Genomic DNA, 120,327 nt, shown 5'->3' with positions numbered 1-120,327 from the left:
AGGCCAGGTTGGATGGGGCTTGGAGCAACCTGGGCTAGTGGAAGGTGTCCCTGCCCATGGCAGGGGGTGGAACAGAATACAGGATGAGCTTTAAGGTCCCTTCCAATCCAAACCATTCTGTGATTCTATGAAGTTACTTTTTGCATTTTTGCAGCTATGGCAAAAGACCAAATCCAGTTCATGGAGTGGTTTCAAAGATGGTATTTAATGGGGAGTAGATAAACACAATTATGACTTCCTGACATTAAACTTAATTGCATTGATAAAAGGTATCTTCAGTACTTATCAAAGCAAGCTTTGTTTCCCCTGGTGTCTGTATGGTCCCTTCAAAACCAGAGGCTGTGGGTGATTGTGGGGTATCTAACAGGTTATCACTGGGGATCGTACTTTTTGCCATAAGATTTTTCCATTAGGAACAAATGATTCCCATTTGCACCTCCAGGCAGTGAGCGCTGCTCAAGGCACAGTCTGGCAGAGTGCCCCTCGATTTTTGGATGTTGTGTACCCAGACATGGCTTATCTTCCCTGGGGAGGTGTTGGCAGATAGCACACGGCGCTGGGAGATAACTGCTGAACTGCTTTGGGAAACTGGTGTGCTGGAATTCTGCACAAGTGTGGGACACGAGTGGATTTCTGCTCTGCTTTTTGAGGTCTGAACAGTAATTGGGATCAGCAAGGAAAGGTGTATCCTGGTCTGTGCTCTTAGGGAGCCAGCCTGGCCCCTGCACCTGCACATCCCACTGCCTTCATCCCCAAGCTTTGTAAAGCATTTGACTCTTGCCAGGAAGCACAGCTCGTTCTTCCTGCCCCGGGGAAAAATAACTACTGCCCTACCTCATCTTTAAAAAAGGCTCCCATTGCCAAATTCTGAGAAAAGCTCGTTTTACCTGAAACAAAACAGCTACCAAAACCCTCAGGTTTTCTCTTCCCACACTTCCATGCCCTGTATCTTGGCCTGGGCACATCAAGGAGCTGCTGCCTGGAACTCTGTCGTTAGATTACATAAATCCCTCGAGATACCCTGAGGAAAAATTATTACACCGTGGTGTGAGATGCAGTTGTTTTGAAGGCTTGAGAAAGAAGCTGGAAATATTTTTGTTCTCAAGTTGAAATCTTAAACTGAGAAAAGTGTGCCTGTGTCTTTCTCCGTCAGGGATCAGGCTGCTTCCTTGCAAAGGCTGGTGATTTTCCGTGTGCTGTTTAGGATTCCATATTCTTGCGTGACAGCAAAAAAGAGGTCGTGTGTCAAGGGACTGTAAAGAAATAATTTAACCTTTAGTGCTCTTCCTGAGAACAATTTAACTTGCAGAAAACAAGCCCAGATTCACATTGTGATTCTTCTGTTTATCTCAGCGAAGTTCTGACCAGTGAGAAAATTCTATGGGAGTGGGAAAAAAAAAAAGCTGGTGTGACAACCTTTATGTATTATTTTATTTCAGCTTCTTGTCCTATTTCAGTTCCCATGAATGTGATAATGAGGGAGGTGCTAGTTATTCCTTCATGAACTTTGAGTTGTCTTAGGGACCAGGTCGGTTCTGGCCGAAGAAGGAGAGGTTCTGTCACCACGCTGTGTGAGTCCGAGCATGGATGAGCTCCAGCTACTTACGGTTTCCTCCTTACAGGTAACTCTGCTCCTGAGGTTCACATGGCCCAGCCACAGGTTTGTTGATACCACACACATTTTTCAGTTCCTTCTGGAACTCAGAGTAGCTTGGGAAAAAAACGTACCTTTGTTTTCGTCGTGATGGGTTTGGTGACAGAACATGAGGTGCAGCTTTGCTGGTTCTTTTGAGGCTGCAGCACTAAGACATGATTGCATAAGGAGAGAGGAGACTTGTATTTAAGATAAGGATGAATAAGTCACAGTTAATTAGCCAAAATTGATAATTGAAACACAGAACGCACTGAGCCAAGCATCCACATGATCTATTTTTACAGCCAACTGACCCTCCCTGAGATCCAGCCAGGGGAGGTGACTGCTGCTTGCAAATACTTTATGTAGGCAAAGCCCTTATTATACCTAGAAACTAATGGGATTAAAGTTCTGCATCTCTAAAGAAAAAGTTTTCAGAGCTCCTGAAGCTCTTGGCACTTAGAGGAAGCTCAGCAAGGACAGCACGAAACCACCCACAGCCATCAACCATTTTCTGCAATGCTACAGGAAGGTATTCCCTGAAAAAAGTGGATGTGAGTGCTTCAAATCCTAAAAAAATCATCCTAAAAAGTGCTCAAAAGTCTTTCACCTTCACCTTTTGGGCGCTGTCATGAGCACAGGTCTCATGACCTGGTGAAATCACGTGGAGCATGGCATGGAAGGGCGAGCCATTCCCAAGCACTTTGCATTGACAGTAGGATAAGAGCAATTACAGTAGCACCTGAGAGGCAGTTCCCTTGGGAGTGGTTTATCCAGCTCCCTGGCTGCTGCCAGAGAACCCTTTATTTCCACAGCCATGGACTGTTGTAGATAAATTCACAAATAAAGTCAGTTCCATGTCGTTAGCAACATTACTCCATGATTCTTAAGATTGGATACACAGTCTTAAGATGGATACACAGAAAGAAAAACACAGCACTGGTTATTTTTGATTTGGAAAAGCAACATGTTTGGGAGCGAAAATTCACAGCATAAAGGATGGAAGAAAACAAAACATCTTTCTGCAATGAAAGCAGTAATGAAACAACACACCACTAAAAATGGCAAAAAGGAATAAAACAGAACAGAGGTGGAAACTTTGCAGCAGGTAAGTTTCATCAAAACATGATATTACAAGAAAACTTAGATTATTCAAAATATTGTGGTAAAGTGTTAACAGACTTTGCATTGAAGCTATATTAAGGTGGGATAAAATTGAAGGTGTTTTAAATGTTGCTGAATGAGACAGTGACATCCTTTCTTCCCACCTCAGTTTCCCCCATCAGCTCTGGCTTTTAACAGTATTGGTATTTGAATTTTGTGCTTTCCAGGCTGGAGACACTGGGCTCATTTGTATTTTGAAGCAGTCAGTTTACTTAGGCAGCTCTGTGGGCAGAAGGGAATTTTGCCTTCAACCAGTCGGGCCACGTAAGGGTTTTCACTCCATTATTTACCTTGTAAATTAGACTCCCGAGGGGAGAGGGGCTTTCAGACGTTTGAAATGCTGTATGCAAAAAGCCTGTACATTTGTCTCCCTTTTTTGATTCTCTCTTTTAATATTAACCAGCCCTTTTCACTGCTGGTTCTCTGCCTCAGGACAGCAGAGCAACACTTGCGAGAGACAAAAGCGAGGGAGCGGCCGCTGGGTGTGTCAGCTGGAAGGGCTGAAGCTGATAGAGAAAATCATTTACTGTCATCAGCACGCAGTAAGTGTTGCACTTCACAAAACAGGAGGGAAATGTCCTTGTCGTGGAGACACGGAGGAATCTTCCCGTTTGTCACGAACGTCCTCTCCGAACAGCCAAACATACAAAGTTCTTTGTCTTCTTTTCTTCCTTCTCTTCAACTTTCATACTCATGTTATGAGGCTTTCTCTCACACTTTGCTTCCCAACTGAAGTAGACTTTTGCAGGACTTCATAGTTTGCTTAAGGAAAAAAAATATGGAGTACATTAGCGGTTAATTTAATGGATTCTTGCCTAGGGGTTTCAGTGTTGTTATGACTCAGTCCTCTCAAAATCATGAGATTGGCTTAGTCATTCTTTTATTTATTTATTTATTTATTTATTTTCCCCACTAGATACAAATCCATTCCCACCCTGGTTATTTGGGATAGAGGTGGGACAGCTTCACACTGGCATCATCTGGTCACACAGCCTGTCACCTGCCAGAGGCTCCCTGGGCACGTGGCCTTTTACAGACAGAATTCGGCCATTAGGAGGAATTCTTCACATGATTAAACATTGGAATGGGCTGCCCAGGGAAGTGGTGGAATCACCATTCCTGGAGTGTGTTCAAGAAATGGCTGGATGTGGAACTCAGTGCTCTGGTCTAGTGATCGGTCACAGGTTGGACCTAATCACAGAATCACAGAATCATTAGGGTTGGAAGGGATCTCTGGAGATCATCCAGTCCTGCTGAGGCAGGGCCACCTGGAGCAGGGGACACAGGAATGGATCCAGGTGGGTTTGGAATGTCTCCAGAGAGGGACACTCCACGACCTCCCTGGGCAGCTGTTCCAGTGCTCTGCCATGCCCAACGTACACAAGCTCTTCCTCAAACTGAGGTGAAACTTCTTGTATTTTAGTTTATGTCCCTTGCTCCTTGTCCTGTCACGGGGCACCACCAAAAAGAGTCTGGAAGCATCCTGGCACACGTTTCCCAGAGAAGCTGTGGCTGCCCAGTCCTTGGAAGTGTTCAAGGCCAGGTTGGACAGGACTTGGAGCAACCTGGGCTAGCAAGTGGCATCCCTGCCCATGCGATGGGGATTGGAACGAGAAGATCTTTGAGGTCCCTTCCAGCCCAAATCACTCCCTGATTCTGTGTCGCTCTTGACACCCGCTTTGGGAGATATTTATATATCTTTTAGCTATGAGATCCCCTCTCAGCCTTCTCTTTTCCGGACTAAACACGCCCATCACCCCCAAGCTCTCCTCATCAGAGAGATGGTTGAGGGTGCTTCTAGTGAAGTTTTTGGGGCTCGCCTCCCTCTTTCCCGCGTGGTGTGTGTTCCCGCTCCCCCCAGGGGCCGGTCCCCTGTCAATGGGCGGGTTCCATGGAAGTTTTTGGGGCTCCCCTCCCTCTTTCCCGCCCGGTGTGCGTTCCCCCTCTCCCCTCAGGGGGCGGTTCCCGCCCCGCTCCCTCAGCGCGCTGCGCTCCCGCCCCGTGCGCGCGCAGCGGGCGGGCGGGGCCGGCGCATGCGCGGCGGGGGCGCGCGGCCGCCCGCCCGGCTGGTGCGTGCGAGGGAGAAGATGGCGGCGGCGGGGGCGGCGGCGTGAGGGGCCAGGACCGCCCGAGCTCCGCGGGGGACGCGGGGCCGCCATGGCCCTGCACGGCGCGCAGGTACCGCCCGCACCCGCGCTCCGCGGCCCGCGCGCCGCGCCGCGCCCGGGCCCCGCGGGGCTCCCGGCGGCGGGCGGGCCCCGGGGTGGGGGGGGAGCGTGGTGGCCGGGAGTAGGCCCAGGGTGATTGTGCACGTTCATTGAATGCGCGGAGCGCGGCGGGGCCGCCTCGCTGCCCGCGGGGGGCGGCGGATCCGGCGCTCCCCCGGCGGAATTCCCACCCCGGAGGGGCCCGGAGGGCTTGGGGGGGCGGCCCCGCGCCCGTGCCGGTGTCACCACGCCGGGGCTCGGGGAGGTGGGGGGGTGGGTGCTGAGCCCCCGCCCGGAGGTGGCTGGGACAGAGCCCCTGGCTGCGGGTTCGCTTTTTTTATTTGGGGTTGGAGGGGGAAGAGGCAGAAGCGATTCTATAACGAGAAGGGAATAAGGAGATTTGTAAAGTAATCCTCCCCCCCTCCCCCCCGCCCAAACACTCGCTAAACCCCGGCGCATCGGGGTGCAAAGGGCTGAGTGTTGCAAGATCGCCGTGCACGGGGATGCGTGTGCGGATTCCCTGGATCCCACTGGCTGAACCGGCCGGGAGATTTGTGCTCGGAGTGGGGAAAAAAAAAACCCAAAAAAACTGCAGCCGTGGTGGTTTTCTCGCTGGAAGTTTACAGCTCGGTTCCCGGGCTAATCCAGTGTGTGCTTAGGGCAAATGATTGAATGGGTTCACTTCGCTCTTTCTTTTTCCCCCTCTAAGGTTTTTCGTCACAAAAAGGTTTAAAGCAGAAATGTCGGGAAAAGCTGAGGTGTTTATTTGCAAGACTTTGTGCAGCTTTGCATTAAGCAAATAATAAAGTTTAGAAAACTTTGGTGCCGTTAAAGATAAATTTTTTTAAGAATCCGTGTCTTTCGTGACAGGAAAGTAGGGTTCATAAAATGTAAGTTATTTCAAAGAAAGTAATGCTTTATTCTGAATTCTGCATTTTTTTCTGAAGGCAGTTAATCTGCACATCAAACGAACTTGTGCACTGGTGGCACTGATAGGGATTCCTCCATAAACAAAAGTTTGTAATGGGTAAAAACTATAATGACATTTCTTGTCCAGCTTCATTTGTTTATATTCGAGAGCAAGAGGGATCTGATTTTGTTTATGTAGCTGTTCTGAGGGTCGTTGCAATTTCTGGAGTTTGTTTGTTTAAAATTTAAAATTGTTTGAAAATTTGGCGTCCTTCAGGTTTTCTTTCTTTTCCTTTTCAAGTGGAGGAAACTCACTTAGTTTTTGGACTTTTTTTAGCTGGCCTAATGACTGGTAATTACAGTCAGGTTTATCAAAATGAATCAATGCCCAGCTCAAGGGTTATTTCATACCTTGCTTTCCCTTCCCCTCGTCAGTGCGTGTGGTCTGTTTGATAGGTTTGGAGTTTACACTGCAGCTTTTTTCTTGATTTAGACGAATTAAGGACATTTTTCTGTCTGTACTTAATTATGTTGGTGGATCTTGAAACAAAAAAACCGTGAAGCTGATGATTTAGTTGACAGTGAAATGCTGCAGAGCTGAAATTAAAACGAGACTGTAAATTCATCTTTAGTAGTAACTTGAACATCTACTATTTTAAATCAACTCCCTCTATAGGTTAATGCAGATATTTGGGTCTCCTGAGGATATCTGTGTAAATTTATATAAAATTTGGAAGCGTATCTGTAAGATACCTTTTAGCTGGTGCTTTGTTCATGTCATTAAGCAACCTATTTTTGTGTGTTTTTTTTTTTTTTATTATTTCCAAATTTAAACAGTTTATTTAGGTGCTGACTGGGATTTATGTGAATAATTCTAAACCAATGGGGTGCTATAATGCTGAATTAAGGTAACAACATTTTGGACTCTTTTGGATGAAAAGCCTGAAGAGAAGTTCAGGGATGCAGTTTCATGTGTAGGATTTTTCCTTTTTATTTTAGAACGATGCTGTTGCAGATCAGTAGAAAAAAAATAAAGAGTTTTGCTGAAAGTTGTCTGTTCTGAGCACAAGATAAATAACATTATTGAGTCATTGTGCTCATATCATGATGGAGAGTTGTGAACAAAAGCGTGTCATTTTTCCATATCACTGTTATTTGGGTGTAGAATAATTGAGATATTTTTTGTCACACGCAGAGGAAAAGGCCTTCAAGAAAATGCTGCTGCTCTTACAGCTGAAATGCACAGTCAGATTTCTGCCGATGGATGGATCATGTAAGAGTGGGCAGAAACATTTTCCCAGTCAGTTTGCACGTTGTGACGAACGATTCATGAAATGCTCATATCAAATATTTCCAAAGGGGCATTAATTTTGGATGGTCAGCTCTTCAGCAAGCACAGGAGTGAAGGATGACATGGTTTAGGTATTGCTGGTCGTTTGTACCTCTGTGTTTCATGCCATTATTTCATAATCATTTAATAAGATATTTAAGTGTTGCTGTTGGTCTGCTGGGTGTGTGCTGACTAATTTGAAAATCTGTTCTTTTTTTAAGGTTGAGCTAGAAGTAAACCTGCTGTATCACTACATGACACTGGAGATGTTAAGCTGATCTAGTTAAAACCATTTGTCATCAAGGGTGTCTAAAAAAAAAAAAAAAGGCAGCTTAAAAACTATTTCCCTGTTTGGAAAGAGTAAAACTGTCAGAACTGTGTAAACTGTTGGTTTAGCCCCTTTTTCTATTGTTTTTCATAGAAAGAATTAATACAGACGCATCATTTGTGAATTCCTGTGAAAACAAGTTGAGCAGAAGAAAGGATACCATGGCAGAATGAATCATTTATGCTTGTTTTGTTCTTTCACCATCACTGTGGTGTCAAATGAACTCGGGGCCATTTTAAACGTACCGCATTGCCCCCAAACCCGGCTGGAGTGAAAACCAGGCGGGTTTCAGCTCAGAGAAAATCAAAAAAAGCTGAACAAGCTCCTGAGCTGCTCATCCTCACCCAGGATGTGTCTGGCCTGGCAACCAGAAGAACTGGAACTCAGAACATGGCATGCAACCTGACTCCCTGAAACACTGCACTGCAAACGGCCTCTTTTATGGCTGGCTTGGAGGGTTGCTTCCTGGCAGGGTGTAGTTTGATGTTCCCTTAAGCCAGGGCTGTTTCTAGAAGAAGAAAAAAAGGCAGCATTCTGCAGGCATTTGTGCTGTGCTGCCTTTGCAGTGCATTGCCTGATGTTTGTGGCGATTAGGAAATCGATGTCTCTAAAATAGTGTGAAAAATTGGTTGTTCTGCAGCTGGATGAGGTTCTTGGGCACATGTGGGGAATGTTGGAGTTGTCCTTACAGGCAGAAGGAAGCGTCTGGGGAGAGGGCAGTGTGGATTCTGTCAGGTTGGTGAAAATATGGGGGACACCCTGAACACAGAATAAAAGGTGGCTCTGGAAAAGGGCTGCTGTGGGTAGATTTGGGGAGAGGTGTTTGAGTGCATCCTCTTGCTGCAGCTGCTGCTCAGTTGCTGTCCTGTGTTTTAAAGGGCTGAAGAAGCTGGATTTGTCTCCCCCTCTGATTTTTTGAGCCCTATTCTCACTGCTCAGAAGGATCTGGGTTCATCCTTTTGCCCATGGAGTGAGTAGTTATTCAGGCATTCCGTGATCTTGGGAATTCAGGCTGCAGCTGAAACTGAGAGTTTCAGTAGCCAGGAGGTATCATTTGCCTTTCTAAAATGTGAATGGTGAAGCCACACAGAGTGAAGTGGGTGAGTGTGGGTTGCCTGACTTAAAAAAAGGAAGTCTGGGAAAACTGACATAGAACTTAAATTTGGAACTGTATGGAAGCATGCAAATAGGCTAAAACCCACAGGTTTTGTGAATCACTGCTATTTATTCTGTGCATTCTAGGCTATGGCACTGATCTGGAGACGTTTTAGAATGGATCCAGCCATCTACCTATTAATAAATCCAGTTTTTGGAGGCAGTTGCTTAAACACACTGCTTTTTCCATCCACGTAGCTGCTAAAACACTTGTAAAGTTAAGTGAGGTTTTGTTTATAGGTAAACTGAGCAGTCTCATTTCTGTTTAGTGGTCGACACACAACATGCTGTGTCGTACAAAACAGCCAAATCTGTTGTAATAGAAGTTGCTGGCCTTGGGCCATTGGATTATAGTCATTTGTCACTCTAATGCCATTTCAGCAATGTAGATGTTCATTTCCAAAGAATTAAACATGCTGGAACTGCGGTTTTTCTGTTTGATGGAAGTGTTTTATGTGTGATCATTAAACATACAACTGGGGATTAGGGAACAAAGGGTTATGCTTCATGGGGAAAAAAAGTGTGTGTGTGTATGTACATGTGTGTATGTATGGACATTCCATCATGGAATAGTCTGGTGTCTTAAAATTGGGGTTCTGAACCCTATTTTTATTTTATGATGTTTTAACATATGCTTTGGAGACTGTTTTAAGTATTCTAAATAATGGGGCTATGTTGGTTATTTTTAAAACACTTAAAAGGATTCTGTTAGGTTAGTGCTCATGTTAATATATTCATTAATGTTTTAATAGAGTAAAACTTTGATGTGCATTAGTCTTTTCATTTCATATTTGACTCTCTAATACCTCATTTATTTGCAGATGTTCTTGATATTTAAAATATGGGTAAGAACTTTTCCTCCCTGTTTGACAGCATATGATTTATTGATCTTTGGTGTGTGCTACAAGGTCTGTTTTTCTTCACCTGCAGTCAGGCAGGAGGTAGCTTAAATCACAGTAGCCCTAACAAAGTGTTTGTGTAAGGCTTATTTAAATCATACACCTTTTGGAAAAGCATGTGAGCTTAAGATTAAGAAAGGCCTTGTTGATATTCTGTGGTAGTCACAAATGTTAGTGCTGTAGGGAAAAAAAACGTTAGGGGTGCTTTGGGGAATTTTGCTTCTTAGAGTATCGTGTGTGAATTCATATCATGTATAGAAGCTTTAAAAGAAGCATTGAATGTTGTTTGCATTGGAATTGTAGTAGAAAAGAAAGGGATCTAAATCAGTTTCATTGAGGGTGATGTTAATGCAAACTGGAAAATCACTTCAGGGATGTGTCATTTGTTACTTTGTTAAAAAAGTAAATACCCCAATTGAGGTTCAGCTTTGAGGTGGAAGAGAAAAATGCACTATCTGTAAGAAACTGTAGAGAAGAACACGTCTCTTAAGGTTGTGTGAAAAGATGCATTTAAAAAACATGTAAGAAAGTAGGTTTTCTTCAGAGATTTCTGTGTATGAAAGACTTCTTATTTTGTTTGAACTACACTGAGTGCAGCAGCAGAAATAGCAGAGCTATTCCCTCAGTGCAGTGGGCATGTTTTTCATACATTTAGAGCCTGCTGTAGTGATTCACAGCTTTCCTGCCTCATTTTCCCCCATGAATGTTGCAGGCTGGCAGTGGATTCGCCACTGTAACTTAAAATACAGAAGTCATGTATCATTCATGCAAAGAAGTGAAGGCTTTTGGTGTGAAAATATTTTGTCTTGGAGAGGGATGCCTTTGTAGGTGGTGTAGCAGTGTGTTACAATAGGCAAGATACTGATAATCCCTTTGATTCTTGGTGCAGGCATTAAGATGGATGGGGAGGGACAAGGAAAATGTTCATTTTCATTGTGTAAGGGGAAGAACAGGCAATTAAATTAATTGTGCTCAAAGAATGATTTTGGGCCATGTTACTTAGGAGGCTCTTTGGTTCAAAATGAGGCTATCCTGGTGCATAGTACGGGATGGCCTTGTCATTTTAAATATGAGTAAGTGTGATAAAAGGAGAGGGAAATCAAGCAGAGAGAGAAAGAGTCATTGTCAGCACAAGTAACAGCTGAACTGCAAAAAGAATCAAGTTCTCCTGAGTTCGTCTCCTTCAGTCTGTCCATTAAATCATATGGGCTCTAATAATAGCTGTTACCCAAGAAAGTAAGGAATAGCACTTTAATGTCCCTAAAGACTGGAAAACCTCACTTTCTGCTCCTCTGGTGCCTTTGGGATACAAACCCAAAGTTACCACTGTTTGAAAACTTCTCTGGAGCACTGTGGTTAATGGATACAAAGTTGGAAAAAAAGTCAGACAACTTATTTAGGCTGTTACCAATACTCACTTTTTTCTCAGCTAAAGGCTGTGACCACAGACCATAGACCATAGCAGGAAGTTTAGGCTTGCATGAATCTCACAGATAGTGAGAACTCCCCAACAGAACTTATGACAACCAAAAAAGGGTTTATGCTGTGAGTGCTTTCAGAGCAAGCAGGAATGAGATACATGGAATTATCGTCCTGGCAGTGCAAGTGACAGAAAATGTAAGTGCAGCACAATCATAAGAGTGTGAAGGAGGAGCAGTCAGCTTTCAGAGCAGAAGAAATAAAGCTGTGGAGTTTGCTCATGTCAACAGGTTTGTGTTCTCAGTCTCTTGATCTTCCCCTTAGTCCAGCTCTGAATTGTGGTGGCCACTCCTGCCGTGAGTCCAGGTGAGTGGAAATAGCAGATGCTGGGTTGGCGTGTTCCAGGTGTTGCCACCGCTCTGAGTGTCCTGAATCGGGGACCATAAGGGCAGTGGACATGTATTACACTTTGCAGAAATGACTGTCACATTAAGGCCAACGTGGCTTTCAGCTTTAGTGTAATTGCATCCTTAAAATAGAGATTTCCCTGAGTTCTCATCACTATTCACCCCTGGAATTATGCAGTAGGGCACATTTTTTCCCCCCTTGCTTTGTGCTGGTGGTGGTGGTGGGTACATGGGCAGGAGTTGCAGTGGGCAGAGGGATCCCTCATTCCCCACTGCAGTGCTCCATGGGGGGCTGAGCTGTGAGCATTATTGTCATGGTAAGATGACTTTATAGTTGGTCTGAATTCCTCATAGACTTTTATAGCCCAAAGTCTTAGTGCTAGGAAAAAGACAAGCTGTATTATATGTTAAGGTGTTTTTTAGCCCTTTGGGTTCCACATCAAGTTTTTCGTGTTTGTGCTCTGAATTTACTTATTTTATGACAGCTTTAAAACAAAACTGCTTATAATTAGTGAAGAACTGCTCATTGGTCAGCTCCAAGTCTGAGTGTCCAACACATCCAGTGTTTACTGAGTAGGCAGCAATATTTGATAACATCAGACATCCCTAATTTGAAACTGAAATCAGTTTGTATTTTGTAGTTCAGTTGTTACTTTCTGTCTTATTTGCAAAACAGCCATTTTGAACAATTGCACGAGTAACTCATCACGTTTATGGAATGTCTTTATGGTCTGCGAGATTTTTTAATTAGATTTGGGAGCAAAGGAGGCAATGTACAACCCCATGAGGAACATGTTCTTCCAAAAACTGCCTAAATTGGCGTCGTTTGAAAGTGAATAGTATTGTAAGTTCGCAGAGAGCTGAAATGGGAGGGTGTGGTTTCATCATCGTCAGCATTACAGGCTAGATGGTAGTTTGCTGGTATTTATGTGGAGGTCCCCAAAAACCATGGATGGATGAGAGGATGGAAAAGGTGCTGGAGTTGCAGACAGCCTCGTGGAGGTGAGGGGTGTGAGCAGGGCCACTGCAGGCAGCGGCTGCTCCTGCCTCTGTCCGTGCTCTGAGGAAGCTGAAGAGCCACTGTGGGGTTGGGTTTGCTTCCCTGCCTTACATCCACATTGCTGTTTGTAGATGGCTGGATGTGCAGGCCAAGGAAGTGGTGATTCAACTCCTGCCTGATGGAGGAGATGCATGAGCTGTCTGTACCCTGATCTCACAGGCTTCTGGGCTTCGTCAGTAGTAGTTTCTCATTATACTCTAGTTTAGTCCCTTTTTCTCCCTCACAAAGCAAGAGAATTTCAGTCTTTGAGACTGTAAATGCCTTGGGAAATATCTTCAGTGCTCTGCTCTGCATTCTTTAATTCGTATGTGCAAAACAAATCTGAATGCTAACAGAAGATCTGGCACAAGGAAGGACATGGAGTAGCAGCACTATCAGTCTTTGGAAATGAGCTATGCAAGAAAACCCAAACAACTCTTAAAATTGTCACTGTTATCATGCAGCAAAGCTACTGCGGTACTCATAGCCTGGTTTTTAATGCTGTCACTTGAAAATATGAGTGTTTAATATACTTACTATCTGGGTGTGGTGACAGCAGTGTGTTAATCTGTGCACTTGCTCTAGCAAGGATCTTGCATCTCCATTAAATTGTGTTGCAAATCCTTAAGCTCTCAAACTATCTCAGGAGGCGGTGGCGTATGTGTGGTGTCCCAGTTCTCATTTTAACTTGCACACCCCTTCTAAATACAAAGTTGCTGTCATGGGCTTTGCCAGATCCTCTCAGGTTTCCACCTGCCGGTTTGCTACACCTCGGGCTGGTAGAGGAGATGGATAGCTGAGAATTTCCCAGGAATCAGGACACGGGATGGTGTCTTCAGGTTCTGTCTGCCGGGGACATCCAACACGCACATGTGTCACCTGGTGAAGTGCTGGAAGGGGTTTGAATTCAGAGAGAAGACAGAACCTCTGTAGGATTATTACTCTCAAACTTTAGCTGATACAGAGCTTAAAATGTGGGAGACTTTATTGTGTAGTGGTAGTTGTGTTTCATTTCTGTGATCCCCTTGAGTCATTCACCAATCATTGTGTTTTCCACAAGTTCTCTGGTTTATTTTTGGCTGTTTCTCTATGAGATTATAACCCATTTTCAGCAGGTCACAATTTGCAAAGGGCAAAGTCTCATTCTCCTTGTTCCTGGCCATTTGAGCCTTTTGCTTTACACTGGTAACCATCTGGATCATTTTTGCTCAGTTTGAGTAGAATCATCTCACTGGTCATTCAGCATGTGCCAGAACTGGCACAGGAGAAGAGGTGGGATTGTGGATCCAGCAGAAAGGCAAGTAAAACCTGTGTGGCCTTGGTGAATGGAGCAGGTTGTGTGTGTTTGTAATGACCAGACAGTGTTTTACTGTCCCTGGTACATGTGCAGTGCCTTGCCAGGGCAATCACCCTGGACAGGCTCTGGGTATCATTACCTTTTGCACTGTCTTTTTTCATTCTCTCTTGGTGGCCAGCAAGGTTTTGATAGGACTTTGCACCACATTTCGATGAATACTAAACTTTCGAGGTTAATTCTCGCTCATCTGTAACTCCAAGCATTCAACGCTGCCAAAATTTAGGCTTGAGATGTGAAGTTTGGCCTTCCAAAGAGGTGTATCAGTGCTGGGTAGGTGGGCTCGACTGCCTTCTGAAGGTGCTAATCTGTGTTCCTTGGCAGGATGGAGTCCAGATAGCTAATTTTTACCTCACCTAATCTTAGCAGTCTCAAATCCTGCCCTGAGTAATTACTTGTGAAGAGCATTGTGTGGGTGACTCGTCTGATTGCTGCTCTGAGGGATAGAGTTCTAATTTTCCACAGTGTTTAGCTACAGTAATTCAGAGGCTGTGCATTCATTTCCCACTTTATTCCAGTGTGTTTTTCGGCTTGTTTGACAAACTGGAACAGCAGTTTCCTTACTGCCCAGGGTGGAATCATTCTCTGGGATGGGGCTACACTGATCCTGTATAGATCCCAGTCCTCTGGGAAGGATGAGGGTACTTGGAATAAGCAAAGAAAATACTGAACTTACACAAATTAGTGGGAATCAAATAAAGATAGAAGCAGTCTGAATTTTTGTGCAGCTTTGCTTTTGATTGCTTGACTTTAGAAACTTCATTTTTACTGTAATTTCTGTATCTTAATGGTGTATGACCCTAAATGTTGGACACTGTATTTGTAAGGCTGGGTCTTTTACCTGCATGGAAAGGGTGTCCACAGTTCAGGCACATGGAGCACCTCACAGGTGAGGGAGTATGAGATACATACTGATGAAACTGAATTAAAAAGATTTCTGATAACAGTGGAAAGATTACCTGATTCCACAATTTTGGGGATAGTTCAGCTTTTGAAGAGGAGGGTGGTCTGGCAGGGCACAGGCCAGTTCTTTCCATTTTTTTTCTCCTCTGCTATCTCTGTCAGTAACTTCAGGTCCTGTGTCAAATCTTCATCTAACTCCTGTCCCTCATCTTTGGCCTCATCAAGCCAATTGTAATATTCTTGAACTATTTAAAATGTGCCTATATTTAAACCTGTTTAATTTCTTAAAGCTCACGTGCTTGCACTTTTTCTTCCTAGAGCTCTACTTCTCTTTTTTTTTTTTCTTTTTAAAAACCTCATCCATGTCTAGATCTATTAGTTTTACTTCTTTAAACCGTGGATTTGAAGGATAAAAGTAGCCTGTGAGGTAAATTCAGGTATAGTAAGCACAAAAGAAGGGCTTTGCTCTGCCAGGGCACTACCAAGCACCTCTGCAGCCTGGAAGCCATTCCAGGAAAGCCTGTCTTTGTTCCAGTAGCCCAGAGCATCCTGCCTTGCTGGGATAGGAATGTGCTGGCTCCTGGATACTGCAAACTATGTGCATGGGAGAAGAGATGTGTGCTGTCCTTCCACCTGAGAGAAGCTTCTTGAACATAATCCTTCAGAATCTCACTTGCTGGAATATCTGCTAAATAAAGATTGTCAACCACAGAAAAACATGGATTTATACAGCATGCCTGGAACTTGGGTGGACATCCGTGAGGTGTTAAAAGGCAGTTTGCTATTTAATGTGGCCAAAGCAGTGTTCTCCAGCTGTAAACTGATTTTACTGCCATTTTCTTAGAAGTTTGTCCCACTGTACGTATCTGGCACTGAACACTGCAGTCCTAATGATTTTAGTTTGGCAGAAAAAAACAAAAGGCTAACACCAAGGGTTTTGTGCTGGGAAATATTAGATAAAATTGCTAAGGGATTGTTTTGCCTGCCCCACCTGTAATAAAATAGTGGTTAAACTGGCTGTGTTCTTGAGTAACTTCCAACTTCTCTCTCCTCAGAGCTTATCATGCTGTAGTAAATCAGAATAATTGAGGTCTTAATTATTTTTGTTCTTCGTTATATGGAGAGTTTAGAATTTGCACATTAGACCCAATAACTAGTTCAGTGCAAGAGGAGTCTGCAGAGCTTGAAGTAAATGTGTTTGCTCAGTGATGAACACCCAGCCTGAAGCTGGTGTTTTCTGGATCTTCGAGGGTGTGAAGGTAGAGCCTTGGCCATAGGTGTTTCATCAGCCACTGTTCTTGAATTCAGAACTATTTTGGAAGCATTTATTTTTCTTTTGGTATTTGGAAGGAGTTCCTGCTTGGAGAATTTAATAGGAAAGTATTTTTGTTTGGCTTGTATTTTGATTTAACGCTACAAGAAAACAGATTGGAAAATGTTACTACTCTGCATCACAGACAGATGTTCTTTGGGCTCGTAGTGGTGGTGTAAAGGTGTCAGAAATTCCCTCTTTTGCTCTCCAAAGAGCTGAGAGTTGATGTAATCACCTCTGACAATTGAGTTGTCTCTCCTTTTGCTCACTGGCAGGAGCACACTCTGCAGGTATCCTGCTGTGGTCCCAAAATGCCTGCTCTTCACTGCAGCCCTGTTTGTGTGGTGTGCATGTTCTCACCTTGGGTTCTGGGGAAAGTATTTTCTTAGCAAGAATATGTCATGCTCACCCATAGGATGCAAATTAAAAGGTGTGTATAAAATGTGTATAAAAGATGTGTATAAAAAGTGGCCCCTTTGCTGAGCCACTGCTTTATGATGACGTAGAAGGGCTGCACCAACATTGCCATTCTTTGTGCTGTGATTATTTACAAAGTAAGATCGTGCCTGTTTTGAGTTTTTCTTCGCTGTTTTTTGGAACAGAAGTGTCAGTTGGGGAAAATCTTAAATGTGAAGCAGCAGTGTTTCTTTTTGCTGTAGCAGTCCTACTTTGGAGACTGGAAGATAAGGAGTCTTTCCAGAACATCACGCTCATAAATACAGTGGTGTTTGTGTAAGATGATGGGTTGGGTTTTATTCTACACTTTCTCCCCGCCATTGACTATAATGACCATTTTATAGCCAACTTCCTTGGGCTGGATACACTCTGTGGCAGCTGCTGTTTGAAGTGGAAGGATGCCAACAGGCACCTCATTTTTGGTAACACAACACTGAGTGTGCATAAACAGAATTTGTTTGGGTGTAAGAAATTGGCTCGTGTTTTGGCAGGTTTTGGTATGGTTATTGTTCACTTTGTTGCTCTGATTTGAAATACGTTATATAATTGCTGAAAAAGAGCACAACCTGCTCTGCTGCTGTGAATGCTCGAGTTCCAATATTCAGGATAAACTGTTCTGATCCACCTTGTGCCCTCAGATAACATCAGGCTGTAGGGGCCATTTGTTCATGAAACCTGCCCTTCCAGTAATGCCACAGCCACAACTGTGCTTCTGTACTGCTAGAGAACTGGTTTTTCCTCTGATCAGGAAATCACTTTTTGAGAATGATCATTCTCTTTTTTTTTTTTTCATAATGGAATAAATCCCTCTCAGATTAATCCATGTGAAATGTGAAGAAAATGTGTAACTCTCTTCAGCTGTAAGAATTTTGTTCTGACACAAGGTAAAACCTGGATTGGGGGAAAAAAAGGGATGGTACAGTCATGCACTATATTTTTGAGCCTTTGATAACTTAAGTGGTGGGCAGGCAGAGTTGCACTGACTCATGGGCTTAGTTGACCTACATTTACCTAGCTCTGATCTTTCTCCAGGCACTATGGAGATGTGTTAATGTTCTAGTTTTAAGCTGCAGGCTAATGATAAAGGACTGGAAGCTGTACTAAGAGCTTGCTCGTGATTTGTTGCATTCTCAGCTGTTAAAAGCTTTTAATATGCGACTGTTTCATTAGAGTTTCATTTCCATACATTTGTATTTTAGAAAGTGGACTGTTTTTTCATGAAAGGAGTATATCAACATAGGATTTTTGTCAGAAAGTGATTTGCCTGAAATACTACTATGTAGGCTGTGCTAGAATTGTAAATGGAGGGACAGTGGTGTTCATAGCTCCTGGTTATGGGATGTTGGTTGCAAATTCAGAACCTAAACAAAGCCCAAGCAACAAACCTATTTTTTCAGTTTCAAAGTGCTTTTTCCCTGTGCTTTTTAAAGCCTTTAAGCAATAAGTTTTCTCAGATTTGGGAGTTCGGAAAATCCTGTTTTATCCAATTAAGTAATCATCTGTGTACCAAGGCTTGAATGGATTTCAGCTCAAAGGGAAGGAGAACCTGAGGGAAGGCTGCCTTTTGCTACACTTTCCATAAAAAAAAAATGATAAACCTTGAGAAAATTGGGGGGGGGAAGTAAAGGGTGAGGAAGCAGTGCCAGGTTTGCTGCTGGGATGACTAATATGAGAGTGTTTTCTCTGCTCATAAAACCCAAGTGCAGTCATACACATGTGCCCATTTTTCCTTGCCAGAAAACACATTTCTGGCTGAATGGTTCCTTTTCTTCCTCTACTCCAGCCTATCCCAGAGCTTTAAGAATAAGTCCACTTTGTGGGAGGAGCTGGGTGGGCAAGATTGTCTAACTTAGGGTATGAATCAAATATTTCATCAGTTCAGTTTATATGGGAACTTGTCTGACTTGTTTGGCCTTCTGCTTAAGATCCTTAGTGGTGGCAAAGCATAATTCAACTCTAAAAGCTTATTTTTAACTCATTTGTGGAAAAGCAGTTGAAGTGGGAGTATTTGCAGCTTAAACTAATTTGCCTGGAAGATCTGAAGCTGTTGGGGAGCAGATGAAAGCCGCGTTAATGCTTCTTGAAAGCACAAGTTGACACTTCATTTTCCTATCGTTCCTGCAGCACAGGTGATGCCAGGAGGGTGATGCATCAGCAGTGCTATTTCTACCCATTTTTCTAGGACAAGCAGCTGTGGAACACGTACTCATCCTCCTTTTATTCCTCCAGGACAGCGTTCCTATTGCTAGACTGGAACAGCAGTGGAGATTTCATTCCAGGCAGTAGGGGAACATTAGCACTCATTTTTTCAAGTGGTTAAGGAGACCACAGCAAAAACCAGTCAGCATGGGGAGAGCTTGCAGGTTGGGCATTTTAATCCTTCAGGGTCTTTCCCCCCCATCCTCCTTGGATGTTGCAGCTTTTATATACATAGCTAAGATGCTGCTTGGTCAGTCATAGTGATCAGAGTTACTGAAATATAGAAGTGCTTTTACTTTAATTCCTGTGTGGTAGGAAACAATTTATTGTGTGGGTTTGTTTGGTTAATTTATTTAGTGCAATTTATGTTATAATCTAACTGCAGTTAATATCTTGAAGATGTGAAGGTGATGGCATTGACAAAATGATTTGTTCCAAGTGGTGCAGACTCTGCTGGAGTGCAGCTGGGTGTTACACTTGTAATCATATTATAGAGATTAAGTTAGAAACTGATTCCTGTTCTGTTGTGGCTGGAAAGACCAGTGACTGACAATCAGCAGGATTTGGGATGTTGCTCTAACATGAGTGGCTTTTTTTAAAGAAAACTAATGTTGAGAGGCAGGTACTGGATAAAGGGAAACTTGATTCCTTGCAGCATGTCAGACTGAACGTGGAAATTGGTGGCAGCAGCTCAGTGGTGAGTTGGAAACACTGTACCAGCTTTAACAGTCTCATTCATCCAATAGTTTTAACATTATTATAGAAAAATATATTACAAATCTGTTATACTTAAAAAAAATTTCATCTGTAAAGTACTTTGTATTGTAGAATATTATACTGTTACAATTTTAGCTTCATCAAGAAGAAAGCAAAGATCCGGTTTTTTTCCTCTCTCCAGTCTCACAGGAAGCAGTGCAGAGCTGCAGTTGTATCTGCTTCTTGCAATTATTTTCAGGAATGTAGTTGTACTTCTCTTTTTTGTACTCCCAAAAGCTGTATGAGAATGTTTTCAATTCAGTGCCCAAACTTTAATTGCAAAATCTCAATCAGTGGAAATAAAGCAAATAAATTCAGTCTGAAGTACTGGAGCACCCACGTCAGCAGCAGCTTCATGTGAAGAGATACCATTTTAGAATGGCACAAAGTGTATTTAATTTTGCATTCATTTTTAAAAAATATTTTTCATTTATGTACTGGCTGTTGCAGTGTCAGGATCTGAAAGGAGAGATTTTGGGTATGCTATGTACCATCCCACCTAATGCCATCTCAGTCTTAAGGTTTATTCAAGCATTGTTTAGTTTTATTTTCATCCTTGGTCTCATAGGTGTGACATCTGCAAGAAGACACTCACATTTGAAAATTCCAGAAGTACAGAACTGGTATATGTTGAAACTAGCATTCAGAAAACAAGGTGGAAACCAACCCTTGTGAATAATTGTCTTTTTAACTGAGTGATTGTTAAATCTCAATATGGAAGATACTAGATGGAAGAACATAAATTTTTGATGGTGCAGTGTAAGCAGAGCTTTTGGTTATGTTGATGTGTGTTCACTCACTTTAGTTAAATCATGGTAATTTTATTATGTTTATTAATATATCGTACATCTCTGGTAAATGGTCAGATTGGGTCACAGCTGGGAATGGCAAAATGGAATAGATCCATGTTTGGGGTTTTCTGTTTTGTTTTTCCACCCCAAAGGAGAAGTTTGGTAACACTGACCAGAAAGTGGAAAGGTAGCAAAGGTAGAGTTGTTGTTCCGTGTATCCCCTGCTCCAAGAATTCCACAAAGCCTCATTCCTTCCACACACCCTGCATCCCCCCTCCCCAGAGGAAGTTATTATTTTCCACCTGGTTTTCTTATACAGCTGCAAGGGGAAGATCAGAGAGATTTGTGATACTGTTTTGATATTGCTCCTAGTCTGTGGCAGAAATCAAGCTCACCAGGCTGAGGTATCTTGAGGGACCCCTGAGCACACTCAGTGCAAGGTCAGTGATTGCTCTGCAGAGTTAAATAATCTGGAGAGGAGCAGGAGAAATGCAGCGTGAAATACGTGCTCCCAAAAAAAGCAAGAGAGGATTCCTTGCAGGAGCCAGAACAGAAAAGCTTTTATACAGGTTGTGGAGATGGATTGGGAAGGAAAGGGAGGTCAGGTTTGACTGAACTAAGCCTCTTAGGGATTATGTATCTTTAAAAGTAAGTCTGGGGGTAATGCCACAATTGGGAGTTCTCCAAACTTTCCCCAGTATTCTCTTAGAGTTTCTTTTCCAGACCTAGTCTTGGTGTGAAACTGGAGCTCCTAAGCTTTATTCCTGCTCTCCTGTGTGAGTGAACACTGGCACCATTGACTACTGTTGAACATGCTTTTCAAGCAGCTGTGTTTTTGTCTGAGGCTATAAATCCAAATCAATCTTCGGGATAAGCAATTGAACGGCAAACAGTATTTTTCTGCCTGGAGAAAGCTTGATTTTTTAATTTTGTCCCAAAACAAAATTTGGGTAGAGCTCTTAATTAAACCTCAGCTTTCCACTGGTAATAGTAATTAATATTTTGGCTCTGTCTGTTGCCAAATACACTTGAGTTTATTCATTATTGATGGTGACAGGCCTGGGTGTTGCTGCCTGGGCCAGCTGAGCTCTACCCACGTGCACTGGGTGTCCTTGGCTCCTGGGCAGCTCTGGGGGTGAGGTGAAGGCTGGTGCTGCCCTGACGCGCCAGGGATGGCCCATGACAAGCAGCTTAGCCCTGAGCACAACCTCTCACCTGCACCAGGGCTGACCTGAACAGCCTGTATCTGATCCCACTTTTTCCTGGGAGCTTGTGGAGTCCATCTATTACCCAGGATTGGGACCTCGAAGCAGCATCACATACAAGTTTCTACACTGATACAGCACAGAGCAGGTTAGTTTGGCATTTAAAGGCATCAGTTGGATGCAGTGCTGAGGGGTGTGTTTGTTTCTTAGGCAAATGCACACTTGAAATTATATTAAAATTGGAATTGAAATAATCTGAAACGGGTTTGGCAAAGTTTTAGTGGAATGTATCTCTGTGTTGAAATGTTATTTATAGAGTGGGATGGGAATTAATACTGATGGTGAGTAGCTTGTGTAAGTTTTGTAAATAATTTAATTAAATCTTTGATTGTTCCAAATGTTAGATTTTGTCTCTTTGGGAATAAAGCTAACTTTGAGACTTTTGAGGTTAGGTGGAATAATTTCAGGGGTACAAGCTAGGACCCCAGAAGCTCATGCTGATAATGAGATTGTCTTATGAGGGTCTGTTGCTTTTATAAAGTGATGTCTTTCTGATAATGTTTAGAGGCAAGTATTTTCTTACACAGCTGATTTTTTTTTGCACTATAGTCTGACTAGGACTAGTTTTTGGGTTAGATGTTGGTAAATTTGTAAAGTCCTGGCAGAAACAGCCACAACATTTCTTGATGTGAACGCCATTAAAGGAGTTCCATTAATGTTGCATTAATGATCACCTTGTTCAATTTTTGTCTTGTTCCCTAATTAAAAAAGAAGCACTTTCTTCTGCTCAGAAAGAAGTACCAGGCCGGTGATACCTTGCTTAAAAATCTTGATAAATTAGAAGACTAGTATTACATTATTACATGGAGGAATTAGAGTTGGATTTATATAACTTGTAATAGTTTGCAGTTGAGATTGTTTTCTTCCGTTGCATGACTGCATCAAAAATACCTCCTGAAGCACGGTGATGATTCAGCAAGTGTTTTTCTGAGGCGTGGAGTTGCAGTAGGATAAATTCGAGCTCATATGTTGCCGAATAAAAATGGCTTGGTTATATTGAGAGTGTAAACCAAGCTTAAATCCTGTGCCAAGAACTGTGAAGGCACTCGGGTACAATTTAGGGATGTGTTGGCTCTGGGTGTTGCACTGTCTCACTTGGTGGTTGGCACTTGGCTGTGGGAAGAGTTTTTAAAGCATTGAATGTTTTAACTGCTTCACCCTTTGTGTCATGGATGTTCCAGGTTTTTTTGACTGATGGAATTGTTTGCACTCTAAACCAAATTATAGTAATTTTTTTAAAAAAAACACTAAAGGGCATTAAAACGGTCAAACACATAAAAGTGTTTGTGTAGAAATGATTTTTTATGTAAGGAAACTGTGTTTTGTACTTGCTGTACTTTGCTAAAGACTTGGGAAGGAACTAAGATGAGAGTTGGGATGTAAACAGGTAGAGTTTCTGACTCCCAACACACAGGTCTTTTTAAATTCTAGTATCTTAATAGATTTATTATGAATTTATTAACTGTATTGAATCTAAATCCTTCTTTAACAAAGATCCTTCTCTTTTATTTTTAGTATATTTTTGGGGAGTTCAGCCCTGATGAATTTAATCAGTTCTTTGTGACTCCACGATGCTCTGTTGAGGTAAGATCTACTTTAAATGTCTTTTAGAAAGAACATTTTAAAGCTGCATCTCCTTGTGTGAATTTGAAATATAGCCATACAATTAATTTTTTACCATTCCCTTAGCTTGCTAATTTATAAAGTGAAGATACTGATCAGTTGGATGTTAAGTCAATTTTTAGAGATAAATCAGTTATTCCACCTTCTGCTTTCAGAGCTGGAGTAGCTGAACTGGTGAGAGGATGATGACAGGAAGTTTTCCAGCCCTGTTGCCTCAGCTTTGGTGGCTTTTTTTTTTTTTCAGGGGTGGACAGGGAGAAAACTTCTCAGCAGTGTTCTTGGGAATAAGCTGGGCTTCTCAGTCTGGTGAGCCTTTTGAAGCACAGGGATTCTTAATATTTTTGGGCAGGTGGAGCTCTACTGACCCTCAGTGCTGGGCTTGAAAGGAAAGCTGTGTGTGAGGCCTGAGGAGTGCAGCAATAATGAACTAATTAGAGTGTTAGTGACAACCACAGAGTAGAAACAGTTGTCTTTGTGTTTGAGTTCCTGACATACTCAGATAGCATTGTAGGCTCTTATTCTCTGTAGTTCTTGGTAGAGAATGATGAAACCATTTTCCTTCGGAGGGAAGAGTATTATCCCATTGTCCTAATCTCCAGACTCAAAAAATGATTTTCCTCTAAGTCAGTTCCCATGTATTTCCTCCAGACATTTCCATTCAAACATTTTGGTCATGCTTCCATCCTTCCCTCTCAACATAAAGGAAATGAACACTTGAGCTGTAGATGGGGGAAATCCTTTTGTCACAGTTTGCAGGCCATTGTTATTGGGACTTAGTTTCCTGTAGCTTAATTTTCCAAGGATAATTAGTATAATACCACTAAACAATAAAAGGGCATGAGGGGAATGGGGTGGGGTGGAGAGTGAGGGAAGTTTAGGAAGAAGAAAGATAGTTTTTACTTGCCTTTTGGGAGAGCTTTGTACCTTCTCTGGTAGGTGGGAAGCAGTGCAGGAAGATCTTTAGGGAATTCATGGTAGTTCTGATGATTTGCTGTTTCCCCACCATAAATGCAGTCTCAGCAGTGACATTTTCATCCCATGCAGCGTCACCTTAAGTGTCTTCCATCAGCTCTTCTAACATTGGGAAAGATAAAAATGTCATATTGGGACGCCTGTAAAGCTGTTCCCAAAGTCTGTTGAGGAAACCGGAGCCTACAGCATCAGAACCAGTCTCACTTCATTTTCTGACTGTCTCAGGTGTACCTGGTTAGCTGTCAAAATAAATGGTCCTTAACTTTGCTCTTGATCTGGTTCAGTTCAATGTTTTAATTATCTGGGTGATGAAATAAAAGCAGTGCTTATTAGTTTTACACTGTGCAGATATTTCATAGAAAATTGGTCTGAAAAAGACGATGGAATTGCAGAAGGGCAGGACAGAGGTGATGATGGTGCTGTGTGTTTGACACACATCGTGCTGCAGGTCCTTCACCTATACACTGAAGGGAGACTGAGCCAAGGGACTACTTAAAGCTAAAGGTTGTCTGGAATGTCCCTTTTACAGGTGACATTTGTAACACGTGACCTGTTGACTGAGGTGGTTCTGGTGGCCCAGTTGTGTGGAACAAGTCGGCTCAGAAATCTCTTCTTTCGAAAGGTGCTGTTGATTGATCAGATGTGTAGGAGAACAAAAGGCTGACTTCTTTTTTTTAAAATCCTTTTTTTTTCTGAAGGCCTTTGAATCTTTGAATTGTGTAAAAACAAAAATGACAAAGTTTATAACAAGCTGTTTGCTGTAGGCATTTAGAGGAATTTTTTTAGCTCTAACTATAAAATCCTGTTGAACCTGTGTTCAAAATTAATATGGATATAATAGGCTCTAAACAGTCTGGAGCCTTTTTCTGACCCACTGTTTCTCATTTTTGACCTGAAAAGATGATATATTAAGATGTATTGTGGTTTGTAAGTGGATTTACAGCATGTGTTCTTTTTATGCACTTTCTGTAATGGCATTTTCGGAATATTTTCCTTGCCACCTGTGATGCACTGCTGTCTACAGTGCATTAAGAAGGCAATATGTAAGTATCTATAGCTTTAGAGAATTGAAAACTCGAATAGAGAACTCTTTTCTTTGTTGCACCATTAGAACTGCTATTTAGAACAGCCCTATAAAGCTGCACTGTGCACTCAATGTTTTATCTCCCACTGCAGAACCAGTCCCGCTGTTCTCCAGGGAGCCACTGGAATGCAGGGTAGCCGTGGCTGCCAGGTCCTGCAGGCACAGGAGAAGGCTCTCAGCTGCTCAGGGAGTTTAGGGGCAGGTGAGGGGGATCAGAAATTACCCACCACAGCAAGGGTCCTACCAACCACTGGGTGTTGATGCCACTATTTTATACTACTTGTATTTACAGTCCATATAAAACCCATGTGCTGTGGTTACATTATATTAGGCTGATAAATGTGTTTAACAATAAACCTCAGCTGAAACATCTCAAGAGCCACACTCCAGCTGAACCAGGCTGAGAGTCAAAAGGTTTAGGTGTGAATGTTGTCTGAGCAAAAATGTGTTTCACCTTTCACAAGTGATTTGGTGTCCATTTTTTGTCTGAACAGAGGGTATGTTCCTCACCCTAAAATCATGGAGAGTTAGTGTTGATGAAGAAAGGTCCCAATGCTGTGAGGTGAATTGCTGGAGAGGTTGATGAGCCTGTGGTGTGTAACCAAGATTATCTTTCAGTAATTGTGGTAATCTGCAAGGGTGCCTGGAGCTGCAGAGTGGGATTTGATAAATATAGAAGCATAAGTTCAAGACAGTACTCTCTGAAAATCAAACGTTAATAATGATGTTACTTTGAAAGGATTCGCGTATTTCAAATGAAACTGATATCAAATGTTTATAGATTTGCTTTGCCTTTAAATAAGTTTCATTTCTTTTTTGTACAGCTCCCCCCATACAATGAAACAGTTTCATGTGGTATTAAATCCACAGGTAAGTTTCATGATGGTAAGAAATCAAGATTTTTTTTTTTTCTCCCTCAAACTTAAAGGTTGTGACACTTTCCATAGATTTGCTGCAACCTCTCTTTAAAACTTGCTCAGCAGGTATAGATGCATTTATTAGGCAGGTTGGTTTTTGAATTGCTTTATTGAATGACATCTGTGAGAGGTTTGGAAAATACTGCGTTGAGCTTCAGCTAATTGCAGTGGACGTGCTTATTCCTCCTTGAGTGCTGCCACACAGTCTTGATGTCTTGCTGAAACATTGTAGGATGTAGCTGTGAAAATGTGGGGTGAATAAATAACTCATAGTGTTCAGCAAAGAGCATTTTCTGGCAGTTGCAGCCTGAAGACTCCTCTGTTCTGTGTTCCTTCTGACTCTTGTTTCTGTCTGGCTCAGCTGTTTTTCTGGAGAATCCCTTTTTTTTTTCCTTCTCTTTTGATGAAAGTGTGATTCTTGATGTAAAAATACCTTACAGAGTTCCCATTTTAAAGCTGCAACATTCACACATCTACTCTGCCTCAACCCATACACCTCCCTGCCTCGCCTTGCTCCATGGGTACAAGGAATGGACAGTTAGGTAGGAGTTCCCCTGTCATCATCACTGTATGGTTTAAACCAGACTTTCACAGTAAATTACTGTTTGGGATTTTCCCTCAAGCAGAGGGGAGAGCAAGGGAGCTGAGAGTTACCCAGATGTATATGAGAATGACATCAGATCTCCTTCAAAATAATGCAAGTATCTGACTGGACATTTCTCAGAAGTACTCAAAAGAGGACCAAAATGCACTTAGTAATGTTAAAGAACACCTGATGCTTGGAGATTTTGGCCTTGCATTTAAAAGCCAGTGATAAAAAAGGATCTCAGGTCCCATTTGAAAGCAGATAGGCGACACATCTGACAATTCAGGAGCTTTATTTAGCAAAGAGCAGTTTTAGGACCCTGAGTAGTTTTAAGTGGGAGTTAGAAAGGTTCTTTAAAAAGACCACAGGGTGTGAATTGTCTGTTGGTGCCAGGGATGTCCAGTCATATATTGCTTTGTCTTAACTACGGATTTGAGTTTTGTTCTTTCAGGCTGGGATTTTAATGTTCACAAGCCATACAGAAAGTTGGTTTGTGCAAATGTTTTTCAGATCATTCCTAGACCTTGAGAGAACCCCTCCCAGCCCTGAGATTAGGTAATGACACAGCACCTTAGGTTTTGCTTGAAAAATGTCTTTAACAAGCTTGCACTGTACTGTGCATGCACATTATCACTGTGATGGCTGCATAAGAAGCTGTGGAAACTGAACTGGAATGTTTGCTTATGCAGAATATTTATAATTATGACGCACACCATGTTGTCATATAGTCTAGTTTTTTTCTGTACTTATCCTGAGTATTTAACTTTTATTAGGGAATTAGAATATCTGTTAATACTTACTAGGAGCACTCAAATCACAGCTGAAGCTTTAATATTCCAAATTCTGCCCAGACTAATTAGTGCTGTGTATTCACAGATTTTGGTGTTGTACATAGACTGCCCTTGGAGCATCTGTTGATCCTTGTTTCAATATGCATCCCATGTTGTACATGACAGATAGATCTGTTTCAGTCCATTCATAAATAGAGCTGTGAACTGCATTGAAACAAAGATGCCCTGAAGCAAAGTGGAAAGTCAAAACAAATAGAAAAAATTACCACTCATTTTTTCTCAAATGAACTTGACACAGTCTTACAGCAAATGAGCTTCTGCCAGTCCTTCCCTAGACTAACTATACAGTAGCTAGTGGTATTTATTATTCTAATCCTGCTATAAGGTGTAAAACTTAATCCCTCAGCTGTAATTTCCTAATTTGTATGTTAAATGCTGGAATGTCAGTGGTGCTCTTGGCAGGATTTTACCCTATGCTGTTCATTGTACCATAACTCTTCAGGGCTGTATTTTGGTTTCTGCTCCCCACTTGCCCCAGGTGGGCTCTTGTGATTGTTCACTGTATCATAAGCTAATAAATTCACCAAAATTAGAAAAAAATTTGCTCACTTGGATTATTGTTTTTGCTGGATTAGCTTTGGGTAACCAAGTACTGGGAGTTGTTGGAGAGAGAGCAGCAGAAGGAGGTGCCAAGGTGGCAGCTTTTACTTTGGGCTGTGGCAGACTGGACTCTCCCATGAAGGGAAAACACATTCTTTGTTTTGAAGCCATTATTATTTTTTTTTAACTGGGATTTTGGAAATGAGATCACAGATTATTTGAACTGATAGGGCTTTGAAATGTGCCCAGTAATTGATTCTTATCGAGGTTGGAGGAATATTAGGTGTTACCAGTTGTTGCTTGTGCTTTATGGTGTTGTAACAAAGGGTGAAGAATCAGCTCCTGGTTCATGTTTGATTTAACAAGTTGCTCCACCAGCAGGTGAACTAATGAGGAATAGTTTTGTTGTGGATTTGGGTCCCATATCCCTTAACCCCCTCTAAACTTTGCATTAGCTGTGAATGAAGCTGTGGCTGGTTTGGAGCTGTGTGTGCAGGGACAGGCCAGGCAGTGCAGCACTGACAGCCCCCCTGGAGCAGCAGGTGATTCCTGACATCTCCCAGCCCTTCCCTCTTCAGTGGATATCAGGCAGCAGCTTCCCACCTCCCTGTCTCTGGGCTGCTGGTTTTTATTACAAGAAACTCCAGCCCTCTCTGGAGTTGGTGACGACTCGTCAGCGATTGCAGAAGTGGCTGGTGACTGGCAGCCAGGCAGGCAGGGTGTTAGAAAAGCCTTTCTCACAGGGAGAGGTGAAGAGAACTTATTGAAATTCAGGCTCTTGTTAAGATGATTTAGAGAAACCAGATGTGTGTGGAGAGTTTTTGCCCTTTTTCATTTTTAAAAAGACTCCTTTAGTCTGACTGGCAACAGGATTGAAATCGATACGTGATGTGTTTACTTCTCAGTTACTAGATCAAAGCAGAAAAGCAATTAACATCAGTATTATTATCATTTATTCATAATATGTTGGTATTGCATGTGTAATTCAGAGCTCAGCACCCATTGAATGCTTGTTAATCTTCATTTCATATTGAAAAATAGTACCCTGTAGATTCTTGGTTCTTTCACATTTTGCTTAAAGAGGAAATGTTTATCAGCAGACTTTTCTAGAAAGTAACGGGAGAGTTTCAGAGCTGTTATGTTCACAGTCACGTATCAAAACAATCCCCACTAGGTTTGTCCTCCCATAGGATTATTTCCTTAGGTGTGTGAATAATGTCTTTTCCTTGGGAACTGTTACTTTGCTTTTTGTTGTGTTTAAAACAAACAAACAAACAAACCACTTTATTTTTATTGAGTGTGTGGTGCACTTAAAAATAGTCATTTATTGACATGTCAGATGTAGTAAGTTGCACAAAATCTTGAAAATTCAGTGGTGTATCCCCTTTATATTCCTTTGGAACCAATATCTGGTGTTATTTGGTTCTGTAGTTACAGTCTTAAAAATTTGAAATGTGTGTTTTTAACCCCATCTTTGAGGAAACACAAAATATTTAAATTAATATCTTTGGAACAGTAACATAGGTATCATAAAGAGCTACAAAACTTCAAGGACTAAAATTTGAGCTTTCCTTTAGTGTTCCTGAAGCTGTTTCATTAATTTTACCTGGTTTTTTGATAGTTACTGAGTTGTAACTGAAGTATTCAGTGTTAATAGTTAGCACACATGCATTATAAATTATTAAATTCCATGAAACTGCACAACTTTGGACTGACAATATTTTGGGATACTGCAGCCTTCCATGAGAATATTTCTTAGTGTTTCTTTAAAGTTCCAGGGTAAATAAATAAATCAATAAAACAAAAAAGCCTGTTCATGTATTTTCAGTACTTCTCATATGTACAAGTTGAATGCTGACTTATGTTGAGTATCAGTTGTATTCCTTGTCAGAAAAACCTGGAGTCGTATCTATAATATTCTTACATAGTAATAAATTCAATTCTGATAAAATAAATTATCGATGAGCCTAAAGTTTCAAAACTTGTAATTTCAGTGTTTCCATGCAATTAATGAAAATGTTTTTCAGTTATTAAGGATTGTGTTAAAACTTTGATTATGATAAATCACACCAAGAAAACCAAATCCAGCCCCACAAAAAACAAACTTCACATGTGGAAAAGGTAAAGAGGTGAGGCTTGGATTTTCTAATTGTCAGTGGGAAAGACTGGCTTTAGAAGAAGTGTCAAGTTAAACATTGCACCATATTTTATAGGCAATTATCCAGTAATTAACTTAATGCAGATTATTCCTGAAGTTATTGGGCTTTAATAGTTTCTCTTAAGAGGTGAATTTAATAGGGGTTATTTGCAGGGGCAGTGCAGTGATCTGGAAAATTACATACTCTGTGTAAGAAAACCTGAATCATGCTCATGTCTTTAAGAAAACGATGCTTTGAAATGCTCTTCAGGATTGAGGTTAAGGATTACTTTTGTTCGAGGGAATGTAGTTGAGTTACAGAGAAATAGCGAGGGTTTTTTCTTGCTTCTGTAGCTTCTTGATTTGCTGTAATTCTCTAATTGAGATCTGCCTTCTCTTGTCCAGGGGAAGAGTATCAGAGAATTGAATTTGGTGTTAACGAAGTTATTGAGACTCAGTCATCTGTCCTGAATAACACCGACTACAGTATTTCAAGTACTCTGAATCCTCAGGCTCCAGAATTCATTCTCAGTTGTGCACCTGCTCAGAAACCCCCTGATGATGCTCTCAGCGAAACCAACTACAACTCCATCGACTGCCAGTTCAGCGATCCCGGCCTGGCTTTGGACAGCGGCTCCAACGCTGAAAACGACGGCTTGTCCGGAGGCCTCGGGCAGAGGGAGCGCAAAAAGAAGAAGAAAAGACCCCCTGGATATTACAGTTACCTGGAAGATGTCAGTGATGGCATGGCCCCCCCGGAGGCGCTGGTGAACGGCCACGCCAACTCCTCGGGACTCCCCGCGGAGGACACGGAGCTGGCAGGAGACATCCCCTCCCTGGCCACGCCAAGGACTTGCAACAGCCCGGACAACTCCGTGGACTTCATGCCTGGAGCTGTCCCTGCTGGGGCCGTTCCCAGCGCTCTGGACAATGCCAGGACTGCCGGGCAGCCCGAGGTATGCCGAGTTCCTAATTCTGAACAGTTTTGCCTCCCCTCAGAGGCCGTCAGAGATAGCCCCCTAAGGACAGCTGGTGTACAGTCTTATGCTGGTACTGATACTACTGAAAGTCTTGGCGTTACTAATGGACAAACACTTGAATCCTCTGGTGAGGACACAGCTGCCAATGGGGTAGAATTGCACACTGTGGAAAGCACTGACTCAGACCAAGCTAAGCCTGAGGAAGCTTCACCTACTACTGAGGCAACAGTCCCGGTTGCAGGATCAGTCCCCGTTAATCAGCCTGCAAAATCGTGGGCTAGTCTTTTTCACAATTCCAAGCCCTCTGCTTCCACATCTGTGGTGTATGTTGAGACTAAGTATACCCCTCCTGCCACATCTCCTCTGGTCCCTGAAAAACAGGTTGAAGTCAAAGAGGGGCCTGTTCCAGTTTCAGAGGATCCTGTAGCCATAAAGATTGCAGGTATAGTTAACACACGAGTGGATGTTACACTGGAAGGGTATTAGCTCTGCTTGTAAACAGGAGTGTGCAATGCTCATAGTAAACGTTCCTCTGGTGATGTTCCCCTGGTAATAAGACAACTGTTCAAACACTGCAGGAAGGTTGTAATTTGAATAAACTAGTTTTGTATCCCTTTGAGTAAACATTCCAACCAGGGATTGCCATGTCGTTATCCCAGATACGGTAAAACTGTTGCTACTTGTCAAACAATGTGTTTAAATGATCTGTGATTTTAAATAGGCTGGTTGTGTTCAGCTCTTTGCTGTTGTAACAATGAGAATAGGTTTATTCTGAAAATGGTGTTACATTATCCAGTATTTACTACTTTGTAGTGCATTCCATTACAACAAGAGTATTAATGCTGAAATTCCTGGACACTGAACAGCAGCTGAAGTGTATCATCTAAACAGATCTTTCTTCAGAAATTCTAATTCAGGAAATGTCATCTTTACTGATGTGCTGTTTGAGAGGCCTGTCCTTCCAATTTTGAAGACTTATCCTTAACTGTTATAAACAATACAATTTTATCCAGAAACAATGGTAGCTATTGCATGCTCAAGACTAACCATAAGGAGCTGTCCAGAGGGTACATCAGGAAAGGGAATGAGTGATACAAAGGCTTTCACTGCTGATCCTGTCATATTTTGTTTCTAATGAGATATGCTAGAAAATGCAGGAGATCATTTCTGCAGATTCGCTCAGAAAACACCCAAGTTTTCCCAGCTGGTTGCATTTTGTGTCATTAATTCATGAATGCTGGGACAAAAAGTAATTAATTTAAATCTGTGAATTAGTCTGTACATGAAAAGGCTGGTGAAAAATCCTACCATTTGTGCTACAAACCAATTTACAACTGCAGTGATGTTTTGAGTGGGACAGTGATGTTTTGAGTGGGACAGCTTCGAGTCAGATTCCTGCTCTGACAGAAGCTGACCTGGAGATAACTACTCAGAATGGCCAGAAGTAACTCCTGCCTCTCCTCCCCTCCTTACTCAGAACTGTCTGTTGAGAGAAAAGCTGTCAGAATAATTTGTAGTTTTGTACTTTCCACTTAGGTGTCACAAACACAATTGACTGTATTAAAAAAAAATATGTATAAGCAGGTGATTCCAGTTTGTCTGATGCCAGTACATGTGGAGAACGATGAAGTCTTGAAATCTCAAGCTGTCCTTTAGTACTGACTTTTAACTTAAAGCTGTTTTGTGACAACCACACAGCTAAAACTGCTTGCCACAAATGGGAAAAGTTTTTTATCTTGTCCAGGTTGCTACAGCTGTAAGTTAACTTCCTAGACTTTTACTGTTTCTGTACTATTTTTTACCACCAGGTGGGAGCAGAGCTTTTTATTTTGTCTTTAAATGTAGTAAAATAGCAATGTCATTTTAATGCAAGTTTTCTTTTCCACCTTCACTGTTAGCTCTTTGGGCAGGGGGATAATCTGAGTGTAGATAAAAGGAATTCAGCTGCTCATTGTAGCTGATTTAAAAGGTAGGAGTTATGTTGCTGCAATTCCTGTAATTCACATGCTGCTGATTTTGGTATAAAAGATTTACTTGAAGATCTGAATGTCACATAAATGTAATCAGTGCTTTGCTCTGTGGAAAAAGGAGATTTTTTTTTTTTGTTTTCCATTCTTGAGTATTCTCTGTCCTGTTTGGAAAATAGGTAGCTCAGTGCTTTGTTCAGCACCCACACTCATGGTTGGTAGAATTAAAGAAAAGGATCTGGAAGGTTTAGGGAGTTGAGGAATGTCCTCAGTAAAGCTGAAGAAGAAGAAGCTTTCTCCCAGTGTGTGTTAATACCAATTCACATGGAAAAGAAGGAAGATAACTCCAATTCCATTGTTGCTGTTGAGGACTTGATGGAAATGCCAGTCCCTGGGCATTACTTCTCATGAAGCAGTGAAAAATAGAAGGAAGGTTTGAAAACCACGTAGGCAAACACGGAAAATTTGGATTTACTTTGTCTCAGATTGCTGGAGTGACCACAGATGTAAATTCACATGGTTCCCTGTTCTCCCAAGACTAGTGAAAAACAAAGGAATTAGTTCAAATTGTAAGAAAGGTGAGAGTTGTAAGAAATTTTCTTATTGTAAAGTTAGGTAAGTGCTGGAGCACTTAAGGAGTTGTGGAGTGGAGACATGCAAGGTTTGGGGGGGTTATAAATGACTTCATAAATGTAACCTGTTGCATTCTTGCAGATACTGATTTTGGGTAGGGTTATCCCAGTGTTGTTCTGGGATTTTTTAATCATTGTCCAGTTTGAAGAAAGATGGGAGTGAGAGACAAAATGTTCTCCAAATAGGTGCCTCAGGCTGAGTGTTCAATATCTAAGGTGTTATCTAAAATTCCTGGGTCTTCAGCCTGGAGACTGTCCACGTGCTTTCTCCATTGGTAAACTTTGGACTTGCACTGATAAGGAAATAACCTTTTTTAGAAAAAAACCTGACAGGTATTAGTAATAACACGACCTGGTGAATGAAATGTAGCAAAAAGTGTTTTGTTTGCCAACAAAAATGTCTAAACAGGTTAATACTGTTGTAGATCTGTTCTCAAATCAAGGCCTTGTTTCACAAGTCATTGCCCTCCAAAGGGAACGTGAGTTCTTTTAGATCAATAACTTGGGCTTTCTAACAGGTTTTGAAATTTTAAGATGGTTTTCTCATGGTTATAAAGTGTATTTTTCTTCTGATACTCTTGTAAAAATTCTTAAGTCATTGTGTAAATGTTAGATGGAGATGTGGTATTGAATGCTGTACACAAAAGTAATTCTTTGTTAAAAGAAACAAAAATCACAGTAATTGCACTGCACACTGCTACAGAGCAACTTTATGACCACAAGAGGATGCTAAAGGTCCTAATAATATCTTTATTTAGATTGTGCAAAAATAGGGAAGAGTTAATTTCAAAAGTTACTGATAGACATTCGAAATATAAATTTTTTCCTCTATTTTTATCCTAATTTCCAGCAGTGCTTAGTTGTATTAACAGAAAGCTTGTATGTTTGCACAACACAGTTCAAATGTTGCTGTTTTATTAATATATCCTGAAATACTTAAACAGTAATTTAATAACTATTTCAGAACTCACAGGGAGTTTTCATCTACATCTCTGCTACGTTTTCCGTTTTCCATTTTTTTTTGTCTGCTCTTTCAGCTGCCATGTTCTTTGTGTAATAGATGACTGATTTAAAAATATCCTATTTTTTGGCATTTTTATTTGGTTAGAACTGGTGGTATCTGCAGGAAATACAATCTTATAGGTAAGGAGATGATTTGGAAGTAGAAGGACATAGATATTGTTTGCAGTTCTGCCACCTCTGATTAGTTATGGCTTTGTGCCTCTGTTTTTCCACCTATGTCATGTTATTTTGTGTGTCCTTCTAGTGAACAACTCAAACTCTTTAGGTTTGTGGTAGACAATTGCCATGTTCATTTTCATCTCTTTATTCTGACTTGTATACCTCTTGTCCTTACTTTGAAAATTTAAAATACAGCAGCTCCAGTATTTGCTTTTAAACAGTTTTCATTTAGGGACATAAATAACAGGTCAGGATTCCTGGAAAAACTCCCTGTGTTGCTCCTGTTTCATAACTGAGACACAGTTATGTGCAGTGGTTTCTAAGTTTTAATCCTGGGTCATTGCTGAAGGTTTTGGAAGCAGGAAAACAGTAGGAATTACATTATGTAAGGCTGTTACCTCGTAGATTTTGCAAGTCTTAAACCAGTAAATAAAACGGCCTGTTCTGAAGAGCACAGTAACATCTATCTGTCTGCACTGAGGTGTTCTTGTTGTAAGACAGTGGATGGTGAAACTTTTAAACTGGGACTGCTCTGTCATCTTCATCTCCCTTCAAAGCTGAAGAATTTGGAAATACTTCCTAAAACTGGGGACCAGTGCTGCCAGCTAATGGGATTTTATATCTATGTTATCTATCTAAATAAAACTGTCTGGTTTTAGGGAAACAAAAATAAAACCAAATAGGTCTTGTCAGTTTTGAAATGGCAGTGGTTGGTTCTTGTACCAGCATCCTCCTGACCTGAATTCCAGGATGTCTCCGGTGGAAGAAACACGTCTAGTTTGAGATTCAAGCAGTGCTCAGCTGGAGTGAAAATGATTTGCTGAAGTTTCTGGGAATCTTGTACATTGAACTGAATTATTTTGCGGTGCAGCAACAGGTGCTTGTTTGATGGCCACATGTGAGTTTTGTTGATGCTCAGTTTACTGTTTCTCATCCTGCAGAAATACTGGAAAGTGTAAGGCTAATACATAAACCAGTGTCTTTGCAACCCCGAGGGCTGATCAACAAAGGAAACTGGTGCTACATCAATGCTGTATCCTTCCTTGGGAAAAAAATAATGCTCTTAGGTTAAAAATTGTGTGTTATATTTGTCAAAGTTTTTCTGGATTGCTCTGGTAAGTATTTTATAAAGGTGTTTGTCTTCTGCTACTGTGGTTAAGATGTGAGGTGTAGCAGCTAAAAATCCAAGGGGAATTGGGATCCTTGAGCCTCATGTCCAGAGTTCCCCTCCAATCCTGTTTGCAGTTGTTACCTGTGCCGAAATATTGCAGGACTGTAACTTTCTCCTGATTGAAAGCCCTTTAATTTCTTGCTGTGTTTGCTCTGTGCATCAATTTAGGAGGTTATTTATCTTTTGTACTTGAAGTAACTGTCCTGACTCTTGGGCTTTGTCTTGGCTGTTGGTAGGTGGATCATTTGAGTTTTTGTTGAACAGGCTGTCATTGTTATGTTAAAAATAATCCTTTTGCACATTGTATTATGGAGGATGAGCCTGCTCTTAATGTACTGGAATTGTATTCTCCTGCAAAAATAACTTTTACCCTGGGGAGCAGAGATTGTCCTTCAGTGCTGTTTTATAATATGAATAAAAATCATGAATGATTTTTAAAATGATCTCCTATGTTAGCAAGGCTCGCTGTGAGTGACAGTTGGGATGCCCCAAGTGCTGGTACTGCAAGGGAAAAATACCAAGACAATTTCAAGACTGATCATGACAGAGCCTAATAAACTATTTCCAGACCAACAATTGTGCTTTAAACCTTAAGCTTGTATCTTATATAACCAGTTGTGCATTCAGCTGTTACATATACATATTAGCTCCCATTTTTTCACTCTTGAAGTGTTACATGGGAATTTATTATTCAGTTTTTGCACACTGTAGAGATCAAATTAATCTCTCTCTGTAGCTGTTGAGATCGATGCCTTTTTTGTTTTTTCCCTCCAGTCTTTTAATGCATTTTCTTTGTTCACTGGTCTCACCAAGTAGGTGGTTTTAAACTATTACTTTCCCACTGTACTCTGGAGTTTCACTGGTTGCTCCCAACTCTTGACACTGCAGAATGTCTCACATCACAGAGGGTTACTTTTGGTTTGGGTACAGGGGTGAATCACCAGCTTTGATGTAAAATCTGTCAGCTTCTTCCATTCTTCTCAGAAAACATCTTACAGGTTATCTCTTGCCAATTTTCAAATTGTTAATTTTATAAAGTCTTTCCTGTGAAGGTTCTTTTCCTCTCCTGCACCTGGGCAAAATGTTTTCCTCTTTGCCATCATTAAAATGTCACTGAAGTGTTTTTTCAGTGTAACTTCTGCACATCATTGGTTAGTGTTGTGATAAAACTTCACCTTCTTTTCCAGTGTTACTGGATTGATTGACATAATAAAAATACAGAGTTTGCATAGAATTATAAATTAATGTTTTGTTAATGTACAGATGAATTTTCTGCTTATTTCCTTAATGCCACTGCACAGACCCTGCAGGCCTTGGTTGCTTGCCCTCCAATGTATCATTTAATGAAGTCCATTCCAATGTATTCCAAATCACAGAGGCCCTGCACCTCAACTCCAATGCTAGACAGTTTGTAAGTAGCTTGGGAAAAGGGAATGGAAGTCTGGGATCTGACTGAGCTCATTCAGAAATAACAAATGATTGTTGCTGAAACTTGATCTGTGCCCAGAAGTCTCTCCTGTGTGTTCTTTGGGTTTCATTGCGGTGATCAGGTTGATTTTTATGTCTTTATTCGGACTTGGTGATGATATTCTGTTTTTTGGCAGTCGTAATGACAATGATCTGATTTTATTGTTTGTCCTTCTAAGTCTGAACTTGCTGCTCACGTGGAGTTGTTCCTTCCTTTCTGTTGCAGTGTTCGTTTAATGAATGAATTCACTAATATGCCTGTACCTCCTAAAGCAAAGCAAGGTGAGTGGGCATAGGGGCAGAAAAGTCATAAAGTCATTTTTCTTATTGGTGATTCATGTCAAGAGGTCAGAGATGTTACACTTTAATTTTTTTCTTCAATGTAAAAGTGCAATAAGAATAGTTTTTGTTGAAAGTTCACTTAATTGTTCAGATTTCTTCTCAGAACATGCCCTTTCTAACAAAATCATGTAAAAAATACTCGCTGTATTTTACTCCACTTCCTTCCTTACCTATTTCCAGCTGTTTGGTTTATCACATTACTCAGTTCTATCATCCTTCCTTAAATCCTGAACTCTCACATTCATTTGGAGCAAAAGGGGCCAGAACAGGCCTGTTGAGCAGTTGGAGATTGCCTGCAGGAATACTATCCTGGCTTCTGGTTCCAGAGTGAAAACTTTAGGAGTATGATTCCTACTAATGCAGATTTAGGCTCAAAGATGATCATGTAGTGAGGAATAGAATGTTTTTTAATGCAAATAAAGTATTCTACAAGATTTCAGGGTTTTTTAATCCTTATTTTAAATCAAGTCTGTTGTATTACAAACTTACAGAAACAAGCACATTCCTGAAACTTTTTTTATGTAACACGATAAGAAAATATCACAAGGAGCTGGTTGTTCCAGTGATTTCCAAACAGTTCAGACATTTCTGTGGTTTCTTTCTGTAAAACAAATCTCACTGGCTTATGCAACTTATTATACTTCTAGGTCATTTCATTGTGTAGTTCTCAAGTACAATTTCGAGGCCTTGTATTGCCATTAGATGGAACATTCTGTCAAACTATTTCTTGTTTGTTTTTTTTTTTCTTCAGTGAGGAAAAATGATCTGTTAGAATTGCAAATACACAAAAGCTTTTCAGAAGTGTTCTTCGAGTACAAAAATTTAAATAGAGCTATTATGTTCTTTTATGATGGCTGTGGATATTCTTGTTAATCTTCAGACTGTTTATTAACTTCTCTAAAGTATCCGTCAGTCTATGCAGGATGATGTGAGATGGTTTTTTTAAAAAAATGTTTACAGATAGGAGTACCAAGATTAGAATAAAACTATTAGTAAAAAACGCTGAGCTCCAAAATCTAGTGATGTGTGAAGAGAATATTAATGTATAATGTAGAAAAACTTCTCTGTATTGTTATTTATATTTACTTCTCTTTTGCTTTGCAGCTTTAGGTGATAAAATAGTGAGAGACATCCGACCAGGAGCTGCCTTTGAACCGACCTACATTTATAGACTCTTGACGGTTATAAAGTCGAGTCTGTCAGAAAAGGTGGGACTTAAAACCCTTGACTTCTGTCGTGGCATTGCAGGGCAGTCCCTGTCATTGAAACTGTGTGAAGCCACACAGCAGAGTCAGTGCTCAAACATCACGAAAATCAGCTAATTGATAGCTCGTTATAACGAAGCTCAACTGCCTTGGGACTTGAATTAGTTAATTATAGGTTGATATGTCAGAATAAATTGCTATTGGAATGGAACATCTCTTTTTATAATGAAGTTACCAATGGATTGACATTTAAGAAATGAGCAGTTGTTCATTTTTGTGAGGGGTTCAGCCTGAAATGGCAGAAGGTCCAAATACTGTTTCAGGTTTAGTTTCAATTTAAAGAAAAGGTAGTGGTTAAAACCATCTTTTGATTTAGCTGTGGCTTGACAGCAACTCTTAATAGTGGTTTTAAAAGAGAAAAAATTGCATGTAACACGTTAAATGGAATTTGTGATGAGGAGAATGCAAAAATGCCATGTGAAGTTTATGGGTGTATTTACTGCTTAGGGCAGTTTGGGTTGAGCTGGTTAAAAATGAGGTGCTGTTATAGTAAAATTTAAACTTTATTTGACATTATAACTTAGGCTGCATAGTTGCTAAATAAGCTAAATTAATAGGAGAAAGCTGGATGGTCCATGTCATGAAGCTTCTGTTAAAAGAAAACCATGAAAATGTCATAGAATGAATTGAGAAAAATGTTTTATTCAGGGCAGGCAAGAGGATGCTGAAGAATACTTGGGATTTATCCTCAATGGACTACATGAAGAAATGCTGACCCTCAAGAAACTTCTCTCTCCACATAATGAAAGTTAGTGGATACTTTTTCCCTTGGTAGAAAACAATTTATTTCAAATATTGTGTTTGTATGGTGATTCTGTAACACAGATCAATGGTGAGAGTAGATGTTGAGATGGGGTAGAGTGCCATGGTTTGGGGGACTCAGACATTAACAAGTAATATTTTGTTAAAATCTGGATAAAATGAGCCCCTTCTGTTGTTTATAAATGATCTGAAGTTACTGGGTGTTTAGAAGAGCACCATCATTCAGTAAATGCTCTGAATGACAATCAGTCATATACCTGGTCCTCCTAAGCAGTAAAATTCTATATTACAAATTGTTTGAGGTTAACTTGAGTTGATTGGTCTTGTCTTAAGCATAGGTATGTTTGTCATTCATAATACCTGCAGTATCAGTTGTTTTCTGGGGTTTTGGCTCTCTCAGTAGGAACTCAAAATAGATCAGTGTCTTTTTTCACTGATCTTTAAACCACTGTTAAAAATCTTCTTTTTGAAGTGGAAAGTTCTAGACTAATGTCTAATTTATATCCAGTATAAACCAGCATGTTAAACGATTTTAAAATTCCTACTGACAAAGTTGGTGAAGAATTTTTATTTGGAAGAATTACCAGAATTTGTATGCAGAGTAAAATGCCATTTTATTTTATAGTGACTTTATGGTTAAGCCCCCTGTTAAAAATGAAACAAAATACTGTGAGCCTTAGCCAAGTATAGAGTTAAGATCCCTAGTTATCTGATTTCTCTTTAGTTGGGTAAATTTTTTAAGATTTAAAATGGTCATTCCACATTTTGTTCTGTAGCTGTGTGCAGTTTATAGCCTCCTGACTCGGGCACTTGCAGAGAAAATATTTGCTAAGCTTTGGCTTCCCTGTACAGAGAAGGAGTTGTATTTAATAATGGCTTAATTATGTTTCCAGAATAACACTTGACTTTCTAATTTTCTACCCCATAAATTTACTGCTAAAAATATATCAAACTTTGCTAGAAAACTCCATTTATTTACATACAGTCATCAGTGAGCTGGGTTCTGTTAATACAGGATGTGTCCAGCCAGGAGCGAGCCTGGAAAACGCTCGTTCTCTTTCATTTATCAAATCATTTGATCCATGGAAGCATTTTATCCGTGGAAATTATTATTAATATTATTATTTCTGTTGGGTTACTTGCCCTTCAAATTCTTTATCTGTCTACTTGTTTTATTTGTAAAGAAACTCACCGTGGTGTTTTTTTTGTCTTGGTCCCTGGAAGAACTCTCGGTGTCCAACGGCCCTGAGGCTCAGGCTGTTCCCGAGGAGGAGGAGCAGGAGGAACAAGGGGAAGGCAGTGAGGACGAGTGGGAGCAAGTGGGACCTCGCAACAAGTCATCAGTCACTCGACAGGCTGACTTTGTGCAGACTCCAATCACTGATATTTTTGGTGGTCACATAAGGTACAGTACTTTGGCCTAGGGATTGTTGAGTCTAAAGCTTTTGAAGTGTCAGAAGAATAAATTTTGAGAGGCAAAGCAGTGCATGTAGAGAAAATAATATGGAATAATAATGTCTGCCTAATTTTTGTGTCCTCTGAGAATTCTTGACTTGTATTTATAAATAAGGATACTAAGAGATAATGAGATTTACAAAGAGTTAAATCTTGTGAGTAAAAGAAGGAAATAAAGTAAAAAATTGTGGGCTTTTAGTCCTTTAGACACTTAATGCTTCCCAGAGAAAGTTCTGTTTAATAGTTAATAAATGTTAAAGGCAAAAGGAGTCTGGAAAAATATAAATTGCTACAAGATGTTACTGGAATGAAAAGAATGTGGGATACATTACTTATATTCAGGTCTGATACCAGATGAAGGCAGAAAGTAGATACTGAAAGAATATTTTTTGGAAAGGAAGGCTCACGACTTGTTTGGAGAAATGTGTAATTTAAAATGAAAGCAGAGTAAACACTTGCTAAAAACATACTCAAAACAAAACTGCTAGACTTGAAGAATTATTTTTATATTGGAGACAGACACTTAATTGCTGGTGTTTGACTCTCTGTGTTGCCAGATATTCAGTCTAGAAGTGTGAATAATGTGGGCTAGTGCCTTCTTCCTGTGAAATGCTCTGAAATTATTTAGTCTTCTGGGTTTTGAGCCAGACAGCTGGCAAATAATATTATATTTTCCTTAGAATTTGACAGACAGATGTTTGTAGATATTAATGGAATTCTACATCGATGGCTCACGTACCCAAGGGGTTGTTAATACCTTAAGTGTATGTATTGTGGTCAGAATTGTTTAGATCTCCACTTGACTCCATTAGTTTTTGCATTAAAATACTGAGTGAATGCTGTGGAAATCACCAAAAATGATGTAAAGCAAAGGTGATACTGAAACAAAAGGCAAAAACATGCACCAAAGGTGCAATCCAACATCTGTTCTTTGCTGTCACCACATCCACTGTACTTGTCCCTCACACCAGGCCAGACAATTTGCCAAAGGAACAGCATCCCATGGGATGTTGGAAAGCCTCATCCTCTGAGGCTGAGGGTGGAGATAGGAAGGACTGAATGCAGAAATGGCAGCAGAATTCCACTGAGTGAAATCATCAGAAGCTGGAAAAACGGAATGGAAAAAGCAGCCAGGAGAAGATGGTTTGAATTGGCATCTTTAGGCTTGGGAAAGTTTTGAATTGGGAAGCTTAAGGCTTGGGAATCTTTGGGCTGGCTTTGTAAGGCTTGAGTTTATAAAATACCTGTTGGGCAGACAGCCCATAAAGTCTGCCTTAGCAATGTGAGACTTAAATGTGCCAGTACAAAGTTTTCCTGAAAAATTCTTGATGTAGAATTCTTGCAGTGCCCAATTAATTATTCATTGCAAATGATGCATTTTCCCTTGTCCAGTTGAGATTTGTAGTTGTCCTGATAAGGGAGGGTGTTACAGAAAAATCTTAATCCAGAAGAGGTTTTGCTCTCATACCAATTCCTGCTTATCTTTGTGAAGAAAATGTTCTAAAGAAATACTGCAATATAATTTCTAATAATTTTTTTGGAAAAAGCTTTTCATAACATTCTCTTTTGAGAATATTACTACTATTATTCATTAAATTTTAATACCTGGTCATGAACACAGTTGGAGCTGTTAACATTTTTCTCTGGATTATTGCTCTCAATAATGGTTTGCTTAAAAAAAAATAAATTAGGAAGTGTATCCCAAAGCAGGGAAGGGTTTGTTGATTGAAACACTACTCTTACCATGTGCTGAAGGTTTTGTCCTTTAACACAGCCAAGGAGGAAGTATTAAACTGAAATAAAGATGCTACTGTTTTCCATACCCTCCCTTTCCTCTAAAGGATATATATTTGCCAATATAAAGCTGCACTGGCTGTTTCTGTTGGTGCTTCAGGGCTTTACCTGAGTCAGAGGGTTTTTTTGTTTAACCTACATTAATCTGAACATTAACATTTCCTACCTGACCTGGAGACATTCCAGCATGGCCACATGGATCAGGGCTTTGTGTTAATTATAATTGTGTTTTCAAGCCTTGTCATGCATAACACCGTAATAAATGAATAATTTCTTTGGCTGTATAAAGGCAGGTTTTTGTAGAAATTGGAGCTTTTTAATGCAGGTACTACCTTCAAAATGAAAGGAAAAAAAAAAATATCTTCATTTTTTTTCAGTGGAGTTTAAGAAAAATCGAAAGTCAGGAAGATCCACTTAGTGCAGTGAGTTCTGTCCCATTGCACAAAACAGTGGTCACCAAGCCAGGCTACTTAAAAGCTGCAACTGAACACACTTCAAACAAAAACAAAACCCCAAAAAACACAGCAAACATGTACTCCTGCCCCAGGGCATTCCCTCTGCTAGTTTTCCAAAAGGCTCCAATTTTATGTACAAAGGAGGAAGTACATGGAAGAAGTCTGGACACAGAAAATGATGGGAGGAAAAGGAAATGCCAGTCCTTGATGGAGCAAAGTTTGTATTTCCTGTGGCAAGATTTAAGCAAACAATTTAAAATGACCGTGAAATTGGTCTTAGTGAAGTGACTTAGAAATCAGTGTATTTTTATTGGGGAATCTGTAATCAGTTGCAATTTTTACAGCAGAACACAGATAAGCATTAGGACTTTAAACTTCTGAAGATCTGTTGGGAATTGTAATCTCAAAGCTAACACAAAAAGAGCCTGGAGGTGATTTTCTTTTTTTTTTTTAAATGCATTATCAAAAATTTCAGGCTTTTTCTTTAAACTTTTGATGCTTATCCAATAACTGTTTTAATCTTTGCATAAATAAAACAATTTGGTTATATCCCATTCAGTATGTCCTTAGTGGATATTAAAACCATTTAAATAGCTCTGAAGTGGGTGTTTTCCTGTCAAAACTTGAAGCTTAACCTTTGTATTTGTGTGTGTTGCTTTGAATTTAACATAAACTGAGTTACTTAAGAAACATTTTTCTGACTTGAAGGTTCCATATTGTCGAAAATGACACTCCGTTACATTTTAACTTTTTTATTTCCCCCCCCATAGATCTGTTGTTTACCAGCAGAGTTCCAAGGAGTCTGCTACACTGCAACCTTTCTTCACCCTGCAGCTGGACATCCAGTCAGACAAGATCCGCACAGTGCAGGACGCCTTGGAAAGTTTGGTGGCAAGAGAGTCTGTCCAGGGATACACCACAAAAACCAAGCAGGAGGTGTGTTCTGCTGAGTCCTTTCTTTACAGCCAACTCCTCAAGTTTTTTAAAAGGGTTTTTATACAGCTTTTGCTTTGCAAATAGCTGTTGGAACACTCTTATGTTAACAGAAGAGGGAGGAGCTTTCCCAAGTGTCCTGCAGTAGTAAAATGTCTTATATGTGAGCACATACACTGAGAGGAAGAGAATTAACCCTTAACCAAAACCATGCCTGTGAATAACTGGTGTAGTAATTTATTGGAGATTTTACTGCAGTGTATTTTAAATTAACAGAGTGAACTGTGGTAATAATACACACTGTTATGTTTAGCTGATCTTAACATACTGGTTCCTGGGAATTGCCAGATTTTTTTAGTAAAGGAGCAGCTCTTCAAAATATCATTTCAAAGCAGGCTCTTGCTTTAGGAAGAAAACTCCTGGAGCAGAACACTTGCCTGGTTGTTTGTGTGGCTGTCCTTGAGGAGTTTTAGTTTCCACACTTTACTTACAGATCAAAAATGGAAATACTTGTCGATGGGAGGCCTGGAAGAAGTCAGTGTAGAACCTCTCTAAAATATCTGATGATTCCCAAGCAACTTTGCAAAATTTTTTTAATCTCCTCTTTCAATTAATACATAATACAAATAATTGCAATAGAAAAATCTTTCCAAGGAGGAAGAGTTTGCCTTGGACCTTGCAGTTTGAGAACTTGTGGTAGAGGGTAATAAATTAGACTTCATAAGGCATTGCCTTGCTCCTTATGGTGGGCAGCAGTAAAGAACATCATCTTTGCTGTGCTTGGATTGCTCAGGTGGAAATTTCCTGTACACTGTGGATAACTCTGGAGTTGTAGGTGTTCTCTCTGACATTCATGTCTGTATCTGTGAGTTTTCTAAATATTCCAAGCGAGAATAGGGTGAGATAAAGAAAAGATGGATCATTTTCTTTGAAAAGCCAAAGATGAATAGCTGAAATTTGCCTTGAATGCTCAGAAGATTCATTTCTCCAGTTGTTTTCCATGTGAAAGAAACATTTGCAATGCTAGCTCATCACGATTTACCACATGGATCTTGTCTTGCCAGTCATTCATTTCTTGGTTTTGCCTGCAGATGGTTTTAACTTCTTGACTGACAACCCAGTGCTCAATTAGGGGGTTTGGAAGAAATGGGTGTTCAAATTAGGTGCTGGAGGTTTGGGCTGGCTTATTTCAGAGTTTGGATGGAAATACAACCATCCACAGTGTCTTCTAGATTTTTATTTTTTTTTAAGAAATTCAAGTTGAAATAGTTGTTCTTATACTAAAATTGTAGTAAAAACACTGAAATCATTGTCTGTAGAACCAGCAAAGGACTTTGCAGATAGTAATTTCCAGAATGTGTTGCAAAGAAGTATTTAATGTCCATTTTATGGAAGGGAAACTCAGGATTACTGATAAAGCTAAAAATAACATTATTATATGAGTAAAAATTATTGCTCTCTCCTGATTGTTTTAATCTGCCTTAAACTGTGGGCATACATTGGTAGGAGAAGAGCAGTCTTCCAAATACATGTGAATGATTTATCTTAAAGTTTGGGTTTTAATCACTTTGAGCTGGTTTTGAATTTTATGTGTGTATTAATACAAACAGTAAATCAGATTTTCATGCAGTGTTAAATTAGGCATTTTAAATGCAAACACCTGTTTAACATGGAGTGACATCCTCTTGCTGTTCCTGACTTAAATTTCACTTGCACTTGAAGAAAGATTTTTTGGTTCCTTTTGGTCCTACAGTTCAGTTGGTTAAATCTTGAATATTTGATAGTTAATATGTTAAGGGATTAATTTTTATCCTCGCTGAAGTGATCTTTCAGTCTCTTATTCCTGTTTACAGATATTTTTAGTGTCTTGAGCAACAAACTGACCTTACCTTGTTCACTTTTCCAGGTTCCCTTCCCCATACTCCTCAGAGGCAGTCTTCACATTCCCTGGGGTTCTCAAACTGCTTGGAAAGAGAATAGTTTTTTCCCCATGAATTTTTATTCCCCACTTAGTAGGTTCTAGCAGAATCAAGCCCTGTATTGAAAAATAATATGCTGGTGACTGCCAGTAAAGAGATTTTTCCCAATAAAAAGTGGAGGAAAAAACCTTGGGCAGTTATTTTGAGAAGTGTTTTTATGTCTTAATTTCTAGGAAGGCAAAACATTTTTGTTCTGCAGTTCTGAGCTCAGTTTTGGCTTTTCAGACAGCAACTTTGTGGATTGTTTGGTTATAATTATATAAAAATCACTATTTAGTAGAGAAAAGGGTGGTCATAACTCCTATTTCTCTCTTTGAAAAGACTGAGTTGTCCTTTAAGACAGCATTTTAGTTGAAGATCCAGTGGGCTTTAAGTCATTAACTGCAGTTTTTACTGTAAATTAATTAATTAACAATAATAGATCTGGGGTTTTTTGCAAGTGTATTTAAAATTAAACACTCCTAATTTGAAGGAGTGATTTTTGAGCAGTTAACAAGGAATTACAGGTGTTCTTTGTGTGTGTGTCAGGTGGAGATCAGCAGAAGAGTCACACTGGAAGAGCTGCCCCCTGTTCTTGTTCTGCACCTCAAGCGGTTCGTCTACGAGAAGACTGGGGGGTGTCAGAAGCTTATCAAGAATATTGAGTATCCTGTTGATCTGGAAATTAGTAAAGGTAAGGATTTTTGAACAGAATTTCCCCCTCTTTAGAGAACAGATAACACTTTGTTTCCTCAGGGTGTCTGTGTTTCAATTTTATTTCTTCTGCACAAGATTTTCGTTTTCATCATTGTCTGAAAACTCAGTAACTTGGATGAACATTTCGTGTGTTTTTTCCTTTTATTTTATTCTTAAAAAGAACATATTTGGGTTTCTGAGTTCAGTCTTGCTGAACCTGACATTGCCTCTCTAAGAGTTGGAGCGTCTCTTTTGAAAAGAGGTGATTATGATGAAAGATTTAAAAACCTTTGGCACTTCCTAGACAATGAGTTGACCAAAGAAGGCTTCCTGTGGATTTATGGAATGGGGTTATAGGCTGGAGTAAATATGAAGTAATTATAGACTGCTGAGGACAATAATGGGAAGTGATCCTCTTGAATGAGGGCTATGTCCCCTCTACAAGGCTGTTGCCAAGTAATACTGGATATTTTTATCACAGATTTATTTAAATAATTAGTGGCTGATGGAAGGAAACTGGTGTTTTATAGAAAATGCAGCCTTGTCATTGCCTGACAGCAGGAATGAAAGGGAAAAAAATGAAGTCTCATCTTTTGCTCTGGTTTTTTTCCTTCATTTTTAGTTGTATTTTTAAACCTTCCATAAACTACAGTGTTCAGTAAACCTGAAAATTCAGTCTCTTGATTAAGAGGTGTCAAAACTATGACCTTTCTTTAAAGGCTGCAGAAGAAATTTCAATTCAACTTTCTCCTTTATGATAGTGTTGATTTCTCTGAGAAGTAATTGATCCCCTTGAAATTAAATTTCGAAATTTTCTAACTGTTGCCTTTGTGACTTTGTTTTCCTCCTCCAGAGCTACTATCTCCTGGTGTGAAAAGTAAAATTTTTAAAGGCCAAAGAACCTACCGGCTCTTTGCAGGTATTATTTAATCTCTGTGCCTCTGGTCCCTATTGTGTTGCAAATGCTAATTCTTCGTATGGAATTGTGAGAACACTGGAGTTACAGTTAAAATTACACTGAAGTAACTTGTGCATGTGATATTATTGTATTTAGTGAGGGGTTTTGCATGTGTATATACATGTATATTGTTACATCTGTATTTATGGATCTCACTGATCCAACTCTACAAAAAATTTTGTAGATCCACTGTGACACATACCAGCAGAAACTGAAATACAGCTGGGATATAACTGTGCCTAAAATACAGCACAGATTCTCAGAATAATGTTTCAGAATGTCTTTGGGAAAAACTGTTTGAATACTGGCTTTGCATCCCCTTGAACCCCAACTTCTGTGTCACCAAATTAAGTTTCAGATATCATCCAGAATTTGCCTACCTGTCAAACAATAAAGTTTAGAAAAATAATTCAGGTTTAGGCTAATGTAAAAAAAATGACATGCTAAATTTCCCCACATGCATAGAGGGAGAGTACTGTGCCTTTTGCAGAAAAGAGACAGTTAAGGAAAGAAGGCAGTTTGAGTCTGTCTTGGAATTAGCAGATAATCAGAGGTGTTCAGTTCACAGGTTTGTTAAGGAGGTTGACTGAGAACTAATAAATGTGAAACTTGTAGGTTGGTTCTTTCATAGTTGGTTCTCTCCTAGAACTTTGTTTCAGAATAATGTTACAGTGAAAATGAAAGCCGTGGTTGGAGGGGGATAACTGCACTGATGACAAATGTGAGCCAGTTGGAAAAGTGTGCCCTGATTTTTGTTTTTTTGTTTGTTTTTTAAATAGATCACTGCTTTTTTTAATAGACCACTAGAGAGGTTTTTATTTACAAATAGTTTTAATAAAATACTGTTGTGGTGAGCAGAGTGAATGTGTAGCTTAGAGTATCCCCATAAGCTTGGCAGTACCTGTTGGAAGGCTCTGCAGGGTGTGCTGCACTCGTTGCAAACGGCCTTTGCAAGGCAAATCCTTTCCAGAAAATCCTCTAGGAAGTTATAAAAAGCAATTCAATGCTTTGATTCTTAATTTACTTAACCCTTTGCTTAGAATCGTGAGATTTGGTATGCTGGAGAAGCGTGACAAATATTGACCAGGGGCTGGAGTGACAGGACAAGGGGGAATGACTTCACACTGACAGAGAGCAAGGTTGGATTAGACACTGGGAGGGAATTCTTCCCTGTTAGGGTGGTGAGGGGCTTGGATGGAATTCTTAGGGAAGCTGTGGCTGCCCCATCCCTGGATGGGCATAGTCTTAAGTTCTGCCGGGGGAGGTTTAGGTTAGGGTTAGGTTTATAGGTTTAGGTTAGGTTTATAGAGAGGGTAATCAGGCATTGGAATGGGCTGCCCAGGGAAGTGGTGGATTCTCTGTCCCTGGAGGTTTTTAAGATGAGACTGCATGGGGCACTTAGTACCATGGTGGTAGTGGATCAGGGGTTGGACTTGATGACCTCAGAGGTCTTTTCCAACCAGGCTGATTCTATAATTCTGTGATTCTGTGAAGAGTCCAAGGCCAGGTTGGACAGGGCTTAGAGCAACCTGGGATAGTGGAAGGTGTCCCTGCCCATGGCAGGGGGTGGAACAAGATGGGCTTTAAGGTCCCTTCCAATTCAAACCATGCAGTGATCCTACACAGAATCAAATGTAAGCAAAAACTAAAAAATACTTAAAGGTTGTTGCCTGAGCCAGATCATCCCATCTGGAGAAAACAGTGAGAGGCAGCGGGTTGACTCCGTTAGTCAGAACATGGTGCTGATAATGCCAGGGCAGTGGGTTCAGTCCCCACCCAGGCCCTTCATTAAGAGCTGAACTGAGATCTTTGTGGGTCCCTTCCAACCTGGGCTGTTCCATGAGTGAGCCTTTCCCATTATCCCCATTTCCCTGGCTCTGTGTGTGTGTGTGTGTTGCTCTGTGCCTCACTCCCGTCTCCCCACAGTTGTGTATCACCACGGGAACAGCGCCACGGGTGGCCACTACACCACGGACGTCTTCCAAATCGGGCTCAACGGCTGGTTGCGCATCGACGACCAGGCCGTGAAGGTGATCCATCAGTACCAGGTGGTGAAGCCGACTGCGGAACGCACAGCCTACCTCCTGTACTACCGCCGTGTGGACCTGCTGTGACCCCTGCCTGCAGCACCCTGCTCTCTAGGACGCCAACTATCACTAATTTCCTCTCCTGTAAATGCTCTTCTGAGTGAATCTTTTGTTTTCATTTTTTTTTCCTTTTATTTTTCCTTTTCTTTTAATTTTCCTTTTATTTTTTCTTTAATTTCCTTTTTTTTTTTTTTTAAATTTTTCCTTTTATTTTTTATTTCCCCCTTTTTTTCCCCGCCCCTTGCAACTATAAGAGTGATAAAGGAAACTACCGTGGGTTTGTGCACGACGTAGTTTGTGTTTGACTTTTTGCCAGAATGAAGTCGCTTGGTTGGAAGACTCGAGTCTCGTGAATCACAAAAAAAAAAAAAAAAAAAAAAAAAGGCAAAACAAAAATTAATCTGAGTTCATGCTGAATCCTAAGATAATAAAGGGATTGACATTTAATTCCCACTTTCTAAATGCGTAGTAGAAGAAAACCCTGCACCAGCAACAGAACTTGTAGATTTCTGTGAAAATGTTTTATCTTTACTTCAGTAAAAAAAAAAAAAATTAAAAAAAAATTAAAAAAAAATAAATAAAAATAAAAAAGCTCTCTCTGCTTTCCCCAATAGTTTTTTGATAAGTGGTAAAATATGAGCCGATGTGTATGAGATGGAAATGGTCCTTTGTGCTTCAAAACATGTACAAACTGCAGAGTTGCTGGTTCCTGATAAGAAGACACATTTTAATAATTGTGCGATGAGAAACTGCTTAAGTACACATTGCAGATCAAATATTTGGAGTTAAGATGTTAGTCTATATAGATGGGTGATTGTAACTTTATTGCTATTAAGAAATTTCAAACTGCATTTATGCTTCTGTGTACATGAAATTAAGAAAATGGGCAAAATAATTAAGATTGATATTTCTTTAAGTCTGCTTTGTTTAATTTTGCTGTCTGCTCTCCTATAATGTTGAGTTCCTAATTGTACACAGTTTAGTGATATCTAGAAGTATAAAGTTGTCGCCCATCAATAAAAGTCACAAAGTTGGTTTAAGGTGTGTTGTGTGGGTTTTGTTTTTCCTCAGGTGTAAATCCTACCCGTGGAAACTTCAAAGATTTCCATGTAGCACTTCCATGAGGTGTAGAGGGCCTTCCCCAGCTGAAGGGTAGATTATATTCTTTCAATTTTACAACTTCTTGAAAATTCAGAATGTCCCATTTTGCATTGGGATGGAGCTGAACTTTGAGAGGAGAGGGGAAGGGAGAGGAAATCAGTCATGCCAAGGGATGTGGCAATCCCTTGGGACTGAGCTGAGCCCTGGCCAGCCAGAAGAGGGAATGGAATCCCTTCTGTATCCTGAAAGCCCCCCACAGTTGTTTCTGAGGTAGGTGGTGTTTTGTCTTCAACTAAACTATTCTCTCCTTTAGCCAGTCGACATTTTCATGGAAAACTTTTGGTAAAAAAAATGTGTTGGATGAGCAGCAGGACCTGTTGAAAGCCCCCATGGTTTGCCCTGATTCATCTTCCCTCTCCTCGAATGGTGAAGAGCTCGGGATTTTCCTGCCTGTGGCTCACTGCTGGCAGTGCTGTTACCATTCCATCCAGGAAGGAGCTTCCTGCCCCAGCACCAGCTGTAGGTGGGAGTGTCCAGCCCTGTGGCACTTTGGGACGATCCTGTTTTCCTTGCTCAAAGGTGGGTGCTAATGAGATGGATGCTCTCTTTCTGGAATGTTCAGGCAGGGTTAATTTTATCACTCTTGCAGTCCTGATGCTGGGAAAGTTCAGTTGATGCTTTGTCATTCGTTTTGGATATCCAAATGTATAATTTTTTTCATAGATAAGCAGTATTAGTATTTTTTGATCTAGAAATCATGACTGAGATGCTGTTCTTGGTTTTGGTGACATTCCACCAACTCTGAAACAATTTTCTGTCCGAAGCTCACTTGGATTTTGGCTGGTTGCAGGGAAAACCTCAGTTGCTGGCTGCTCACTGGGCACGGTGCCCTGGAGCTGGGGCTACCCAAGGGCTGGTGCTCCCAGGGTTTCCCAAGGCAGGGTTACCCATGATGGGAATTGCCTGGAGCTGCACTGGTGAGACATTGAGCATTCTGCTTTGATTTTGAAATCTGAGGGGAGTGGGGGGGTTGTTCCAAATAGGAGGAAAATCAGACTTTGAAATGACTGTTCTGTGCTGGTTATTCACGTCCTGTTCCTGCACCGTGGTTGAAGTCGTTTTCTGTATTGCAGAAACCCTGTTTTTAATTATTTTTGTGGCTGTATTTATTTACTTGTATCTCCAGTGCATTTCTGATAATGTGGGCTTAAATAGTCCAGCTATAACTGCAGGTGATCAGTAATTAATACATTACTTGGTAGAGGTTACAAGTGTTATTATTTTAAAGATATGGCAATGAGTCATTGCCAGTTTAAAAATCAAGTGTCGAAATCCGCTCTTAGTATGACTTGGAATTGTTCAGATGGTAGGAATTTTTTGATTTTTCACTGAGTATGTTACAAATGCACTTGCTGGTAAAATCTGACTTCTACAGTGGATTACTCAAGGGGAAATAAAAAATATGTGGCAACAGTGATGTGGACACGTAACCACAATTTTTATTTTCTGGATTAAGCTCTTACCATTGTTGCAAAATGAGGGTTTTACAGCCTTTTGATAATTTGCTTTGTCTGTGTGTGATTATGTAAAAGAAAACCCCAACACCCACAGCAACCCCCTCTCCCATACACCGTAAATCCGGTGGTTGTTTACTGATTTTTAAGCCAGCGTTTAAGCAAGGGTTTTTTTTACATAAAAGCACATTAAGACCTAAAATTTTCGAAACTGGAATCTTTGGATGTGCAGGTCCAAAGGGCTGTTGGGAAGACCTTGTGCTATAAGCCAGGTCTGCAGGGGAACAATTGGATGGGGTTGGGGAGGAGGATTATCAAAGGCACAAGGTATTTGGGGGTGGGGGGAGGTCGTGTGTGTTTTAATTAGGAAACTGCTGGTTTCCATAATATCCCCTGGGGGTGATGTCACACCTGGGGCTGGGCTGCAGGAGAGGGGAGTGGTGGTCTGTGCCAGGTTTATCTTTGTAAATGTGCTCTAAATCTCTGGTTTTGACTAGGAATGAGGAGCAAGCCTTGGACGTGCCAGGGATGATTCCAAGATTTTGAAGGTTGGTGCAGCTGGGCGTTTATTTCCGGCTATTTTTAATTACTCAAAAGGATTTTATGGAAAGAATTTTGTATGGGCAAATAACCAGCTGTAAGGGCTGTGGAGCTTGTGACTGCAATTCACCTTCTCTGTTTGGGGGTTGAGGGGGGGTGAAATCTCCAAAGACGGGTCCTGGGTTAATAGTTCTGAGCTGTCTCAGTCTGCAGATCTGTACCAGTTACTTTATTATTATACCAGTTTATTTGTTATTTTAAAAGCGTGTTTCAACATCTCTCACTGCAGATGTGACCAGGGAATGTGGGGAGATGTGAGAACAAGGTGAGACGTTTTCATGGAATCCCAGAACAGTTCGGGTTGGAAGGGACCTCAAAGCTCATCTCGTTCCACCCCCTGCCATGGGCAGGGACAGCTTCCACTAGACCAGGTTTGTCCAAGCCCTGTCCAACCTGACCATAAACACTTCCAGGGATGAGACATCTACACCTTTGGACAACCTGTGCCTCATCACCCTCATAGTGAAGAATTTTGTAGTTTTTAGTTCACATTTCACTTCTACTTCGTGTGGTCAGCGGTGCCCCCAAAATTTTCTGAAATTGCTGCTGCTTGTGTGCTCATTTCCTTTACTTGCCTCAACTTTTACCTGGGCACTGATGAAACAGCACAGGTTTTATGGGGAGTTGTTTTCTTTGCATATCATCAGCTGATGAAACATTTGGGGGAATGTTCTTTGTTGTGAGAAGATGGAAAAGAAGCTGCAGATGAACTTGTGTGATCAGTCCAGGCTGCCTTGAAGAACAGTGAGAAAGGATAAATAGGGATTCACAGTGCCAAATACGAGTTGTGCTTGGGAGTAAATCTAAGTGCCTTTTACTCCTGTGATTTGGATCCCCACAATTCATCTGCTAATGAATTTGTTAATTCATCTGCTGGAGCAACGTCTGGATTGCTGCTTTGCTGTGGGGTCAAGACATCTTCACCCCATCCCTGCTGGAGAGCAGGATGGATGTGTCAGGGATTTCCTGGCTACCTCTGCCCCACTGCATCATCCTCAGGCAGAGCCAAGCCCAGGCAGGAGGAGAAGTGTTAAATAGGCAGCAAAGCAGGGGGTGTTCCCCAAACCTGAGTGTGGCCATGCCTGGTGCCCTTCAGGAGCAGCCCAGGGCCTGCTGGTCCCCACTGTGCTCTCGCTGTACTTGGTCACAGACAACTTCCTGCAGGTTTCACCCTGTTATTCCTCTTGTGCTCCCTCTGCTCTGGAGGAGGAGTCAAGCCCAGAGAACACCAAGAGTTACCCTGCAGTTTTCAGCCTCTCCCCGTGCCATTCCTTCTGCCCTGCCTGGCTTTGGGCCCATTATTGCCTGTTTGAATAGGAAGTAAAGGGGAATTAATTCAAGTTGAAGATCAAGACATGCTGTCTGCACGGTCAATTAGGAGGGCACAGGGAAATCTGTGTCTCTTCCCATTCATTGGTTATTCCATTAAAAGCCTCTCTCCTAATATATACTTATATATGCAGCCTCCTTTATGTGGCTTTTACCACATATGAAATGGAGACGTTGTAATCAAGGCAGTAATAATGTGGAATGATTAAAAGTGACTTCTGATTGTTTTGGCTTTAGTTGAACATATGGCCCAAAACTGCTGACTTCAGACAAAATGAGGTGGATAAAAAGCCTTGTTCCAGGCTGTGCTCATCCCTAAACACAACCATACCTTGTAGAGTGAAAATCAGCCTGGCATATATTAAAAAAATTAAAATAAAAAATCAAATCTTTGTAGAGCAGCCAGGTTGATGGAGCAGTCAGACAGCCCAAACCATCCTACAGGGATTCATTTCCCATAGGGACATTTGTGGAGATTACAAAATACCGAATTTCTCTGAGGTCTGGAAATTATTTGTACGTCGGCATGTGAGACTGAGAATGAGTTAATTCAGCTTTATGGTAATTGGGGTGAACAGCACCTTCGGAGGGCTGTGAGTCAGGGCTGGGGAGCTGTGTGGTTTTGGGGTGGCAGCCTGTGTGGGGGCACGATGGTTCACCGTGTTGGACCTCGTTATTCAGGGAAATTAGGAACTGGGGGGGGGGCTGCAGCACCTTTCAGCTGATTAAATAAGCCTTCAGGAAATACAGCAAACTCACTGATCCAGAGTGAATCAGAGGAGCAAGGAAAAAAAAAAAAAAAGGAGGATACAGTGATTTTACAGTAAAGCAGTTCAGAACCTTCTGTCAGCCCAGTTCTGGGTGGTCTTTGCCAGTGCTGGTGGCAAAGTCTGAGCTTTTTTGGGAGCAAACTGCCCAGATTGCACTGAATTGCTCCTGGCAGGGTAGAAGTGCCAGGTCCAACTGCTGGACCATGTGTTGTCAGTTCACATACACAGTTTGTTTTGAAGTAAATAGAAACTCTTTGTAAATACAGCTGGGAGAGCGTGGCCAGTGGAGAAGAGCAGCCAGAAGGGGTGTTGTGGCTGTACCAGGCTGCAGGACTGGGACTGACTGGTGAGGACTGGCTCCCTGTCTCACTTGAAAACGGAGCAGAAGATACACCCTGAGTGATGGGAATCTGCAACTTCTTGAAAGATTCTCAGGAAAATGGTGTAAGAGACAAAATCAAATCAGCAGTTATGCCTTGGAGCGCACTCCAGAGGGTTCTGTTCTCTGCTCAGAGCAGTTGTGCTCTCTCAACTGCCAATATTTGCTGCTCTTGAACAAGTTTGATAAATGTCCTTCTGCTTTCTGAGCACCGCTGGGTCCAAACAAACCCCTGGGAGTATCTTGTAAACTCCCTTCTAGTAAACAGTAAATAAAAGTGGTTGGTGTTTTGCCTGAAGAAATAAATATTGACTTCTTAGAAGAATGGAAGGACTTTTTTCCCTAAGAACTTTGGAGAGAGGACTAGGCAGTGGATTCGGAAAAGTCACGGCAGCTTTGCTTGAATGTGCCAAATCCAGGAGATTGATGTTCCTCTGCCTCCACGTTGGGTTGCCACCGGTGCTGCTTCCACAGAGGGACACCCCGGGTGATGTGCTGTCCCTGGAGTGCTGCTGGATGGGGATCCCACAGGACTCCCATGCGTGGTGATGCCTGGATCTGCTCATCCCCCTGTGGGCTGGAGCTGCCGCAGCAGAGGTGCCGTAACATACCCGTGCTATTACTCACCAGAGTGGTTTGTTTTTTCCCCAGCTGTTTACTTAAAGAAAAGGGAAGGAACTTTCAGCCTGTCTTTTGCTCAATCGTTTCCCTTTGCTGTGAGTAAACCCTCGGAAATGGGCACGGAGCTGGATGTCACAGCTGGGGCTGTTGGGGCATCAGCGGCACAGCAGGAGAGGTGAGTCCTGTCTGGGGGTTTCACTCGCTCTTTGCTTTCCTTATTCCCTGGAGCTCCCGGCTGAGCCATGGGGAATGTCAGCGCTGGGAGAACTTTGGGGACAAACTGCAGAGGGGGATTAATCTCCTGTTTCCCAGCAGACACCCAGCTCTGGGAAAAAAAGGGGGATGCCATGAGGTGTGCTGGAGGGCTGGAGCTGGGAAATTCCAAATCCCTCGCTGTGGGATTTCCCTGTGAGGAGCAGGAATGGCTGAGCTGGCAGCCGGGAAGAGCCAGCTGGCTTTAGTCCCTCGCAGGAAAAAAACCCTTTCTTGGATTCCCCCTCCCTCCTCACAGGAGCTCCTGGAATCCGCAGTGCTGCGAGCTCTGCCCGAGCACCGACTGCAGGGGAAAGCACAGCGAGCCCTTTTATACCACCATGGGCTGCCCTTCTCCTCCTCCTCCTCCTCTCCCCTCCCGGTGCTCCCGCCTTTGGGAGGATGGTCCTGCTCTGCTGAGCCCCAATGACTGACTTCAAACTGCCGCGGTCCCAATCTCTGCTCCTCGCTCCTGCCTCCTTCCCTTGTTTTTTTTTCTCCCCCTCCTTTCCCCCCCCCCCCCTTCTTTTCGTTATTACTCCACACCCGTTGCCAAACCCTGGATGATCCATGCTTGTCCTCTTTGCCTGGAGAGCATAAATACCACTGGGGAGCTCTGTGAGACTGCACTTGGTAGTACGAGTTGCTGAGCTGAGACCTTGCACATCTCGCACCTCCCGAGGCTTGTTCCATCCTTCTCCCCTCCTCCTCGTTTAAATATTTCAGACACATCATTTATTTTCCACAAGCAGGCTTGGAGAAGCTGCAATTACCTGGAGACCTGGAAGTACTCGGCAAGGTAAGTGTAAAGTTTGGTCCCTGCTTCTGAAATGTGGTTTGGGGTGGGGGTGTGTGTGCAAGAAATTACTTTTTTAGGAAGGCACAATTTTAGTAACTTCTCCAAAAAGTTGCCTGGATGGTATAAAATAACACAATACTGTCTGAGCTTCCCTTATTGTATGGTCTGCAGAGGTTAATGTAAGATTAATAAACATTAATCTTGAATGAATGGGAGGAGTTTGCAAGTACAGGAGTGGATTTCTATTGCAAACAGAAAATATCCAAGGGATGCTGTAGCAGTGTCTAAGAGCTAATGCCTGTGGGCATACCAGTGTGCTCCAGAGTTTGTGCCACTCTGCTTTAAAGTCCTGTATAAAGGGAATTTCAGTGTTACCACATGTGGTGTCTGTTACCACTGGGTTTTCTATGTGGTTTTACATAGAAACTCACCCACTTGGGTTCTGTGGGAGTGGATTGCAATGGAAGATCCAGATGTTTTGGCCCGTGGGCTTGAAGATGCTGAATTTATGGTGTGTTGGTGCAATGTTTCAAATTGTCCTGTGTCAAGGAACTTGTCATCCTGCTTTTCTTTGGAAGCCAACACAATTCTTTGAGGCTTGAAATGTGTGAATCCCAGGTAGAGAGATGGGCTGCTGGAGTTTAGTGCTTTAGGTATGTTGTGACTTTATCGCTGGATTTCTTTGCACAGGTTAGAAGCTGATCCCAGGCTAACCCAGGCTAAAAGCTGATCCCAGGCTAACTCATCCTAGATTTCAGGCTAACTCAGGTTAGAAGCTGATCCCAGACTAACTCAGTTTAGAAGCTGATTTAGAATGCTAACTCCCCTCTGCTTTGCTGTTTTAGATGCTTTCCTGATATCCCAAGCTGATTTTTGCATTTTCCTGCCTTGTCAGCTTGTGCCAGGTGTAGCTCCACAGATCCTGGGATGCTTCAGCTGCAAATGTCACCCATCACCCAGGAGTAAGCACCCACTCATGTATTTTGCCAGGGGGGCAGTCCAAGCTCAATATCCATAAGGAATAAGGTGACATGAGGACATCCTGAAGGAGTCAGCCTGCATGTGGCTTTAGCAGCCTCACATGCCAGGCTTCAGATGCGACCAGCTCTCCTGCTGTCCGTGCAAAGCAGACGCCATCCGTTAGCTGGGGAAATAGCTTTCTAAAAATAATCTTCTCCAAAGTCCAGTGCTGCTCTTTGACTCCCTCAGACCCCAGAAGAAGGCCTCCTCTCTGTCCCCACTTCGGACAGGCATTTCAGCACATTAAGGAGTCGGTTTCTGCTGACTCAGTCATTTCTGATCGCTCCCAGATGTTTACCTGGCACCAGTATCAAGGGCCTGATGTGCTTAAAGGGGTGTTGTGCTAATGCTCCTCTTGAGCACTTGAAATCAACAGCAGACACTTCCTCAGCTGACTGTCAGCTGATAATTTTCTGTGAATAATATCCAATTCCAACTCAAAGGCAACATGACTCCAACCTTCCCATATGAGGAGCTCCTGATGGAGCCCGGAGGCATCGCCCTGGCTCTGCAGGGCACTTGGTCTGCCTGAGCTGCAACACGTGTCCCAGCGCTTCTTTGCACCTGGGCACGAGGCTATGGAGAGGCAGATGGATGCACATCTGAAATCGATGAGAGCTTTCTGAAATGTGAGCATCTTTCTGCTGCTTTCAATTAATTTGGCCAGGGAACTCTTTCCACTCTGTCCCTCTTTGATTCCTTTCTCCTCCCTTTGGATGCTCAGCGCTCCCCACCTTGAGCCAAAGCAGAGGAAGGGACCCGCACACTCAAAGTGAAATAGAAGATAAAACCAAAGTGACCTAATTTTAGAGAGGTGCTGGTATCCCCTTGCTGTCAAATGGGATCCAGGGAAGCACATCCCGAGGAATAATGCACCATCTGTTGCGAGGTTTTGGCTGGGTCGCGAAACCAGACGCGCTGGCTTCGCTGCGGAGGCGTGAGTGGGGCAGCTCCTCTGGCTCTCAGATGTTACAGCTGATTTCTTTCAATCTGCCCTTTCTGAAAGTTCAGTGTTTGCCTTAAATGGGTGGCGGATTTGGGCTCCTATTTAAGCAAAGGGCACCCGGCCAAGCGAGGGGTGCAACGGCAGCCTCTGAGCGCCGGCTGTTCCTCCGCCTCCAGGCCAGGCTGCAGGGATTGCTGCCGCTGCTAAATGGCCACATTGTAAACGGCCGTGGCACTGCAACTATTTTTAAACTCCCGGGGAAGTGCCTCAAAGTAGGAATTGTTCCCCGAATTTGGGTCAGACAGTCTACAAAAGCAACTGCTCGTTTTGCTGCCCCTGCCCCTCCGTAGCTGGGTTAGAAAGTCAGGCTCCTGCTTGGGGGGGGAAGCGAATGCCACAAACAGGGCTGAGAAGAGGATGAGGTTAAAGGAATATTTGTCCCAGTGCCACTGAACGTCCTGTCTTCAGGTGTGCCTGGAGCCGGGGACAAGGCGCGTGTGTTGGACTTGCTCCGCAGAGCAGGAAATGATGAGAAGCCGTTACCTAAACTGAGCACATTACATCCTGCATTGTCCTGCCCCGGCAAAGGCTTAATGTGCTGCCTGGAGAGAGGCTGAGGGCAGCTGGTTTTCATCTGCCTTGATATTCAGTACGAGAAAGAAGCCTCAAACAGGGACTTTGTGTCTTTTGTGTAGTCAGCCAACGAGTTTTCAGGGTTTTTCAATAGTCTCAAAGTTTTTTTGGGGGTCCCTGTCTGTGCAAGGCAGGTCGTACTTGCCACTGTCCTCCACAGTGGCTGTTGTGCTGGGTCTGGGGAATGGGGATCTGGGGCTTTGTGCTTGAAGCATAGCTTTTCCAGCTGGGGGCTGGATGGCTTTTCCCTGCCTTGGATGGTTTCCAACTCATCTGGTCTCAGTGTGTCCAAATCCCGTGTCACTGGGATGAAACTTCTCGAATAGTTCTTGCTAATCTGGGGTTTGTTTCCTGCTGCTGTGTAGGAATGCTTTCAGCGTGGCTTTCAACACTGCTGTCAAAACCAGATCCTCACCTCATGTTGTAGGCAGGGATGGGGAAGCTTTCCTCCAAAATTTAGTCCTAAGGAGGGAGATCCTGTGTTTTCACTGTCTGTACGGACGCTTCTTGCTCAGATCGATCCTGCTCCAGTGGCTCTTGGATCCCAGTGAGGAGCAGTGGGTGCTGCAGAGCCCTGCAGCAGCACAGACTGCCTTCCCTGAGCAGCTCCTGGTCTAAATAAAACCTGCCAAGACACGCAGGGAATGTTAGACAGATAAATTGGAGCAGGGGGGAGTTTGGGAATAGCAGGTGGAGCGAGAGCACCGCGGAGCAAGGGAGAGGGATTAAACAAAGCTGTTCCAACCGGGCAATGACCAAATCAAGACTGTCCCTCGGAGCCCTCAGTGCTGACAGTGCTTTCGAGTGCATGGGAACACCTGATGTGGCCGGGGGAGGGTGGGTGCTCGGGCTGCTCTCCGGAACTTCCATAACTCACATCCCTGGCCCTGCTCCCGCCTTACGCGAAGCGCCGCGTCAGAGACCCCCTGTGGGAGCGTCACTGCCGGCAGGGATCGGCGATGTTTGGTGTTACAGTGACATTTCCCATAAACAGCCACTCTCACACAGCCTGGCAGCTGCTCTGCTGGACTCCATCGGCGGAGTGGGGCCTCCAGAATAGCTCATGCTGATGCCTGACCTCTGCGATCCGGCTGCCCGGCAATTTTACTTTCCCTGTTATTCGTATCTGTTCTCCACTTTGGCAGCTGCTCTTGGTGGGAATAACTCTGAATGTCTCCCCTTCCTGCCTGTGAAGGGATGGGGATGGGATTACTCTGAGCTGCTGGGCATTGTGGGTTGGCACCTCCACCAAAGACGTTGGAGTGCAGGAGGCACCTTCTCCCAAGTCTGGGGAGTGCTCATTCCCAAAACATCAGTGGTTTAATGAACTCAGTCCCCATCACTCAAGGGATTGTTGTTCAGATCTTCCCATCATTGGAGTGAATGGGAATTGTAGGCATCACTTATTTCCAAGCACAAATCTGGGCTGTGGGGCCTCACTGTTGGGTGATACATGCACTGAGAGCTTCTCTGGCGCTGCCCTCACTGCCTGTTTCTCCCCAAATTCCAGACCTGCGCTGAGCCATAGGAGTCCCACCAAGAAAACCTACCACCACCTTCATCTTTGCTTCTACTGGCTGTAAAGGAGAAAGCATGAATCCTGCCCTGCCTTGGATCATTCCTCTTGGATGTGTACTGCTCCTGACAATGACAGCTGAATGCTTTATCCTGCCCAACTCAAGTCACCTGGAGAGCATCCTGAGCAAATATCGGGATGGGGAAGCTCACTCCAGATCCAAGAGAGCCATTTTATTTTCAGACAGGCAGGAGATACTGATGCTTCACAATAAACTGAGAGGCCAAGTGTACCCAGTGGCCTCTAATATGGAATACATGGTGAGTCTAGTGCCTGATACCTCATTTGATTGCTACTTTTTGTATTTTCTAACTATATTTTAATTTTCCTTGTGGTGAGAGAGGTGCAGCAAATTTCCTCTGAAGTAAGTTTTTCTCAAGAGCTTTCCTGAAGCTATTTCATTCCAGAGTGAACGATGCTTTAGATCATTGGACTGTTTTAGTTGGAAAGGGCTGCTTATGGGTCATCAAGTCCATCCACTGCATAGTTTCAGGACTAGTTCCATTATTCATAAACGAGGTCTGGCCCAGCCCTGGATGCATCTCCGGTGATGGCAATTCCACAGCCTGCCTCAGCAGGTTCTTCCATTACCTTAATGTCATAAAAGCATCAAATTTTCCCTAGTGTTTAACCCATGCTCTCCCTGTGAAAGCTTTCAGGCTGCTTGGAGTGTTTTGGGACACCACAGTCTGCTCAGAGTATCTTCTGATGGTCTTTGGGTTGCCATCAGCTACCACCCAACGCTGGAGGTGGTATCTGTCCTCTTGTCATACACTGACCACCAGAGCCTATCCATGTGAGCCAAACATCCGTGATGCTGCTGGGAATCTGCTCTGGACCACAGAGAAACAGGGCTTGAGAAATGTGGCTCCATCTGCAAAGAATTTAATCACTGGAAATAGCTGGAAGGACTTTGGGAGTTTATGGGTGGATGGGCCGGCGCTATTGGCTTTTTGTAATTCAGGAAACCAAAATAAAAGTTTGGTCAAATGTATTCTCCCACTTCAGAGGGAGAACTTAAAGGTTTGAGCATGAAATATGCCTTTGCCATCAACAATTCCCATGAATAGCTTTTCTTCACCTGATGCCAGAGACCCTCCTTTGAGCTATTTTTGCTGTGCCATCAAAATATTACAGGGCCACAAAATGATGTAGGCAAATAATTATTTTTTGTGTGCCTTTTCCCAATGTGCAAATATAGTTCTGACCAAGACTAGTCTGACTTCAACTGTGCACTTCTGCTGACGGATCCAGTGATTAATGATTTGTTAAGACCATTTTTAAAAGGGTAAAAGAAAAGTGCACTTGAATGTCATATAAAATTGTTTGCCAGCTGTCCTGAAATGAGGGCTGCAAATGGAAAATCTTGCCTTTTGTGACTGTAAGGAGAAGGAAAAGAGAAGGGAGGGCAGAGGACAGAGAGGAAGGAGAACTGTGTGTGGGTTGGTCCCCACCAGCACTCACCCCGCCGGTGTCCTGAAGTGCTTTTGTCAGGCACCGCGTGCCTTTCTAAGAACCAGTGATTGTATCTCTTCCTCAGCGGCTCTCACGTTATCCTGCAGGGAAGGACTGCCAGAAGAGGCAACTTGATTGACTTCCAGATGGTAAACACAGAGCATGAGCAAGCCCAGTGTGTTTGGGTTGGCTCTGGGGATGGCAGAGCGCTGTGGACTGTCCACTGCCCGGCCGCTGTTTGCGCTCGCGGCGCGGTTACACTTCTCTGTTTGCCTTTGCTCAGGGAGCTTTTCTAGTGGTTTTTATGGCTGATTGAGGGCAAATGAAAGGGCCTTGTGTGCTGTGAAGAAAGGAGCTGAGTATAAGATGGTGCTGCTTGGAAGGGCCATAATCAGCCTTTCATGTGTTTGTGTTTACCCAGGACGACTTGGAAATGCCGTGTATAAGCTGAACGGGAATTTCTCTTTAATCCTTTGTCCTGCATAGGACATTTCTCATTTGGACTCGTTTAAGAGGATGGTCTGTCTTTAGTACCACAGATGAACTTTTCTCTTTGCCTTTGGTGCCCGTGTGGAGCGTCACCAGCGACGTGCAGCTATAATTTGGGGATAAGTAGGTAGAGCATGTTCTTGCCCATCAACCTCTAAGCACTGCCTTGTGAAAGTCCTTTCTCCCAGCTCCATATCTGATGTATTTAAGTGGTCTAAACTGGCAATGGGAGCAAAGGTATTCCAGGAAAGGGACATATTTAACTACTACAGGATGAGCTTCAATTGTTGGACGCTGTTGATAAGAAAACAATACCACAGTGGGTCCTATGACTCATCTGGAGATGAAAAGGATTATATACGTGTGGGATAAAGGTAAACCAGAGTGAAAAAAAATGAAGAAAGAAACAGTTTAGCTGCTGGGTTTATGTAATTAATTGAAAGTTGGCAGAGGTATTCAGTGTTAATGGAAAATGAGTGAGCAGTGCACAACTTCCTGACAAAGCTGGACCACTCTATGACTGACACTTCCACTGTGTGTTTGGACTTCATAACAGTGGTGGATGGGTGCCAAGACCAAAACAAACCCCATGTTAATAGGCCCAGAGTAAAAAGGACATAATGGACCCAGAGTAAAAAGAACATAATGGACCCAGAGTGAAAAAGGACATAATAGATCCTAAGGCATTGTGACCTTTTAATATGGCTTAGTCAGATGGCTTTCAGCAGTGATGAAAGACAGAAATCTTTCCTCTTGCGGCGGCCTCAGAGACAGCTGGATAAAGCAAAATTGTTCTCAGTGCAGATTGCTGGAAGGAAAACAGTTTGTTTTCATGTATGAGGTATGCATCCTTCCTCTCAACTGTAGAGTGCTGACTTTCCCTGTCGGGATGGGATAGTATTTCTGTGGGGATTAGCAAAGCACATCCAGGGCTCTGCCAGGACATGTCAGCCCTGAAGTTGCATGGCACTTTTCAAAGTAAGCTGCCAGTATTGCAGAAAGCCTAAGCTGGGGAGGAAAATGAGTGAGTAACCTGATCACTGGAATTCAGATGTCTGGAGTTAGGTTTACAAAGTCCTGAGGCTGAGTAAGTAGACTCTTTTTGGGATGTGTTCTTACTAAATCTGAACCTACAAGTTGTAGCATAATGTGTGTATGCCATGCATATATTTTATGTATATAGTGTATACTGTACTTTGAAAAGCCATCATGAGCTTTCAGGAGTGAAAAAGACAGTCCATGTGCTAAATCACTTGGAATCACCCATACCCAAAGGATTCTCAGCCTCTGCTTGTGAAGGAAACTGAGCACAGGCTCTTTGCCCCTCTGGCTTCAGCAATCTTCCTGGATACTGCTTTGAATATTGGCATAAAGAATTCCTGCAAGTATAGCTGGGAAAGTCTGAAATCTCTTCCCCTCCCTCCCCCATCTTTATTGCTCTGAAATAATTCCAGCCTCCTGACCGCATTCGCGTCTCAGAAGCAAGAGGCAAATAACTGCTCTGATTTAAATGGGGTGGCTTTGTAATCTGAGCCTGCAGAAATGAGCTTCTCTGCTCACCCAGAACAAAGCTGTGCAAAGACAGAGCTCGTTCCCAATTACCTGTTGAGTGTCTTTTGTCCGAGCTCATTTATTTTATCCGTAGGCATCAAAGGGAGACGGAACGCAAATGTTGGCGTTAATTTGCATTTAATGGCCTATTGCTCACAACGTCTCTGCATTAAATTAGGAGATTTGGAGCATCTCCGCCTCTGAGGCTGCAGGCAATGATGCTGTGCTAGAAAGTCCGGGGAACTCGCAGCGCAGAACGTCTTGGGAGAGTTTCTGTGGCTTTTGTGTTGGATGGGAAGGCGGGTTGTGGCTGGTCACTGCCGAGCGCACAGAGTGGGAGACCACAAAAAGCTGTGTGCCTCGGCACAGCTGCAACAGTCTGCTGGGATGGAGGTCTGGGAATGTGTGTGGTGGGTCCAAGCCCATCACCTTCAAGGAGCTGGAGGGCTGGGATGGGAAATGGTTTCATTCCCTGGGTCAGAGCTGTGTCTACAGGGGGTTTTGCAGATTGACGTGGATTTGCTTGGTCACTGGTCAGCCCAAAGCCAGGCTGATGAGCCCAAGGCAGCTCTGGGATGTTGTTGGAATCTGGGTTGCTGAGTGTGTTTAATGATAAGCTGTTCTGGGAGGCCTGGGCTGTGAGCTCAGTGAGATGAGCTCATGTTTGCTTTACACAGATAGTGTGGACACACCAAGTTCCAGGAGACACTGCGTTTTCCTCTTCTCTTATCCAAGGGTGCACAGTCCCTCCCCATCCCAGCTATAACTGCCTGAGACTGTGTCCAGGTACTCAGAATGAACACTTGATGGTTTTTTAAATGTGTTTGAGAGCCTGAATACCCTCCAGCCCTCCAAACAGGCTCTGACAGGTCCTTTGATATGTTTGAGATCAGAAGTTGCTTTTTTCTGGAGAAGACAGGACTTGGAAAGAGTAGCTGGTTGTGATGGTAAATGTCCAAAAGGACAATCTTGTGCTGGCACGTGAATGGGCTGGAGACACATTACAAGGCCTCTCTTCTCTTTGGTTTTATTTGTAGGAATGTGTGGTAATATTTTAATCCCAACAAATTATCCTCTGAGGGCTGTTCTGAATAGAGCAGCTGTCAGTAATTACACAATGAATTCAGGGCACTGGCTGCTGGGCCCAGCAAGTCTGGCCTTTAGAACAAATACACTCCTGGGCAGCGGAGCCAGCAGAGCTGCTTTCCTGTTTGCCTTTGTGTCATGTTTGAGTGGTGCTTTGGCTTCCAGCTGGGTGATATTCCATGAGGAGTGATCTCACACTAATGTCCTTCCCTCAGTGGGAACAGAAATGGGATTTGTCACTTCCAGCCTCATGCCTCTTTCAGTGAGAGTGAGTTTAGCTGGGACTTTGCCCCCCCGATGCATCTGGATCCGTTGGTGAACTCTGCAGTTAGGCTGGAAGGAGGTGGGGAGATGGGACTGGGAGACTCAGACCCACTCTTCTTGGTTCAGAACTTGGACCAAAAATCTGCAGCTATGTAGTAGTGGAGGGCAGAAATACATCCACCGTTGGAATTCTCCTTGATGGGAAAGCCTGGAGATATCCCAACAGTAAGGACAATGGATGGAAAATCAACACCAAAGCTCTGATTGCACATTAGAACTCTTGCAAGTCTCAGAAATAGGTGTCATCAGCAAGTGCTGGGATCTCCAACCCTGACTTTTAATTTTTAAATTTTTTTTTTAACATATTGCCAAGAATATCTTGAGTTTTAGGGTGGGTAGTCTGGATGGCTTCTTGAGCTCTCCCAGGTGTGTTTGTGTGTTTTCTGCTGACCTGTGTACAGCATTTCCCAAGAAGCATGGCATAAACCAGGCCAAATCATAGACCCTTTAGTACCCTGGACTTTCAAGACAATGAAATATCTTGGGAAACGTGATTTTAGGTTGGGGCACATCACTGAACTGTGCTGGCTCCACCAGGACAGGCCAGCCATGTACTTGTGAACTGCAATTTAACCTTTCTCCAGTAACTGCTGTTGGTTTAGTCACCTGATCTAATAAGTCTGAAATGAAAAAATGACCTGTTGTTTTCTCTCCCCACACCTTGAAGACCTGGGATGATGAGCTGGAAAGATCAGCCCACGCCTGGGCTCAGCAGTGCATCTGGGACCACGGGCCCAGTGACCTCATCAGGTCCATCGGGCAGAACTTGGCAGTTCACTGGGGCAGGTAAGAGCTGGGGGGCTACAAAATCACTGCAAAGAGCCATTTATGGATCCTCCTTTAGAGACAGCTGGAAAAGTTTGCTTTGATGCTTGGCAGAGCACTGGGGAAAGGGAATAAAAGCTGAGGATCATTAATTGTGATTGATTTGGTGGAGCAGTTATCCCAGTAACACCTGCAGCCGCCACAGTTCCCAGCAAAGCAGCACTGATTTGGGCTCCTCCATCTGTATCTCTGGGTAACACAGCTCTAACCTGCTTAAGGTCACTCCTACTCCTTAAGAACAGCTGCAGAAGTCTTAACCCTTGCTCCTAAATCTGCTGTTTCAGGGAGGGGTTCTGGCGTCATGTAGAGAACCAGGGGAAAGCTGAAGTTTCTCAGGAGCCATGCCTGGACTCAGCTGCTAGTTATGAATTTAATTATCTCTTGCTGTATTTTCAACAAATATTTATCCAGCTTCTAATTTCTCTTTACTGAGAACACTTTGCAGATTTTTTTTTTTCAACTTCCTGGGGCAAATTTTTATACTAGAGTTGTTAACCCAGTTAGGAAAGCTGATGTTAAGGCTTCCAAATGGATTTTCCTCTCCATCTCAAAGTGAAATTTCTTTATTGTTAAGCCCCTGTTGTTAAGCCTATTATAGGTTAAACCTGCTTTGCACAGCAAACATCTTGTACTTGCTCAGGAGCCCCGAGGGATTTCCACCCATTTCCTGGGTGGAAAGGCGGTTATGATTGTTGTAAATCAGGTAGAACTTGGTGGAAAGCAATGGAAATTTGCTGGTGTGAAATTAACCTGATATAAAAATCGGGCCCGTTTTTGTTGGCATAATCAACTAATGATTGGAAAGCAGAGTGGTTAATCCATTGGAAACAAAGTCAAAAGATCGTGCTGTTCTTGGCTCTCCTACAAGTGTTCAGGATGGCCATGGGTTCCTGATGGAGGTAGATCCAGTCTTGCTCCCTTTGCAGCCACTGAGAGGAAAGAGAAATCAGATTTATCTCAGCTTTTTCAGGAACGGGCCATAACTTGATTGCCTCAATTTCCTCTCCTGTAAAGTAGGACTCGGAAAGTATTCGCCTCATGACATCATGAGATGGATGTTTTCAAAATACTTCTAATGAATGATTTTTAATGAAAAGTTGGCCGAAAGAATGAGCTCCAGTTGGTAATGATATCATTTGGAGTTCTGGCAGCTTGCTCCCTGTGAGCTGTTGAAAGCAATAAAAAGCAGTGGCTTTGGTACAGTTTGCAGATCACTCTGTTTGCTCTGTGTATGTAGAGTGTAAAATACATGTGAGTTTCTACAGGTAGTTTTGACACCATTTGTGCTCCCCAAACAGCACAAGCAGCATCAGCACTGCCCCAGGCTGTGGTACCTGGGGCATAGGTTACACAAAGTACATGGAGGGGCTTGGTGCAGGGGGACATTCCTGCAATAAAAGGTGGGGTAGGAGTGCAGTCCTCCAGCTACTCTTCACCAGCTCGTGGTGGGATGTGAGTGTGGAAAAGCCCACTCACTTTCAAAGGTCTTTACAGTATTAGCTCTGGGGGTACTTCCACATTTAGCAAATTACCTGGTGGTAAAATAGGTACAAGATGGCTTTTGGTTTAAGATGTTTGGCAAACCCTCACTTCTGTTTACTTTCAAAATACAACTTTCCGCCAAACTAGAAGTTATTTTGTAGTTGTGTGGAAAAGTGAGGAGGGCATTTCAGGGCAGTGGCACTTGAGGATCATGTCAAACCTATAAATAATACAGAGTCAGGGCAGGCTGTGAATCTGAGGGAAAAAATCATTAGAAACACACAACAGTTTGGATTGGAAGGGACCTAAAAGATCATGCAGTTCCAGCTATGCTGCCACGGGCAGGGACACCTTCCATTGGACCAGGTTGCTCCAAGCCCTGTCCAACACGGGCTTGAAAGCTTCCAGGGATGAGGCAGCTTCTCTGGGCAACCTGTGCCAGGGCCTCACCACCCTCCCAGGGAGGAATTTCTTCCCAATATCTAACCTTAACCATCATCACTAACATTTTCAATGAGATTTTTTTTCTTATTCGAAAATTTCTACCCGAACGTCATGACTTAAACTGCCTTTTTGCCTCCTTCAGGTATCGATCCCCAGCTTTCCACGTCCAGTCTTGGTATGATGAAGTCAAAGATTACACATTCCCTCATCCTCATGAGTGCAACCCGTGGTGCCCAGACAAGTGCACAGGCGCTATGTGCACACACTACACCCAGGTAGAGGACACCATTGTACCCAAACTCTCCACGTGTCCCAGCTGTGCCTGGATTGGGGTGATTTCCTTATTTTTCAATAACTGTATTGCCCTTGCAGATAGTCTGGGCCACGACCAACAAGATTGGCTGTGCCGTGAACGTCTGCAAGCAGATGAATGTCTGGGGAGAAATCTGGGAGAACGCTGTCTACCTGGTCTGCAACTACTCCCCCAAGTAAGGCAGAGCAGCTGGGCTCTCTCCAGCTCTCCCAAAACTGGCAGGTTGCTTAACAGGCCCAGGATCTGGGGAAGAGATTTCAGGCAGTCTAGACTGGTGGTTGTGGCTTTAAATTTTCTCTTTAGGCAGCAGCACAGGGCTGGTTCAAAACTACCGAGCGCTGCCTGGAAAACTGAATGAGGGGCCTGGGCCAGGCTGGAGCTTTGAAGTTCCTGCCACGGGAAGGGAAGGAGGAGCAGGAGGTGGCCAGGATGGAGCTGGCGTGTGCTGCTGAGCGAGGCTTGCTCTCTGCTGTCAGAGGGTGGGATGGGATGGGGTGGTGGTGAACGCCAAAAAAACCCTGAAATAACTGCATCAGTGAAAATCTCGCTAGCTCGATGGCTTGCTTAAATTGCAAAATGAAAATGACATTTCTTGCCTACTTTACAACCAGGAGAAGTTTCCCACCTGGCAATGGCAGTTAATATTTTCTGGTTTAGTGGCTAATAGCACAAACGTCCACTCCAAGCCCTTGGCAATTTAAAACTTCAAAACAAAATGAAATAGGGAAATTGCTTATACACAAACGGAGTGGCTTGGACAGCATCTGACTTCTGGGGATCATAGTGCAGAATAATGCAAAGGAAAAAGGTGTGTGGATGTAGAGCTGTCATGACCTCTCTGGGTGTGTTGTCTAAGCCCCTCTCCCCATGTCAGATACTCGTTTTGCTCATGGTTTGGAGTGGTTTAACAACCTGCTCCCCACGAGGGATCACACCATCTCCTGCAGAGCTCCCACAGCAGGCTGGGCCATTTGCACGTCATCCATTCAGGGCTGCTGAATGGAAAAATACTCTATTCCTGCAGTTTCTGCTTAATCTTTTCTCTCTGGCATCGGTGCACATTGTCCTCATCTAGCCTTATAGGTGGAGACAGCTGAAAGAGCAATAACCCAGGAGTTCGTAGCCATGGGCTTAACTCCGGCTCCTTCAACTTCCCTGGCCCCTAAAATTTGCCGGATAAAGTGCCAAAATGGGCTTTTATTTTCAGTAGTTTTTCTGAGAAAAATGCAGTAATCCACCGATTTATTTCTGTTTACACAAGATCCCTGTATTTATATTGGAAGATGATACAAAAGTGATACTGCACGCGATTTATTTATGTGTAAATATTTATTTGTATGTAATGACACCTAAAAATGTCATTTTTGGAGGTGACATGAGGAAGAGCATTTTTTTTTTTTCCTACAAGGCTTTCCTGGGCTTTTCATTTAGTCTTTGCTTAGTTGCTCTGGGCCAGGTGATGTTTCTGATCTTGGGTGTGGGTGTTTGGGTGCCTGATGGGTGCACGTCGCTCCTGTGCTTGCAGGGGCAACTGGATTGGAGAAGCTCCCTACAAGACCGGCCGTCCCTGCTCTGAGTGCCCCCCGAGCTATGGAGGAGGCTGCCAGCACAACCTCTGCTACAAAGGTAGGTGGTGAGGGGCTCGGGGCACCCTCTGGGACAGGGAAAACTGCTGAGCAAGGATGTGGAAACTTCTAATTAGAAGCAGCCAGAGCGTTGTGCACCTTTTAATTGGTCATCCTTGAATATTTCGACATCACGGCACGGGGGAAATCGTCAGCCACTGCTGGAACTGAAAATCCAGGAACTGCTTAAAATCTGGAGCTTGGATTCAGAATGTTTTCCTGGGGAAAATGAAAGAGCAGGGATGGGGGGGAAGCAGCTCTGAGCTTCCAAGGGTTTGGCTCGGGAGCTCCAGCGGGATTTTGAGCACTGGCAGGAGCGATCCCGTCCTTGCGGGGTTTGTTTGGGAAGGGAATGTTCTCCAGTGCTTCCCAGAGGTGACGTGGGTGGGCAGAGCTTGGCCGCCTGCCCTGCTCCTTCGGGGGCCAGGGATGGAGCCTTTTCCTCCCTCCCCACCTCGGTTTTCACGGCTGCAAAATGAATGCAGCAATTCCTGTCTCTCAGAGGAGAGAAGGGGATCCTGGATGGCTTTTCCTGACCTGTGGAAAGAAAGGTCAGGAGAGCAAAACATATTAATGTGAGCCCTCCAGTACAGCAGCGCTGTCCCTCAGCACGCTGGAGCTCCTGGGGTCATTTTTCTCCTCCCACATATTTGGCTTCAGAGAGAACTGGGCTCCTGGAAAGAGGCAGGTTCCCTGGAGACTTGCCTCAAGCGGATGCTTATTTTGCTGCAACCTGGTATTTCTCATTTTTCACCTTGTGGGGTTTGGGGGAGAAGCCCAGGGTGCAGGTGAGCTGCAGTGGGGAGAAGGGAAGGGATGCCCTGATGGAATATGTACCCTTCAACTAATTTGTGTTTTCCCTCTGAGGGAAGAGCTTTGTAGAAAACAGGAGCAGCAATATCAGCACTTTTTTTTCACTAATTAGTGGGGATCCTTTCAAATCTTTACTGTAAGATGCTATAAATGCTGCTTCATGCCCAGAGGAGCAGGAGAGGAGCAACCTCCCCTCACACTCCCTGGGAATAGCCCTGTGCTGCATCTATTGGGCATTTTTGATCTTTCAGCTGTTTCAAAGCAGATCCTTGTCAAACTAAATCACCTCCCTCAAAACATGAACCTGCCTGATTTCCCCACCACTGTGAACACACTGTAATTATTTCTAATCCTCTTTCCTAACCAGATTACCGTTATGAAGATCCCATCATGGGTGAGACAGATGAGACTAATGAAGTGGAAATTCCACAGCTGGCAGAGCAAAAGCCAGTGAGGTTCTACCCTCCAGAAAGCAAGCCCAGCAAATCCATCAAGCCCAAGAAAATCATCCCAGAATCCTACATGAGTAAGAAAACCTCTCTGTTTTTCAGCTTCTATGAGTTTTTAAGTACCTCAGAGGGAAGAAGTGTGGAAAGGGGTGAGGAGGCTCAGGGGAAAAAAATAACTGGGAGGATGTTTGAGTGGAGGGGGAGGTAATTTGTGTGAAAATTCACCACTGCTTGTAGCAGAAACCTGCCAGAAGTGGTGAGCAAAGCTTTCAAAAGCTGTTCGTGCCTTCTGCACATCAATCTGCAGCAGGTATTTGTTTGTTTAAGCCATTTCATAGAATCACAGGTCGGTTTGGGTTGGAAGGGACCTTAAAGATCATTTTGTTCCAACCCCCTGCCATGGGCAGTGACACCTTCCACTAGCCCAGGTTGCTCCAAGCCCCATCCAACCTGGCCTTGGACCCTTCCAGGGATGGGGCAGCTGCAGTTTCTCTGAGCAACCTGTGCCAGGGCCTCACCACCCTCACAGGGGAGAATGACTTCCTAATATCTCACCTTACCCTGCCCTCTGGCCGTGGGAAGCCATTCCCCCTTTCCTGTCCCTGCAGACCCTTGTCCAAAGTCACTCTCCAGCTCTCTTGGAGCCCCTTTAGGCACTGGAAGGGGCTCTGAGGTCTCCCTGGAGCCTTCTCTTCTCCAGACTGAACACTCCCAGCTCTCCCAGCCTGTCCATGGCAGAGATGCCCCAGCCCTTGGAACATCTCCTTGGCATCATCTGGACTCACTCCAGCAGGTCCATGTCTTCCTAATCTCAAGAAAATATCAATGTACCAAAGTTCCCCCTGCTAGGAATCAATTTACAAAATACTAGTTTTATTTCCCATTTAAAACACTCTGCACTCAGCAGTTCTTCACAGTTTTTCTGGGGTTTATAGTTTGTTTCCTCTTTATTTTTTGCTTGGGAAGATTTCTGAAGTTGTTTGTGGAGCTGCTGGTACTTCCTCAGTTGTTTTCTAACTGTTGTTAATTAAAAGAGACTTATTGAGCAAACAAGGTGAGGCAAGCCGACACATCCTTTTCAAGTTTATCTGCTGGAATCTGGAGAGTCTGTAATTAAATGGAGAATGAGACTCTGACTGCAGACCTCGGGCTGTAAATCAAAGCCTCCAGCTGTCAGATGCTTCTTCCTTGCTAATATTCCAGAGACACCTGTCTCAGGTGAAGAGCTAAAGAGGCACGAATTGCTCCAGGCTGGATAAAAGAAGATTTTTATCTTACTGCACCGAAGACCTCCAGGAAAGATGTGTGGAGGTCGTTTGGGAGCTGGCTGAGCTCTTTCCTTTTTAAACATTTATATATTTATTTGTTTATTTATTTCTCCCCAGCACAAGTCATTACCTGTGAAACCAAGATGAGAGACAAATGCAGAGGCTCAACGTGCAACAGGTAGGGTTTTATTGCTATTTCTTGGAGCGCTGTGGGAAAAAGTAATCTAAAGATTACTCAGTTGTTGCTGTACTGTGTATTTTTCATGACTGTCTAGGTGGATCTACTAAATAAACCAAACAAAAAAACCAACAAAACCCAACCAAAAACACCCTCTAAATTTCTCCTAATGCAAGCCCTCAGCCAAGCCCAGCAATAAGGTGATTTGGTTTATTTTATTCAGCCGTGATGACCCAGAGCTTCAGGTGGCCAAAATAATTTAGTAAATTTTGGCAGAGTCATTTTTTGAGCCTTTTTCATGCATTCCACTGCTGTCCAAGCCAGACCAATAATTCATGGCTTGTCCCCTCCCAGCCAGTCAAGAACTTCTGGTTAAGGTTTCTGCAAAGAACAGGACAGTTTATCACTTGGAGGAAAACCAAATCCACAGAATCTAAATATTGGGTCGGGCTCTTAAGGAGGGTGGAGAAACTGTTTTAAAAAGTAGCTATTTTGCAATCTTGTTTTTAAAATGGAAGAGTTACGTGAAATGAATGGAATGACTATTAAGTGGAGTCAAAGTCTGTTTTTCTTGAATTGTTTTTTGCCACCCTCAAAGATATATATCTTCACTAGGTACTTGTGCCCAGCTGGCTGCTTGTACAGTAAGGGAAAGATCTTTGGAACATTTTATTATGAAAGTGTAAGTACCTTTGAATAGCTCATGGATGTAATTTGTGGGGAGTTAGTGGTAATAACAGAAATGGGAAATGCCAACCATTCTGGTGTAATTTGGCTTTTCGTATTCTCCACTTGTGGTGCTGTAAAATGGTGCTAATAAAGATTATCTGTGTTTTCCTCATCTTAGTGATGAAATACAAAGGAGTTTGGGAAAGCAAAGTGATTCCAGACGTGATTTTTGTCATGAGTTGTCTTTAATGTGGACAGCCATGGAAAGGGAGGGATGGGGATCAATAGGCAGCTGTTCATTAGTGTGGGCAGCTTTTTATGAAAAACACTGTTAAATGTTGCAACCAGATAATATTTTGGGCTGATTTGCTGGATCTTGAGTTAGCAAGATAATTTATAAATAAAGCATGGCACTGTTTTGCCATCAAAACAACTTTTGGGGTGAATAAAGGTTGAAGACAAAAGTTTTTTGTGTAAAATCGAGTTTTCTTTCCCCATTCCAACTGTTGGTGTGTGACTGCATCACCCCTGCAGCTTCTGTGATTGCAGACAGCCATCTCCTCCAAGTGGTGTCAGCAGAAATATTTTGGGTTGGAATATTTTGTTGACAACTGGAAATATTTCAGACTGGTCGTTCACTTCCAACACTGCTTTTCTTCTAAATTGTATTTAAATGTATGGTTTTGTTATTTAAAAAAAAAAAAAAGCCATTCAACCAGGCAGTGCTTAAAATAATAATAGTAATAAAAGAATAAGGCTGTGCTGGGAGAGTAAGGTTTAACAACCAGATTCCAAAGGAGTGTACTCAGCTCATTTTCCACTTGGTGCTTTGGTGGTGGTTTAATTTCTCCTTCGCTTTTCGCCCAGTGGTTGGGCACATTTATTTCACACACTATTTATTTGTGCCCTTGTCAGTCATCAAGCATTTGTCGTGCTGCCATCCATTATGGCATCCTGGATAACAAAGGAGGACTGGTGGATATCACGAGGAAGGGGAGAACACCTGCTTTTGTGAAGTCCACCAGGAACGGCGTGGAGTCCTTTAGGTACGGCCTTCAGCGAAAAGTTTGGTGTGTGCTTTAAACACCAAATGTATTCGAGCTCCAAATGATGTTGAATTCTCTGTTGAGTAGTGATCCAAGTCATTCTGCTATGCTCATTTTTTGACTCTGTTATTTTCTTTGCTTGTTTTGCAGGAAAAGTAAACCTTCCAACGCGTTCATGGTTTCCAAAGTCACAAGTAAGTTTCGAAAGTTGAGGGGAAAAAATATTGTTGCTGAAGTTTTGTGGGATGTTTGAAAACATCACTCTTTTCCATCCTCTTTTTGAGTGGTTGTGTCAAATAGTTCTGTACCACAGCCAAACCCTGGAGTGGTGATCTAGGTGTGATCCAGAGCCCTGGAGTGATTGCCTACCCACTATGGGCAGCTCCACCACCTCATTTTTTCTGTGGGTATTTCAGAGGAAGGCACAGAAAATTGTGATAATGGGCCATTCCCAGCAGCATCTCCTGGGGATGGATCACGGTGGGGTCCAAACTTGAGCTGCAGTGTCATAAGCTGCTGATAGCAAAGGGATGGGAGATGAGCCATCCATGTATCAAAACCTCAGTCCAGTGTGAACACTTCCAAAAACTGAGAAAAAAAAAAGAAATAGTGGCTAATGTCCCAGTGCAATATTGTAATGAAACACATAATACACATGCAATTAGTTTCTAACAGTGAGTCATCACATTTCTGATGAGCACATAAATAAATACTGTGGAGCTCTACTTTTTAAACAATTCCCACTTCTGAATATCTTTGAAAAACTCCTCCTACACAGAATCATCACTTTGAATAGATCCACCTGAGCCATTTTCAGGGAGAGCTGTAGGGGTCAGGTTGTTTGGACTCCACACCTGGAGCAGTAGCAAAAGCACATGTTGTGGATCATCTGCTTTTCCCTTTTGGAAGCTGTGACCTTTTCAAGGCCATACTGTATTCTGGTGCCAGGATTCCTGCTGGAGAGCTGGGCAACCCTCTCCTGGGTCTTTGCTGCTGGTGTGGGAATGAGCAGCTTTCCCCTTGGTGCCCTCAGCTGGGTCTCACCAGATGTGTTGTGTGACTGTGATGTGTGCTTTCTGCAGCTGCCTGAGCTTTTAGGTCTAATAATTTGCCTCTCCCTGTTTCTCCTGGCAGCACAGACACTGGACTGTTACACCACAGTAGCTGAGTTGTGCCACTTCAAAAAGCCAGCGAGCCACTGCCCCAGGTAACCCAAACCCATCTGGATTCAGATTAAACCTGCTCTGCTCCAAAGAGAGTCAGCTTAACAGGGGATGCTGAGCTCCCTGAATCTGAGGGCTAGTGGGAGTAGAGCTGATTTTACTGGATGAACTGGAGGAGGGGGTTGGGAATGGCGTGTTTCCTCCTGCCACCCTGCTTTTCTTGCCATCACAACAGAAAACTCAAGTTCTGTTTTCGGATTGCTTCAGTAACGTGTAAGTCAGGCTACGGGATCCCATCCCTGCACACCCCAGTGCACAAGTGTGCAACTCCACACTCTGCCTTTACTCTCTTACAGGTACTAGTTTTGGGATGTGGGACTTTTTTCTACTTTAAAGAATGTTCTAGAAAGCTGCTCTTGGCAGGGCAGGGCAGCACAAACATGCAAAGACTTACATGCACAGCATTGTGCAAAACTGCAGGTGCTCCCCTTTGAAAAGGTCATAAAAGACCAATCCCTCTTTTACTGGTCTAAATCCCTCTATTTGCAGTTCTGCAGTAACAACCGAATGTCATCTGAGGGGAACAAATAATTAAATTCACTGTTGCCACCTGCAGACCAGATGCAGGCACTTGAAATGTCCCAGGAATGCAGCCTGCTTTCCTGTTCAGCCTCGGTGTGGAGAATAAATATGAATAACTTGTTTTCTAGGATTTATTGTCCAGCCCACTGCAAGGACGAGCCGTCGTACTGGGCACCCGTGTTTGGCACCAACGTTTATGCAGATGTGAGTGTGATCCTCCCCCTCTGACCCCGTGTGTGGTGATATCTGTGTCACAATGCTGGGGTCATGCTCTGGGATTTAGGGGAAAAAAAGCCAAACTCCCTGTGATCACTGTGGAGATGGGTAAATTGGGGATGAAGGCTGAGGTCAACAAGCTTGTGCAGCCCTTCTGCTCTCCAACACTGACTTATTCTTAAGGATTTGAAAGTGTCACTTAACAACTCCATGAATTGCAGTTAACAGGCTTGGGGAGCCCTTCTACCCTTCAACACCAATTTACTCTTGGACACTTGGGCACATCATTTAACCATTCCCTGCCTTATGGGCTCTGGCTGTGAAGTCATGGCAGCACTTGTCCACCTTTGCAAAGCACCTGGGGATCTACAGCTGTGCACCAAAGGGCTTTTATTATATACTATCACACTATAGAGCTGGCAAAGCCAGGCCTTCTTTCCCCTCCCCTGTCCACTTTTTGGGAGCTAAACAGCATTTCTGACAGAGCTCAGAGCAGTGGAAAGAAGGCGTGTGGTCTGCTTTTATGGGTTTGTTTTTCTAAACTCTGCTCCTGGGGATGAGCAGAGACTTGATGCTAAACTAGGCAGAGGCAGTTTCTTGAAATCTCTTAATATGAGGCCTCTAAAAACTGAGTCTCAATGTTTTTCCATTTGTAGGTGCCTGGTTGTTATGTTTTTCTCCTCCCTTTTCTTTCCCCTGTTGGATATTGTGTCCAGAAATTCCAGCTCCCTGGCTGCTCTGTGCCCTGTAGGAACGTGTTTTTTCAAAGCCCTGGGGGAAGCAAAGCTTGTGGACCCCCAGCTTGGGGTCACCTTGGAGCTTTGCAGACTCCTGAGGAAAAACCACCCTGCAGAAATCACACAGTGATTTTGGGAAGCAATTTTGAGAGCAATTTTTTTTAAAAAAGACACTATTTTTTTTTAATTTTGCCTGAGACCCCTATTTTAAAGGAAGAACTGCACAAACAGGTTGTCCTGGACTGGCTCAGGGGCAAATCCATCAGGCAGCTGCTGCCCTGCAGTACCTGCCTCCCTGTGTGCTCCCACCTGCAGGAAATGGGAAATAGTTTTCTCTTTTTTACTGAGGACAAAACTACCTCAGATTACCCCTGAATTACAAAGGTATTAGGGGAGGAGCAGCAACCCAGGCTGGCACTGCACTGACGCAGAAGGATTAGTGTCCTTTAATGAACCACGAGCTCCATTTCCTATCGTCCCTGCTGGGTATTGTTTCATAAATGGGGGCATGGATGGTGATTTGGGAGAAAACCAAAAAATAATAATGATAAAAAAGTATTTGGCCACTTCCTAGAGGGTTTGGTGAGCCGTTTTCTGGACTACTGGACTAACAGGGTGATGTGGGGGTGCTAAGAAAGCACTGAGGTGGTCAGGAGGGTGTGAGGTTGGCATAAAAGCAGGGGGAACCAGCTGGGAAAAAGAACTGGAGGTGTCTCTGGATGGGGCTGCAAAGAGTGAGGTGTTGATGCTGGGAGTGCTCAGACTGGGAAACTGAGAAGAGAAACACAACACCAGGCAGGGAGACTTTGGGGAAAGGGTTTCCCAGGGAGCACGGGCTGTGCAGAATGCTCTCCAGCAGGGGATGCTGGGAATTAACCCAAACCCACTGCTGAGGAATAATTAAAGCAGGCAAGGAGCTGGATGAGACAAGTGCTGGTTCTGGGAAGGGCTCTGGGAAACCAATCCATGTCTAGCGTGGCACCTTCATGGCCCTGGGGGGACTTGTGCTCCAACTCTGTCTTATTAAATAAGTTATCTAAAAGAAAGTGGAGCATTTGGCCCCATTTCCAGTCTGCAGTCCCTGCAAGGTGCCCTCTGGTCTTTTAACACCTTCTCTAATATATTAATTCACTAAATACTCAGGCTGATAATCAGTCTGAGCTGTGGTGACACAAATGCTTGGTTGGTTCATGGAACAACAGGATCCACTGTGCTTTTGACCCAAGATAGTGTTCACATTTATGTGGTCCCTGGAAGATATATAAATATATAAATTTGTTTTGCCATGAAGAAAACGTCTGTGACATGAGGAATTGATGGCTTTTATGGATAATTCTGATTTTTATTCAAGGGGCACAGGAGACCCTATCTCGGTTTGTGTAAAGGGATTTTTACCCATCCTAAAAGCATTCTGATCGAGTTTTTTGTTCACTTATCATTCTAAAATTATCTTGGATTGTGAGTTTATACATGGGTGCTTCTGGTGGCTCAAAATGTAGAGAGACATTGGCAGCCTTTGCTTTAAAAAGCAGTGCAGGGAATTGTTCATGGGGAAATAAGGAGTGGAACAGGGACTGGGACATAGAGGAGACTTAAATTTGGGGTTAACGAACAAAATGCAAGCAATATGCAATGACCCAGTGTTTCAACCCCCTGCCATGACCTTGATGCTGCAGCTCTGTGAACACCCACGGGTGTTTCTAAAGGTTGTAAGAGAGCTTTTGGGTTTCATGAGATGCTGTAATTTGTCACTCTGCCCGGCTCCTGGTGTGACATAGGCCTGAAGGGAAACCCATCCCCATCCCTGCCCAGGATGGGCATGGGAGGCAGGAAAGAACAATTCTCTGCTTTTGAGATAAGGTCTTTTATCCACAGTTATGCAACAATTGGTTGGAGGGGGATGGATCCACCCCAATAATGGGGCAGGTGTTTGTCACTGGAGCAAACCAAGTGGGGAGGCTCAGCTCTCAGGAAACACAAACTCAGTGATTAAACCAGTCACACTGATGAAGAAATTCTGGGTGATTAAGCTCATAGTCACAGAATATTGTTAATGACCCACTGTAAAGTGCACTGTCATTTTATAGTGGGTGCTCTGGAGTCCACTTTGTCAGGAAGTGCTCTCAGAGCATCCCAAGAGGCTTCACTATGGAAAGCCATTGTGTTGCCCATACAGCTGTTGTACTCCTAAATTTGGGCAGGAAGGCCTAATTCTTGTAGTATCTCATCTTCCAAAAGCTCTGCAATCAATTTATCAAAGCACAGCCCGGCCTGGGATATGAGAGGGCTCTAATCCAACACAGTGATAAGAGGAGGTTTGGGGTAAGGCAATAAAAAGTCTGTTGGTCAAAGCTTTGAGTAAGCAGCAGAACAGCAAGTCCTGGAAAAAAACCCAGGAATGCTTTGAACATTGTTTAGGATGTCTCCCAGTGGAGAAGGTTGCAAATTGATTCAGGACAGTTTAATTTTTATGAGCCAGATTTAGATTTACAGATTTCCCATCGCATTTCTAGGGCGGATTCACTGCGTATCTTCCAAACACAGCGTTCTCTTGCTCCCCTGACCATATATAGAAACAAAATACCAAACTGGCACTCAAAACTCAGAGAGCTGCCAAGAGATAGGCCATCCAAAGTGAAAAATATATAGGGGACAAGGCAAAGCTGCCATATATGGCTGTGAGAATGAAACAGCACAGTCTGTATTGTACATACAGTTTGCCCTTGGCACTGCTTTTGTGGTACTTGGATTTTTAGCCATCAGGGAGGGGCTGGGGTTGGGATTTTCACCTGCTGCAGTTCCCTGTGCAAAGCTGGTTTTTGCTTTGTGTTATTCTAACTTGTTCTATGTAAATCCTCTAGAGCTGATGGCCAAGTTTATACTGTGCCTCAGCCTTCTCTGCTTTTGCTCTCTTTTTCTGGATGCTTTGGGAGCTTAGTCATCAGTTGTTAGTGTTTCATGTTCCTCCAGCTCTTCTGACTCTGCACATCTTGGAGAGCAGGGGAATGATGTGCAGTAGAGGAGCTTTAGTCTTTCCAGAAGTGTCAATCTTCCACACTGGATTTTGTCTTACAGGGTAATACCTGTCCAAAAAAACTACACCATTCAATGGATACAGTCCTTCTATTTTTCCTAGAAAGAAGGATTTGAACTCTTCTGGATAATTAGTGGTCATTTACCTTAATTCAGGAAAAGAGTTTCCTTTTCAAGCAACTGTGTGATTAAACTCTGCTGAGGTGGCTGGTCTCTAGCAAAGAGTTTCACCTCAGTGGTTTCTCTGGTGCTGACCCAAGAGGCCCTGGCTGAAAAGTTGTCCTCAATTCAACTTTGACCCAGGATAAGGTGAATAAGTGTGGATTTAGATTGGATATTAGGAAGAAATTCTTCCCTGTGAGGGTGGTGAGGCCCTGGCACAGGTTGGCCAGAGAAGCTGTGGCTGCCCCATCCCTGGAAATGACTGGATAGATCCTAGAGCAACCTGGTCTAGTGGAAGGTGTCCTTGCCTATGGCAGGGGGTGGGAATGAGATGATCTTTAAGGTCCCTTCCAACCCAAACCATTCTATGATTCTGTGATAGTCTCCCAAGTGCATCTCCACCTCAGAGAGGAGCCATGGAAAGGCTGCTTGTCCTCTGCAGTGACAGTAGATCTTTTTATGAAGTACCTGCAAAATCTGCTCCATGACATCTTTTATCCCTAGTTGGTCCAAAAGAGGGACAGAATTCTTTCATAACTGTTTCTTTTTTTATTCCCTGGTTTTCCTTGGTGTGGGTGGAGATAGTAAATGTCCATATAGAAAATATGGAGAGTGTGTAAGTTAAGATAATTAAATGTTTTTCAGAGCTCCAGTATCTGCAAAACTGCAGTGCATGCAGGAGTCATTTCAGATGAAAGAGGTGGCTTTGTGGACGTGATGCCTGTAGAAAAGAAGAAGAGTTACGTTGGCTCCTTAAAGAACGGCGTCCAGTCGGAGAGGTGGGATTTTTTTTTCCTTTGTACTTTCCTCTTATTTTCCACACTGAGTTCAGTAGCGTGTTAAAATCAGCAGATATCAGCTAGGAAGGCTGGTGGATTGGAAATATGTGACTTCAGAGTGCCACTGTGGATTTGGAGCCGCCAAACAAATAGAGCGTGTTGTCCTGCTCTTACCTTCCCCGAGTGAGGAGCTGCCCTCAGATCCGTGTGAAAGGCGGGGGATATGGTTAAGACTTGTTTGATACTCTTACAAGTCCACATTAATACATTTTGCTGTGCCTTTGAGACATTAAAAGCTAGGCACAGGTGTTTTTTCAGCTTTCAGCCTGGATCATGTTTTCAGGCTCATGATTGGAATTTCCATTCCGTTCTGGGGTGTGGGATGCACCTCTGTGTGTTAACTCACGTCCTCTATTCTCTTGAAGAACAGTCTCTAAAGAAACATGAGTAAAGTAATGCTTTCAGAGATGATTAAACACTTCTTGAGGATGGATTTGCCATCCTGGTAATTTTTTGTAGTTTCTTCTAGGCCAACCTTGCTGGTTTCAGCGACCAGTTGCAAATCACTTCCCAAATCCCTCACCTCCTGATGACCAAATCATGAGCTCATTCAGTCCTTTCTAATTTGAAACTCCTGTTTCAACCTGTGATGCATTTATTTTGGTCAGATATTGGTGTGAAGGTACTAATTTCTCAAAGCTATTCTTGCAAGTATAGAATTTCCCACTATTATGGGGGGTTTTGATCACTATTAACTTTGCCTGCTCTGTGCAGTTCCACTTTTATAAACACCATAAGAAATCCTATCAAATTTGCTGGTTTTTTTGTACTAATGGATATCCCAGAATGCTGTGGAGCATCTCAGGAAATAAAAATAGACTAAGAGAACAAAAATTTGGGTGTTAAATATGTTTGTGGTTTTTTTAGTATAGATCTATCAGGGTCAGCATTTTGCAATTCTGTGATTTGCAATTCAGTATATGGGATTTAGGTGAAAAACCTTCTGTTCCTGTGAGGTGCTGGGTTTTTTTTAAATTTTATTTCTGTCTTGTATGCACTTATATTTTATATTAACAGATAACTTTTAACTTGGATGGCAAACTGTGCCCTAGCTAAGAATAAATCCCAACACTAGCAGGGATATGCAATATGAGCAGCCAGTGCTGATCTGGGAGGTGAGGGAAACCAAAGACGTTCTCGCAGCAGGGATGACCAGGAAGATTTGGAAAGTGTTATTTACACTCAGCAATAAGGAACAGCTTCATGCTGTGAGATCCACCAGACTGTGAAATAGCTTTTCAAAGATTAAGGTGAACACTTTACCCTATGGGACATTGGAAGTAACCTTTGGTAAAGATACGCACCCAAACGGGTATGGGAAAAATTACCTTTAGGATTTACTGTGTCTCCATTCTTGCTGGAATGTTTATTTTGCGGGAATATGGAATTTTGTCTTTTTTCCTGGGGCTTTTCAGCCCAGTAGGGCTGAAGAAATAGGACTTGGGGATAGAAACACCCTCTTGCCCCCATGCACACAATGACATGGAATTGGAGTGGCTGGAGACACTTCTGTAGATTGAATATCCATATCTGTAGTCATTTAAGGTGAGCTGATCTGGCTACTCCCCTTGTTAGCTCTGGGAGACAGGCCAGACAAGCCCTGGGAACCTGCCAGCCTATTTGACAACTTTTTTTTTTAGGAAAACGTATTCCTCTTCGTGCCTGAATCTCTGCATGAAAGAGCACAATGTTCCTTGTATACAATCTAGGGCTGTAAGAGGGGCTGTCACCTTCTAGCTCCTTCTGTTGGCATTAGCACTATAGATTTGGATTGAAAACATTAACCAAAGGTGAAATCACGGATTTGTGCCTCTTCTTTTTCATCCTTTATCTTTCTCCTGCTCCTGGTAGGAGTGAGATAGGAGAAATTTGGAGTGGCACTGGGTTGATCTCACTTTGGGTCATGCAGTGTGTTCATTTAGTTCATTCTATGTGTTTTGTTTTTTTTTTTCTGTTTCTGCAGCTTGAAGAATCCTTCAGATGGCAACGCTTTCCGAATTTTTGCCGTGAAGCAGTAAATTCCTAGGGAAGGTGCAGGTTTCTTTGGGAGAGGGCTCTGTCGACCTCCAGGAGACGCGAAAGCTCCTCTGACGGCATCAGCTCTGACCGTACCCTCCTTGCCGATCTCTTTCAGGGAATTCTAAAAGAAAAGGGACTCATACCAAAAAAAAAAAAAAAAAAAAAAAAAAAAAAAAAGACAAAAAAAAAAAGACCCCCCAGGTTCTGACTCAGCTGTTCTGACTCAGCTGTTCTGACTCAGCTGTTCGCATCTCATCGCACCCGTGCAGCGTTGTATCTTTTCGTCTCGTGTTTTCGTTTCTCTAGGGGCATTCAGCAAGGACAAACTGTTCTAACTTCCAATTTACGAGAGGTGTGCTACACAGAACGGCGGTGGCTCAAGGGACAGCAGGTGTAGGGATCTCAGCCTGGCCCTGGATGGCATTTTTAGGGTGTGGAGCATCTACTGTGGCGGGTGTGGGGACGTGCGTGGCCGAGCAGACTGAGAAGTGAGCAACCGTCCAGGCGCTGGACACTTTGAAACTGGTTTAGAAGTTGCATTGCTTGGGGAGAGGATGGGTTTTGAGAGAGTGGTTTTGTGTGGTTTCTGTGCAAAAGAAGAGATAATTTGGTCTTTTCCCAGTGAGGGGGCATGCACCAGCACTGCTGTGTAAGGCGGCTGGGGCATCATGTTGAGTGACGGTGTCACGTTTGTGGGAGAGGACATTCTTTGACAGCCAGACATTGAGGTTTCTGGGGACTGGAGTGGGGGTGTAAAATGGTGGCAGAGAACCTCGCTGCAGAAAATGAGGCCACCAGGTAATCAAAGGAGCAGGTTTAGTGTTTGCTGGTCAAACACTCACAGGTATTTTGCAAGCCTGGCAACTTATGAGAAGTCAGTGAATCGAGGCTCCTGTGCTGGCACATCTCATCCTATATTCCATGCCATTTCAAGTACAGTTAAATGCAGTGTATTGTTTTATACAGCAGTGCTGGTTGTTTTATCTGTAGTAGTTATATAGTGATAAAATTAATCTTATTTCTGCTAGGAATGGTTGCATCCGTGGGAAGCACGTTCACTTTCCCTTTGTGAAGCCCCTTGTGGTGTGTGCAGTTCTGAGACTTCAAAGTTATGGCATAAATTGGGGTAGATTAATTTTTCCTGTCCACTTTGTGAAGCCAGCAGATCCCCACTGCCGGTGTAAATGCTGTACCTGGGAGCACTGGCTGTGCAGGATGGTGGGTTTTGCCAGACTCATAGGTGTTGTAACTATGTTATTTTGGATTTTGGTAATTATGTCTTGACCTGCAGGCAAATGCATTTCAAAGCCAGGAGAAGGGCCTACCATGACCTGCTCTTCTAAGGCAGAAGAATATTCTCTGCTTTATAATGGAAATGAATTTTTAGAGTTGGTCTAAACACAAATCTGGTGGTGTTTTGGTGTCTACACATGACTTCATTAGTCATGAGAAGACAATGTCAACTGTAGTTCTTCCATTCTTGTAAATGCAGAGTTCTTCTACTCAATAACTGAATGATAATATTGTGTAACAAATGGGGAAATATTTCCCTCTATTTGGCATATGTCTCATAGCTGCTCTTACACTCTGAGTATGTTTGATTTATTTTAGACAGATACAAGAGCCATCTCTTCCAGCTATTTCAAAACACAGACCAAAAACATTTATATGATTAAGCACTTCTTTAATTCAGTAAACACCATGAAATCAGCAAGGAAATGACATTTAAATGGCATTTATCACTCAGTTTGTCTCACCATTGGGGATTATTTCTCTGTAAAATCTGAATTTGGAAAGAGACCTTTTGCAAAACATGAAATTGGAGCTTCTTTGCATCGTCTCCAAAAGTACTGCACAGAAAACCTACCTTTGGGGTGGATAGAGAGAAGTGACTCTGTATGTCGTCTCTGTTTATGTAGTATCTTCCTCTAAGATGTACAGTATTCACTTTAGATAGGAAAACTGAGCTATTTTTTTTCTTACTGGGTAAATTGATGTTAAAAAAAACAGCTGGAACATATCTTAGAGAAGCTGCTGGTTGGAAGCATTTGAGATGTTGGCAGTGAGATAAAGCTTCCCTGTTTCTGCCCGCTGTGAATAACTGGGATAGACACGGTCTGGTTCAAGCCCATCCAATGAATCTGGGACCATCACGGGCCAAATGGCAGCCACGGGGCTGTTAATTGAATTGGAAAGAGTAAGAGATGCAATCAGGGTCATGGGGACTGCAAGAGCACATAAAACACCTTGTAGGATCCCACCTCCCTGATAATCACGGAGGGAAGGTGATGGAAAGAAATGTGAGGGCTCTTGGAGTAAAGCCCAGGGGATTATTGTGAGCACATAAAAATCCAAACAGCTTGGGATGTATCTACCTGATGGAAAGGGGACAAGGGGAGGGTTATTATTCCAACAGAAGTGTCCAAAAACGCTTAATTCAAGTAACAATTGCGTATTTTTATCTTCAGCCAACTGGTTTGGATTTTTTAGAAACCGATGTTAATTTAAGTCTGTATCTGTTTATTTTTATATTTGTTGTACAAAAGAGAAATTGTGACTTTACCACACAAATATTATTCGAGGTCCTGGGTGCTACTCATTTAAACATACCTCCACCAGAATTAGGTGTGATCAGGTCCTCCGAGGCGGTCACGATATATCGATGACTTGCAATCACGTGTGCTAGCTGTTCACAAACAGGTGGGACGGTTTGTAGCCAGATATTTACTGATTTTATTTCTGATGCCAAAACATGCCTCAGCCTAATATATTTCAGTGCAGCTTAAAGATGCATCAGGTCTTTGTCTCGCCAGATTCCTCCTTAGCCCCCAGCTCAGCAGACCTGTGGGCAGGTGCCAGCTTGAAGCACCCACGTTGGGTCTTGAAGCGAAGCTGAGGCTGCCTGGTTGTACTTTGCTGATACATTGATTTTTTTTTTTTTGAAGGCAAGCAAACCTCCAGAAAACCAGGGCAAAAGCTGAAGCTGTGGCTGGTGAGCTGGGGGAGGGGCGGGGGTGTCTGTTGGCTCCATTAATTTCTCCATTTTTAAGACACTCAGCCAACAGCCGATTGAGGAGGCTCCAGTTGGTCAGTTGTGCAGTCTAAATATTTAGGGCCAGTTCATAGAGTTGCTTCTTTTTTTTTTTTTTCTTTTTTTCTATGAAAAATGATGTATTTTACTTCCTATGTATAAAAGTTACTTGTAAATTTTCGTGTGCCTTTGCATGTTTTCCAAGGGGCCGTGTGGTTGTTTATAAACTAGATTTTTTTTTTTTTTCTAAATACAGAATTGTAAAATATCTTTTTCCCCCCCTTCCATTTTATTTTGATTTCTGAATTATTTGTGAAATAAAACCTTCCCAGAATGAATGCTTCCCTTGTCTTTAATGCTCAGCCAGAGCTGGGTTTGTGTTTAGAAGAGCTATTTGGGATTACTCCTGGGGACTAGAGTATCCCTTGGAGACCCCAAATGAGATTGGGTTGTGCAGAGTCTGTTCCACAAACAAATAAATTAAACTGCCCAATACCCAAGCATTAAAAGTCAGCCTTTACCCCACCAAAAATAAGATGTATCCTTTAGTGAACCATCCTGAGAGTAAGGGAAAATCACTGTCTTTAAATCCTTGCAACGCAGGGGCTGAAGTAGATTAAAAAATCTACTAGTTGGAAAATGCATTTAATGAATTAATGAGGTAAAATACAACTGAGGGGAAGTCATCCCCACCTGAGCAGGCTGTTCTTAAATATACCCTTTCTTTTTTTATTGAAAGGAAAAGTGGACAGATTTTTAATTCCCCTTGAAGTTTTTCTCCCAGCTCCTACTCACTGACAGCGCCACCAATCCAACCAAGTGGTTTCCCAGTAATTCAGCACCATCTTGGTGAAAGGAGCAGCACCAAAAGGAGGTTCACAACTCAGCCTGCAGGCAATGAGCACCACGTGGCTTTGGACCAAAACTGTGGGCTGAGACATGGGAGGGGGTCCTGCCTGACAAGAAGACCATGGAATTTTCTGTTTTCCATTTTGTTTGCATCACTCCAAGGCTGGCCTGGTGCAGTTATGGCTGAACAGTGTTTACTTGTGAATTCCAACCAAGGACTGCAAGATAACACCGTTATTGCACTGCCGGTGATTCCTGCAGGAGGAAAATGTCATGGCTGGTGCAGTCCCTGCAATTCCAAACTGTGCATTTGAACTTGTTAATGCCCAGTTTGTGCTTGCTCTTACCCTCTCTCCCTTCTGCAAAAGTATCTCCTTTGCTGAAAATGTTCAGGAAGACTTTCATGAGCAGAACTTAAAAGTAAGTAAAAAAGAGAATTCAGCCTAATGGTCATTGTGAGGTTTCTTAGACCTACGAATTGCAACAGTTGTTTGATTTCCTATTTGTTGGGTGCTACAAAACAACACAACCTGGAGGGTTGGAACTAATTGATATTAAGATCTCTTCTAATCAAAACCGTCCTACGATTCCATGAATGCTCTGGCAAAAATTAGGTCTTGGTTGGCTTAGAGATCAAAGCAGCATAACGCCCAAAATTTAAGGCTGAAGCTAAGCTACCCCTTTGGGTCAGCTTCAAATCCTTTGACACCATCTCTGGTTTTGCTAATGGTTGTCTCCTCCTGCTCCAGCCACGTGCTTTGTCATGTGTTCATCCACCAGAAAATGGTGTTGTCATGAATGCTGTGTGAGAGCAACGTGGCAGCCAAAGCTGGGTGTTCTTTCTGTGCAGCGGGGATGAAGCCCAGGTAAGTGAAGGCTGAGGGCAAAACACAAAGAAGCAGGAGAAAAATGGATTTTTTTCCCTTCTGGGAGTGGGATTCAGATTCATGCTTTAGTGGAGAGGGCATAAAAACTAGAAGTTTGAATGAAAGTAGAGGGGAAGGGAAAGAGAAGATTACGTGGACTTCAGTGAAGGTGACCTGTTTTCCCGCATTGATAATCCTCTGGGATCAACAAGAAGCTGGGCTCTCCCAGCTTGCTGTTTCAGGGAGAAATGTCTTATTGCTGGTTGTTTTGCCTGCTCCTCACCCCGTGCTGAGCTCATCAGAGGCTATGTATAGTATGGGCATACCTTGGGGTGGGTGTCCTTCCAAAAACCCACAGTCATTTATAGGATGTGCCCCAGGTTGTTTTCAAAGCCATTTTGCAAACGATGGGGTTGGCTCTCATTTATACTAAGGACCTACTTTAGGGCACTTAGGAGACATTTATGCCACTTTAGGGTGTGGAGAGAGCAGTGTAAAGAAGCCTCAGTGTAAACAGAAACCACCCTTATATCTTGTTGACAGTGGTTAAAATAGGGTTAGGGAGTTAAGTCAACAGACAAGGTTTGCCTTGTGCAGCTCCCTCTGCTCCTCACCCTCCATGCCATGTGAGCAGGACAGGGTTATCCACAGTGTCCCTCATCAGGCACTGCACAGCCCAGCACCTCGCAGGGATATTGAGTGTCAAACTGAGTACAAGGATATTTTTAGCAGGTGAAGAGTCAGGAGGCTCAGGTGGAATGTGAGGACTGAGAGCAGAAGGGAGCAGAGGCTTTCAAAATAACTTCAGAGCTTTATTATGTCTTACAAGTGCTGCTTCCCTCAGGTTTGGGACTCCTCTAGAGTCAATGGGTGACTGTGACCCCAGGAAAGGCCTTACCAACACATACACTGTCCTGAGAAGTGCTTGGCACTGATATCCTCGAGTTTTTATTTCAGTAGCTGCTTCAAGGCTTGTTTCTGCACATCCATCTTTTGCACTTGTGGAAGCTGAGAAAATACCATGTATTAACCAAGCCGAGGGGCCTGAGGACAAGTTTGTCAGAAACAAATATCAGAAACAGCCTAAATTCCCTCTCTACCAGCTTAGCAGGCTTTGTAAGTTGGGGGAAATAAAATAAAACCCAATACAGATTGACTGTGAGAGGGTTTTTTTAATACCATCTCTTTTGACATGCTTTAGTCAAAACATGATTTATATGAATGCAGGGGGCTCCAAAACTGTGTCAGTACCTGTGTTGGAAGAAACAATCTGCAAAAATAAGCTGTCACTTGGAAGGGAAGAAATGAAGGAATAATAAAAGATGGAGACCAATCAGAAAGGAATAATTCAGCCCAACTGAGATAAAAAAAGAGTCAAAAGCACCACGCTATGGGCAAGGAGAGAAATGTCATAGAGATGTGCAAAGAGGGACAGGGTCTAAAGGCAGGTGAGAAATATTTCAGCTTTGCTTTGTGCTGCTCAGGGCTCTGGTGTGGTGTGGTGATGTCTGTACCTCACTGCCTGAAAAGTACTCAACCAGCTGTGGGAAGTCCAGGAGGAAGCAAAGAGAGATCTGAGACCTCAACCAACCCTCAAGAAAGGAGGAAAGATCGCTGAGGATGACAAAGGTGAGGAAGAGGATGCTTGAAGTGTGTAAAGGTGCAGAAGGGGGAGGGAGGGTATTTGTTCTTCCTGCCCAAAGGACCACCACTGAGAAGGGATGGGCTTAAAATGCAGTAGGAAATATTGAGACTGGCCATTAATAAAGGCTCTGACTGGAACAGATTATCTGTATGGTCTTTTCAGACCACCATTCAAGATTTTTAAGAATATGCTGGATGGCAGCTGCTAAAATTGGATCCTGCTTTGGGTGGAGGATGGGCTAGAAGATGACTCGATAGCCCTCCGAGTCCTTATTTCTATAATTTTCAAGGCTAAAGGAAACATGACATTATGTGGGAAGTGTTATCATCTGCTTGGACATGGCCTGGCATTGTCCCATGAGTGATACAGAGATGACTTTGTAGAAGTGGCCCAGGTAAAGGTGTGCAGCACCGTGCCAGTATGAACTGAGATGATAAAAACTATTTACTGCTCTCTTAACTCTTTGTTGTTCTGGCTTTTGGGGTTTGTTTGGGGGTTTTCACCCCTGTAGATCTTTTGGCAGACAAATGAGTCCTGTGGGGGATTCTGAGGTGTGTTGCAGATGGACCTGTGGACCTTCTGCCGTGTCTGAGGTAAAATACTGGGGAAAACCCTACAAATGCTGCTCTGAAACGCTGGCAAGGGGTGATTTAGGGCACCCCTGTAGGGATGTCACCAAGCAGAATAACCCAAACCGAGTGCTGGCTGCTGGGGAGCAGCAGGTTCTGCTGAAGTGCATTTCAGTGCCAGGCATGCAGCACCATCTGAGGACAGGCTTTTGGTGGGAAGATGGAGACCATGGAAATTTTCTCATCTGCAGAGTCATGAAACAATCTCAGGCGTCTGAGGGCAGCTGGCCAGCTCAGCAGGCTGTGTGAGCCTTTCCAAACACACGAGTGAAGTCAAGCTGTCCTAAACCCTTACTGCAAACCAGATGCACGGAGCTGAGTAGCCTGGTGCTGGACAATGCTTTCCTTGGGAACAGCTCCACTATCAGAGAACAATGATGTCTGTAACTCCAAAGCACTAAAACGGAATTTGTTTGGACACAGCCCATTTTAACAAGAGCAGTAAAGTTATGAAAACACCCAAGTTTTCATGAGCTCCAAAATCTCTAGTCTAGACCAAGAAAAGGGCTTTAAAAGCCAACTCTGCTTGATGTTGTGGACAGCTCTGGATGCAGTTCCAGATAATGCTTGTGATCCAGTTTTAAGGAGAGTTACTGGAAAAATGGTCAAGCACTGGCTCCTTGACCTTGTGCATGGTATGGCACGACGGGGGGCTCAGTGTGGAGGGGGTCCCTGACCCTCCCCGGGTGTCCCTCACTGACGCAGGAGAAAGTTGTGTGAGGTCTCCACTCTTGTCTTATATAATCCATGACTTCAGATAAAATTAATGCCAAGTACCCAAAAAAGGGATTGTGTGTGTTCTCTTCCCGTAATCTGAACACAACGTTCGACTGTGACAGTTTTGCCAGTAAAAGAGACATTTTTCCTTTGCCATGAGATCCAGATTTAAAATTAGCTGTGTCTCAGCAGAGCCATCAGCAGCGATCCCTGAGAGCCTCGGTGCTCGGTGTTGGAGGTTCAGGGCCATAAAAGAGCCCAGCATTCCAGTTTAAACAGTGACCAGCAAAGTTTGTTCAGGGAGGGCTCCCTGGCTGTTAACAACAGCAGCCTCCGTTAGCTCCTGCATCGAGAAAACCAGTCAAACTTTATAAAAATACTTCCTGAAGTAAATATTAGTGAGTCACAGATAGTAAATATTAATAACTCATACGTTGGGAACAGAAATATTAGCAGGATCTGTAAGGGAGCTCTTTTTTATGTGCAGTGTTACAGAATTGGGTATGTGTTCCTCTCTCTCTCTCTGTCTTTTTTTTGGTTTTTCGGTGTGTGCCAACCTTTCCCATCTGAGATGCAGGTTTGGAGCTCCTCTGAGGTCTTGGGTCAGTGAATTTGGTTGGTGTCCAGGTCCCACGAGGGGAGCAACTGGCCTGGAAGGGACCCAAGCAGGGAGGGTGTTGAGCAGCACTACCCATTCAAGGGTCAGCAGTAATGGGGCACTCCTGGGGAACTGGAGGCTTTCACTCCATAATTGCAAATTACAGATAAATGAGGTTGGGGTTTTTTTGGTTTTGGTTTTTTGTTTGTTTTTTGTTTGTTTGTTTTGTTTTTGGTGTGTATTTTTGTGTTTTTGTTTTTGTTTCCTTTTTTTGTTGGTTTTTTGTTTTGTTTTTTTGTTTTTTGTTTGTTTTGTTTTGGGTTTTTTTGTTTTGTTTTTTTGGTGGGTTTGTTTTTGTTTGTTTGTTTTGGTTTTTTGGTTTTGTTTTTTTTTTTAATTCAGTGCCAGCCTGACCTTTTGGGGAAAAAAAAATCAACTCCAAACCTACCACATTTCTGCAAAGTATATGTAACCACCCAAACCCCTTAAGCGCTTTTGTCTCATTAAGGAGCAAAGTGGAGTGAAAGCCACCCCTCGTTCTTCTAGTGAGGCAGTTTTAAGTAAAAAGTGGTTTTGTTGATCAAAATGGAAAAGAAAAAAAAATTTAAAAAATATGCTGAGTTTTAAAAAGTGAAATTGCAGTTATTTCAGTAATTTCTTGTTTGAAAGTCTGGCTTCTTAAAACCTTGTTGGCGCTGAAAAGCAGTAATGAAAAATTTTAATTAAATTTTTGTTTGGGTTTTTTTTTAGTTTCCCATGGTGTATCACTGGCATTTGCTGGCTCATGTGGAGACTGAGATGCTGTCTGGGCAAAGAGAGGAGCAATTTTTTATGTTGAAATTGAAATGGAGTGTCAACTGAAGAAAACTAAGAAGTTCCAGGCAGAACTGCAGCCCAGAACTGCAGGAGAAAGGCTTTTATTGAGGAACGGAGAAAAAGAGGGAGTGAAGAGCAAGAGCCATGGCAAGGACTCAAACTGGAGTCTAACACCTTGTTCTTGTCAAAGCTGGGGGCAGTTTTGCCTTTCACTTCGAACAAAGGCCAGTCCCCAAAATCCAGAGGGGTGAGTGGAAACCAGGATGTGAGGTAACCCTGATGCTTTGAACCCCCACAAACATTTTCTTCTATTCCTCCCCAAAAGAAAAGTGTTTTTTCTGCCAGTATGAGAGACTCAGTTTCATCATCAGTCCCTGATTTCACGACTCCGTGTCCTGGCTCCGCAGCCCCTCCTGCCAAGGCTGGTCCAATGCAGCAGTGGGGAGCCTGCTGCCACTTAGGTGGTCCCAACTTGCTTCTTGCTTCTAGTTCCTCAGCTTCTTTGTCAATTTTGGAAGGACTCTGTGAGGGCTTTTAGCTCTGAGCAGTGGGTTCATTAATGAGCACACATATGACCTTGAAGGTCTGCACCTCTCGGCTGCAGTTTTTGGGTCCCATGTGACAGTGCAGGTGGAGGTTTCTCTCTGGGAATGGATGTTCCTCTTCACAGTGTGCTTTCTGACCATGGAATTCATCCAGTGCAAAGAGAGAAGGGACACTGTGGTTCTAGGGAAAATACTTCATGCTGAGCTGAGAGCTGTATTGGCACAGAGATGATGGCAAGTACACATAGAGCCAGTTTTCTCTTTCCTCATAGCCTGAGGGTCTCAGGGGTGTGGGACATAAGTCCATGCCTTTCAAATACGCTCCAGACAGTGTCTCATGGGATGCTGAAATTGTCCAAAATTGTTGAGGACATGTTTCTCCCTTCCCCTCTAAGCACATGGAAGAGTATCATTATCAGCTCTGCCTTCGTTCAGGGAAACCATCTTCTGTGAGATAGCAGATCTTGATAATCTTCCAGCTAAATGCACACCAAGGAGAAAAGAAAAATATTAGAAGAGGAAGCAAAAATGAATCACTGACTCATTTCTAATGAGTGTACTGAAAATTACTGTAGATTTCAACATCTGTTTTGACTGGGACAGGAAGGCAGCATTGCAAAAGGTGCAAAGATACACGTCCTCTTTCAAAAAGAAAGGCTCCAAAACCCCTGTCAGGGTCTCATTATGGAACCATAAAATGTGTCTGCTGGGAGTTTGCACTTGAAACATAGTTCTGCATAAAAGAAAGGCTCTTAGGAAGGCAGGAAAATGCAGATTTTCTGGAGTGGTGGCATCTCTGTGAGTATGTCTTTGCAGGACAGATGACTTCCACGAGGGAAGAAGCAGGGCGGGAGGTGGCATCTAACCATGCCCCTGCCTGTCCATGGCTGTGCTGCTCCAGCTGACAGTAAGACAAAGGGGTGGGTAATGCCTGCTGTGGGTGTTCTCAGCACTGTAGTGGGGGGATGTAACACTGGCTCTCCAATTTTCTGATTGAAGGTCATGATGGTCCTCATGATTTGTTGGAGGATATGTTTCCTGGCAAGAAAAGAGGGGATCAGCTGCCACAGGAAGCCCAAAGATGTGAATCACAGCTGCCCAAGTCCTACTCTGCAAACTGCACTGCTGATTCACGTACCCGTGAGGCACCGCTTGGTAACAGCCACTTACCAAATTGAACCTATCCTGGTGCTCATTTCCTCACTCATTTTACTGAGATCTGCTTCAGGCTCCTTGTTAAAATAGCTGGGGAGCATTGGTGGGCTGATGTGGAGCAATGTGTGGGTGGTGTGTCATTTGGAATTTGGATGGAGTGTCTTGCACAGACCCCTCTGGGCACTGCAGTTGCTCTTGCTGGACAGAATCACCCCTCGTTCAGCCCCATTAGTCTGCTGGCAGGCAGGTGAGTCAGGGGGTGATGAGGTTGTGCCACACCTTGTGCTGCAGCCTCATCCTGTGGTGCAACATGAGCTTTTTTCGTGTCTTAACCCGTTCTATGGCAGGAGCAGGATTTACAGGGCAGGAAAGGCCTTTACTGTCCCCAGTGCAGAATCAGGGTGCTGTGAGATGTGACCTGTGATGCACAGCGGAAGCAAGAAGGACATTTCCAAGTAAGTCTTGATTTCAAGGAACAGGATATGACTGTGATGGATCTGATGGTTGGTTGCATCCTCATAGATATTCAGTCACTCTTCTGCCTCACATCAACAGAGTGTTTTCCACAAATTCATACATTAACAGGGGTTAGAGTTAGTGCTTTAGGGGCATGGGTATAGTTTGCTTTGTATTGGGTAGGTAATAACATGTTAAGAGGGAAAGAAACAAACTTTCCATAAAGAGAGACCATGTTTTGATGAAATATGTACGAGAAAAGCAAGAAAGGCTCAAGAGAACACTATAACTATTGCAGTTCTCAACTGGATCAGGAGCAGACTTGGAGGTCATCATGATGTGCCATGGAAAATGGGCTGGGAGATGAAATTAGCCAGCAAGAAATACCTGTCAGCAGGAGCCTGCATTGCTCTGGGTCACTCAGCTGTGGATTCTGGACAGGAGGGCTAGGAAGAAGAAAGGTTGCTTGTCTCCTTACTAATGAAGCCAATTATTGCCTTCCAGAAGTAGGGGAGTCAGATGTGAAACATCTTTCCAATAACGTCAAAGATGTTATTGCATTGTTTGTGGCCCTCTTTGGGTGATTCAGGATTTCCAGTGTTTGTGCCTCATCACAATAAAAGGAGGAGGCGCTCACATCCTTGTCCATGCAGCGGAATCAGTCTGAACCCCGAGCTTATAGAGCCAAAGAAATCAGATCTGTGTGCTGAGAGACAAGAAAAGGCAGCCACGTTTTGAAGCTTACTCGATTTTCCTTCATTGTGCTTTTACTCCTGTTGGATCCCTGCACAAAGCCTGACTCATGGCTTTGGGAAGGAGAGCAGTAAGTGTTGCCTGCTCAGAAAGCCAACTGCTTGCAATTCCCCCAAACCACCACGCTGGACTCTCAAGTTCCTTGTGTGGATGATTTCCAACTAAAAATTCCCATCTGTAGTCATCAAAGAACACAAACAACAAACAGTTCCATGTTGCACATTTCAGTCTACCAGTCTTGCACTCTCCTTCATCTTGTCCTCTTTGGCTCAATGCCCACTTGCCTCAATGTATTTTTGGAATGGATGTGAGATTGCCTGGCATGTCTCCAAAGAAACTTGTTCACTCAGGATACCCTTTTGATCACAGAATGAGTAACATGACTCTGTGCCGGCCTTTATGAATTATTTGCCCTGAGAAAGCAACTGGAATTTTGTCCATGGACAGCAGAGCTTGCAGTATTTCTTTGTACAGTGCAGAACAGCGATGCCCAGGTCATTTGGAGAGCTTTGGTCCCTGCTTTAGCAACGTTGGTCTAAGGCAGGGCCGTTTTCTGATCAAACCTTTTTTGGTGGGAGAGTTGAACTTCTGACATCTGAATTTTGTGGCATTTTAAGTTGGGAGTTGACTTTTTCTCTGGAAAAACTTAGTCCTCTCATGGGAAAATGAGAGCATGGCCAATCTAAATAGTAAAGAAAGTCACATATAGCTTGAAACACTTCTGTGCTCGGGCAAGTGGGCAGTTACCCTGTGTTGCTCTTTTACTTTACAGAAAACCCCTCCAACCTACCCTGTGGGTGTGTCACCCTACATTACATGGTGCTGACATTACATGGTATGGATTTGGACAGCAGGAGAGACAGGTCATGAATTATGCCTTGAACATTGAGGTACTTCTGATTTTAGAAGCGTGTCCTTACAGACACAGTTCCTCTGCCTTATGGTAAATCTTTTAATCTGTTTTGATGCCTTGGAGAATCTGTATAACTGGTCCCAGGTAACTGGAAAATGCAGTTTGTAATCCTGCTTCAACTTAGACAAAAGGATGAGAATCTTGAGGGAAGTTTCATCCCAGAAATTTCTTTTTCCCTGATGAAATCAAACTGATATTCTGCCTTGGGTTTGCAGCACTGGAGCACACGGCTCAGACCGTGTTCTTGCCTGTGAGTTATCTCGTGAGACTGAAACTGTAAATGACTTTTCCAGGGTGTGAATGGGACACTCAGCTTCTCAACAGCAAGCCCTCCCTCATCAGCAGTACCCAAGGGGATGCAAATTGGCACAACTTCACCGCTGTTGCTGCACCTACTTCACATCTTGGCTGTGGGTGTTTGCAGCCTAAAAACCCCACACAGCTGATATTAACAGAGTGAGATGGGGAAAGCCAACCAAGCTCAACCCAACCCCCAATCTCATCCCTGACCAAGGTTCAGAGCAGGACTTGGTGGGGCTTGCAGGGCTCAGCCGTGAATTATGACATTGCTGGCAGGGCTTTCCTGTTCCAGTTGGAAAAGCTGCCTGGATTCGGGCAGAGCTGCCCTCTCCCAGAGAATCACATGGGCCTGGAAACAGAAATAAACTTCACATGGCATTTCTGCTTGTTCCTCTGAGCTCTATGGTGTATCAAGAGGCCAGTGTCAGCAAATGCATCACTTTCCACTTACTGCACTGTTATTTCTAGGCCCTTGCTTGGTTTACAAAGAACAGAAATCTGATCAAATGGTTGGAAGAAGCACAGGATAAATCCAGCTGTTCTACAGATGTGAAATGATAGAAAGCCTTTTGGTTCTGTCCCTTTTTAAAACCAACCAGCTCCACTTCTGCAGCCTCTTGAGCACTGCCACAGCCTCTCCACCCCAGTGGAAGGAGCAAATAACCTCCCCACTCTTTCATGGTTGAAATCCCATCTGCAAGAGACTCGGTACACAGGTATATTTTTCATAGTCTCTGGGCTCTCTGTGAGTAAAATGGTGTGAGTAAAGCAATTATGATGAGCATAATAGTTGCAAATAAAATGAGAAACAAAGTTCAATAAGAACAATTTAACAGTGAACTTGACTTCGCTGTTATTGATCTGTTTACTCAAGCTGAATTTCTATGAAGAGAATGTCAAGGAAGTTCAAGAATTTCCTGCATGCGTTTGTCCATTGGATGAACTCAACTCTTCCCTTGGCATTCATGTTTCTTCACTTTTCCTGATGTGCCCAACTGGAATTGCAGGTAAATGTCATGAGAGTCTCTCTCTTCAGCTGTTTTGATGGAAAATTGATACCTGTCTCATGTTTTCTGTGCATACAAAGCTGAAATACATTGGTGCCATGCCACTGTCCTTTACCCTTTTTTCCTATTGCAAGGCTTCTGAGGAATACATTGTGTTTTCTCCTCTGATTTGCTCTCTAAATAGTGATAAACTGGAACAGATGAAACAACAAAACAGCAAAGAGGATATGTTTTATATTACTTTGTTTATAAGAACACTCTTGACTAGTAAATAGCTACACCCTTCGTGTTTTCAATTTTCCCTTTGAAATATGAAACAAGTAATGCTTTCAACAAGCAGCTCTTCTTTGTCAAGGATTTTTCTCATTTTAGGGTACCCAAATAGTTTGAAAATCAAAATGTTTCACATGGGGCACACCTTTTTTTTTTTTTTTAACACATATTTGTTTTAATTTAGAACCATGTGAAATTCAAACTGTGACTATAAAGACAAGACTGTTCACCATGCTGAATTCTTTGTGCTGAGTAGAATGTCTTTTAGTGTGGGAACTGATGTGTGAAATGTAAAAAGACACAGCAACCTTATAAAGTCACTTGCAGGATGGACTTCACTTGATTTGTTTTTTATTAAATTCCTCAAAAAGCATCTTGTATAACAAATGAACAACTTGAGCTGTGTAGGGAAGGACACAAATCAGTGGCCTGGATCAATATATTCTTGTGGTGTTTATTTCTTGGAAATGAATGACCAGACCGTGGCATTCCAGTGTCTCTGCTATGCTGCTCCCAGCAGCGTGAAATGATCACAAAAATCTCTTATTTATCAGGTCATGCCTTTTCCTTGGAGAATTCCCGAGTGCGGGCCTGATACCTGGTCCTTTTTCCCAAGTGGGGCACAAATGTGGGATTCTCCTTGACTTCACTGTGAAAGAACTTGAAAAATGAAGTCCCAAAGTGAGGTGGCCCAGACCCAACTTATTCTAGGTTGGCCTTACATCCTCATGAAAGGCTTTTTGGTCTTGCTGTGGCTGGGGTGGTTTCCTCTAAATGTGCTGCATTCCCTGTATTGTTCTAGACTTCCAGAGAGGGTTTGTTATTGTAACCCAGTTTAAGGTCACCTTGAGAGTGCCTGGGCTTGGCACAGCTGATTTCTGGGCCCAGGACTTGGCTGCTGATCTTGAGTTTTTGACTGATTACACAGAAAAATTTATAGATTAAGTCTGAATAAACCCTTCAATTAAGGTCATGGTAAATAAGATTCTAAGGTTAAAGCACTTTTTGGCAAGCAGGCTTTTAGGAACTAGTTGTATTAAGAGTAATGATTTGATTAGAGAATGAGAATCAGGAGTGGGGAGACAGGAACCTGACCTCAGCAGTAAAATGCACATAGCTGTTTTTTTCCTCCTTCTTGGAATCTGGTGCACAAAGGTACAATTAAACAACATGGCCAACATTTCAGCAGGCCAACCCAAACCATTTGTGCTTTTCCTGACTCCAGGCATCTGCACAGAGTTTTGCTTTGCTTTAAAATTCTGGGCCAAATCTGCTTCCTTGCAAGCAGCACAAAGAGGTTCCAAGGTGGGAGCTGGTGCTGGAACCCTCAGCTGGCTGGAGGTGGTGGAGCTGCCCCTGGAGGTGAACTGAGTTGAGCTGCAGGACTGTTTGGCCTCAGAAGAAGCTCAGAATAACTCAGAATAAGCTTTTGGACACCACCAGCCAATAGGGGTTGAATTGAAGGCTATCTGCAAGCAGGATGTAATTTGGAAGTGCAACCAGGGCAGATAGTCTGGGTCACATTGTTGGACTCAGCTCACACTGGAGCAGGAGGAGGAGCAGGGGGGAATACAGAAACAGACAAACACCCACACGACCCCAGTGCCAACCTTCAGTGCTTCTGCAGCATTTGATTTGTTGTTTTCTTAGAAAACCAGGCTGAGCTCCCAGCAGTAAATCATTTTCAACCTCCCTGTCTGAGTTAGAAAGGAAAGGCTTTATCCCAAAAGTGAATACTTCCAATAACACTGGAAATGCTGAGTGGTGTTTGAATTCCTCTTATTCTTCCTTCTTATCTTTCTGCAGGAGGACGCCTGTCCTGGGAGCAGGGTTCATACACTTGGATCCCTCTGCTGAAGTGTTGAGGAGATGTCCTCTGATTTGCTGGTGAGGATGCAGGCCAAGAGGGCTGGGAATGAAAGGGATAGACACAGGGAGGGTGCATCCTCATGGACCACAGTTCTCTGTCTGGTAGCCATTAACCAAGTTTGGATGTTCTGCTCTACAGCACAAGTGTGATTGAACCAATTCTTCTGGTGGGGCTGCAAGGTGAGATCTTACTGAGGCAGCAAACATTTCCACTGACTTCACTCAGCTTCTCCATCGAATTATTGAAGCCCTACTTTGAGGCCCAAGGTAACACAAGTTGAAGAGGCTGACTTAGACAAAATCCAAACATGAGCTTTTTCACTGGCAAACACTGAGTAATAATTCCACTGGCCTCAGTAGAAATGTCCTGGTCTGAATGCAGCATTTTCCAGGTCCCAATCAGCTTGTGTTTGTGGAAGTTTTATGCCTTTTTTTTTTTTTTTTCAAAGTTTATTTTCTCAAATGAGAAAGAAGCATCCAGAAATATCATGACTTCTACAGAAAACAAGCTGGAATAGACCAAGTAAAATGACAGTCTCCATTTGGCAGAGAGCAGAGTCGATGCAATTAGCTGATTTTTATTAAGGATTGAGCAGAAAGGTATGAATTTGATTCATTGCCTTTTTCTGTCCAGAAATATCATGGCATACAGAGCACAAAAGATAAACAGCTAAATGCTTTAGCAAAAATGACCTGTGTCTAAGTCTATAGTTAGATAATGCTCAATTATAAGACTTAAGAGATGAAATAATGGTCTAAAATAATTCTCCTTAATTTATTTTCCTTCTCTGCTCCACCAATTTCAAGTTTCCTTCAAATCTCTCCAATTTGCTGAATTTTTCTGCGGCAGAAATCTGGCCTGGTCTTTTGCAAACTAGAGCACAAGGGGTCCTTTAAAAATATCCCAGACAGATAATTTTTTCTTTGTTGTTTTCTTGATGATATTGGAAAACCTAAGGGGTTGGGTGAAATCTCTGCTACTGCGACACGTCGAAAGCAACCATGGCATCCTCCAGAAGAGCCAGAGCTGATGTATAAACTCAGAAAGAGTAAAAGTTAAAAAAAATTAAATTTGTTGATGCATTGAGGAAAACCTTGTGTCTCTATATATACGTCTGGAGTTTGGTTTTGTTTTCCCCACGGGGAATCCATGAAATCATCTGTACCTTAAGGCACCTCGTGAGCATCAAGTGGACTTTGCTGAGCATCTGGGCTGCCTCTGCATCCCTGGAGAGAGGCAGGCATCCCTGGAGACCCCACAAACCTGCTGTTGATGGCTGAGAGACCAGAGAATGAGGTCAGCTCTTAACTGAGGTAAGGAAAATCTGTGTTAAGGGAGGAACAAGGAGGCTAAACAAGTTTTAACTGGTGTTAAGGGCAGCCACCCGTGAGGTGATGTTGTTGGACGTGGCTGTGTGAGAAGCACCAAGGGAGATAGAGGGTTTGAAGGGATTCCCACAAGCCCTTCCAGGTCCTGTCATCCCATCTGAAAAGTGGGATTTGGTGTCTCCAGGTGTCAGCATGGCTGCTGTCTCTCACTCTCCAAATCCAATAGCTGTCCTGCCTTCATTAGGCGTGTGGGTTTAATGATGTGTCTCTATGACCATTTTTCTGGCTGTGGTTGACAAACCATCGTGTGTGGCTGACCCAGCAAAGCTCACATCTGTCCAGGACTGCGTTTTCCTCCGTATGAGCACATCTGTTCTTGCTGCTGCATCTATTTTTGAAGGTATATCAACAAACTCCTCCTGGTTTTGACCTCACAGCAGGCCAAGAGTGCAGCAGTCACCCCTTTCATTATTCAACCTGACGTCATTTGCTCCATTTAGTTGCAGTTTTGTCCTTTTCCCTCTTTCATTGGTGAGTTGTTGAAGCAATGATTGCACAATATTTGGGTTACCTGTGGCAAAGCATGTAATGTCGCTCAGAATGAAGTCCAAGCCAGCAATATTTGGCTGCTTCAGAAGTCTTTGGAGTGCAGTCCCTTGCATGACAACTGCAAATGAAAACCAGAGTTGTCTGAGGTCATGCCATCCTGAGAGTTACCTTACATTAAGAGGTAGCCTTTTCCTTTTATTTTGGTCTTTTGGGTGTCCTTGGGACTGTTTCTGGTGGCTTTGTAGTGAAATATTCTCTGTTTTGCAGCACTGGATGCTGCAGGTGGCTCTGGTGGCACTGGTGGGCCTGCGTGTGCAGCTGCAGAGCTGTGCTGACAGAGGAACTTTTTGAGAGTTTTCTTGAAAGTGTTTTTCCATGTTTGGCAGGTGGACAAATCAGATGCCAAACACCATTCTCTTGAAGGTTATAGCTGATCCATCCCCCACAGACTGTTAAAATTGAGAATAACCCCATTGTCCTGAATGTTTCTCTGTCTTAAGCCTGGAGAACTGATATAATTTATTTCCCATATCATTTCTTCTTGACCAAACCATGCTTTGCACAAGATTTTATCATTTCCTCATACAATAATAACCAAATTCTTTCAATTATATGACATTCCTCTACCAGTTCTACTGACATCCTGTTTGCCTTCCGTGCTGCAGCTGCACAGGGAGTAGAAGGCTTCGGGAATATTTTCTACAATCTCCTAAATCTTGGGTGTAATTTGGTAGCTGCAGCCCCTGTCAGCTTGTACAGCTCCTCCCATCTGGATCAGGGGATACATTGCTTCAGGAAACATTGCCCAGCGTGGTTATTCATCATATACTAAAACCTTGATTATTTGCCTCCTATTTAGGACAGCTGAGCATTTCCTGTCCTGGGAGCTCGGAATGTCCCCTGAGGTTTGCCTGGTGCTGCAGGAGTGCAGGTGCTGCAGGAATTTTGCTTCTACAAAGCACAGGTGCAGGAGGAGACAAAAAGGGAGCGTTTTTGGGTGAGATTTGCACCTTGTGCAAAGGATGTGTTGGGGGTTGTTGGGGTCACCAGTGGGGCTTCAGGCCAGTGATTTGGTTTGCCTCCATTTGGTCAGTGAGGGTGTAAATGTCACCCTGATGGCACTGTGGTCCTCAAGTGCAGTAGCAGGACGTGCTGCAGGGTAGCACATGAAGGAAAATGCTGTGTCCAGAGCTGACTGGGACAGTGCCTGGGCTCTTCCACTCGGCATTGCTGCTCACGCTCTTCCCACAGGGTGCAGCAGGGCTGTAACACTGATTGTTTATTGGAGTAAAACGGTGCTGTCTCCTCCCCCTTCTTATCCCCTTTCCTTTTAATTTTCTTAAAGATAAATGACTGAAAATCCTAAGGAATCAAGCCCCATATTTTTATAAAAACCTGACCATGTGCTGCTTGGTGCATTTGGACCTCATGTTCTGCACAACACAACAGAAGCCTTGCGTGTTCCTGGCAAATAACTCAGTGGGTAAGTCATTGCTCCTTCTGCTCCCAGGGACAGGTGTCATAGTTGCCATGGGTTTACTGCAAAGCCTGCCCTGGAAACAGTGTCCTCATGGCAAAATGGGCCATGTTCTGTTTGAGGTTGAAACACCTTTGTGCCAAATTGAAGTTTTTTTCAAGATTCCTATGATTAGGTCATTGAATCATTAATAATAATTACTACGTTTATTTGATATATATAATATATATATATGCATTTACTGCTACCTTCAGGATGTTTGATTCAAAGGAGGGGAAAAAAATCCTAATGAAGTAACAAGTTCATAGAGTGTTAAAGTCTGAAAGCATGTTCAAGGTATTTGTTGCAAATGAAGCCAAAGGCCTCGTGCTCCTCGGGGAATTCTTGGAGAGCTGCTGGTTGCCTTTTCCCTGATAAGGATCTTTATGTGTTTAGCTGTGAACACACATTCCCATCTCCTGTTGCTGCTTTTCTAGTTTAGACAATTTAAATTCTTGTTCATACACTGTGTTTTCCAAAGGTTTTTTTTTTTCCCAGCTGTTTTCTGCTGCCTTATTTTGATTTTATTCCCATCACCTTGCCAATCCCTGAAGGAAGGCGATGGTTGTGTGAGACAGCAGTGCTGAGCAGGATGGAGTAACCCTGGAGCACTCCTGTTTCTGCAAACCTGTATGAGGCTGGATTTATTTCAAACATCTTTGTCCTCCTGACTCATTCAGTGTGTGGCTCTGTCTTGCTCCTGGGTTCTTCCTACCCCTGCCCCCAGACCCAACCACACTTGGTTTCTCCTTTCTAAGTACAATCCTTTGCTCTTTCTTGTGCCATTTGATGTTTTTCATTTCAACCCACTTCAACAATTTTCCAAGAATATCTGGAATTTAATCCTGGCCTGTAGATCTCTTGCAAACCTTCCTACTGTGACACAGTCTCAGCCTTCTCAAGTTCTCTCCTTGTTTCTTTATCCAAGTCCTGAGCACAAACACCACCTAGACCAGATGCACAGCTCTACCCAAAGACCCCACTCTGAACTGATAAAACAGAGCAGGATGTTTTAATTAGTTCCACATTGATGTTCAAGGGGTTTTGTCTCCATGTTAACTTAACCACACGTCATGCAGAGTCACATTAAAGATTCCCAGGGAAATAAATCTCCACAACTTCGTTTCTCCTCCACGTTTGCTGGTGCCCTGCTATGAACATTATCCAGCTCTTAGCTAAGGAATGACATATTTTTTTCACCTCTCTTGATAAAAACAGTGGTCTTAGCCCAGGCCTTTTCTCTGTAATGCTGATTCTGTACTCTCCATGTGTCCCTTTTCCAAGCAATAACGCTGGTTTTGCTGTGTTCAACACAGGTCTGTCTTACCCTGTGCTTCACATAGTGAGTGAATCCCTTTGCTTTTGTCAGGGGAGGGAGAGATGAAAAGCTTCAGCAAAACAGGAAGCAATGACAAGTTGTGGGTTTATAGGATTATTAGCCCTGGGGCACGAAGATTGCATGATATGATATTTTCAAAGCAGTAACATCCAAAGGTCACTCAAAGTGTCAGGCCCGAGATACACATTAGACTGATTTCTTAAAGTTCAGGAGCTTGATCACATGGTTTATTGAAAGCCTTATGTTGGGTTATCAGCATGAAATATGTTGCCTGAATTTCAGGCATTCGGTGGAGAGTTTACTCTCGTTAAACAGAATTTATCGTGCAATTTTCTTTGATAATTCAGAACCCTGCTGTCCGTCTGTGAACTTTGATCAGAGAAACGTGTTGTGGAGATGGACTGTAGGGGCTTTGATTTATATTTTCTGGGGTGGAAATCTCTACCTGAGCAAGAACTGCTCAGATGTGATCTGCATTTGAGGTGTTGTGCAACTTACAGGGGATCAGAGCTCAAACAAAGAGTGGTTCAGCTGCAGCAGTTCAGAGTCAAACTCTGGATGAAGGGAATTAGTTGTCTGGTCCACAGGTGTAGCAATTAGAGAAGTTATTCTCTTTATTCTACTTCTCCAGGGCTTGGTTTCCCTCCTATTTCTCTTTTTAGTTCCTCACTGGTGTCTGTGTTCTCTCCCATCATGGGAATATACTCTCAGAAATACCCAAAATATATGAATTCTACTCAATTTGGACTAGAAATTTGTTGAATAAATCACAAAATGAAAGGACTCTCAACTTATATTTCCAGTTCTTAATTGCATTTTATTATATAAGTGTGATTACACTTGATAGCAAAGGAACAAAATGTACCAAACATCCAGGGAAAAAATGAGATTGGAAAGAAAACAAGCTTCATCTTTGAGTTCAATTTGTACTTTTTACCTTTTAAATAAAACCATCTGTATTTATGTTTTAAAAGTTTGTCAGGGACAGATGTTGACAAACTGTGTTATTTCCTAATCAGTAACCTGGATGGTGACCCCTTTGTGCAGCCAGGAATGTCCTTAACCCTCCTATACAAAATAGGGAGTAAGAAGCCAGGGAAGGAAATCATTTGCCAAAATTCTTTAAGAAAAAGAAAGAAAACTAAAGGGATGTATACTACTGGGATTGGAGCCTTGGGAAAAACAATCATTCTTCCTTATTGCAATCAGGTAGGCTCAGCTGAAATAAAATTGGGTAAACCAATATTCTGTAGATTAATAAACTCTTCTCACAGATCTCAAATATTTTTTTCTTGATTTCAAGCACAAACTTTAGATTGGAACAGGGACTTTCCCTAAATCTGGAGTGTGCTTGGATCCTTGGCTTGGTTTATATCTACATCCTGATTCTGTTTTAACTTAAGGAGTTGTTTACACACACACAGAAAAATGGAACAGTATGTTTTCAAAGCCTGTTAACCAATTCCTATTAATTAATGCTAATGAAAATAAGAATGAAGAGAAAGAAGGAAAAGAAGCATAGGGTCTCACTCAATTCAGCAATTTGAATTCAACCCCAACCTAAAACCCAAATCACCCCTGGGCTGTTACTCAGAACTGAAGTTGAGGTACCCACACAACAAGTTTAAATCAACTCAGAAGCAGTAATTAGTCCCACAATCCATTATCCAACTGAGGAGCTCATTTCTGTGGGATATTGTGAAGGCTGAGCTGTCATGTGAAGTGTAGGCCCATGAAAGGCTCATAAACATGTCCATTTTTTGGGACCTCTGACTTCAAAGATCCCAAAAAGCTGTGGGTTTCCAGAGGCTGAATATAGTGTGGGAATTAGTCACAGCTTCCTAAGCTTGTGTGTTCCTCCCTTAGCATATAAGGACCTTTGATCTGACCCAGTCCATCCTTCTCCTCTTGCCGTAGTCTTTTCACCTCTATTTTAACCCAGGTTAGCTCATTGGGGTTGACCAAACTGAAATAGAAATATTTTTTTTCTTCTCAGCATAGACATAACATCAGGCATCCTTGTTCAAACAAAATCCTGTTAGAGTGGCTGCAATTAAACAGAAAGGACATGGGGCCTGGTCTTTATTTGGAGTTCTTGCCTTTCCAATGATTCAGATTGGCTTGGATAATAAAAATAAATCTCTCCTCCTCTTGCCATGAATCAGTGTGTTCTGGCTTTTGCCCCCAGGAGGAGACTGTCTATTCTATTGCCAGCCTTATTCCCAGTTCTTTGTCACAGTTATAGGACTTGATTAACTTCAGGGGCAGGCTGTTACCTCATGGTCCTTCTAACAGTTTTCAGAAGAGTTGAGAGTTGAGTTGGAGTTGAGAGTCATCTCCTTCCTGTCCCTTCTCTGACCAAACAGTTCTGAACATGAGCTGAGCTGCAGAAGGGTTTGTCCTTCGGAAATTTGGAATTTTTTGTCTAAATTTACTGAAATGTGGGACAGATGGGACATTTGGAGCAGAAGATGGGGCAGCTGATGTCTGTCAGTGCAAACACACTGCCGGTGCAGTGTGTGCATTTATGCTCAAACCACTCAGCTTCCCATCCTCTGATTCCCTCTCCCTTTTTAAATCCATGTCCATCCTACCCTTCCCTCAGCCTCCATCCCTTCCCAGCACTCAGTGTCTATGAATCTGAAGATTTCACACATTTAAAAAGCCTTTTTTTTTGCTGTGGATACAGCAGGCAGTGTTTTCCTCTGGGTACCAAGGATGCTCATTCAAAGTTACCATCAAAATGATGCATATTAGAATATGCAAATTATGGGCTTGCAGTTGCCAAAAATTGGAAGCCACTCATACAGGACTGCAGGCTCTTCTTCCTCTGGGAGAAGGATGTTTTTATTTTTCTTTAGCATTTTTGTTTTCCTGTTGAATGTCATGTGTCTGAAGGCTTTAGAAAGAACCCAGAGGATTTACACAGTTTCAGCGATTGGTGCAATAAATTACATAAAGAAGGTGTGTGGTTTTGATAGGGAGAAAACACAAATATGGGCATAATAAAAAAAATCCTTGCTCCTGTGAAATCCATACAGCCTGTCTGGTAAACAGAGGAATTCAGGAGCTCATTCAGAAAAATGCTCAAACAACTAAATTAACTTCCAGAGCTGGCTTGGAGTTACAGAAAATATGATTGAAAAGTTTCTTGGTTTTACTCCATCAACAAGTTACCCACTGATGCTGCTTTTCAGGAATGCACATAAATGCATGTTTCAACACAGTTGAATTCAAAACAATGTGAAAAAATATTTAAAGTTCCAGTAAAATCACACAGGATGTTTGAGGCTGGAGGGAATCTCTGCTCAAAGCAGGATCAACAAGAGCAGGTTGCCCAGGGGCAACTTAGGTGCTGATTTTATTTAATATTTCTTTCTCTGAATTGTGACTTCAGTTTTATATTTCTGAGGTCAGTGGGACAACAGGGAAATCGTTTTCTTCCTTTCATCCTGAATTCCCATGTCTGTGCCTAATGCAGTGACAGTTCAGATGATTTACAGGCTTTATATTTATTTTGAGATGACAGCAACCTTGACACTTCAGTAGGGAGTCACCACGACAAAAACAGCAAATTCTTGACTTCTGAATGGTTTGAGTCCATCCATAAAGGACTCATTTAAAATTTTAGTCAACTTTGTCCCTCTAAGAACAGTGCCCAGCTAATACTTCTATGTGATGTATTGTCTAGTGGGAATAAGAAGTCAGCAGGAACTGATGATGCTGTAACCATGCAGGAGTCAGCACTGGGAGAAGCCACTCAACCATCGAGCTCAAACACTGGAACAAAGTCTTAGAGAGGCTGTGAAATCCCCTTTTTTGGAGATTTTCAAAATTTGGCTGGATGAGGCCATCAATAACCTGATGTAATTCCTTCTAGTGGAAGGTGGCCCTGCCCATGGCAGGGAGTTGGAACTAGATAAACTTTTAGGTCCCTTCCAACCCAAACCATTCTGTGATTCTATGAATTCAGAAGTTAGACCTGTGTCAGCAGGGAGCTGAAACAGCTCTGGTCCTACCAGAGGCCTCTTGGAGACCACACTGCCCTGTGATGCTGCACTTCTTGCAGCCAGAGCTTGGGTGATCTTATCAGCCACGGTTTCACACCTCCCCAGTCTGAGATCTGCACAGCTCCAGAAATCTGACTTTTTTCACAGGGATCCCTTTTCCTTTTGAAATGATCTGCTTGCTTTTATCTCCCCTGCTCTCCCTGAGCTGGAGCAGGCAGGCTGGCAGCTGGCAGTGCAGATGGAGGGGGTTGAAGAAGTGGAACATAAACTCCAGATTATTGTCTGGACTGGCTCAAAGTGCCATCAGGTGTGAGGCTTGGATGGAGATTTGTGGAGTTTGACGCCTTGCCCAGACAGAGCTTGAGTTCAATCACTTAAAGGCATGTCCGGCCAGACACAGCCATTGTGTCTGATCCTGGAATGGGAATATCCTACTTTTTCTGTCGGAGCCACAGAAGTGTTTGGCTTTACAGGTCACTACATTTGTTTCTGGCCCCTGCCTGCGATAAATTGCTCTGTCTCCTCTTGCAGAGCTGTTTGCTCGATGCCTGGGGGTGTTCAGATCAACCTGAGATGATTTTTACCTTCTTGGCCTTGGGTGGTCCAGCCCCTGGGCTGGAAAGCTGTGCTCCAGGAGCTTGGAATGAGCTGTATTTATTTGAATCTGCCCTCTTGCTCATTAGACAAACCCTGAGGTGGAGAGAGCAAATCTCAGAGATGGCATGGAGGGGATTTATTTGGAGGCAGGTTGAGACTGAGAGCATTGATTTTGACTGTGACAAATGAAGCTGGTTTATATTTGAACCATTATTTATGCTGTGATAATATTACATCATTAAAATATACTGCTTTGGCATGACCAGCCCATGGTCCCACCTGTCTAAAACTCCTCCATCTCTGATGCTCCAAGGCCTGAGCTGTCACTGCTGTGTCTCTTCTTTAATCTTTACACCACAGCAACAGCCACTGTTGGGGCTACAACGAGCAGACAGCCCAGGGTGGCTCCCAGAATGGTGGCTGCAAAAATATTCTTATTATTTTAGCTGTGCCAAATCACAGACTGATCCTTTAGTGTCATCTTGCCTTCTCTGGAGATCAGTGTGACCACCCCAACAGCTGAGGGACAGCATCTATCCCCTTCCTGGCAGCACGTGTGAGGGGGCTTGTGGCCTCCTGCCTTGCTGCAGGGCTGCCTTCACCAGGAAGGTGGGGTAGCCAGCAAAATATGTCCATTTTTAAAGGCCTGGAAAGGCCAGAAAAATCCTACCTTCAGCTTGGCAAGGTAGGGCACTGCAGCACATTCCTTCTCCATTGTAACTCTGGGCTGGGGCTGTGCAGCCAGACGATGCTGGCAAGGCAACAGAAGCTCAGTTTGTGTTTTTTGGTGGGGGAATAAAGATTAATACCACCAACTGTAAACTCAGGGAAGGGGAGTTTTAGGACAGCAAAAATGTCCTGACTCTCAGCTGTGCCAAAAATTAATATCCCAGTTCTTGCAAGAAATACAGTATTGTCTTTCAGTATAGCCAGGGGTGAATAGTAACTTCTCATCTGACAGGAATAATATCTCTTAGGCAGCATATCCAGTCAGACTTGGATGGCTTTGCTTTTAGGTACAGGTGTCCTGACTCTGTTACTGAATCCACAGGCTGGAAGCAGTCCAAGGCTGAGTGGAGCATCATTCCCCAGCAACTCGGACCAGATGTTGGAGAAAGGATCAGAAATGAAAGTCAGTGTTCCCTGGGACAACCATATCAAGGTATTTCCTAGGATTTCATTTCATTTCTGGAAAGCTCACATGTGTCCTGTGTTCTGGTTATTAATGGATTTCCACTGCAGTTTGAGGGGAACAGGTGGACATCTGACTGGTTTTGATTAATTAAAATGAGGGGGTGACAGCATTAAAACCAGAAAGTGTGAGTCCAGTAGTAGGAAAAGAGGGATGATTAATGCTGAGTGCTCTGTTTGCTGCATGTCAGTCACAGCTGTGTCTGTGCAGGCTTTGACAGTCCATTGCAGGAGTTCTCCCTCACAGCTCCTTTTCACCAGCCCCACCAGAGTTTTACATAAATGCCTCAGTTTTGTAAAGCTCTCATGCTTCCTGTGATCCTTCTAAAACAATTTTTCAGCTGGTTGCTTGAATGTTGTGGCAGCTTTTTGTGGGCTCACTGAAAAAGCTCAGAGTGAGACAAGGTACTTCTGGTCCCATCAGCCCTTCAAACTAACCAAAATTGTTTGGGAGAATCTTGGGTAGAATTTGCTTGGAGAGCAATCTGCCCAAGAATCTGCTTGGGCAGACGTGCCATGACTACCCTTGGACACAGCTGAAGTGTCCCTAAACCAGTGTAGTCCTGGACACAGCAAGCTACCCAGGATATGGAGGAGGAATGTACCCACTGTGAGTCAAGAACCCAAAAATGTGCAATTGAGTTCTCTATTGCGATCCAGTTACCATAAACAGTAATTAAAGTAGTTATTGGGCTGTCCATTGGTATGAGGAATATTACATACTGTTATGTTTTCCACAGGCAAAGAGCCAAGTTTGAGTCAGAGTCAGTCCTGATGCCTCTGATTTCATGCAAAGGGAATCACAGACCTGAGACTTTCCCTCAAAGCCCTGCAATGAGCTTCCCCAAAGCATTCTTGACCCAAAATTGGGATGCTCCTTGCTCTGAATCATGCAGAAAGATCCACATGTGGTGGGGCAGAGTGAGGCACTTGAGTGACAGCCCATCCAGTCCTTGGGACACATCGCTACAGCCTCATTCATTCCTGACTTAAACTTCTCTCCTCTGTGACCTGTGCAGGGCTCTTTCCCTGCCAGTGTGACCTCAGGTGCTTTGGGTTGAGAAACAAGGAGGAAAAAGGTGACCAAGCTTTGCAATACCCCTTTGGGAGAAGAGAGCTGAGCTCATTAATCCTGCTGCCTCTATTCTGAGTTTTCCAAGCTTGATGTTTCCACCTTTAACAAAGAACAGCACCAAACCCCAAATAAATGGCTTACAGTGTTATGCATTTTTAAAATCTAATAACCTTTATGTTCTTACTAGATAGTGCCTCCTCCTTGGGGAACTGTTATTTTCCCTTCTTTCATCCTTTTCTTTTAAAGTAAAGAAAAAGCCTTTGAAAAGGAAAGAAAGACCAAAATGACAACTAATTTGTTCCCAGAACCTGGGGATACACTGATGTGGCAGAGGTCCCAAATCACCTGGAGAGGTCATGAGAAGTGGTGCCAATGGGAGCTTCTTGCTCCTCTTTTTCCCTGTTGGGTTTGCTCCCTTGTGTCCATTGCAGGTGAAGGGCCTGGGGACATTCCCTGTGCTGCAGCCACTGGGGTTATAGGACTGTGAAGGGTGAGGGTGGGCTGGACTGAAAGGGTTTTGCTCTCATTGGAGCACCTGCAGAACATTTTGGGACTCAAGTTGTTTCAAAACCTGGATGTGAAGTGCTGAGATGCCTCAGAGTGCTGAGACCTGAGATTTACCTCAGGTCTCCCCCTGAGCAGATCAAACATTTGTAGGAGTGGTGGGAAGACCTAAATCCAGGGAAATCCAGCCTCAAGCACATTCAGGGACCTTGTAGTGAAGCTGAGGCCCTGGGAGGGTGTGGACAGTGGTGCCAGCAGGGCAAAGGGCTCAAACCCAAACTCTTCTCCAGCTGCTGGTCTCTGCAGCTGTTGGTGAACACATCTACAAGGTTTGCACATAAAGGTGCTGCAGCGAGAAGGTTCATGTAGATTAGACAGAGAGGCTTGTTTAAAATCAGCCCTCAGACTCTGATGGTTAATAGTTTCCATCCTGAACTGTCTGAGCATTCAGCTCACATAAATCTCACTCCATGTTCAACTCTATTCCAGCTGACGCCACGGCAGGGCAGTTACTCATTCCAACAGATTTCTAGAGAAGAGCTTGATAAAAAAAAAATAGGCAAAAGTACAAAAAGGAAAAAAAAAAAAGAAAAAAAAGCAGAGGATGCAGCCAAGACATCAGTGATAAGAAGAAACTGCCCAGCCTTGGACTGCGGCACAGGACATCGTGTGCTGAGATCAGGAGCTGCTCCAGGGAGATCAATATTTGTTGCCCTGATGGCCCAAACGTCAAAGCACTGTGTCACCAACAGGGAGAAATCCATCTTGGAGAGTGAGTGATGGGGTGTGACGTGCAGACAGCAGGGAGAATGTAACGAGTCTCTCCAAGAAGATATATGGACCTTACACTGGGCTATTTGGCTGTTTTTTTGCCTTTGGCTCTGCCTTCTGTCAGTGCTCCTGTGCTTTTCTTCCATGTTCCACCCTCACTTTATCTCAGGATTTTCTAGGCCTTGCAAACAAAAGTTGTTGTCACTCTGGGTGATCACGGCAGCTCCTTTCTAGGGCCTGGCTGAGGGTTGTCTTTTGTACCAAGCAAGGGATCACAGGCACATTTATCCCTTCTCTGTCCAGGTTTTTTCACCACTGTGGGAAGAAGAGTGACTGGCAACTGCTTTGCTTTCTCCTGTGTGTAGCCAGAGATGGATGAAGGCTGGGAAGTCTTTGCCTCTGATTCCAGGCTGAGAAGTCCATCAGTGCAGGTGGGCAAGGGATGAAGGTAACACATGGTTCTCTTGTCCAGGAGAGACCTCGGGCACCAGCCTGTGAGTCTTGGGGTCACACAACTACACACTCACTACCTGCTTACTCAGGGATTGCGAAGGACTTACTGCCCATCTGCAAATCCAGATTTCTGCTCTACTTATTGTGTCTCTCACTAATCCTAAATGTCAGCTGGGCTGCCCAGTGGCAGCAGTGTCTGGTCTAATCTGGAGATACTCAGCAAAATTTATTTCTCATGTCCCACGTTCGTAACAGGTCAGGCTTTAGCAGCTTTTGGGTTGCCTAACTCAAACACTGGTGTTTATTTTCGGCCGCAGAATGAGCTTACTCACAGTCTTTATGCTGTCTGGTGGAGCCTTCTGTGTTGTTCTCTGGCTTGTAAGCCTGCCTTTGGCAGGATGATTAGATGACAGAAAGAGTTTCTGTGACAGAGAGGGTTTCTGTTTGCTTGGAAGATGATGGCAGTGGGACCGTAAACTTGTTGCTGGGATAACAGCGGGCTGCAAGCTACAAATCAGCTGTCAGAGTAAGGAAATACTCAAATTCAACCAAACCCAGACTTCATTCTGAGTCTGCTGGGGAACAGAGGCAAACACAGGGTTCCCTTGGAAAGAAACAGTCCCAGGAAGGAGGAATGAAGGTGTCACCAGCCTGCTTGGTGCACTGAAATCTAGGCCACAGCAGCCACCAACCCCGAGCCTTAGCAAAAGCCTCAGATTAGTTCTTAAGAGCGTGTCTGGTGTCCAGCCAGGGAACTTATTCTTGCTGAAACTTTTCCACTATAACTGGCAGGGCTGTAACTGTGCATGGAGGATTGCACAACGCTGGCTCCCAAGGCTCCAAACTGCAGGGAAAAGGCAAAGAGCATCCCAGACAGTTACAGCCAGCGTTGAGATGGAACAGTTTCATAATTTAAATGTAAATAAATGTATATAGACACACACACACGTGGCGTGAATCACTCCACGCACCAGGTGTGAGGACTGTGGTTCACTTCTTCATCTTCAAGAATTACCAGGCAATATCGAGTCCAGCTGCAGGAGATATCAGGAAAAGATGAGCCTCGGTTTGTTTTAGAAATTGCTCTTATATTGTGTTTATTCTGTGGGTAGGAGAATCTCTGCTTGCTGTAGCCTTTCCTTGATGAATCATCAGAGACTAACAGCTCCTGTATATTTGTGCTGGGCAATTTGTTGGCTGGTTTGTGGGCAGAGAAATTTAGATGAGATAAATCCCTGGCCCCATGAAAGTTGGAGGGATCACGACTCCCACTCCCTTGGCACAATAAAATCGACAGAAAGATTTCTATTAGGCTTTAGAGAGTAATTTAATGATTTAATTTTGATCATGCTTACCCCTACTTACCAGGCACAGCAAAAATCAGGTAGACAGCCCAAATCTTCATATCTCCCTCTTATCCTGCTCATCTGATTTTCATCTGTTCACAGAAAGACAAGAATAGTCTTTTGGGAGAGGAACAGAGAGAAATTAACACCAATAAGATAATTACAGTGGGGTATGGAGGTCAGAAGGGCATCTTAAAGCAATAAGTAGAACAGGGAGATACATTAGTTGAGTCAACAAAATCTTTGCAGGAGAGGACAAATTCTCTGTTACATTATTGAATCATATTTTTCCCCAGAGTTTAAACCAGTGGTGCTTCTACTGTAACTCACTTGCTGTGGCAGGTTTGTACTGGCCTTCAGGTTACACAGTTTTCACTGCTGAATTTATAGGAAACATTGTGGGTTTTTTAATGGTTGGAGTTTTTTTTTTCAAGGAGGGGGAAACAAGAGAAAGGAGTTTTATGCAAAAGCTTGAAGAAATGTAGAGCTGAAGAGTCTTTGATTTAGAGTTCAGGGACGTAATGCTCTCCCCAAGTTACCTACCATCAATTTTAAGCTGATCTTAGAGTTTTGATGATATACTTTTTATGATGCATTTCATGCCTCATTTCCTGGCAGATTTACAGCCCTTACACAACGCTGGATGAGTGACTCCACATGCTTCATGTCAACAAGTTCTTTTTCTTTTTCTTTTTTTTTTTTCTTTCCCTGAAACTCCTGCTGGTTGAAATTAAGTCATATTTCAGTCAGAGTGCATTTGCTCTTGTCATTTTTGAGCTGCTCTTGGTCGTCCCAGAGAATTTGGTGAAAATGGCCCAAAGAGTTTTGACTGTACAGATGGAGGGCAATAAACAAGGCCTGGTGTTCCTAGAAATTCCAAAGCTGAAACTGGGTCTTTCTTTTTTATATGTATATATCATTTTGACCACCTGAGTTCTGATATGATTAAAGGGCAAGGTGAAGCCCATCCTACACCTGCAAGGTGTCCTTTCCAAAACAATCTCAACCACAGAAACAGAGAGAGGAGAGAACAATATCACCTTTTACAGACTTACAGATGTGAAAATATCTACAAATGCAGAGTAGCCAACAATAACCTGACACGAATCATGAGCTGTTGGAAAGAAAAATACCTTTACACAGGGCTTTGAATAAACACTGTGGCTTGGAGACAAGCACAGGTTTGCCCAAATGTCCTGGCTCTGGCTGGTGCCTTGCCTCTGATGGGTCTCATCACCATCCTTGCATTACTGTGCACCACCCCGAAGTCTTACACCTGTCAAAGCCAGAAACAGTTGGCAAATCACTGTGTTTATATTGATTTCTGAATGTACAGCCTGGTGCTAATAATGCCAAGGTTGTGGGCTCAATCCCTGTATGGGCCATTCACTGAAGAGTTGGACCTGATGATCCTTTTTGGGTCCTTTCCAACTCAGAATATTCTGTGATTCTGTTTTTTATATTAATCCCAGATCCTCAGGAGCTTACAAGGTCTGACTAAGGCTGCTAGGACAGGGTGACCCTTTGGCATATTCATTGACATGGGGCAGGCAGAAGCAGGAGGAATCTGCCCACGATGTCACATCACAGGATATCACCATCTGCCCAGGATGCCACATCACATCACAGCTCAAGGGAGCCACAAGGGCACATTTTACAATCACCATTACACCTGAGTCACACAGGATGTGGCTTTTCTTGCCAGCTTGCCCTGGAGTATGGAAATTTAGGCTATTAATCCTGAAAGGGGAATAAGGATCTCTGTGGGGTGTTGCAAGGATGGTGGCTGTGCCCACAGCATAAGGAAATGAGTGGCTGAAGCAGAGGAGGAAGGGATGGTGCCACAATCATTTTTCTTTTTAAAAGGTTATCCCTCAGGGATGTGTTACAGCCTGGTGGTAGAGTAATCCATCCCTGTCCTTCATGGCAGGACAGAGACAGGCACACTGCTGAGACTTGCTGGGATAATTAATCCCCTGGTGGGCCCACCAGCCCTTCAGAAGATGTGGCTGGAGGGAGGTTCCATCAAAATTTTACCTGAAGCTGTCAGTGAGGCAGAAAGTGTTACAGGCATGGAAAAACACCTGTTTTTTTTTCCTGGGAGCTGTTCTTGTTTTCCAAACTGAGAGCGTGCTGGGAGGCAGCAGGCCATTGTAAACAGGTTGGCAGTTGTATCAAATGCCCAAAGCACCTGAAGCCAACATCCCTGGTCCATGGTGAGGGTGTTCCCTGCTCCCCACGGAGCCACTTGCAGTCTGGTTTGCTGAGGAGCCCTTGGGAAGGGGAAGGGGAAGGGGAAGGAATGGCCGTTTTTCAGGGAGCTGTTTCAGGAGCAGAGATTTACACTGTGTTTGACAAGCAGACAGCCTGTTTGAGCAGCTCCTGTTGGCAGCTCTGGGGCTGCAGGGAGGCCAGGCTGCTCCTCTGCTGGCTTTCCAGTCCCACACGTTTGGCTCCGGGGATCAAGTGCCCAACGAGGCAGGGAATAGACTCTGCTCAAGGACAGAACATCTCCTGAAAATGTTTGATTTCTATAAAAATGACAGTGGCTTATTTAAGGCTGTTGCCTGCCCGTTCATGAAGCAGAGCTAAGAACAAATTCCTCATGTGCAGCATAGTTCCTTTTACGACCTGAAGAGCAGCTTATGGATTTTCTTTAGGCAGCACTGATGCATCTCCCATCCTCCCTCCACTCCCAGAAGCAGCCTGTCTTCTCTTTTTTGTTTCTTTAAACCTGGCCTTTCCAAAGTGTTCCTTACAGCAGCCCAAATGCTGCCTGTCCATCCTCTCACTGCTTTTCATCAAACTAATGAGAATCACTGCAATCAGGACCAGTTGCTGTCTCCTGTGGTCCTCGCATTGCTTTGGCAATGGAGCTTTCAGCAGCAAAGAGAAGCCCAGCCAGATATCCCCAAAGCTGGATTTTAGACCTTTTTGTCTCCAAGTCATAAAGAATCAAGCACTTGATCGTTCCCTCTCTGCTGTTTGTTTTCCTGGGGCACGTTGCATCTTTGTGTGTGTGAGTTTAAGCTGTTGTATCAAAGGGTTTATTTGCTGTGTGGGCTGTGGAGTGGCTGGAAAAGCTGCAAAAAAAAGAGAGGAGTTAAGATGAGTTCCAAATTAAAAAAAAAAAAAAAAAAAAAAAAAAAAAAAGGAAAAAGAAAAAAAAAGAAAAGAGGAAAAATTGGGAAAAAAAAAGACTATGGGTCACAAATATCACTGACCTCACTCCTCCTGGTGTAATCCTTTGTGGTTCCTTGCTCTTGCCCCCAGCAATGGCTTCTCTGGACCCCAGCAATTCTGCTCTCCTTTACCCTCTCACCTCTCTTGATGAGGCTGAACATGGGATTTGCCAAACCCTTTTCCTCAAAAGGTTGTCAGAACCTGTGGAAGTGTTTTGGACACACCTTTGAAAACAAAGGTTTCTTTGCTTTGCTTTCTGTGCTTTTTAACAGAGATCCAACCTTTTCCACAGGAAGAAAAAATATTTTCAGTTCATTTCCCTGACAGCTTTTATACCTTGTGTGTTCTTCATTCCTTCAAATCTCTTAATACCATCTCTGTAAATCTTCCCAGTCATGTTCTCCCCAGAAAGTGCTGCATATTTTATCTGTTTTGTTAATTTTCTCATTTTGTTTTTTTTTTTTCTAATCAAGTTAAAGCTGTAAATTCTTCAGGGTGAAGAAAGGGGTTACATTTTGGCACTTTGATAGCACTGACTTACTGTGGGTTAGATCACCCAGAACAAAGGCAGCAGGAGGAACTGTTGGCTCAACATAAGCTCACATTTAGAGAAATTGTGGATTTTGATATTTTGCATTTTAAAGAAGAGGATGATGGTTTAAGGACAGAAGAATCTGAATTTCCTCAGTCCTCTGCTGTGCACCTGTCCATCACCATCAGATGTTTTCTTGGCATTATTTCTTTGCAGTAAATAGAAAAATAAATAGTGGTCATCTCCCCTACTGCCTGGAACCAACTAAATGCACAATTTATTGAGACTCCTGTGGTTTGTCCCTCATCCAAGAAGTCTTTCCAAGGCACCTGAGTGAGCTGAAAATGCAAATGCAGTGTTGAGTTGGCAGCACTGGGCAGGGGTCGGATCTTCATAACTGACTCAACCTCTTTTCCTGCAGATTTCACTGAGTCTCTTGCAGCTCGTTATCCAAAAGTGATGCTCAGGAGAGAGCTGGTGTGGCTGCAGCCTCTGAAGTGTGCAGAGGAAATTTGTGTACAAAATGTGCAAGTGGAAGCAAACCCAGAATTATGGAAACAGGTATTTATAAAATAGTGGTCTTTGCAGTGTCCACTTCCCTGAAGAGATGGGATTTGGTCAGACTTTTGGCCTGCTAATAGTAGTTCTGTGCATGTTTGTCAAGGCCCAAGAGCTCACATGATCCTAGACTTTAGAATTTGTGAAAATCTTTACATTTTCCCTCTTTTCTGTTAGCTCTACTTACAGGAAAACCAATACAGAAGCCCAGCAGCAATGGAAGCAGAGGTGGTGTTGATATCCAGCTCAGCTAAGATAAATTCAAATTTGTTTCCTTTCAGTGCTGTTCCAGGAAATGACAGAT

At 43.1% G+C, this 120,327-nt stretch overlaps 2 protein-coding genes across 5 annotated transcripts; both read left to right on the top strand.

The window, feature by feature from the left end:
• The first annotated feature begins 4,846 nt into the window (after positions 1–4,846).
• USP10 (ubiquitin specific peptidase 10) lies at positions 4,847–51,380 on the top strand. 2 transcript variants are annotated; one of them, XM_050311091.1, is made up of 14 exons: positions 4,847–4,975; positions 23,042–23,110; positions 26,030–26,075; positions 30,642–31,658; positions 35,939–36,030; positions 37,470–37,579; positions 37,862–37,917; positions 39,082–39,185; positions 39,891–39,990; positions 41,229–41,409; positions 44,479–44,644; positions 47,149–47,293; positions 48,149–48,214; positions 50,180–51,380. In XM_050311091.1, the coding sequence occupies exons 1-14, from the start codon at positions 4,955–4,957 to the stop codon at positions 50,365–50,367; spliced, it is 2,361 nt and encodes a 786-aa protein (XP_050167048.1). In that variant the 5' UTR covers positions 4,847–4,954; the 3' UTR covers positions 50,368–51,380. The 2 variants fall into 2 exon arrangements, with proteins under 2 accessions (XP_050167048.1, XP_050167049.1); XM_050311092.1 differs by lacking the exon at positions 23,042–23,110 and having other exon boundaries at positions 4,940–4,975.
• A 1,985-nt stretch (positions 51,381–53,365) lies between these two features.
• On the top strand, positions 53,366–88,017 carry CRISPLD2 (cysteine rich secretory protein LCCL domain containing 2). Of its 3 annotated transcripts, XM_050311094.1 has the most exons (18): positions 53,366–53,503; positions 53,785–53,926; positions 56,685–56,829; positions 57,659–57,705; positions 61,815–62,140; positions 67,453–67,571; positions 69,679–69,811; positions 69,909–70,024; positions 71,375–71,475; positions 72,655–72,813; positions 74,122–74,182; positions 74,798–74,864; positions 75,767–75,897; positions 76,048–76,091; positions 77,032–77,104; positions 77,771–77,846; positions 82,436–82,569; positions 84,593–88,017. In XM_050311094.1, exons 5-18 carry the CDS (start codon positions 61,898–61,900, stop codon positions 84,645–84,647), a joined length of 1,512 nt encoding a protein of 503 aa, XP_050167051.1. In that variant the 5' UTR covers positions 53,366–53,503; positions 53,785–53,926; positions 56,685–56,829; positions 57,659–57,705; positions 61,815–61,897; the 3' UTR covers positions 84,648–88,017. The 3 variants fall into 3 exon arrangements, with proteins under 3 accessions (XP_050167051.1, XP_050167050.1, XP_050167052.1); XM_050311093.1 differs by lacking the exons at positions 53,366–53,503; positions 53,785–53,926; positions 56,685–56,829 and having other exon boundaries at positions 57,464–57,705; XM_050311095.1 differs by lacking the exons at positions 53,366–53,503; positions 53,785–53,926; positions 56,685–56,829; positions 57,659–57,705 and adding an exon at positions 58,007–58,358.
• Positions 88,018–120,327: the final 32,310 nt, after the last annotated feature.

This window comes from Myiozetetes cayanensis, unplaced genomic scaffold (assembly GCF_022539395.1).
Source record: "Myiozetetes cayanensis isolate MyiCay16 unplaced genomic scaffold, myiCay2020 scf16, whole genome shotgun sequence".
NCBI classification, from domain to species: domain Eukaryota; kingdom Metazoa; phylum Chordata; class Aves; order Passeriformes; family Tyrannidae; genus Myiozetetes; species Myiozetetes cayanensis.
This window is presented reverse-complemented; position numbering and strand designations above follow the sequence as displayed.

Bases quoted from the DNA above. Each gene is read 5' to 3' on its own strand.
- USP10 (XM_050311091.1), top strand. From the start codon at position 4,955: ATGGCCCTGCACGGCGCGCAG. The intron at 26,076-30,641 runs GTAAGTTTCATG...TCTCTTGTCCAG, and splicing joins ATGTGGTATTAAATCCACAG to GGGAAGAGTATCAGAGAATT. The intron at 37,918-39,081 runs GTGAGTGGGCAT...TTTGCTTTGCAG, and splicing joins ACCTCCTAAAGCAAAGCAAG to CTTTAGGTGATAAAATAGTG.
- CRISPLD2 (XM_050311094.1), top strand. From the start codon at position 61,898: ATGAATCCTGCCCTGCCTTGGATCATTCCTCTTGGATGTGTACTGCTC. The intron at 72,814-74,121 runs GTAAGAAAACCT...ATTTCTCCCCAG, and splicing joins CATCCCAGAATCCTACATGA to CACAAGTCATTACCTGTGAA. The intron at 82,570-84,592 runs GTGGGATTTTTT...CTGTTTCTGCAG, and splicing joins AACGGCGTCCAGTCGGAGAG to CTTGAAGAATCCTTCAGATG.